The sequence below is a fragment of the Sander lucioperca genome, chromosome 13 (assembly GCF_008315115.2).
Source record: "Sander lucioperca isolate FBNREF2018 chromosome 13, SLUC_FBN_1.2, whole genome shotgun sequence".
Lineage (NCBI taxonomy): Eukaryota > Metazoa > Chordata > Actinopteri > Perciformes > Percidae > Sander > Sander lucioperca.
The window spans coordinates 11,891,878-12,013,773 of NC_050185.1; the positions used below are offsets into that span (position 1 = coordinate 11,891,878).

A 121,896-nucleotide genomic window follows, 5' to 3' on the forward strand; every position below is an offset into this window, starting at 1 on the left:
ATGCTAGCGCTAGCATGCTAACGGGTAGCCCCCTAACCCCCTCGTTTTGGCTAGTGACGTAGAAAGCAGTGCAGATTTTGAACAGCTCACCCGGAGACTGAAGGCAGGACACATTCAGAAACCCGTATCTCACTCAAAACAGGATGTTTTTTTTTCAAAGTTTGTATGCGTGTGGAAGCACCAGAGACACAAAATAACACCCCAAATCCCAGAAAAAGTGATTTTTTCATAATATGGGCACTTTAAAACAATCTGCTGCTGCTTGCATTGTTTCAAACCTGCATTTATCATAATGTATCCTGTTATAAATGTATGACTACAATGTGTTTTAGTATTTCATTTTCATTACTTAAAAACTTTAAAAGCTTATTATTATATGTGGCAACAAGATCTACCTCCCTATATATTATTCAGTACAACATACAGCACATTATTTGTAGATGTATTCTTACCTTTTCATTAAATATGATTCTGAGTGTGCAGAAGATCAGTTATACGATGTCATTCTTGTGTGCTCTGTTTGGTGATGCATTTGGCAGCTTAACCTCTATTCATGACAGTCCTTTGAGCAATAGGCACATAATGTATAATGTTTGGGCCCATGTTCAGTTGGCCTCATTCTTTTGGAGCTATCACACCGCAGCACAGCCCTATCAACATGTGGGAGTGACTGAACTGAAGAACATAGCTCTTTGTTGTTTCGGCCATAAAGTAATAGAATAATGGGAAGATTATCATCTTGTGACTATCTAAAGAAAATTTAGGGTTATGATTTATTTTTCTAAGTCTGCCACTTCTGACCCTCTTAGATTGTGATTCAGTCCAGAATATTTAAAGGTAAACCTTGCTATAGTTATGGGATTCCATTCAATTTGAATTTCCATAAATTGCCCGGCTAACTGATATCCCTGCCAAACTAAAGCCATATTATGTATTCACAACTAGGGGTGTCACGATTCTCCAAATCCTCGATTCGATTAAATTTTCGATTCTAAGGTCACGGTTCGATTCGATTCTCAATTTTTACATTTATTTTTTTAAAGCACAGGTTGCTATGCCATTTTTAAACTAGACTTTTATGCAATATAATATCTGACCTTTGTTCGCAATTGTCAAATAAAAAAAAATTATTAACAACATAATGTAACAATAACTTATATCTTCAGTCAATTGGAAACTTGACAATTTGTCAATAAAGTAAAAAGAAAAAAAAAGTTTGCTGACAATGCTGAGGGCAGACCATAGACTGTTAATATACAGTCTATGGGGCAGAGGCTTCGCAGCGGTATTTGGTGTTTTAAGCCCCCAACGTCGTCTTCCAGGCAGCTCTGCCTGGAAGGCACTAGGATTAGGCAATGGTTATGGTTAGGGCTGCCTTGAAGGCTTGGTTGGGGGCTTAAAACACCATTGAGCCAGCACAGCAGTCTTACCGGCAATTTCCACTGGATGCTTAACAGCTGCGGATCCGCTCCGGAACGTCGACGGAGTCATTAGGTTTCCATTAAAGTCAATGTGTGTATTTCCACTGACTGCGGAATGGCTGCGTTCCGACTGCGTCCCAGCTCCGGCGGTACCAGCCCTCCGGAGCAGATACACAGAGCTTCTATTTTTGCCGGACGCCGGAGAGCTCCGCAGCAATTCAGCACACGGCAGATAGTGCGGGACAGGAAGTTGAGCACAGAAACAAAATAAAAATCCGGTTAATTTTCAAAATAAAATACACCGTGCTCACGGCGGATCATATTTCCCTGCACTACACCTTGAAAACACAGCACAGAGTTGTTTCCCCTCTACTCCTCTGGATGGTAACAAACTGTTGTTGGTTTTGTGGTTCTATTCTACGTGAATTCGCGAGATATTGTGGGTCCCCGTGACTACAGCTGTCAGTTATGGCCACAGCCATGCCGCAACAAATCTGGACCTAGTGGGTATTGACGGACGGCGGAGCACACAGCCGTTCCGCAGCGGAGCCGGTCCGCAGACGTTCCGCATCCAGTGGAAATCCGGAGTTAGCAGCTGAGCAGACAGAGAGAAGAGAGGGCAACTCGGCAGTCCGCTAACTTGTTGCTCTCTCTAATATAATCAATATAAGCTGCTCTGTTTAGGCTACAAAACGTGCATGCAGGCTGAAATTCAACCGTGTGATTTTGTCGGGATTAAGCTATAAACAGAAGGAAACTCCTCTAGCTGCAAGGCTAATGTGCAATGGTAAACACACAGAATATGGTACACGCACATAGCAGAGCTTGCAAACTGTGGCTTTTTTTTTCGACAACGCAAACATTGTCAACATAACTCACTGGAAATCCAAAATAATTCCACACCGGCGACTTCAGTGAAAGAGGAGGGGGTTCAAGTTCTGTCGATGGGTCTCCTGCATCTGCAGTTGCCAAGCTAACTTTTGACTGGCTGTGTGTAGCTAAATTAGAGGAGGTTGACTGACTCGCAGCACTTCAACACGTGTTTTTTTCCGCTTGGCAAGCCGACCGGACGTGACATGGGGCCGTGACAGCATCGACGATTCCATTTTTTAATTCGAAATTCGAGATTGTGACTTAATTTCGGTTGATTTCAATTTTAAATTGAAATCGTGACACCCTTATTCACAACCAATCTTACGCAATCACATTCAGAAACCCGTATCTCACTCAAAACAGGATGTAACTTTATTTCTATGGCTCATTTTCTCTTGCTCGTTTTATCCTTGTTTATTGTTTTTGTGTCTTTTGTTTTCTGTACGTAATGTGACAAGGAACAGCAAGTGCTGCATGATTATTTGTAATTGACTTATAATTTGTTTCAAGCAGCAGCTTTAGAAAAATTCCAGCTCCACGGTCGGCTTCATTTGAATCAAATAATTCTTCATTATGCCAGAAAATCAGCCAAAGATCAATACTCAACTGTTGTTGTAGTTATATGAGTTACAAGGAATATCAAATTTATATCTATATATGGTAATATGGTATAATAGCAGTATTTTACTAAAAACCAATGTACTGTAAAATGAATTCCTCTCAATCATCACTTATGGCCCATAAGTGCGGCGGTGTCTGAGACCCTGCCCTCTGCCTTTATTTTCTCTTTTCTTATTATTTTTCTGTGTGCGAGACATTCATGGGCATCAGCAAAAAGCCTTTGGGCCCTATTTGGGTGTGTAACCCCCAGCCAATAACAGCACGTAGGTTGTGCACCCTGTTCTCATTCCCAGGTACCGGGACGTCACGCCGCTTTGGCGCCGGGCTAGGTTTCGACATGAAACAATCAGAAAATTACATTTTATTCTTCTAAATTAAGCTCCGCTGCTTTCTTTCTCTCTCTTTTTCTCTCTCTCTCTCTCTCTTGCTTTTTGAGCTGGGGATGAGGGGCCAACTTTGAAGGCTGTGTGTTCACAAACAGTACGTATTGTGCCTTTAAGTCTATGAATCCTACTGCTTGCTGTTTGGGTCTTTGATAGAGTTTGTGTTTTCTACAAAAAGCCTTGCTGTTTTCAATCAGCTTTCGGTAACATGAACCAGTATGACACTGTATTTGAAAACTCAGTATATCAGCCCTTGATTTAATTACTCTGAACAAATGTGCAAAGGCAGCAGTTAAGTGGCTACTGAGCCTCTGTAAAAAAAACACCACATGAAATTACATAAAGCAATGATTACCTTCACAAACCACAAGCTCTCACTAATCTGACTGTTGGACAGTTTATTAAATGAGTTGTGCTGTAAGGAAAATAAGAGGGGCTATCATTACCATATGTTTTATTCTTTTTTGTTTTTCATTAATTACAAATGTATTGATGCCTCAGAGGAGAAAGTATGTGTGTTTTTAGTGTTCTGCCTGGAAAGCTTTAATAATTACAGTGGAAACACTAAAACTGTAACAGCATATATGACCCCTGTGTTTCAGTTTCCTCTCAGTTTAACTATGATAATCCTTTGTAAGCCCCAGAAAGGACTTTATCATTAGCAACCTAAAAGAGGATGGCAGTGGCCGTCCACCTCTTTGGTCCAGAATGAAATATCTCAACTGTGATGGTTTGGTACAAAATTTTGGACATGCATTCATGGTTCCCAGATAATAAATCCTAACGACCTTAGTGATCCCCTGGCTTTTCCTCTAGTGCCACATAGTGTTCACATTTGTGGTTTTGAGTGAAATGTCTCGACAACTATTGGATGGATTTCCATGAAAGTTGGTTCATATTCCCCTCAGGATGAATTGTTATCTCTTGGTCATCACCAGACTTTTTTTTTAGTGCCACCATCTGATAAAAATGTCAATTTGTCCCAAACTTTGTTTTATGACTACATACCTTATATCTAAGTAAGACCTAAAGACTCAACTGTACTTTGTGATTAGGGTTGGGTACCAAAATCTGTACTTTTTTGGGTACCGACCGAATTACATCGGTACTACCCAGGACCGATTCACGTTAAATCAAACGATGCCAAATTTCAGTACATGAGAGCGCGTAGGGGCAAACTTCTCTGTCCTCTCTGTATGTTGACAGAGAGAGGGGCTCAGCTCCGACACACACGCAGAGCTGTGGTGCGGATAGAGCGAAACTATGTTAACTCTGCAGTTTGTTAAAGTCACTGTGATTCACGGCAATGCCGGTTAAGCGGTTGCAAGTGCCGTTACACTTTACAAAACTTCACACAGATGGCGTCCGCTGCAATATAACATTAATGCAGAGCTGAAAGAGGTCGCGGTGCGGTTAACACTTCCTCTAAAGGCCCGGACACACTGAGCCGATAATCGGCTGTTGGACAGTCTGGCGAGGTCAGTGACTCGAGTCTGTTCGGTGTGTTCTGTGCCGTCGTCCGTCCGAGGGCCTGTCGTCCTTCATTTTGGTCGATTTTACATGTATAATCGGCGGGGCAGGCACTGCCGGCAGTCGGACTCAAATGACCCATCTGATTGGTAGAGTGCTAACCCGGAAACGGGGACCGGAATGAGCGTGACTAGAGTCTCTCAAAATCTGACGAAAATCTTTTAAACTGACCTTTGTCGATCTGAAATGAAGACAGATTCAGCAACTGCATGGCCTATTTCTCGGTTAAAATGTTTTCAGAAACATGTTTCGGTGAACTATTTTACATATTGTACAATATGAGATCATATTCTGAACAAGCCGCCATGACAGTCTGTCTTTGAATTTCCGGAGAAACCAGACCCACATGACGCGCTCGTCCAATCAGCTGCCGGTTTTCATTTTTGGGTGACAATACAGATTAGCGCCGCCTGCGGTTATGGAGACGTATTGCGTCTCGTCGCCTTGGTGTGTTCCGAGGCACTTTTTTGACCAACTCAGGGAGACTGATCAATCCAACTGCCTTTTCTGCCAACGTTTGGCCGTCGGCTCTGTGTGTCTGGGCCTTAAGACAGGCAGGCACACCAGTGTTCTCTATGCCCTGGTGACTGACTGACAGGCTGGAGGTTGTAAGGCAAGGTAACTTTATTTCTATAGCACATTTTAGCAACAAGGCAATTCAAAGTGCTTTACATAAACATTAAATAGCAGTTAAAAAGATAAGATACAAATACAAGAATAAAAGTTCCAGTGCAGTGTGAGAAATTAATAATTATTTGATTTGATAGGTTGTAGGGATGGATTTGGGAGGGGAGAGGGAGGTGTTTTATTTTGTGTGGTGTGTAAAATCTTCTAAATAAAAAAAAAAGTAAAGTAAATAGGTTTGGAATTATTTTTACAACTGAAATTAATTTTCATGCTTTTAATTTTTTTGACCCAGAGGGTCGCTCGCCGGTTCAAATCCCTGTGCACACAAAGTAGTGTGGACTGGTAACTGGTAACTGGAGAGGTGTCTGTTCACCTCACTGCCAAGGTGATGTGTGTAATAACTAACAACAGTGAACAAATGTAATTTCCCCTTGTGCGATCAATAAAATATGTCTTATTCTTAAGGTGCCGTTTGCATCTTGAAAACTGTATGTCTGTACTTGTGTTTAAAAACACCTTTTACTGACCTTGATTCTGTAGGGTGTGGAGAGTTAAATTCTACATTTTAAAAATGTGTCACAGAGGCATTCAGAGCATGAAATACTGAGTCTTCTTGTAAATCCTGTCTACACCTTCCTTCGCTCTGTCTCCCTGGAAATGAGCATGTATAGGTTGTTTCATATCTGACCCCGAGCCTTCTGGCTCTGCAGTCACAGTTGTTGGTCCCCTTCAGTTTAATAGGAACCTTCAAGAGGAAAACATTATTCATCATTGTAATATCAATCATTACTCATGTTGATCTTCAGCTGAAGAATGATGACCCGAGGCTGGTTTGATAAATCAAACTCACAGGATTAAATACTCATAGAGACTGAAGCACCAAAAAACAGAGGTGCACCTGAAAATAATCTATCAAGTCTGGTGTCTGGTATGCAACTCTTCCAGAAGTCATTACACGTTTGCAACTGGAAAATAACTATCTTTTTTTAATACATTTTTTTTTTATATCTTTTGCACCACTTGATATGGTAGACTGTATGAAGAGAGCTTTGTTTTTTTCTTACTTTCATTTTTGATGTGACTGAAGCTTGATAAAAGAAGCACTAAATGAATAATGAGATTAGAAATATGATGATGCTTGCCATACACTTTGGCAGAACATGAGAGAGAGCTGCAGGGACATTTGCTATTTATCCCCTACCACGATTAATGACTTCACTTGCGCTGCTTTTCTGATATGCATTCCAGTTTACCCCATGCTGACATTGAGAAGCCAACAGGAGGCATACACTCTCCTGTTCTCTCGTACATTGTTCTGCTGGAAATGCTCATTGGTTTGTTTTTTTTCTTCTTCTTTGTTTTTTTTTGTTCTGTTGTTTTCACAGGGTTCTGGGCAGGTTTCATGATAGAACATGCACTTGCACATCTGCATGTCATGTTGACCTGAACATCTTGACCAACAAAATCATTTTCCTTTTTGAGCTAATATTGTGACACAGTAGATGTATCAATCTGCATGTTATCTCTCTAAGCCCAACATGACTTTGTGTCTGCACCCACTTACATGAATATATTATCCACTCTACAGCATATGATCTTGTATGTGTTTTGAACAGGTCTGAATTTCCAGGCATGTTTAGGGTGTTTTGCCCACATCAGGTTTGGATTAGTGGGATCCTGGCCTTGATTGCTCTTGTTCATAAATCATGATTTATGCTTAAAGCTCTCAACTGCTCATTTAGAGATTAGAGACTTAAAGTTTGGGCTTGAACCTTTATAATGCCACTTTGTCTGTTGCACATTGTTGTCTTCATTTTGATTCAGACAGAGATACAGAAGAATAAAATGACCTTACTCCTTCTAAACACTCTAATTTATGGGTTTAAAGCGTCGTATGACCTCATCCTCTCGCTTCTCCCTTCAAGATGCTTAGCCAATGAGAAATCAACTCAGTCTTTGGGGAGTGGCAGGGCCAGACTGATGTGGCCAAAATCCAAACATATACTAACCGCAGGCAGCAGGACTTTACTTCTCTTCTGGGCCAAGGTTAAAGGCATAACGTGACGTTTTGAAATTCAGCAGATGATTTGTCTCCGCCAGGAACTTTTCACATTATAGGAAAAACTTGCCATTTTGTTTCCCTAAAATGGCTCACAAGCATCATTAGCATTCCCTGTTAAAACCAGGAGACTCAGCTGGCCAGAAACACAGGGTGGGAGAGCGTTCGCTCTTCATTGTTGCAAATGAAACCTTCACATGAATATGTTATGCACATACAATACTTTCACTCTCCTGACTAATAAGCCTACAGTTTGCATTTCTTTGCAAAAAAGGATATCTCTTCGTCATTTTCTGGCCAGCTACCACTGGACTATTCCTGGGCACGTTACTGGCAAGTCCAGCTTGCTCTGAGTTCAGGTTAAACAAAGCACCCAAAGCAGCCAGACCACCCAAAGCATTCATGAGTAAGATTATGAGCGGCCAAAGCAGCCAGCTCATGTCCTGCTCTTCCAGTGTTCTATATACACTCTGTGACTTTGATCACAGCTCCATGATTGATGCCATATTTTTCATTCGACTGGGTTTGTCTTTGCAATCCAAATTATAGTGTGAAGAATAAATGTCAGAACTCTAAAACAAGCCCCCCACTTTGGGTACTTACCATATCCCCTCTCATAAAGGCACACATGGTTCTACTTAATCTCTCTCCTCATTCTGGGACCTTAAAAACCTCTTGATTAGAGTAAATGGCATATGAAACCCCAGATTTAGGCCTGATGGTGTGCCTTTGGATGAGCAACTCAAATGAAACATTAAAATTATTTCTCATACAGCTGCACTGAAGTGATGTTCAGCTGGCTGTGTTACAGGACTTTTGTGTTTCACATCAACATACGCACTAATGCATATGCACCACTCTTGCTCTCAAGTTTTTGCTCTTCGGTATATCAACTTTATACCCAAACACAAAAATGTATATTCAATCCTTGGCTTGAACAGATAAAACTAAACTAATCTATCATCAAACACACCTTGTAACACATTGACGCCGCCGGATGCATGTATTTTCCTTTTCCATCCGCTTTCTTTGTGTTTTTAATTTTAAATTTGGGGGATTAATGATGACTATATTGTTGACTGCTCCTCAGATCTCTGCAGGGTAAATTAAGACAGCTAGCTAGACTATCTGTCCAATCTGAGTTTTGTATCGCACAATTATTTTGCAGCAGCTCTGTGCGGCGTTTAGCACCGCCCATGACGATTCTGATTGGTTTAAAGTGTTCATATTATGCTCATTTTCAGGTTCATAATTGTTTTTAGATGTTATATCAGAATAGGTTTACATGGTTTAATTTTCAGCACAACACCATATTTTTGTTGTACTGCACATTGCTGCAGCTCCTCTTTTCACCCTGTGTGTTGAGCTCTCTGTTTTAGCTACAGAGTGAGACATCACACTTCTATTCCATTGTTGTTGGGAGTCGCACATGTGCAGTAGCTAGGTAAGCACTACAAGCCAGTCAGAAGCAGAGTTTGAGGGCGTGCCACGCTAGCAGCTAGGCGAGCATTATAACATGTGTTACAAAGTGATGCACGGTCGTCACAGAAGTAAAGGCTGGACTACAATAGAGCTGTTTGGAGCAGTTTGTGAACAGTGTTTTCTGTTGGAGATGGTAAGTCCTTTTGGGGTGGACTTTGGGCTTTTTCACTTTGTAAACCTATAACATACACAAAAAAGATAAATAACACAATAAAGGAAAGGGAAAAAGCCAAAAAGCATAATATGAGCACTTTAAAGAAATGCCATTAAACCAGAGCACGTTTTCCTCCCATCCCCGAATGCTGTGTGGAGTAGCCAGACCCTCCTCCAGTGCGCTTTGGAGGAGGGTCTGGCAAAGCGAGACTACTTCCATTGTAACAAAAATACAGTAATAGAAACCATAACACTTTTCTAAAACAAGATAAAATATATTTCTACTTAAAAAGAAGCACATTAAAGGTGTCCAATTGTTTCTAATAATAACGTTTCTACAATAGAGAATTTTTTTTTCAGGAGAGGTAAAGGAATTTTTGGCTTCTTACACCCTCCGAGCTGTCTGGCTTCTTGCTGAACCTGCAACTAAAGAATTGTTGTGAGTGCAAAGACGGCAGTACTTTTTTCCCACCCTTAATTCTCTACCATGAGACAATAAACCCACCTGTCTAACCAGTATGCATTCCTTTAGCTTCAGCCTAACTGGAGGTCAGTCAGGTTTCCAACTGTCTCAGCAGGCTGACAAAGGCAAAAAAGAAGCATTTTCTGTGTCTTCCAATATAATGTAACCTCATGGTTGAAAACTGAGGATAATGTTTATTGGGCCTCCTCTCAACTGAACCCTGATGAAGGTGTCTAGTAGCGTTATAAAAGCCCTCTCTTTTATAACTAGGGATGCACCGAATCCAGATTTTTGGGATTCGGCCAAATACCGAATCCACTCGTTAAGATTCTGCCGAATCCGAAACCGAATCCTACTCCCATCCTCAGTCCTTTAACACAGTAAACACATTAATGAAGTAAACAACGTCCACAACCTCTATAATAGTTAAATGTAACAACTTAATGTTGAATTCACACGCTCTTTTCACATTGTAGGAAAGCATATTGCTATCGCCAGATGAGTGACAATTTTGTTTGGCAAATTTTCGCTAACCAGTGTATGATGAAGGCATGTTGGGTGGGTGAAATTAGAAAGCTAACGTTAGCTAATGAGCAGCAGCTGGCCGTTCGGTCGCTCCACTCAGAGAACGGCTGACAGCCTGGGAGAGGCACTGTCTGGTTAACACAAGTTTTTAGCTGTGACCGTCCTTCCTTTGCCGTACCTGAAGTTGCTACATTTTGGCTGCTGTCTGTAGATTCCTTCATGCACAACTCGTATTCTTTCGGATGTTTCATACACAAATGTTTTAACAGCGACGATGTTGTGTATTGTTTGGGGTCCTTGCCACCACAAGACAAATCGACATTGCAAATTGAACACGTAGCTTGACTTGAATTGCCTTCTTTTGACTAAAACTACTGCCAAACAACACTTTTTCTGCTCACGAGTTCCATTTTCACTTTCTCACAGCCTACTGCATTGAACGGTCCACCTACGTAAACACCTTCCCATAATCAATGGCGGCGCCATTACGTCGACCAGTGTAGCGCGCAGTTCGGTGGAAAAAAATTCTAAGGTTCGGCAGAAACCGAACCCCGTCAAAAAGCCCAATATTCGGCCGAATCCTGGTTTCGGTGCATCCCTATTTATAACAGAATGTCAGTGATTAAGATGATTATGTGGACGGTGAGACCGCACAGGAGCTGAGATCATACCACTGGCCTACACGTTTGCACACACTAGTTTCAACCAGAAGTTTGTCATTTTTAAACGCTTGTTTGTTTTCTCCTACATGAAATATAAATGCTTGCTGTTGTCACTTAACACACTCAAGAAAGCACACATCTTAAGTTCACATCTCTCCTAAAGCTGAAACTAGAGATGGTGCCATTGTTGGCTCTGTACTGATACTGCTGTAGATTATGTAAAATGCAGCAGCTCTTTCTTTATAATTCCAGACTCAACATCAAAGGGAATAGGTCCATTCATTCCCATTGCAAACAGGTAAAAAGGCTGTTGTTTTCTGTAGTGTCTGAACATCATCTTGCATCAGGGACCATGTTGGAAAAAAGTGTTTTTCGCTTTTACATGTTATCCCTTGGATACCCCCCCCCCCCTCCTTGTTGTCTTTCTATATCCATAAATAAAACCAAACCAAACATGAATAAAGGCTAAAATGTCTGCATTGTCTAACCTGCTATCAAAGCTTTGCATTAAGGTGGTCATTACTTGTCTTAAATGCTCTGAAATTTAAAAAATATTAAGCTCTGGCCAAAGGAATGTCATGAAGGGCCCTAAGGACCCTATACTCACACTGACATGCCACACAAACAATCTCACACTGAAGTCCGAGGTTTATCTCTGCTGATCTCCAAAATACTCCCTGTAGCTGACTGTTTTCTGTCCTTTCTTATGATTTTATTTCCTTCAAGAACCTATTATAAACCAGACATTCAGATTGGGTCCAAAGATTATCACCTTTTGAACATAACTTTTAGAATACACAATGCAGACGTTGTAGAAGAAAAAGTAGAGCAGATTTGGGGATTTGTGTTACCATCCATTTGCTCTTATACACGTTTCCCCTCAAGCAATGTCAAAGGTGAGTGTTACAGTGGGTGACCCAACCATCACTGTTGAATGTAAGGCAGAGTCATTCTGTTGCTGTAGTTCTGTATCAACAGATGTATCAGAAAGCTTTCCTGCAAAGTTTCCACATTACTAGTGTGTGTTTACATGAAACTAAAACTGCAGCAAAATCAACCAAACAGATCCCAGATTACAACATAAATTATTATCTATTGAAAAACAAATGATCTTTCCCATCTTACTCTGGCAAAGAATTGAATGGGAAGATTGATAGCACTTTTATGTCTGTATGCTAAATATGAAGCTACTGGCAGCAGCCAGCGAACTTAGCTTAGCACAAATACTGGAAATGGGGAAACAGCTAGCGTGGCTCTGTCCAAACGTTACAAATTCTGGAACCTCTAAGGTTCACTTATTAACAGAGTACATCTTGTTCGTTTGATTGTACAAAAATGGAAGTGTAAAAACTGCAAATTGCTGTGACTGTTACGGTAGCTTTGTATTTAGTGTACAGACATGAGAGTGGTATGAATCCTCTCAACTTCAAGTCTAAGTTTAATTTTTGGTAGATACTCAGTTCAAGAGCAACAGAGGAGAGTTGTGCACAGATAATTGCTTTTAACTTTAAAATGTTTGTTGGCTAATGAAACTACAACCACACAATAACCAAAAATGTGTCAAAAGGAGTGGCATGCAGTTTAACTCAGCCACACTAAGTTGAATCGTTAGAATAGTTTTTCATGAGATGAGGTCAGCTGTGGATCTGTCATCACTATTGTTTGCAGACAGATCCTGTTCCTGCTGCAGTCAGCAGACCTCCTTAGAGATGCACATTAATAAGGCTGCTCATTGGGCCTTTCCGTGTAGTACCCATTCAGAATCACATGGACTATGTACAAAGCACTTCTTTGAGAGTGGATATCTTTAAATGGTCTGTGGTGTGCAGTCCATCTGACTCAGCAATAGCTGCAAAAACAAAAATCTGCTGCTGATCAGACAGAAGATGCCACATAGAAAATTTGTCACTGGGCTCCTCACCCTAATTACTTACAGAAACTCTGTTCTGCACCAGTTTATAATGGTCTACCAATTAAGGGTAAGCCTTTGCTTGGTAGGGGAACTATTAAAGGGAGTAAAAGAATGTGGAGTTATAGGTATTTTTTTTTAAACAGGAAATGCAATGATGCACTGCTTGCTGGCCCAGCAATATTAAGCCTTTGCAGCAGTGGTGAGTGACGCAAGACTTATTTTTCAGTAATAAAATAAAGTTTGTCTACTCATTCAATGGTAGAGAATGGTAGTTCTGTACATAGAAGCAGGTTAGTGGTTTAGTGTGTAGCCCAAGGACAAAGGATAATGCCGACACTGTACTCACCAAAGAAATTACTGAGATCTGGGAACACTGTGACAACAATAAAATAAAATTAGATTGGGCAAAAAAACAATCTTGGCCTATCAGACCGACGAAGATTTAGCCTTTAGGGGCAGCAGCCAATATTTCGAGAAAGGAACTGCAGTCTCTCTGGTTACAAGTCATGCCCACTTCACTACAAGACAGGCCCCTGAGATGATTATTTAATTCATTCATTCATTATACATAATGTTATTTAAACCCAAATTATTATCTTTTTCTAAACCTAACAACATAGTTTTGGTGCTTATTAACGTAACCCAACTAAAGCCATTTCAAGGGCGTGGCAAATTTGCATTTCCTAGGATAGCGAAGGCATGACCTGCCCTACTCTGCCTCTGATTGGCTAGTACTTGTTGCCTTTGTTAGGCATGAGTTTGGTTAGGGTAAGAATACCCGAGTAAGCCAGTCAGAGGCAGAGTAAGGCAAAATAGGGCAGGACGTGCCTTTGCCATCTTTGGAAACAATTTGTTTTCGTCCTGTATTACTGTACAGTAATAGACGTACTTTCCGGTGTAGCTAGCGGATATCTGGGCAAAGACTTCCTCTTCTGTGCCCCGGGTCCGATTAGCACATCATCTCTATTAACAGATATCTGTGTATGAATGCAGATAAAATAAAAAGCTAAATCGCTGTAAGACGATAGCTGATGGGTTCCAAGATTGCATTTCGGACAATGTGTACTACTTCTACTGTTTACCTGCATGCAACCAAAGCTAAAATGTTTATGGCAAATCTTTCAATACACATGAAGTGTGCACACATAATTACAGTAAAGAAGGCAAGGTGGCAAAGATGGATGTTTACAAAGGGCAGTATGGTCAGGAATTAAAACATTTTAAGCAATGTCGCCATGTTCCTAAATCTCAGCAGTTAACTTGTTGAGCGCAATGCTACTGATAGAAATTATGTCCAAAACTACATAAAAAAAGCCCAAACTGTAGCACACAGTTTGACCCTCAAACTGTAAAATTCTAGAATCATTTTTGAAAGGACTGAAGGAATCTAGGTCCATTATCCTTCCCTCCTCTTCCTACATTGGATAATTCATGTTGCTAATGTTCTGTCCTGTAAAAGTTAGTATCACTCTAGTCTCTTTTAGAGACCATTAATCCTTGGTATTAAATTAAAAAATAACACAGGGCTCCCAATGTATGAAATTTATTTTTCCTAATCAAAAGCTTCACTTGAGAGAGCTGGTGTAGCCAAACATTCTTTTTGATAAGAAGTCTGGCTCAATTAAAGCCATCAAACCTGCAACTAGATATGAATATAAACTCAGGCAAGAGGCAACTAGGGGAACAAATAAATATTTCCATTGGCTCCTCTCCAGGTTTTCCTCTATCTGCTCTTATGTAGGTCATCCTATGCAGCCTTTTTGACAAATCCCTTCCTTCTCAAAAAGTTAAAAAAAAATGTCTGACACAAGCCCTCCCATGCTAGACTGACCTTTTTCCTCAAAGTTCTCAGACATGCATCATCATGCCAGAATCATATAATTCAAAAATTCCACTTTCTCACACACAGCTGCATTTTTGGACTGGTCACAGACATAGAAAGGGAGAATGAGTCCACGTCAACCGGTGGAAAATATCTGTAGTTGCATGTCTGAGATGTTGACCGTGAAACAAATGCACGGCAAAGTAGAGTTTATAGGCTACGTGGAACTGCTAAGGCATGCTGGCCACCCATCTCACCTATGCACTTACTGTGGCTGCACATGTGAGAGCTGGTAATTAATTTGGATATTTCACAGAGAGGAAGCAGATAGCTTGGGCATATGTTCTGGCACATGTTTTATAGTCCACATCTACTATGCTTCCTCTCTTTCATCTGTTTGATTTTAATGCTGACCCTTGCTATAAGTTTACTCAGCATGAGTTCATTTTTCTCCCTCTGGCGGTATTATACATTTTTGGCACAACTATGCATTACTTCAACTGAAGAAAGGCTTTTACTGCATTTAGCATTCCCTCAAACTTTCTAGAGTAGCTCATGGACAAATGTGGCTTCCTTATACTTAGAAGGCTCAGAAATTCTTGAAGTCTGAGGATTTAAATGCACAATTTCAAAGTGGAAAAAGATTGATACATGTCCCTCAGCAGTCATATGAAGGTTGATATTATATAGAATTGCTAACTCAAGGGCAACTGGACTTTCTTGAGGTTTTAACCCTCGTGTTGTCCTTTGGGTCACCGGGACCCGTCCAGTTTATTTTTGACGTTTTGTATTGGCCTGCCATTGAGCTTCGGGGTCCCAGTGACCCGAAGGACAACACAGATGTGATATGTGTTTGATATGTTTGATTCTGGAAGCTTGACGTAGTGACTTTGAACACATTAGCTAGCTGGGCTAGCACTAGTCAGTCACATTAGCTCTCTGAGCTTCTCTATTTTCTTGTACTGTGCTTTTTACTCCCCTGGCATTTGGTTTATTCAATTAAGAGGAAGATATAGCTGTCTGAGCTAATGAGCTTAATCAGATAGCAAGCTTGTTAGCTCGTTAGCTTAGCTTGGTCGCTAACAGGACATGCCGTTCATTTAAAAGGCATATTTGTACCATAGACTCCTGTCTCATAACTGTGTGTAAACAACTGCTCGTCAGTGGAGAAGGTTAAGCTCCAACAGAGGAGGTTAAATAAAAGGGAATGGTGCTAGTGTGCTATGATGGCTCCTTCCATTTAGGACTCTCCGGCTTGCCGTCCTCAAAAGTTAGGATTGTCAGGACGGCTTGCTATAAGTCTAAGGTGCGAGTTAACAGGTCAAACTTTGCATGGATTTACCTCACCCCTACGAGTTAATCTACTAATCGTGGCATTGGAAATCATTGAATTTGCAGCAAGGTTTGTGAGCAGCTTTGATAATGACATTACATTATTGCAGAACTGGAAGAAAATAGCAGTATTAGTTATAACTGTACATAAATGGCTTTATTTTTGGAATAAATACACGGTAGTCAAAGACAATTACAAATGCCTGTGTAAAAAAAGATTTTAAAAGTATTTACATTATTTTTTTGCACAGAGCTGAATAAATATATACATAGTATACAATACAGCCCATGTAGGTCATAGGTTTCTTTTGCTGTACAAAGTGCAAAAGCTGATAAAATAAAAATAATAATCTAACAACTGCAGGATCCATCCCATAGTTGGGATGTTGGACTAGACAATGTGGCCCCTTTAAGAAACAACAAGAATATAATGGATTACAGGATTTCAGCGAGTGTGTGTGTGTGTGTGTGTGTGTGTGTGTGTGTGTGTGTGTGTTCAACTTGGCTTGGGCTGTGAGGCCATGAACAAGGAGATCCAGGAAAACACACATTCTGTACAGCATAACAGAGGGCTTGCCAGTTTTTCTTCCCCTCTCTGCTTTATCATTTCATTGATAATAAATTATCTGTGGTAACTGTGCCAGACAGGCTTGACTCAACATGGCTGAACACCGTGAACTGAGAAGACAATTGTTGCAGTTTAATAATAAAGGAAATGAAGGAAGCGATCAAACACGCTGAATACAGGTGGCGGGAATTAAACACTGCGTGCGTGTGTGTGTGTGTGTGTGTGTGTGTGTGTGCATGTGTGTGTGTGTGTGTGTGTGTGTGTGTGTGTGTGAGTGATATCAGGCTAAGCCCTTATCTCAGATGAGCAGTGCAGTGTTGGGTGCAGCCTGATAAAATCTCTTAGCTGGCAGCCAAACCAGCTGACAGGGACCACTGGCCATTGTCTCCTGCCCCGCTTTGTTTAGTCAGATCTATCATGAAAGCCACCAGGGTGACTTCAGATTATAGTTCAAACTGTTGCCATAACTGGTGCTGAGTGAAGTCTGCAGAAAATCAATGTATACAGCTTCCTAGGTTTGGAGGAGAAATGCTGGCTGCATCGTCATTTTCTTTCTTTGTTTCTATAAAAGTTTTAGGAGTAGAACATGTTAACAAATGCAGTGGTTGTTACTGTAGAAATCTATCCAATGTTGTATCAACCTTGATTTGCTATAGCTGTTAACCAACATATTTAAAATATATATATATAAACAATGCAACAGCAGCACAGAAAGTATGTTAAAACAAGGATACCTATGTACAACCACGTGAATTATGTGATCTGTTTCATTTCTGAATAAATTCCAAGATTTTAAAAGATTCCCTGAAAAAACACCTAAAAGATGGCAGGTGAAGATCACACATAATGTTAATCTTAAAATGGATTGTCCATCTCTGTGTGAAGTATCGTGGGCATTGCGTTTTTAGTCCAGTTTGTAAAAAGTAATCTTGGTATATTTGCTTTTTTGAAAAATGAATAGAGTCATTTTTTGGACAACCAGAAGGCTTCACTGATGTATTTGCAAGGCTCAACTAAAACTATGAAACCTGAACAGTTAAAAAATTATGACATGGGATGGGTTCCAGACTCATAAGGTAGACTAGATCGATTGCTTGCAAATGGGCATTCTGTATCTGCTGACAGTACAAGGGATTCAACTACATTTTATCTGACCTTCTATCATGATATTTTGCCATCAGAGTTAGACCTGGATATGTCTTTTCAAGTCAGAGTGATGGCAGTGAAAAATAATCTTCTAACCTTTATCTTGCGGCTTTCACTTTCCTCCCAATATTCTTGTTGTTCTTGTGTCAAGTGTCCCATGATGCAGTTGGAAAAATATGCACCTGACAGCCACAATGTGTGTGATACTTGCCGGTGGAATCAATTTAGTCCATTTAAAACATAACAACGATTTGTAGTTTATAGGTTTTAGTCACTAGCAAGGCCTTATGTTACAGAAGTCCAGCTCCTGTGGCTTGCGTAAGCCAGTGCAGTGGTCCCTTGGGAGCAGATGCCCAGTTTGGGTTTTGCAGTGCAACGGTCGTCTCTTGAAACCCTTCCCACAGGTTCTGGAGCAAGGGGACCACTGCCCAATATGCCACTCAGGACAAGGGTCTCCACAAACTCTGGTGGCTGAGGGTCTTTGTGAAGGATCACAGTCCAACCCTGGCTTTCCATCTGGTCTCAGACACTGCACCATCCTCCTCTGGATCCCACTGCCACAGGTCACTGAGCACTTGTCCCAACCTGTGGATATCCATTTCCCAAGAGCGGGATCCTCCTTGCTATAAGACTTCTTCAGGGTGTCTCCCCCCTTCTCCTTGACACTATCCTCAGCCAGGACACTATTATGGGAGTTTACATGCCCCTCCTTCTTCAGAGTCTTGTCCTCCTTGGTCTGACGGGCGAGGTAGAAGGAGTAGCGGATGCGAGGCGGCGTCATCTGGCCTGCACACAGCACCTCAACAGTCAGGGATTCTCCCAAGGGCTTCACGGCCTGCAGGGTCTCAGAAAGGCCGGCTGTGCCGCTGTAGCGCAGCAAGCTTCTCTTGACAATGATGTCCCTCTCTCCAGCTGACACTACGTAGTTCCCATTGAGCAGGTAGTGGCCCTTGCTGTTTTTAACCGCCAGATAGTTGTCATCATTCCTCATTCCCTTGTACCCTCGCTGACGGATGTCAATGTTGGCTGCGCCCACTGGTAACATGACCACAAAGTTGTAGCCGTGCCTGCATGCCAAAACATATTAGAGTTAATGAGAGCTTATAATAGTGGAGTTGATAATGCTAATGCTAAGTAAGGGGGAAATAAGAATGACGTTAGCAATATCCCCTGACAATGTGGACTTTACTCACTCAGGCTTTGTGAAGAGTCCCGACACCTTCTTGCAGCCCTTGCTATCACCTCCGCAGATTCCACACTTATCAAACTTCTTGGTGGAGCCAATTTTTCCATCACAGCCAGCCTTAATGCACTTCCCCTGGACACACACTCCTGTGGAGTCTGGGGAACATGGAGTCCCATCCACAACCTGGAGTGTACAAAGACACTATGAGGCTAGCTTTTCATATACACTATACAGTGCAGACATAAAAAAAATCTTTAGTCACAAGAAGCAAACACAACAGAGCATCCAACACACACACAGTCCATGTGAGTGTACTTTGCTTTATATCTTTATTCTGGGTTATTAAAATACTCATGGCTGTCAACTAAATCAGCCTCACTGCTAGTGTGTCTGCAAATATGTGACAGATAAGTTAAGTTAATGCGGTTAACTTAACTTACACTTTTTCATCCTAAGGTTTATCTGACACCAAATGAACCAAATTCCAGCTCACGTTTTAAACTAAACTGTACACAGAAAGTACTGTAAACTAATTTTTGGTTCAAAATCATGACTGTGGTTAAAACATCCAGCTGCTCTGTGAATCAGAGCTATGTGTCCCCTGAGCACTCTTATCTACTCCTCCTAAGCCAGTATGATAGAGTGAAGTGGGAAGTCTGCCTCACTGCTGCTAAAGCTCACTCTACACCCTGCTATCTGAAAGAAATAAACTGTCCTCCTCCTCTCCTTCATTCCTTCCTTCACTCTTCGCACTTAGACCAGAGGCAGCTGGCTAACAAATATTCACGTTTTCCTATCTTGGCCTCATATCTCAAAACCTTAATTTCTTCAGACTTTTTTCCAATCAACAATCAAATATCTTTTGTTCAGGCAAAGCAGAAAATACACTTGAGCCTTTTACCTTGGGTGCCAGGACATAGAAGTAGCCAGTACCATTAGCCCTGCAGATGAGTTTACACCTGTCATCGGTGGACACTCCAGAGTACTTGGGTACCCACACCACAGAGGGGTCGATGCGGTTACTGTTGAAACTGCGGCCACTGGTCGCACACTGCTCCTCACGATAAGTCTTACCTACACAGAGGGGAGGGAGGGAGCATACAGGAAGTGAGAGGTGGAAACACTCTAGTGAAAACTATAGTGAGTCATTGGACATAGTTGTCAGCATTTAGCGCCTCGTACCTGTATCAGGGCAGTGGTTCAGGTTACAGGAGCGGTATTTGACCCGAACTCCTTGGCAGTATTTACCCCCATTTGACGGAACTGGGTTGTTACACTCTCTTTTAGACAGCTGGACGCCACCGCTGCATGTGCGTGAGCAGGAACCGAACGGGCCCCACTTCCCCCAGCGGCCGTCCACCTGGAAATACACAAACAAGTTGCATATTACAGAATGTATGACCACAAAGACAGTCCTTAGTCACAACCCAGTTATGGTAAATGTTGATATCAAGAACACAGTCCTTACCTTCACATTTTGGACATGTTTGTCAGAGCAGACCCCTCGGTCGCAAACCCGATTGTCCCCACAATGGGTGCCATCTGCCCAGGGGAAATGCCGAGTCATGCACACCAAATGGCCATTGGATTTTCCTGTGCACCACAGACGGCCGCATGGTGGTTGCATAAAGGGACAGGGCTTGGAGCCTTCTCCGAACGCGAGCTCACACTGACGGTCGAGGACGTAAGATGTTCCCGGCATCACGTCAGGGAGGACCAGTGGTTTCTGAGGCTGGTCAAGCAAACATTCACCTAGAAGAGGAGATTAAAAAAGAGTGAGCAACACACTGAAGCAATACCAACTACCATCTCTGATTGTATTACTTTCCCAACTTTGAGCATTTGCACCCATTTGTTAAAGTAAGTGCCAACATTTCACCAAAATATTATCACAAAATCATGAAAAATGCATTCTATACTTACGCATCAATATTTCCACTATCCTTTTCATTAAGTGCGTGTGTGTATTGAGGGTGGGTGGGATTGTGGGTTGGAGGCAGTAAGCAGCCATTGCCCTTGTGATTTGGGCTCTTTGAAGTGAAAGTACAGCTTGATGCAGTGCATGCAGTTTATGCCACATACCACACACAGACACATAACACACACATGCATTAACGCGCCCCACACACAGCCACCCCCACCCCCACCCCTAACCCATCCTCAAACTCTCCTTTAAAACCCACAAGCTCGTCCTCTCATGTTTGATCCCACCCAGAAATAAAGTTCTACTAGAATAATCTTAAACTTCTAGAGCTGAGCTTGAAATCTTAGCTTTAAACCAAAATGACATGCGGCTGGCAAGCAGTTCGAAGGTCAAAGGCATGGACTCCATTTACAATAAATGACACAGAAACCTTTCCAGGAACAGGCTAATAATAGGAAGAGTTTGACGAGCAGGTGCTTGGAAACATGAAAGATCAATGTCACTGGATGAAAAGGTTTCCAGGAGGAGGTTTTTATCACACAGCTTCTCACCCTTATGGGGAATTTACACATCCAAAACAAGTCATTTGCACTGGGGAAAAACTGGGTCCACTCTCTTTGAACTGTTTATTATGCCATTCGTGTTGCGGTGAATTCATAACAGATAATAAGGTAGTGAGTGAATGAGCTGTAAGTGGTGGCAAATTTGTTTCCTTCCATTTCACCGCAAATTTGGCAGGAGAAACGCACTGATTAACTGATAGTACAATGCTGTAAAAACAAGTCACTCTTCACTGAATAAGCTGAACCTCACCTCTTCCTTCCTACTCTCTCTCCAAAGAGCAATCATCGAAAACAATAGATGGTATTTTGTGTGTGTGGAGAAATTAACAGGTTACAACTCATTTTGAGTGAGGTACTGCATGAAAACTGCCTCAATGTGGCAATATGTTTATCTCCCCACTGTTTCTTAAAGTCTAGATATATGACAGACAGCCAGAAGAAACCAAGTTACATTGTTAGATATAAATCACTCCCCGTCAAGTCAAAAATGTTCTTCTGTGTCTCGCTGTGGACTAGTTTGTGTTCTTTTGTTCTCAGACCATCTGCTAAATAGACACAGAAAGACGCATAAAGTTTGTCTATTTGGAGAAAACCTGCATGGGAAACATTGGGCAGATACACCCCTCTGTCCAAACCACTGTTTGGAACAAGCCCTCTAATTTGGGACAGATGTGGGGGCAGTTTTAAAATAAACGTTTAGCATTGCTCTGAGGCCAAGTCCTGTGGTCTGGCCTGCTTGGCAAACAATCTGTATCCAACCGAATGAATTGGCATTTGCTCATTTTTTTCTATGAGCATGGTGCTATACGAGGTTAGGCAGATGTCAAATTTGAAGTGGGGCTGACACTGAAATTCAGTCATGCTCTCACTTGCATTTACCTCAAATGATTTCAGTCATGTTGCAAATCAAGAGGCTGTTGACCCAGAAAAATTAAGTAAAACCCAACAAATGTCAAAAGAAGAGCCTGCTCCTCTTCAGCGACTGGATGGCGGTCATATCTTGACGCACTGACAAACAGAACCCTAAACAGTAAAGGCTCTGATTATATGAATAATACAATGAGCATGTGCTCTCCTAAGGTAATCAACACCTAACTACATGATGTTAAGCACTGTTGGTGGCCCTTAAAGGGGTACTCCATCAATTTAGCATTGCATTCCTATAACGTTGTCGGATTCACGATGGAAAGTTTTAAATAAAAAGTATCAAAATTGATGCAGCAGAACCAGAGATCTCGTCTTCCGTGTGTTATGCTAGTCATGGCTAATGTAGCCTCGAGCTGCTAGCCTCAAGCACAGATGAGGAGCAGGCTATAGAGTTCTGATAAACTCACTTCTTTCTAATTATAAATATCCTGAACTAATTACAGCACTACCTCCCTAAATACACATCGTCACAATGGGGTCTAATCGCCAAAGACTCCAAATGAAGTCTGTCCTGATTGAAATGCAGTAGTACTCCCCAAGCTGTGTTAACATACTTTGATGTGTACAATCTGTGACTTTACCCTTTAATAATCGTGTATAATAGTTTTGTTTGCGATGACTCTGGCTTCCCACATCAAACACATTATGAGGCTGCTTGCAATCAAACACAGGGGTCAGGGTTCGTGGAAACTCACCGTGCCCGCTGTCCAGGAATTCAGTGATGATAGCAGCACTGCAAGGGGACCAGGGGTTGGTGCGGTTGATCTGAATGAGAGTGGGAGACATCATGTGGTTGTCTTGCAGTTTCCCAAACACGTCCTCACAGGCCCTCACATTGTCGTGTGGCATGTTGAACACATGTCCTGTCGAGAGGGAATGAGTTGTCAGATGTCTTTCATGAATGCACTATACTTTTATCTGTGACACTATAAGAAACATTACAGTACTAATGTGTATTGAATGGTGTATGGTGTTGGCTCACCAAGCTCGTGAGCAGTGGTGAAAGCCGAAGGTAGGCCGTCGTCTTCGATCACAGAGCAGCTCCTCTTGGGGTCGCACATGGTGCCCACATCCGCCATGCCAAGAGTGTCACAGGTGGAGGCTCCACACAGGTCCTGTGTGCAATATTTTGCATTAGTAAATCTGTGCGGGTCAGAGCTAGAGAAAAAGCCAGAAGAACACTGCCCTGAAAGAACTGCAATTTATTACAATTTGAATCTCAAATTTTAGATTTCACATTGATCATGCAACTGTTTCTGCTTCTTGTCCTGTCCAAGTGGCAACTTCCGAGTCTGAAAGGTGAAGCCAATGTGGAAGTGCCTTAAACCTGCATTCTATCTCATTTCCAGCAGGGGACAGCTCACTGGCTCCAAAAAGAAGTCTGTTTCTATAAATGTCTCTTGACTTTGACCTTCACACTGTGTTTTCACTTTATCAAAGTTAATAGAAACATTTTGGTTGCCTGAAAATGTCTGGTTTAATGTTTTGCCAACCAAGCTAGCTAGCTAGCGCTAGCATTAGCTGGTAACTTAAGGGAAAGTCTGCCAATTTTCAACCAGCTCTGTGTACTGCCATACATGCAGATGAATTTCATACAAACTCCTGGCTTCAAAACGGCAGTCAACAAACCAATGGGTGACATCACCGATGCTATGTCCAATATTTTTAACAGTCTATGGTCCTGTCTGACTTCTTTTTAGTGATGATGTCACCTTGTTCCCAGCCCTCAGCAATGAATTTGGTGAGTACAATGTTATCAGTACCATACCATCGAAGCATTGGCCAAAACTACAAAAATAAGACCAGAGTTGTAACAAACTGGAATTATCCTTTAAATTTGCTTGTTGTCATTACAGTAAGGTTTGTTCTCTAGAGATTGGGAAAAGATGCAATACTGTTAAGCCAGGCATTCCACCACCACGTTTTTAAGTATTTCAGTGGGCAACAGTGTTTAGAGCACACCTTCTTCTATTAGGTAATGTAACTGTCGCCAATCATAACATTTCCATGCCAGAGCAGTTTCCAGATGACCTATTTCTCCACCACAAGGTTTTTTTACCCAGATCTTAGCGAGTATCCATTTGGAGCTGAACCTCCTAATCACAGGACAACTTATGCAGTAACCGCCACAGAGAGCCGCCCATCTGCCTGGCTCCTAAACAGCTCTGTCTCTACATAACAGAAACACAGAAACCCAATGGTGGTCAGCTATTAGAGATAAAGCTCAGCACTAGGTTAATGCCACACAGCACCTCCTCTACACTGGATGTACACATAAAACACAGTGCCAAGTGAAGACCTCGAGTGCTATGACAAATCATTCCTAGAATAAACCACGAAACCACAATTGTTGGCCAGCGCAAATCTAGTCCAGATGTGTATGTGTGCAGACGACATCAGAACGCTTGGGTAATTTATGAGTAAAAAATAAAAACTGCAAGAACAGGGAAGAAACTGTAGTGTCAATGAGTTTGTTCTTTGCTTTGACCTACTTCCCACATCTGTTATCTATCTTTGCATTTTTTTTGTGTTTCTACAATTTAAAAACAATATGCAAGTTATCTCAGCAAAGAAATATTTCCATTTTAATTTTGTGTACAGATTTCAATGCATTTAACTATCATCTGGCCACTTTGTGTTTTGGGTGCAATATTCATAACTGTCATGTTGCTCAGAGTTTCAGTTGGTACTTTTTAAACTAAAGACTATTAGGAGTGGAAAAATAGGTCAGTTTACGACATCCAGACATATTTGGGTGTACTCCTTTTTTTTCAATCCATTATCTATCATGTTAGTAAAGGCAAACATGCTGTGGGTTTAAGTACAACCACCCCTCTCTCCTAGTGGAAACATAAATACATCAAATTTACAGTTAGGTTTAGTCTTTTGGAGACTGGATTTTCACATACAATAAGCGTTCTGTTTAACTTAATGAACTGAGTAAACTTGCAACATTCATTACACAACAATCATGCTGGCTAACTGCAACTGCAGTTGCCTCTGGACATCTCCGAGTTGGTCTTCATAAAACCAACAAATTGCACTGTGGGCTGGTAAACAGCAGACAATGGACCTGCCTTAAATGCCCATTGAAAGGCATGGTAAACCAAAACAACACCACTAACTAAACTGACTAATTTGAAGTCACCAAGTCATGAATCAGCAGAAGATGGACTGTTGTCTGACTTTTTTACCTTTGCTGATTTGCTGAGTAGAATGCTCTATTATCAGTGGGCATGTGTGCAGACGTCTTATTTGATATCTGAATCTAAAGTGTAAAATATTATAAATAAGTAACTTGAGTCTGGGTGGGGTGAATGTATGCATACTTCAGGCCTGAATGGCAAAAGGTTTGATAAAATAATACATGTTATTCAGATTTTAACAAACAAGACCAGGCAGTTTTACATAATGGTCATATTCGTTAGTCCTCTCGTATTTTATACTGGAGCACTTGAAGTGTTGAGATTCTGGATGTTTTGCACATAATGTTAAAAAGGCCAAAACAATCTTGTGTGTTTGTTTATTAAGGAGAGTTCATTCTGATAGATTAAATATATATTTATTCATAAATTAAGCTGAAATGTGTAAAATGTCAATACAGGCATATAGATTCCTACAGCTGTACTGACAGTGGTTTGATGGATGGTGATACATGAGATGTAAACATTTACATCTTTTGCTCGTTGTACACTCTAAATTCTGCTCTGTGCACTTACACTGTGACAATATTTACTCATTTATAGCCATTCAGTTTTTCTCGTACAGTTTAGGCAATACATTAGCAGGAACCTGTTTTTCACACACAAGTGTTTGAGCCAAATTTTCTTTTGACGTTTGACCAATCCTGGCAAATGTAGCTTCTTCTGAAATACATTACTTGTTACAGCATAAGTCATTCATTTAGTCCAATATAATGTTAACTCAAACAATGACTGAATCCCTTGATGCCTGTCTTTCTACTTTATATTGCAGATTACTGCCACATGACTCACTGTTTGTAGACAGGTCCAGTGCAGTTGAATGAGGACTTCTAAACTGGCTACAGAGTTTATAACACCAATTCTGCACATTGAGCTTATGACCCCAAAACCTGGTAACACCCTATATTTTGTTGCTGTATGGAAAATATGGGCTCTCTTTGAGGTGTCAATGCTAAATGGGAAGAACATACTGTATGTAAATAGGATCATTACAGTAAAAAGAGTGAATGCAGTGAGTGAAGAATGTGTTGTAAAGAAGCAACTGCAGGCTAACTGCAGCTTGTGTCAGAATTGGGGAAAGCAGGTGGGGTCAGAAACATGGAGGGATGTGACATCTCTGACATCCACATAGGAACCTTCCCCCTCCTACATCACTCCCCCGCTCCCTCCATCTCTCCCTTCAGGGGCCTGTTTAATGAGCATCAGGCAAGGTGCTGGGTAGGGCTGGAAAACCCACAGCTGGAGGAAGAATGGGAACGGCTAAGAGAACCAGACACCAACTAATGTGTCCCTGGTGGCACTTTAATTTGGCAAAGTTACAATTAAAACAAGCATTTCTTTGAGGTCTGATACGATCATGTGTCGTGGAATGTTAGTGACATTGGCCAAAGGCCAATCAGACCTTATTATGTTACCTTTGACTCTTTAATTCTTGTGGTGGCAGCTTTGAGACTGTAATTGCATCTGGAGTTGACCCGCAGACTGAACAATATCCAAATATAAATATGTATCTGCTGATCTGTCTACTTTATTCCAATCTTCAATGTCGAAAGTAAATCAAAGTGGCCAAATTTCCAGGTCAGACAGTTCATCATAAATAAATGGGTTACACACTGACCAATGATAGTGAGCAATGACTTCATCTCTGACCCGGTGTCATCTGCCAAATATTTGCGAGTGCAGAGAGAACTCGGAGGTGTGTGCCAAGTCTATAAAATTACACTCCAAGGATCCATGAAGAGCAATCAAGACTGTGTTCTGTTCAGCTCAAGTGATTTCCTCAGTGACCCAGCCTCAGTGTCAAAGCTGTGATGGAATTAGTGGATTGGATATTCACTGAGTGCCTGTTCCCTGAGTTCACCAGAGGTGGAGAGTCTGTTTTGAGAGCAAACCAATTACCTTACAAGCAGGAGTGGTTAGGAGGATTAAAGAAGTCAATTAAAGTCTACAGCAAGTTCATCTCTTATCAAACATAAACATAATTTACATACAAAAGACACCATGAATGATTTTATCATTATTATGACCTCATTACCTTAGAACACATAGAGATGAAAAAATGTATTTGCTGAGAAATGTGATCAGATTTACGCATTTCTGTGCGTAATTACGCTTACTAAAATACCACATTCTACCGTGTTACCTCAGACCCTGAATTAAAAAGAAAAAGGAAAAGCATTGTTACCTGTCTTGTGAAAAGGATTGCTGTGTCCCAGTAGTCTGGCTGCTTGTCGTTGTTTTTGTTCATCTTTTTTTGCCAAGTGCAAAAGTTTCGCAGCGTCATGGCTGCGTTCCCGGACACCTTGGGTCCTTTGTCCTCTTCGGATATAATCACGATCTTCACCACTACGATGCTGATAGAGTTAAGAATACTGGGGTGTCTGTAGAGCCTCGCTGCCACTGACATCAGTGTCAAGAGGTAGTGTTTTAGGTCATCTCCATGGAACTGCGCCATGGACTCGTCCGCAACCACGAGCGTCTCAACGTACCTGGGGGTTGAAGCGAACCTTTTGGCTCTCCCCATCCTCTTCAGCATCGTTTCGGTCACATTGTTGTAATCTATTAGTCGCTTGTATTTCTCCAACGATTGCGCAACCTGTAGACTTATGTCGCTGTTCACTGCGCACCTAGAGGTTGAATTGAGCTTCAGGTTGTTGTTGCTGATTCTGCGCCGGATGATGTGTGCACCTTCTGCGCTTGTGGTGTCATTTTGCACCGGGCTGATAAAATATTCCCAGCCTTGGAAGCCAAATGCACCTTGTAAACCCTTACAGAGGCTCAAAGCAGCATAAGAAAGTGGGTCAGTATTCACATATCCGGAGTAAAAACACCGGCTCAGGTCAGTGGTGACATCGGTGTTGGAGAGCCAAAATGCGCCTTGGTTAGAAATGGAAGGGGCAATGAAGTTCGAGTCCTGGTGTAAATCGATTTCTAATTCCTGCTGGAAAGCTCGTATTTGTAGGACACATTTTCTATTAAGGATATCTGCGTCCTGTTCAAAATCCCTCCTGTCTTGGTTGTGGTTATCCAATCTAATAGGGAAGCAAAGTTCACTTTCCATGCAACGGACAAGTTTTGAGAGTGAGACCACAAAGTAGAGGAGAAAAGTTGTTCTGATAAACATGACGATGTTTGCATTCAATAAAGAATGCAATGACCATCAGAGAAAACAAAACGATATTTAATCTGCAAGCTCAATGGAAGCGGTGAGAGCCACAGATCAGGATGAAGAGTATATTCCAATGCGGAGGATTCTAAAACAATGCAGGTCGTGCAAGTCCACTCAGTGAAAACTCCTCCTGGTCATGACCCATTTCCATTCTCCACCTGTGTGTGCCGAGTCGACTGCTGCCTTCTGTGGACTTTATGCATTTTCGGCATGTGTAAAAAATATGGAAACTCAATCTCTTTTTTTGGAGGGGGGAAGTCTTTGGAGGCGCTCATTGGATGCGCGTCTTAGCTGAAGACTTTCTGCGGCCACTTGAAACTCAGCAAGCAGGAGGCCTATCATCATGTCCCAACACACTGGGATGAATGATCCTAGCTCCCACTTCCAGAGCTTTGTGCGCTCAGACCCTGCCTGAGTCCACAATCTGCAGAAGTCCATCAAGGCATTACTAAATTGACACTTTTTGCGGAGATGCAATTAATAAAAGTACTATTTCATGTCACACAAGTGCAGCAGGCTAGATCAGCAGAAATATGTCCTACTTTTAATATCAAAGAGCCTTTAATTACAAACATTGCATCTTAAATGGAGCTGCAGGAATATTCCAGATAGGCTATGTTAAAATAAGATGAAGACCCTCAGAGCAATGAGACTGATGTGATTCTTTAGCTTCTTCCATGTCATGATCTATTTCTCTTAGTAACTCGCGTACGACATCTAGTGGACAACAACAGAACTTGGGATCCTTCAAGATTGTGTGTGGTCTGGTTATTACAGTCAGGTTTATCCTGTAGTGCAGCGCAGTGGTGGAAAGTAACTCATTTACTCAAGTAGGCTATTGTATTTTGGTACAATTTTAAAGTACTGATAAGTTTAGCCTAGGCAACTTCTACTCCATTTCAGAGGGATAGCCTATATTCTACCTTTTACTCAGTTACTAATTACTTTGCAAAATAAATCTTTATTTAGGCCTACAGAACATCAGCCTTTCAAATATATGGATTTGTTATAGACTACCCTGACCAACTGTAAAATGTAGCTACAGTCCTACATGTTAAGCAGCATTAATAATCGGTTTACCAATATTTTGTATAACCTACTTGTACTTATTTTGAATGTTTTGAAGTCAATTTTACTTAAAAAGTAAAGGATCTGAATAATAGGCTACTTTCTCCACCACAGAGGCAAAGGGAGACCCAGGCAGGTGAAAGAAAGGTAGAGAGGGAGAGGTTGAGAGGCAAACAGAGGAATCAGTTTAGGCTACTATCTGTGTAACGGTAGAAGGAGGTTCAACCAGCGTTTTATTGGCTATGAGCACAGGCAATACTGGGGACATATCAAATGTAGTACCAAAGAGTGTTACTTCCATACTCTTTGGTAGTACGTGTATTTTGTGTTAAAATTAGTGGATCATCCGGGGTGTGACGCCCTCGTCTCTTCCATGGATGTATTAAGAGAACGGTCTCTTCAGATGAGGTCACTCTCCAGCTAGCAGTTTGTTTCATGGTTTGTTGTCCCTTCTCAGGCCGTTGTCAGGAACGCAACAGTGGTTGCTAGGCTAAGGACCCCTGCTTGCGTGTTGTCCACAGAAGAGCCAGTTTTGACTTTTGTATTACAATTTAAAGTAATGCTTAAAATAACTGTTCGTTGTTAAAATAAGCTAACAAAATGCCACGCATACGAATTCCGAGTATATATGTGTACGGCAAGTCTAACTTCATAATGTATTTTGTTCCGTTTGTGAAACGGCAGTTTGACTTCCTCTCTAGCGCTTATCATTTTTGTTGTCACCCTATCCAAAAAGTAGTGGCACACAAAACTAAATTGTGCCGCTCTAAGTTTACATTAGCATCTACACTAGGCTGCTAGCTAGAACTTGTGACTTGTCAAGTTAAAAGTTTTAAATACAAGTATACACGTATCCTGTGTTTGCACGTAAGGAATGAAACAACCGCTTGTAGCTAGATAACGTACTATTTACCAGTTCTGTCCGTTACGTTAGCCTCTGTTTACCGTCGTCATGAACTCGTATCACGTTTTGGAGCTGGTTGGAGAGGGCTCGTTTGGTCGAGTTTACAAGGGAAGGAAAAGATTTACTGGCCAAGTAAGTCGCTTTTGATTGAATGGTTTAATAGCTTGTTAAGCCACCCCGTTTCAACGTTTGTGTAACGTTACATGTATCAATTAGGTGGTGGCTCTAAAGTTCATGCCAAAGGTGGGTCGTTCTGAAAAGGAGCTACGGAGTCTCAAAAGGGAGATCGAGATTATGAGGGGTCTTCAACATCCAAATATCGTCCAACTCTTTGACAGCTTTGAGACTGACACTGAGGTATGTTTACTATAATCTTTTGTTTAAAATACACAGAATGCACCTTAGTTGACAAAAGATTGGGTTATTTAAACTTTGATGTACCAAACTAATTATCTTTACGTCATAATCCCATGACCGTACTCCCTTATATCTTTGTAACAGGTTGTTGTTGTAACTGAGTATGCAGAGGGTCAGTTGTTCCAGATTATTGAAGATGATGGGAATTTACCAGAGAGCCAGGTATTCATTTTACAGTGCCAGAGTTCTGCCAGACATCAGACTTTTTCTCATGATCAACATGTGCTCGCTCTTCCCTTCTTCCAAGGTCCAAGAGATCGCCTGCCAGCTGGTCTCAGCTCTGTATTATTTACACTCCCATCGAATTCTTCACCGTGACATGAAACCACAAAATATTCTGTTGGGAAAAAGTGGGGTGGTGAAACTGTGTGACTTTGGGTAGGTAGATGTTAATTATTATTTCAAAGAAAAAGTAGCTGTATTAATAATTTCCACAAAGATAAACTACATGTGATGCAATCTTGCTGTAGGTTTGCTCGGGCCATGAGCGTCTCCACCTTGGTGCTGACTTCTATCAAGGGAACACCACTGTACATGTCTCCTGAGCTGGTGGAGGAGAAGCCGTATGACCACACTGCTGATCTCTGGTCTCTGGGCTGCATCCTTTATGAACTCCACACGGGGACCCCTCCGTTCTACACTAACTCCATCTTCCACCTGGTGCAGCTTATAGTGAGAGACCCAGTCAAATGGCCAGACACTATGAGCGACACCTGCACGGTACAGTACAGCTAGGTCTGCTCATGCTGTATCATGTTTGGGTCAAAGCCAGCAACTGCACTGTGTAAAGATGTCATTTCAAAAAAGGGCAAGCTGATTAACAGTGAAAAATGAAAGCCGTATCATTCAAATTTTTAGCCAGGTGGCCCAGAGCTGTGCTTAATAGCAGGACCATAAAAACAATTTTAGAAATACTGAGGTTTTGAGTCCAAGTACCACCTCTACACCCCTAACCCAGTACATACTAGGTCATTTTGAACAGACACCAAAAACCATTTCTTAAATAATTTGAGTTTTCCTCATTTTTCTTGGCTTAAAAGTAGTCAAATGTAACATTTTTGTTTCTTTTTTTCTTGTCAGTGATGTGTCACTGTCAGGTACAGAAGGTAAACTGCACTTCAGGGGACTCAAGCCCTCACATTTTAGCCAGAAATACGGAGGAAATGTCCCTGGTATCCTAAGTGATAGCTATAGAACATGCCTGCTTAAGGGAGACAATGGATTAGATTTTTGATGTATGACACACAGAATATATTGCCTTAATCACAGTGCTTATCTTATATTTCCCTTACAGAGTTTCCTAAAAGGTTTGTTGACCAAAGACCCTCAGAAACGGTTGTCGTGGCCAGACCTCCTGCACCATCCCTTTGTTGCTGATGGTGTTTTAGGTGATGCTTAATGCAAATATGCATTATTATAGTATTCTTAGGTCTGATTTTAACTGTTTCATTCCCATGTTGATGTGTTGGCACAGTGGTGTCAGACACATGCGTTTACAGCCCTCTGACAGTCACACCCAGTCCAGACATGATGGCACTGAAACTTCAGCAAGTGGCGGCAAAGACGGTACCGACTCCTGGAGAGAGCAGATTATTGCGAAAAGCCAGGGAACAGACGGACAACAGTAACAGAGGGAAACCAGTAGGCAGCGACAATGGGAAAGTGAGTCACAGAGGGATTTTTAAATTCTTAAAATGAGTCACATGGAAATTCATGGAGGAGTTTTATGCTGTTCTATATACGTTAACAGAAAAAGAAGGATGGAGTGGGAAATGAAAGGGCCAAGTCTGGGATGGCAACAGCATCCCCTAGAGCCAAGCCCCCCTCCAGTGATGTCTCTGTTACCTCCGTTCACTCGGTCATGACAGCTGCCAATCAAAGCCTCAACCCAAAGAATCAAGCCTTTGTGAGATCAAAGCACAGGTGTTTATGGAAGTTCATAATGAAGATATAATATACTACCAAATCAGATTGAGGTGTGTGTTCACAGTTATGGACATTTCCTCTGCAGGGGTCAGATCAGCAGGGACTATGAACAGGAATTCCCCTCTGTAGAGGTTGGGCCGCGACTAATGCAGAGATGCAATGAGGACAGTCAGACAACACTGCACGTTGAGGTCAGTGCTTTTTCTGCTGCTTTTTCTAGTGATAGAGACATTCACCATTAAGAAAATGTGTCTTGTTTCATAATATAGAATGCATATTTTCTTCCAGTCGCAAATCTTCCCTGGTAATAAAAAAACAGTTTGCTATCTAAAATGTGTCCTACAGTATCAATCATTTCTTGTTCTTTCAGGATTTTGACAGTGAGGATTACTGGGAGAAACTGGCCCAAGAATCTGATCCAAGCAGGCAGCAGAGAGAACTATTAAACTACAGTGCCATTATACCTCAACTTAAATCCAAGATCCTGGCATTTAAAGCTCAGGTATTTAGGTACAATTTTTAATAAAGCTAGCATAAATATATTTTTCTCTCGAAGTTTTGCATTTTTTTTTTGTTTGTTCAGCCAACAGGTGGCGTTGTTGAAGAAGTGTGGCGAATTCACCTACCGCTGAAGGTCTTATGCAACCTGGTTCTGTCCTCTGACCTCGAGAAGTCGTACCACATTGGTCATGAACTCGGACTACCCCATGTCCTCTTTGACCTAGTCCATGATGCTGTAGAAAACTCAAACTTCATCAAGGTTAATGCTCACCAATTTCAACAATGCACTATTCCTGCAACCGTATTCCTGACTTTTGTTCTTTTTCTCCCATGCTCAGCAACCATGGAGTGTGCCGGCACTTGGAGAAATGATCGTTGTGCTCATGATCTACTGGGAGAAGCACTGCGACTGGGTGGAAGAAGAGCATAGGTTTGATTATTCCTTTTCTTCACTGAAGCTGATTTAGTTGATTTGTTGAATGTTATATGTAAACAAGTACAACTATCATACATCACAGTCTTTCAACTATTGCAGCTCATCATCTGTTCTCTTACTGTAGACTGGAAGAGTTCACCAAGCCTTTTATCACAATTCTCAGTCAACCCAACTTCATTCCTTTGGCAGTAAGTACTCACTGAAGTTAGTATGCAGAGTGACTGGTAATTAATTGTGGAGTATATAGCTTGTCAGTTGTCTGACGCAGTAGATTTTGTGATCTGTTCTTTAGCCTCTGGCAGCCTCAGTTTTGTCTCTGTTGACACAACACGATGTTCATGTCAAAGTTGATATGGACAATTTAACCACCTTGCTGAAAAACCTGCTTTTGGACTCAAATGAGGTACTGAATCTGTGAGTTATTTGGCAATATTTCACAGTTTTTGAAGCAAGTTTAAAGTGATCCACAATTGTCTCCTGTACCTTGTCAGCCCCAGCTGTCTCTTCCTTCTGGCCTCGGACTCTGGGATGGCCTCCTTTCTTTACTCCTGCACACACTCTCTGAGGTCAGACAATAACTGCAATGTGTAAAAACAATTGGACTGGATGGATACCAGAGATAGACCTGCAATGTCTTCCTCTGAGATTTGCCTCTCCTTTTTCTTTTAACAGCATGAAAATGGCTCTGGATCTTCAAGTTTAGATCCAGTAATGTTTCTGGATCTATGGAAAACAATTGGCACTTCACTAGAAAGGACAACACCAGGCACGGACTTCTATTCAGCAAATGGTAAATATATATATATATATATATATATATATATATATATATATATATATATATATATATATATATGTATATGTGTGTCTTATGAGGCCCACCATATTTAAAAAGAAAACACTTAGAGTGTCGGTCTTTACTCATTTTCTTTTTACAACAGGGCTGCATTCCTTTCTGTCTATTGCGCTGGTTGTCTTCACCAAGGATCCATACTCATGCGCTCCTCTGTTGTCTGAGCGTGAATCAAAATGTGTATACACTCTTGTTCGCCTGCTGGGCACTGACTGGTTAGTGTTCCGTTTTCTTAATGTACCATTTCATTCGTACCACCAAACTTAGAGCAGCACAGCTACAACGCCTGGAGCTAACAATAACATCTTTTGTACCCTACAGTCTTCATTTGTGTGATGAAGGCAATCCTGGGAGACTTGAGGTGGATCTGAGTCATGACAGCCTGTCTGTGTTAAGCTGCCACCTGTTGTGCTTTCCATTTGCTCTGGACTTGCATTCACACACCATGTCCACGATTTTACAGTTGTATGACAGTTGTGGTATTATTGCAAGCCTCCTGCAGGTGAGGGCCTTCCCATGCTCCAATAAAGACCTAGCTGACAAACATATTTATCTGATGCAACACAGGATAACTCTTGCAATAGGCTCAGCTACACACTACTGTACATCTTAATGTCTCTGTACTTTTGTGAGAGCCTTGTGTTGTTTGGTGACGGCTGTTTGATCTGTGACGAGTTGTCTGAATGATTTTGTTTTTTGTGCTTTGGCAGGTAATTCAAACTCTTCCTCCTCCGCTATTAGAGCTGCCTCTCTCCCTGCTCAGCCGTATGCTCCTGTGTGACCCCGAGCGCTCTGTTTCCCGCCTCGGAAAAGCTGCTGGTGTTTTTTTTTCGCCACCCAAAAACAGCCAGCTCACTGCCTCCAAACACCAGACTCCGCGAAGCAGAACTGCCAGCTCTCTGCTCTCTGACTTGCTGCAGCTGGATGTGCTGTGGGATTCTGCCGTGGAGCTCTTAACTCTGTTGTCCCAAGTAGCACGTTGTTCCCCTTGGCCCGCCCGACTTCAGCTTCACCTTGAAGAATCAGCGCTGCAACAGGCGCTGGCTCACTCTAATGACCAGATCAGGGCTGCCACATGCAGACTTTTGGGAAATTTGTATCCATTCAGGCCTCCTACACTGCACACCCTGCAACCTGACATTTTCAAAAGCATGATAGACTGTCTTGATGATTCCTGCATGGCTGTCCGGCGGATGGCTTGCAGGGCAGTCGGGAACTGGTTGGGATATATTGCGGCAGGGGCAGGTTTTAAAATGGGTAGGTTCAATGGCAAGGGCGGTGACACTACAGGGCGGGACGAAGGGAAGGAACAAAATAAACACACGTGTTCACAAAGTGATGGTGCAGGAGATTTGGCCTCTATAGTAGAACAGGGAGTGGCCGATAAGGAGTGGCGCAGGTGGATAGAGGAAGCCAGGAGGACGGCGGCCATGCTGGCGCCTCTGATCACTGACCCTGATGCCCTAACACGTCGGCACTGTTGTGCAGCCCTGGGAAACCTAGTAAATCTTGATGGCGCTGTGTCCTTGCTGTTGAAGGAAGACATGTCCAGCTTACTTCTGAGAGCCGCATGCATGGATTCCCATAAAGCAGTGAGGCAAGCTGCCATAGAAACCCTGTGCCTGTACAGCGAGCAGGACGCAATACGTCAGGTAATAAAATGAACAGGTTACAGGACGGCAGATGTCTGTTTCTGTTTTTAGAATTTCGTTAGAATTACTTTTTTGGAATTGTTACATGTAATTACAAAATATACAACATATTAGCTGCAAGATTACATTTAGTTTCTATATGGAAGAAAACAATTCACACTACTTTCCTTTAATGTTTTCAAGCCACGCTTATATTTGTTTACCCGTCATAGTTCATTGCACATTCTTTCATGGGTTATACCTGTCATGGGTTATACTTGTCATACTTCTGTGCATGTACTGTAAACATGTATACAAATGTTTTCTAGTTAGTCACTTTCTTTTGCATATATTTGAAGGTCCTGAGATCCCTCGATGCCAGCAAGAAACTTCTTCAGGCTTCGCAACATGCACCTCCACAATGTGACTATCATCAGCTCATCAGCCAGCTGTAAGTGAGTCCAGTTCAGTAGGAATGATAGCAGATTTAAATGCCATGTGTAATTAATTCTTCTCCTTTCTTACTTTACAATACATCTCCCTTCTGTCTTAAGCAGTGTGAGGTCTACACAAATCAAAATCATACCCCATTTATTATTGTTCTACAGTTGTTTTATTTAAAGGTGCAAATAAAAAGTAACTTTTCTTAATGGATATCTTTGTTGGCACAAAACAACTAAAACTGTGGCTATGTGTTGAAATAAAACAGTTTGTTGGTACTGTTATCTTACGTGTCATTTAATCACCCCAGTTCAAATTTCATAAGAAAAAAATATTGTAACTTTCATCGAAATACCATACTTCGGCAGATTGACTTTTTAATTGGAGAAACTGTTATTTTTTTACATTTCATACTCCACAGTAATAATCACGACATGTTATAAGAGCAACAAATAGGTGGGGTAATAAACTTTGGCATTGGAAATGTCTCTCTGGTTGTAGTTTTTAGACACTTTGGTTGTGTTCGGGTGTAGCGCACGTCATAGATGTTTAGAGATCGTGTTTTCTTACCCGAATTGACCGTTTAAAGGTAGAAGGTGTCGTCTGTTTGTACGGATTTTAAAGCTTTTTGAGGCATTTTGATAAAAATAAGATCGCCTTGATTTATTGAACTGCCGGGCCACTGCGAACAGTATTTTTGCAAAGCATTCTTCGGTGGGTTGGACGTTAATTGTTCATTCCTTTTTTAAATTCTTCATTTTGCAGCGTAAACAGGACTAAACAAGAAACGCTCGGCTCAATAATGCTGATAATATATAATAATTCCTCTCAGTAGTTGTGTGGGCCGCGGGCTCTGATCTAAAAGGAGCGCTTGTCGGCGTCCATCAGGGCCTGCAGGTTTGAACTTTGCTTTGCCTAAAAACAAGGATTTATTACATTAAAAAAAGGCGCGATTTGTTTTCAAGATCGATTTGACAGCGGATTGTTTGATTATTAAAACAGTCGGTGCAGGTAAATAATTCCCAGTCAATTCACCAACTCGGAGAGGAAACCTGAAAAAACCACAACGGACTGAGTTGATGACACACTTTATTTTTTAAAGGGAAAAACAACTTGACGGCACACAAAGGAAATATGCATTAAATTAACATGAAATTACAAAGCGGTATAATGTGCTGTCACATATTTTTGGTTTTAACAGTCGGAGTTGATAGTACACCGCAGGAAGGTCAAACAATGTGACATGAATTTCTTGCCAAAAAACTGAATAAAACATTGCCAATGAATGTCTATAAGTCAGCGTTAATATCCAAGATTGTCTTAAAATTAATATGCATAGAAAAGAAAGCTATCCTCAGTATGGGCATGTTTAACAGTAACAGTGGTTATTTGTTTCGCAGCAAATCAAATTGGAAAATAATGTATCCTCTTACGCCAACGCAAACACTGCAAAAGCCTTAACAAATAACCTACTGAGATTTTTTCAGTTAATTTTCTACAATGGAAAGGCTAACACACTTCACTCCCTGAACATACAAAAGTTGTTACAAATTAGTGCAGATCAGCCAGAGGCCTATACAACTTATTGCCTTAACAAGCACTTTAGAGGAAGAATCCCCGACTTATTTCTGAAATCCTACATTTTCTACTTTGTTTATGGAAAAACATGCAAAAGGAGGCTGCTAAAACTCCACTATATTTGTACATAAGGAAAACCTCATTTCTTTTTTTTTTTACATCAGGAAAACCTCAATAGTGAAATCTTTACCATGTAAAATGAAGGACAGAAGTCTCCTGCCATGAATCATCCACCGGCATTTGTAGGACAGGAGGACAAATTGCATATCCTGAGCTGCAAAATAGATTGTATAATTTGCCATATGCAATAGAAGAACATTTTACAAAGTGTTACAAAAACAACAAAATGTCAGTTTCCACTTTCAAAACAGTATAAATGATAAACTAGTTATCTTTTGGTCACATAATCTATGATTTGGATGTTATGCTGGAAACAATGGGTGATTTGTTACATTAAAGTAATGCAAATGGGGGGGGAGCGCAATTGTAAGTACAGTAGACAAAATAATGTTTCTAACAAAGCAGGGAAAAATGTATATGTATATAAATAAAGGAACTACATGCTCAAAACATCCAAATCCATTTAACTATATATATATATATATTGGGCTGCGTTAAACCTCAGTCAATCAAAGGCTGCACTAAAAAATTGGAATAAAATGTAACTACAGTTTTGAGACATTTTTGCTAAGGTTGATGACGAAAAGTCTTTTGCTCTTCTGTACATCAGCCGTTCTTTCTGCAATTGTAAAAGTCAATACATCTTCAAGCGCAATTCTAATATTTTTAAATATTCATAGCAATTGAAATAACATTTGCTGTTCAAGGGAGGCGAGAAATCATTCTAGAAAAGTATTTGGTGTGAAAGATGTGTTCAAAATGAAATGATGCAGTTTCACATGTTGACACCAACAACATAGTATTTGACGACTTCAACTATCAAAAAGGGTGGTACAGTAATTGTAAATAAAACTTTAAAATAGAAAAACAACATGTTCTATTGCTGACATCAATTCCAATGTAAGGCTGTTAAAATATTAGACCTGCATAATGAATAACGTTACTTATTCAGAGATAACCGTATTTCAATTAGTAGATCCACGCAGTGTGAGATCTATTAAAAATGATTGTCATTTAAAGCATTGCAATGCCACAGTGCAGGCTCAAGTGATTAGAGTGCGAAAGCGATGGAAGCATTGGATAGTGTTGATTTAAAATGTAAAAAAGAATTCACATTAGCAAAGCATGCATTTACCCCGCCCGCAATGAAAAAAAAACATTCTATTCTGCACAATCTTAAAGACACAAAAAAGCGCCACGTTTTCCCTGTTACACCTTCTTAAAAGGTACTTGCAGGAGCTCAGTGTTACGCTGTGGTGTCCTGCTTGAGCCTTTGGCTGCGGGCCTTGTAAACTTCAATCAGCAGGTCTTTGACATACTGGATTTCACGTTCTACAGACTCTGCCTTGTCTCGGAGCTCCCGGTTCCTCCCTTCAAGGCCATGCAACTGTTCCTCCAAAGAATCTAGCTCCGCCCTTTTTCGCTGCCGATACCTGCATTAAGCAAAACAAAGATTAATTGCAGTTCTTTACCTGTGAATTCATGTTGAACGTTATATTTCATCAAGCAGAAGCTAAAACTTACCTGTGTGCGGCAGTTTTGTTCTGATCTCTCTTCTTCTGTTTGCGCTCGCCACCTTCAGCCGGAATGAGGTCCTCTTCGTATTTCATAGCACAGTGCTCCTTCAGCCTGCATGCTTGTCTGTGCCCCGAAGACTCCGAGTTCAGACTCTCCCTAGCCATTAAAAGACACTCTGGGCCCTGATCCTCCAGGAAATTACAGTGTAAATCATGTTGCCCTATCTGATTGTTGGAATGATGTTGACTCTCTGATTTCAGCTGTTCGTTGATGTTGCCTAAGAAGCTATGATAGGCCTCAGACTGTGGTGTTGCTGGAAGATAAAAACCTTCACTGCTGTCTGTTTTCCAAGAAACGGTGGCTTTTGTCACCTCCACACTACTTTTGATACTATTCAGCACTTCGTTGTTACCAGTACCTCCGCTGACCTCCCTCATGCTATACATCAGCAGATCCTCTTTCTTGTGCGGGACATCAAGTGATGCACCGAAGCCAAATCCACCACCAACAACCTTTGCACCACCTATGACATTTTGACTGAAACAGCAATTTTTCTCGTCTTTTGGTAAAACGGCACATCTTCTGACCTCGACTGCACTACCCAGAGAGTAGCTTTTCTCTACCAGCTGCTCGTCCTCTACACCGTCATAGTTACCTGTAAGGGTCACCGTTGAGTTACCTAAGTTACTTCCTTTGGAACTCAACAAACTGTTGTTATAGCCTTCACTGAACCTTACACCATCAGGAAGTCTTTTCCTAACACACCCAGTGGGGCGACTGCAGCTGTACGGGGCGTGTCTTGGAATTTTGGATCGCCCAATGGGACCACCACAAATACTCAGCAGGTCCAGTTCTCCGGTTGCCAGGGTAACAAGGAGTGGACTGGATTCCGATTGGTTGGATGTAGAGTATGATGCATATGGCAGCTGACTAAATGGCTGAGGACCCGCCGGCAGTGGACCCCTGTCGCATTTTCCCAGCCTGGGCCCTTTCTCTGGCAGTGGTTCAGACAGAAAGTAATCCTCTAGTTGGGCAAGTTCCTCTTGCAGCAGAGAGGTCATGACCTCCAAGTCAGAGGGCACCTGGATATCATTCTGAAGGGGTGAAGGGGGAAGGGAGGCATTGGTGGAGGAGGGAGGGGAAGGAGGGTTCGGGAGGTACGAGGAGAAATCCACTTCTTCCGTCATCCAGTCAGTGAGACCATCACCTATCGAGGAGAGGGAAAAAATGCAATTGTTAAAAGCTAAATAACAACGTTCATGCAAACATTCTAAAAATATCAATCACCCAACATTTCAAGTAGCAGTTTTCCAAAGGCATAATCTGATCGACAATAGTAAATGCAACGCAAGATTTTTTCAAAATATAGTTGCAGCATAGCAACGTATTAGGCGTAGCTAGTTTTTTACTTACTGTTCAAGAAGGACGAATGTGCTGCAGTGCCGAGCCCACCTGAAATGGGGAAAAATATAAAAAAGCGTACTCGCTGCAACTCACCAATTAAATGCTGACTCTCCTCTGACACCTCCCCCCTGCACCCCTGTGATTGGCTGTGGTTAGCCTGTGGGTGAGAGAGAGCGAGGGGGTCTGCCGGGCAGACATGAAGAGTCTTCCAAACAGGAGCTGATGTTGCCATCATATTGTCTGTTGGTGCTTTGATTCAGTCCAAGTCCAAGCATATGCTGAGAGCAAGCAGGGTCTGACAGATGGGCCACAGAGAGCACGGATGGGTGAGCATAATGAAACCTGGAGGGTAAACAGAAACATGGATCAGAAACATGCTGCTAAAAAGATGCAACTTATTCACTCGACCAGGAATCAGGAATGTCACTCTTGCTGCCCTCAGCAAGATTCTCAACATGACTGAGTCTGTTGACAGATGGGTTACAATGAAGAAATCACCTGCAGATCAATATGTAAGAATCATGGGCAATAAGAAAATGAATGCTCCAAAACAAGGGTAATTTATATAAAATATCAATTATTATAACTGTATGACTATAAAACTGTATAACTATAAAACTGAATCAAATATAAATTATTTCAAAAACCAAACCTCAGAATTGACATAGTAAGTGAGACACTAGTGGTAGCTGTGGTCCTTTGAGCTTTGAACTCCCTCAAAGCAAAATGCACTTGAAGTCCTCAAAACACGTGGGACCTAGTGACGTTGTTAACAGCCCAACTGTTGTCAAGAAGAACGAGAGTAACTCTCTAAGTGAGAGACACCCTGATCATTAAATCGGATTTATGCAGATCAGCTGCTTCTAATCGCATGTTCCTTTTGAATTAATCACCTCTGTTTGACCACTTAAGCAGTTTAGTTGACAATAATGTTGTATTTAAATTGAAACCTGGCAAGGCAGGCAACTGAAAGTGAGAGAAATGTGTTATCTCCACTGTACAGAACATAGGCTGGAGCATATACATTTACATTAAATATCATACCATCACATAACACAGCTATCTGATATAGCCTGTTAACGCTGCACAATGTTATCAAAGCAATCCAAAACATACCCAGAATGAACACCTTAAATGAAGATTAAATATTTAGGCAAATAATTGAGGATATCAAAATAGAAGAAATTGTATAAAGCAGAGAAACCAGCCAAAGAACGAACCGCTCCGCAACTGTAATCACTTGTGACACACAACCAGATACAACAAATACAATACAAAACAGAAACGAACTTGATACAGCTGTATGGATAGCGAGTAGAGACTTTGACTTACTCCATTCTTGCAGAAACAAGGTAGCACTTTGGGGTGCGTTGCTAAAGCAAAGCACGATTTATTTTCGGGTCCAACAACTTCACGAGTTTAAAGAGCCATATTTGAGCTCGGAATATCCGGGACAGCGCAAAAGGACGAGTTGTTGCTTTGTGGTCGACCTGTAAACTGAGGAGCTGCTTAATTGTGAGAAAGCATCAGTTCATTCACACCTAGCAACCAACTGCGTCACCAGGACAAACCGTGCTGCCGAGTGTATCCCTCCGCCCCCACCCGCCGCGGCTCATCTAAGGACGTCCCACAAACTCACCGCTGGGCTCCGTTATAAAAGTAGCCTACATTTACTCGTTCCTTAATGCTGGTTTCAAAAGTACCACCATCCCTAAGTATGTTATGATTAGTTTCCTACATTACTGTTGTAATACAGCCACAACATGAGGATTGCTTTCAAAATAATAAAAAAAAAAAAAACGGAAGCCTAATTAAAAAGGAAACATAACCGAAAAAAAGTTAATAGAAAGGTAACCAATGTAACAAAAATAAATGAAAACAGTGTAGGCTATAGTCGACTGTCCACTGACAGCTAATGACATATCTTTAAAAGCTCAAGGTGTGTTTAGTCAGAGAAGAAACACTAATTCAGGGTCAATTATTCAATGAAACTGTTGACATTTCGAAGCGGAAAGCAAATAAGTGGTTCTCACTTGTTATAGTGATATCATCTCAGTAGTAATTCGAAAAGTAATCACAATGTGTAACGCGTTAACATAGAGCACGTTAAAACCTTGTCATTGTTTTTTCTATAACTCGTGTTGTAGAGGCAGTACCAGGGAAATAGTAAGGGCAGTAGGCCTACGTCCGTTTCTAAGCTCGACGACGTAACATAGATTTACGTGAACACGGTTCTCAAATACGCACGAATACAGTTCCAAGTCTGTACTTTATGTGCCATGGTATTGTTTTGAAAGGGGTCTAGTTGATTCACAACGCACTTTGTTGTTCAGTTAGAAGTCTGTTGCATCTCCATTGCATCAGTGGTCCATGCTCAGAGCGATTGGCTGCGTGTACTCAGACTGCCGTTCTGTCATTGGTTCGATTCGGCTACATGTGAAATTTGATTGGTCTTTGGTAGGCAAGGCAAAGCATCACTGTTTTGTTATCTTTTTTTCTGCAATGCAGACTGTGCACATGTTTCAGGTAAACAAACCGGGCGTGGATATCCATACTGCAGTTTTTAAAGCTGAGAAAAGCTATCTGTGTTACAGTATTACCAAACAGCTTGTGGTAATCAAGTCTGTCTGACTGATTATATTGTTGAGAAAACTAAATAAGAAAGCATGTCATTTAATCCTGGACTTAAAAGATAGAATAGGAATCCATGTTGTCATAGGCATGCAGTCTCTTTGTGTTATTATTTTGCAATTGCTCTATTGCAAATATGTCAAATCATGATTTCATTTTCTTTGTTTGTTTTTTTGCTAATTGAATCAATAGCTGTCAGCTCATATGGGAATCAACTAGGACATTGTTTGATGAAATGACACTGAGTTAGTGAATAATGGAAGATAAATTATTCACCCTTTGTTGTTGTTACTTTGAGAATCCTTATTTCCATGGCTAATTTAGTGAGACACAGCTGACAGAACCAAATTGATTTACTGGTAATGACTGTCAATTACAGTTATGTGAGTATGTGAGGAATATCGCTTTGTTTTTCTCCTTTCAGCAAATCCCGAAGCTGAGTGAATGTGCTGTTCTCCTGTCTCCTGTTGCTATAGTAATAGCGGACACTGCCCCCTATTTTAGACTTGTTTTCTGGTTGCTGTTGCCATGGGATTTCTCTCTCTCTCTCTCTCTCTCTCTCTCTCTCTCTCTCTCTCTCTCTCTCTCTCTCTCTCTCTCTCTCTCTCTCTCTCGCTCCCCCCTTTCCATACCTGCTGTTTTCCTTCCACCTCACCTCTGTTTCGGCCCCCCTGCTTGTTCAACTATTCCTCCATCTCATTTGCTGAGTTGCATCTCATTATCATTTTGTCAAAACCAATAGACTTATTTCCACTTCCGCTGAATTTGCATATTGACTAAACACTAGCGTCTAGCCTCTAATAGGTAGATTTGTCCACTGAGCAGCATGTCTGTATATTGAGTGAATTTCAGGAAACCTCTAACCTGAATTGATTGCACATAATCACATTCTCCTGAATGGCTACAGAGGTGTTGTTTTCACACAAAGGGAAATGTGTCCTTTGAACAGAGTTAATCTACAGAAACTCTGTAGGTTATTTTGAATTTGAGTAACATGCTCTGAGTCAGACTCTGATATACACATAAGTCCATCTGTTTTAATCTGAGTCATTTAAAGGGACAGCCCTGTTACAGAGGAGCTATTCAGCAAAATGCCCACTGTGTGGTAGCTATCATATGAGTGGAGCTTTGAGAGATTTGTAGAAGGGCAACCTGATGCAATCTGGATAAATGTGGTTGTAATGGAGACCAGATTGAGATAGTACTATAGTATCTGGTGAAGATGGAGAGTCTCACAGGAAATCGCTGACTGCTCTCTGTGTCTGTATTAATTGGTCCACTGAGGGCCTCCTGCATCATGGGAGAGAAATCCAAGGTGCTTCTCATGACAGCGCTGCTGCGTTTACCTGTCGTCTTCACTATGAAGTTCAATTTCCTTTGTCATTATTTAGGAAAAGATGTAAAATGTGTAAAAAAAAAACAAAAAAAAAACATATGCGGCAAAATACATTTAATTCTCCTTCTTGCTTTTGATAATCCAATAGGCTCAGTGTCTCAGAGCAAAATCTGGATTATTACAATTTCCCAGGTTGTTGACCTGATCAGATATTTTTGAGATATATGTATTATCATTTTCTACAGCGAGACAAGGCTGTCCATCAATTGATGCCCAAATACATTGTCTGAATATTGTGTACAAGGCAAGAAGTCAAGAAAAAGTTGATGCTGCATGCCAAATGCACGTATGGCATGTTAGTAAGAGTTACACCATCATTTCATCATCATCTCTCAGAATTTATTGTCCTCAACTTTTGCCCCTCTTTGAACATACGATGAAAACATGGAATTCAGTTACGACTTGTGAATGGAAGCCTCTCAGGGGGGATTTGTGGATGTTTTTGTGTGTGTGTTCAGCCTACAAATCACTCCCATTTGTTTGGCACGAAAACCGTTAATCAAGTCTCAAATAAGTGACAAGCGTGGTATAATTTTCATTTACAAATGGTATCTAGGCTAACTTCATTTGCATTTAGCTTTCACAGGTGTGAACCAGTCAGTCACACAGTTATGTTTATTTACTACTCTATTTCTCATGGACTTTGTGGTAAATAAGAGGTGTTTGATGTAAAGGACTACAGTGTCTGTTTTTTCCCCCTTTGGAATGTCACAGCTTTTAGGAGAACACTCCTGACTATCTCTAAAGGCCGTTACAGACCAACCAGACGGCCGACCGTTGGCAGAAAAGGCAGTTGGACTGATCAGTCTTCCCGAGTTGGTCAAAAAAGTGCCCCGGAACACACCAAAGCGACGAGACGTAATATGTCTCCATAACAGCAGGCGGCGCTAATCTGTATTGTCGCCCAAAAAATGAAAACCGGCGGCTGATTGGACGAACGTGTCACGTGGGTCTGGCTGCTGCTTCCGGATTTTGGATTTTTCAACCGGCCATTAATGGCAACTCATTCAGAATACAATCTCGTATTGTACCAAAATAGTTCACCGAAACGTGTTTCTGAAAACATTTTAAGTGAGAAATAGGCCATGCAGTTGCTGAATCTGTCTTCATTTCAGATCGACAAAGGTCAGTTTAAAAGATTTTCATCAGATTTTGAGAGGCTTAGTCACGGACGTCCCGCTTGCCATTTCCAGGTGAGTCCCGACTGCCCTGTTTCCGACTGAGCATGTCAGGTCGGCTAAAATGAAGGCCGACAGCTCCTCCAACAGACGACGGCACGGAACACTCTGAACAGACTCGAGTCACTGACCTCGCCAGACTGTCCCAACTGCCAATTATCGGCCCGGTGTGTAGCTGCCTTTACTCCTGAAGGCATCTTGAAGGCACACAAAGCTCAGCCTATACTGACCTGGCATGGAAAAAAATGAAACCCCATATTGTAAAAGTTAATTGCAGTATCAACTGGTTGATAGATTGGCACATATTGTGGATGTAAAAGTAAGTGTTGTATAAAAAGTCTGGGAGGAAAAACTCAACAAAAAACAGAACAACAGAATAACCAAGATTGTGAAAAATGAATCAAGGGTCGCAGATTTTAACTCAAACTTGCTTTTCGTGCATCACTTGTGTTCTTCAAAATGTTAGCTCTTTAAGGAAACAAGTCCCAAATGGTTCCTCAGTGTCATTTGCAGCACTCAGGCTGTGTCATAAAGAGCCAGTTACCCCAGAGGCTCAGCGTCTATCGCCTTTGAGCTTTACACAGACGATATTCATTCCAACCATAATATACTTCTTGCTCATAACACAGCTTATGCCGTTCATTCCTCAGAGCTTCACTTAAAGCAGAACAGTTGGTTTTTCCGCTCGCTGCCATCTTGCCAGTCAAAAAGAGTCGATCTCCGAATGCAACGTAACAGGGAGGAGAGTAAAGATGGAAAGCTCCTAAAGCTTAGTTCCATATAAAGGCACGGATCATTTTTTGTATTGTCGTTAGTGAAAAACAATATTGACCTTGTAGTTGAAAAGGGAGCCTGATATAAGGATGACATTTCCTCCTACGGAGTCCGTTCATTCGCATTCGGAGATCGACACTTTTTGACTGGCAAGATGGCGGCGAGCGGAAAAAACAACTGCTAACGTGAGTTGTTCAAAACCTTTCTTTAGTAAACTCTGTGTACACAAACAATGTTCTCAATACTCAAGTTCATGTGTAGAGCCCCTGGTGATACTTCGAGCAAAGTTTCATGTTGTGTCGAGCCTTCTTAGTGTTTTAAAAATAGCGATTTTGAGGCTAGCATAAAAGTGCCCCTAGCACTCCCATTCAAAAGGCCATTTGACCGAAAACGAAAATACAGTCAATCTTAAAAGTGGCGCTTCTGTCCTAATTATGCTTTTAAACGAAAGTTTGACTCGGGTACATTCACAAAAAGACCCTAGGTTGCATTTTGGCGAGAGTTATGCTTTAACTGACACTCAACGTTTTATTTTTTTTAGATTGACACTGAACTTTAAAGCAGAAGGGCCATAGGTCGGAGTCAAACCGGCAGCCACTGCGTCGAGGAGTAAACCTCTATATATGGGCGCCTGCTCTACCAGGTGAGCTACCCAGGCGCCCATGGAGCTGATAGTCTTTATTAGCTTTGTAACAACTCATTTGGCAATGGCTTAAATGTAACGGACATTCATTATTATAAAAATGTTACGCACTAAAGCTTTAAACTATAAATCTATTTTCATACATCACCAAACTTACTGAGAGTACCCCAACGGTATTCCACAAAATGATGATGTAACAGACAAGACACTTTAAAACAGAACTAACATTAAGATAAAGCGATAACCAATCCTTTACTTTACTGTCTTTAATATGAAATGTGTTAGTATTGTTACAATTTGAAGTTATTATCTAGGTAGGACTGAACATGTACAGTATAATACTAAAGTTTCACACTGCAATATTGGAAAGTACTTGACTTTTATGGCTGCTAGCGAATGGAATAAAAAATAATACTATGGGGTGCAGTCGTGATATTCACAATGTTTTTGTTGGCCTCATTAGGTCAGTGCTGGTGCTCCTGCTTATTCTCCCCTCTGGATATTTTTCAGATATCATTGTTGTGCTTGCCATGGAATCCAAAAACATGTTTCTATTTATTGTAATTTAATGATTTGTACATTGTCTACCCTATTTGGAATTCGCGACTGTCATTTTACATTGCCTGCAAAGAGAGTGAAGATTTGTTCAAAGCGGTACACATTAAGACTGGAACTTTCACTGGTGTATCAGATGCATTTAGTGAAAGCTTCTTTCATCTGCTGTGTGTGTGTGTGTGTGTGTGTGTGTGTGTGTGTGTGTGTGTGTGTGTGTGGGGGGGGGCATGTTCGGGGTTGGGCAGGAGATTTTTCTCTTTAATCTCCTAAATTACTCTGAACTCACATGTGGATGTGAAAACTTATAAATTATAAACGTCTGTGCTGAAATTGTGAAGGATGTGGAAGTCTCTGACAGGTGATGCTATTAACTCACCCTCTTAGCAGAGAGATTTCTCCATTTCATCAGACTTTTTGAGCTTGTTTTCAGACAAGGTTAATATCTCCCATTAATGTTGACAAAATCATGTGAGATCCGTACTTATTCCCAGCCCAACCTATATCTTATTTGTGCTCTAAAGGCCTGGGGGAAAGGCCAGTCTGTGGGTGTGAAAGTGAGGGGAGATCACCCATGGTTCATTAATATTTCACCAACAATAAGGCTGGGTGTCACTCCTGCTCATCACCACGGTAATGAGCTCACACTGCCCTCTTAAAGATCTCTTTATTATTCAGCCGGGTGCGCCAGAGACTCAAAGATACTGAAGGGCACGATGTGTGAAAATCTCTCTCAAGGTTAGAGAAACGCAAATAGTGTGAACGTTGTCAATGAAGCTGCAGACAGATATAGTCCTCTCTAGTGTCTGAGTTCAAAGTAGGAACCTTTCCCTGTACTGAACTGTTCATTTTAATAAAAATCCCTAAACATAACATGTTTTTCCGAATAAATATTAAATAAATAAATAATTTTCTAAACCGGGGAATTAAAAATAAACCTTTCAAGTGCTGAATCTAATTGGTACCTGTCAGGGGCAAGGTGTGTTTCCCTGATTAACTGCATGTCTGTTTAATATTCCAGTAATTGCCTGCAATAATTATTAATCACACAGCCAAAGTCATATATTATCATCTATCTGCACATGCACCTCTCTGTCATTGATTTGAACCGAAAGCGTGAGAAAGAGATACACTGTGTGAATATATTTTCATACAAAAACTTGTTTTGGGGGGACTTTTTTTTTCCTTCTTTTTTTCCATGAGATTTTTTGTCCGTTTTTTTTTTTTTTTTTTTTTTTACATTATTTCAAATTTCTCGATGTTGAATCATGCATGTTAAGTTGCATGTAATTTCACTTCATGTTTTTTTTTTTTTATTTTCAAGTGGCCTACCTATTGTAGGGCGAGCCATATAATTAATTACACTGTGCCAGAAATACATATATGAGGCATATGTTTTCAACATCCCGAGCAACTTCTGTAGATAATCAGAGTTAACGAGCCAATTAAGTAATTCAACCACCTGACTGTTCCTATGTAAATAGAGAAGCTGCAGTGTCTTAAACACCTATTGTGTGCTCTCATTTAAATGTGAACGCTAGCAGCTCATTAGGGCGTATGAGATTATTCAAAGAAAGCTGGTAATTAACGACTTGTTTGCGAGAAACACTAATTTAGGAAGCAAGAAGTGGTTTGGAACTGCATGGAACTGTCCTCAGTTTAACCAATTTGTCAGCAACAAACTTGTTTATCAGACAAACAAACCAACAGATGCATCATATATTTTTTATTTATTACATGTACATGGTACAAGGTGCTATATTATTATAGGACTATAATTTATGACTTTTGTTAAAATGCTAATAGAAAGTTTTCTTTGACATATTTATGTAAAATACAGACAGATTAATGCTGTGTTTTATGCCTGAATAAAACATTATATAGGTATTAACATTTGTATTTAAAAAATCTGACAAAACATTACATGTAGAAGTATTTGGCACCGAGTAATGTTTAATAGAATAAGTAACATATGACTCTTTTTAAAAATATTTTTCTTGAATATTTGCTCGTAAAATTTGTTCACGTTTTAGTTTTGAAGAATCAAGAGATTCTTTTTTCATCTGAGAAAAGTTCAACTCAAGAGGAAAAAGCACAAATGTATCAAAAAGAGGAAGAAAAAAAAGGCATTGTTAGAGTGATAACACTGCATGCATAGATCGGCTTCAGAGGTGGAAACAGTTTGAGCTTATATGAAGTAAGACGTGTTCCTCCTGAAACCTCAAAAAATAATGTAATTATTAATAATACATTTTGGTAACAGAATGGGATTGATCTAATTGAGAGCTCCCTTCATAGTGCCATGAACAGGTTGCTCAAACTATTTTCCTTCTCTTATTAGCTGAAAGATAAATACAACTCAGAAATTCTTTCAAATCCACCTCTGTCATTACTAAGCCCTCATTTGCTCGTAGGCATCAGGCTTTTTATGAGAGCCCCAGATGATTCATCTCTTCAAATGTCCATCCGTTACACACCATCAGGCCATGTGTCCTGTATTTCAGCTGCGGCAGGCAGCAGCTCAGGTTGGCTTGCAGGTGTCTGGGTCGCTCGCTCAGTCCCTGTCATCCTCCCAATCTGTCACCCAGTGGTCCCTCAGCTCATAAACTGTGTGTAGCCCTCAGCGCCCGTTACTATGACATCCATCCAGATCCTCATGGCCTCCGGGGACGGGGCCACCATGTAGTAGAGGCGGTCGTGGGTTTTCACACAGAAGGTCAAAGATGGGTTGGGGCTCTGGAGGATCACAGGTAGAGGGGGAGACTGTTTAGACTGCAAACTGCACCTGTTGCATCTTTTTCCTCAGAGACATTTGTCAGAACAACAGAATATATTACAGCATATACTAACAGTTAAAAGGTGTTATAGTGGTGCTCATAAGTTTATGAACCCATGCTAAAGTTGACTAAAAAGAGGAAATAAAAAAATCATCTTTTGGAAATTGATCTTAATGTCTTAATTAAACAAATTAGGAAAAATCCAACCTTTAAGGACGCCATTTTTCTTTGTGAATGAATAATGTATCGTAAATAAATGAATGTTCTTCCTTAAAATTCAGGGGGCATAAGTAAGTACACCCCTATGTTAAATTCCCTTTAAGGCAGGCAGATGTTTATTTTTAAAGGCCAGTTATTTCATGGATCCAGGATACTATGCATCCTGATAAAGTTCCCTTGGCCTTTGGAATTAAAATAGCCCCACATCATCACATACCCTTCACCATACCTAGAGATTGCCATGTTTTTATTTCAGTTAACCTAATAGCTGGTTTGATTTACATTGAGAGATGATCTTATGGAAAGTATCCTATGCCAATCTCTAGGTATGGTGAAGGGTATGTGATGATGTGGGGCTATTTTAATTCAAAAGGCCAAGGGAACTTTATCAGGATGCATAGTATCCTGGATCCATGAAATAACTGGCCTTTAAAAATAAAAAGGCCAGTTATATGTACTTATTTATGTCCCCTGTATTTTAAAGGAAAACATTTATTTATTATATTTATTATATACGATACATTATTCATTCACAAAGAAAATTGGTGTCCTTAAAGGTAGGATTTTTCCTAATTTTCTTAATTAAGGCATTAAGATCAATTTCCAGAAGTTTTTTTATTCCTCTTTTTAGTCAACTTTAGCATGGGTATTTAAACCTATGAGCACCACTGTGTGTAGTCTGTTTCCACCTTTTCATTGCCTGTAGCATGCATCATACATGCACCCCAAATTAATTAAAATCAACTTAATCTAGTCTAATATGGATCTTTCCATCTAAAAATAGCTCCCAATTGAAAACATTCCCATTTTTATGTAACACAGACACCCAGTTTGGCAGCAAAGTGTTTTATTGCTGCTCACAAACAGCCAAACTTCTGACAATACTTTCACAGTGAAATGTAGCTTTATTCTAAAATAAGTATATTTCTCATTTTAATACAAAACCAAATTATACATGTTAAAATAAAGTGTATTATGGGGAAATATTTGAGAATCTGTAGCATTTTCGAATTAAACCCTTCATATTTTATTCCACTATGTTTTCTGATGAATAGATGAGATATGAGATAAACATCCATGCAAAACATTATAAAATCGCAGATGAAGTTCTGAACTGTAAGCGATGGAAAAAGAATAGTGTATGTTACCTTGGTGGCACTGCGTAGGTGATCGTAATAAACCTCCTCAATCGCCTGAAAGTAAATGAGCCCTTTCAGCTTGGTCTCATGCTTGTCTGAGAGGAGAAAAAAAGAAAGGAAAAAAACATTTTAAGATAAATTACATTGCATTACGCCTTGTACTGATGCAAGACCTCTGCCAGCCCAAGCAGTAGACACTAGACAGTTCAGTCAGCCAGTGAGTATACATTTTCTTTTTTAAACAAATATTTCTTACACACCTGTAGAGATGGTCACAAATAATTAATTTTCCTATATTATATAAAAGATTTTCTATCTCAAAACGTGGACTTTTCAATGTTATTTCAGCCATTTTAAACAAACAAAATAAATTGCGCATTTACTTACGCCACTAAAATATTCGTTTAGAAGTAAATGTTTCAGAAAAAGAAATAAAAACCAGGCACACAAAAAAAAAACTTTTGTCAAACAGTGCACACAGAAAATGCAAACACCATACCTAATAGAGAACGTGTTTTGTAATGAAATGGATGGTCCCAGCAGAAAGTAAAAGATGAGAAAATGTGTGATTCGCCATCATCCTTTTTTAATTTCCTGCTTAAGCAAAACATTTTTACTTACAGATTTCCTTCTGCCTCTATATCAGCGATGACTTGAATGACAACAACTCGCAGGTCGGAGCAATTCAATAGGATATCACAGGTATATTTGATTGGATGAGGATTGTTTCTTGTGACTTAATTAGAATACTTTAAAGAGGACATTTATGTCGTATCATGATTATGATTATTTTCTTGTTTTCTTGTTAGTTCCACGAAAGATAAAATCCTGCCATAAAAGTAGTTTATGCGTAAAAAAGGAACACTAACTTAAACCTAGATGGAGAAATCAGACAGAAAAACAGCTGTAAAGCAGAAAGGTGTTAACTCTTTTTCCCAGCAACACATACTCCATGAATAGGTATGAGCACCACTGCATCACAGAAAAAGTTAATTAAAAGTGCAAGTCTATTTCAAGCTATGCCTGAAGTCTTTACCATCCTATTAATTTGACTTGTTTTCTTTCTTCGTCGTACTTTCTGGATTGTCTCTGTGTTGTTGTTTTTTAGCCGTATCCCTGCCGGCGTGGTTCACGACTTGAGATCTTTTGTAAATCTTAAAAAGAAATGCCTCTCTTTTGTATATCAGATCAGTTCAACATTTCCCTTCAAGCAGGTCAGACTTTCTGTCCAGTCCTTTGGATTGCTGTTCTCCATTCACAGAATGTCTTTGAGCATTGTAAAGTCACTCCATACTAAGGAGTTTGGTAGTTGTGTTTCAGGGAAACCTGCGGATGAAGCTCATCGGACGCAGTGGTTGGACTGATGGGTTTCTCTAGTTTGGGGCTAAGCTGTAGGCATTTAAGTTGGCTTACGTCTAAGATCAATTTTCTTCAAATTAAATAGGTTCAAAGAGTTTTTGGATTCCACTCTTGTTTAAATAAACGGGGTTCTTTGTGTCTCTTCCATGCACACTGGAGCGCCCGGCTAAGAAACAAACATCCAGCAACAATTAAAGGCAATCTTTAGAAATACGTCTGACACTTTCTCTTGCTTTCCCTTTTCTGTAAGTCCAATCTGCTTAGTAATGAGATAAATGTTTTTGAAATCTGAGTTTCGTTTTATTAGTCACGAACAAGCCAGGAGCTAGCCTCCTCCCCAAGAAAAACACATCCAGAGAAAGTATTGCATCTTATTTCATCACCATCATCACCATCATCTTCGTCAGGAGTAAGGGGGTGAAAAGGCTAGGCAAGTGAGAGGAGAGAGAGAGAGGAGCAAAGGGAACAGGGGCGACAGTAATGAAAATATACTTTGATTCTATTTTGAACTTGATTGTAAAATAATGTCTCAAAAACACGCTCATGAATTATTCCGAAAATAACTGTTCTCGTTTCAAATTCAGGGGGACAGTCTGATAAACGTGAATTACAACCTAACTTTTAACACACAAGAACGAGGCGGAAAATTCCACTTAGTGCAGCTTTAATTAGTGTTTGGTTCCAGATGAAGAAACGCCGGTTGGGACAGAAGTCGAATTTTATTGAAAAACACAGCAAAAAAAAGCAAAGTGTAGTGTACATTTCTCAGAAGAGCCTCGGCACTGCTGTCGGGTAAGCTGAATAAATCAGGTCCTGGCAGGGAACTTTTCAACATAAAGTTCACTAAGTGGATTGTTATGTGAGCAAATTGGCTTGACCACTTCACACATCTTTCTGTAAACGAGGCCTGAGACTTGAATTGTGAAAGTCAAGCTGAACTTGAAGACAATGTGATCCTTCATAGAGAATCTAAAACAGTGATGCTATTAGTGAAGTCATGTTGATGCAGAGGCTATTGAGTGGTGTTTAAAAGAAGCCTCAAAGGCAAGGGTGTAGCTTTGGGTTCAACATTGGGGGGGTTAAGATCTCCACTTTTCACATCAAACACTTCATTTTCTGCATTTTGGTGATTTTTTCTGCAACAATTTGTGCCTTTTCCACATCAATTTATGGTCCAAATGTCTATGTATGTAAAGCAAATTATAATAGGTCTTTTGGGGGGGATTACGCCTATGCTCAAAGTCATGAGGGAGGGAGGGAAGTTGTTTACTTAAGTTGCTTGTTGTGGTTACTTTTGCAGATTTTGAAATTGATTTAGATTTTTTGGAGAAAGATGCGGATGTCTCTGGAGGGTAGAAAGAATATATGACCTTCTAAGACAAACTGAAGAGGGAAACTTATTTTAGATTTTTATATCTGATGCCTTAGTATATCCAGATGTGAATGAGGAAATGGATTATGAACCCTTTTTTATAAACTTTCTTAATTGATGGATCTATTGATGGGACTGTGTCATTCCGAGTGATATTATTTGTATGGTCATTATTTATTTTCATTTATTTATTAAGGATATCAGTAGTTGTCATAGTTGATGTCATTGTCATTCTGTATTTGTTGGTTACTGACAATATTATTTATTTCTGGTGTATTGTCTATTTGGAGTACCAGGTGTAATCAATCTGTTATTACTATATTCACTCTGATGAAGACCCTGTGAGGTCGAAACCAGTCAGCGTTTTAACCAATATGCCCAACTAAATATAATATAACCTTTCTCCTTGCTCTGCTTAAGAGTGCCTGAAGTTAACTTTTCAGTTTTTTTTCATCTTCAAGAGCTCCTTAATGTTCCTTGAACTTACCTCATGTGAAACCAAGGGACCACTTAGCTTCTCCATTTTTCTTATTATTTGCAAATGTTAGCTACTTCATTTTTCCTTACCGTGTACTCCGTACCAGTACCAGTGTGTATTTCTATAGTGACAGGATAGGTTCACTTTAAAAGTTCCCTGTACTAACTTTGAACTATGGAAGACTGGTTTTCCAGTACTCCTTATTACTGGAATGAACTGCAACACAACTTATAATTTATAGACAATCATTCCTGTATGGGTATTTTTTCACACATTTGTGATTGTTTTTTACATATACAGAATTATCTTCGAGTTTCTCTTGCAAAAGATATCTTGATATTGATTGAACTTCCTCAGTAAAGAAAGCTCAACCAACAAATTAGCAGTAATCATTTAACAAATATACCCTCATATCATGATAAAATGTCATTGTATCCTTACCCACGTAATAACAGAAGTTCCTCTTGATACGATCAAAAACGAACCAACGTTTCTTCCACGATTTGATTTTGCCGCCCATCTTCACCAGGTGGCCCTTGCACATCTTCTCTGTGAGGATGACGAAGGGGCAGGTGTCTATGCTGTGGCCGGACGACTCCACGTGGGCTCGCAGGTCAAACTCCTCCTTGCGGTTCGGCAGATAGCGCGTCATTGGACGGGCCTGTGGAGAAAATGCTACATGTTGCTTTAATGCTGCTAACCAAGGGGTGTGAGAAGATGAACATATGGGACTGATTAGCAGAGACTAGAGATTTGTTGGCCACTCGATGTTTGAGTTTTAAACACAATATTCACTCGTCTTTGAGCTCTTTTTTTGGTCTCTATCAACTCCTGAGGGAAATATCTGGCTCTTTAGCTGCTGAAACACTCCACTATGTTCACCAGCTGGTTGCTAACTGTGTCTGTCTGCCGTTTAGTGCTGAGCAGGTAGTGTGCAGAAGGTTTTTAGAGCTTTATATGAGAAAACAACTGCCTGTGCGTTGAGAGTGAACCAAAACAATGAGCTAAAACAGTGGCTCCAGGGGTCCTTTAGGGGGTTCCAGGATTCATAAGTAACTGACCGTAAATGACAGAATGTATGACTATTTTGGTCATGGGTTTCATACACTTTCTGTAATAAAATCCTATCAGATGGGGGCCCCTGGGACGAAATCATATCAATTAGGGGTCCATGGTCTAATTTGTCAGTTTAGGGGTCCTTGGCATGAAAAGTTTTGGAACCTCTGGGCTAAAAGACACTAAAATGCACTTCTGAGCAGAGGGGAACTACAAAATACCCTGTGGGTTCATAACTACCAGCGGCCCCTTTCCCATTACACATAGTCATTTGATGTATATTATAAAAATGTAAAATATTGATTATAGCAGCTTTAAGTTGAACTCAAGCAGAACTAGTTGCATTTGTATTTGATAATTTGAGGATATTTGTTTACTCGGAGTACTTTACCAGACAACTGGTAATTAAATACACTCTTTCAAGATTAAAGCTTTAATTATGTGTACATTATATTCTTTTGTGCATCCCCCCATCCATTTGTCTCTCTGTTCCTTCTATCCACCCTCCTTTCCATTCTTTCCCTTTCCTGAACAATCTTTGATCTTCCCATATTCCCAGCCTCTCTTTAGTCTCTCGCCTCTCATCCTCTCCCCCAAGTCTCCCGTCCCCTCCTTCCACCCCTCCCCTTCTCTCTGTTCTTCCCGCCGCCCGTCTCCTCCCGCTGCTCCACTGACCTGGGAGAAGTGTTTCTCTCTCATCTTCACCTCCTCCTCCACCAGCCTCAGCCTGTGGGCCGTCTCGTCCTGAAGCCTCCTCTCGGCCTCCTCTCGCCTCCTCCGCTCCTCCTCCAACATCTGCCGCCGAGCCTGCACCTCTCTCTCCTGGGAGCATCGCGGGAGGAGAAAGAGGAACAGATGGAGAGAAGAGAAGAGAAAATAACAGGGGCAAAAGGGAGACAGGGAGAATATGTAAATGGAAGGCAAATATTGCAATACAAAGTGAATGACTGTCAGAAGAGGCACATGAGAATGCAAATCCCAATCCAGGGTTTTGTAAAATATATCCCTTAAGTCTGTATATAGAAGGGTAAGCTTTGCTGATGTAAAATGATCCTTTGCAGCTTTTAGATACTTGCATACAGGTCTACTTTGTTTCAACATGTAGAAATAATACAAAGGTAAACAAGCCACTTACAACATCATTTCACCACACCTTGAGTTGAGTGATCACTCTGATACACTGTGGTTTTTATCTATTAAACAGGAGAAACATGATACTCCTGCGGTAATTCAAATGTATTGCTCAACATTCAGGGGCAGTGGTATGTTTGGTGATATGATCAAATCATGTTATTGTTTTACAAAATCTTCAAAAAAATGAATGGATTCATTCCTTTTTTAATGAAATATACAACAGTGGAACATAATCAAAGTTTATTGGATTGAACATCAATTTGACTATTTCAAATTTGAATACATTTTCCATATCATGACATACTGTATGTTGTATGATTTATCCATATTGCTCAGCCCTATCTCTAGCTACAAAATGTGGAGCCATTAAAAATAATCTATATTTGTTTTTAATGGGAATCCTTGGCTGCAATGCCAGAAACATAAATATGACTTTTGAGAGTGCAGATCCATTTTATACTGACTACTAAAGAACAGCTTAAATGTGTTTTATTAGTACGGCATTCGATACGCAAGAGGTGAGATGATAAGGTTTATCAATTGAAACTAAGGCTGTAACTGTTATTTTCATTATTGATTAATGTGCCAATTATTCTCTTGATTAATCAATACATCTCTTTGTTTTAAGTTTGTATAGTTGTTTAAGTGTTAGTGTTAGTGTTAGAAAATAGTTTAAAAAAAGGCCCGTTATACTATCCCACATCCCACATAGATGTATTTAACAGTCCAAATCCCAAAGATATTCAGTTAACAGTTCAGTTTTATATTAGAAAACCAGGACATTTTTTAAATTGTTGCTTGAAAAATGACTGAAATCATTAATTGATTATCAAAAAAGTTGCTGATCGATTTTCTGTTGATGGCCTTAATGACTAATTGTGTTGAAAGGTGAAATGAACTTGGAGGAGATGAAGTATAGGAAGTGAGGGGAAAACAGATGATTACGTCACAACATAACGCAGTTGCAGCACTAAAGCCGAGCACTCACTCTGTTCTCCATCAGCCTGGCTTTCTCCTGCTGCGCCTCCCTTAACATCTTCTCCATCTCTTCTATCCTCTGGGCCTCTAACCCGCAGGCACTACAACACACAGAGGGAAGGAGTGTCTGATGACACGGCTGCGGCAAGGCTTGGGATGGAAAAAAGTAAACAGACATGCCTGGAAACCAAACACTGAAGACAAAAAAGATGGCGACAAAGGTTTCTTCATGAGCAGCAGTAAACTGAGTCTTTGAACTCCTAACTTCATCAAACACTGAAAACTTGAAGAGGTTGGTATGGCAACAGCCCGTGTACTAGAAGTCACAGGAGCAGACGTAACAAAACGTGTTGTCACGGGAACAAAGTGCAGTGACCCTTCTCCTGGGAGATGGGGCAGACTTGAGTGTTCCCATGGAAACAGAGCCAATTGCTAATTTTCCAGTCTCTCACCTTTCTGGGGTACAGGCGGAGTTGCCCGTGGAGACGCTGGTCTCCATGCTGTCTGAGCTCTCCAGGCTCAGGGTGTCGTACGCTTGGTTGCCACTCGGTGGCGGCTGATGATGCAGGATGGAGTGATGGACTGTGGGAGACAGATCTGTGGGAGCAGATAGGGTGCAGAGTCGACAGCTGTCACAGACTTACAGCGCCCTCTACTGATAGTGTCAAGACATTGCTACTAGTTGATTATAATCAGATCCAGAGCATGTTAAATTAAATAGACCTGACACACTGGTGATATACTTTTCCCACAGACTTATGTCATGAGTGCGTGCCAGGTGAAACCCTCCAGTGTCTAAATAGATGAGATGGGACTGAGGGACTCAAGTACCTTTGCTCTGCAGAGCGAGCTGCCTCCTGGGGTCCATGTCTAACGGGTTTGACATCTCTCTCAGCATTAACTGTAACCCCTGAAAAAGACATAGAAAGCAACACACATTTAACTACTTTGAAGATTTGTTTTACAATTTACATGTGCTAAACTGATGTGCTCACCTTTGTGGAATTTTTCTCATGAGCAGCACCACTGGAGTGTGGCAGTGTGCATGATGCCGCCTGCCCAACCTCACCATCTGACTTGGACTTCAATAACTGAGAGAAGAAAGACAGATCCGTTCGTTGTTTCGTCACATAAGTATATTTACTCAATTACTGTACTTAAGTACAATTTTAAGGTACTTGTTCTTTACTTGAGTATTTTAATTTTATGCAACGTTATACTTCTACTCCACTACATTTGTTACTGGTCTTTTTTCTGTTTCTCACCTCTTCAGCAGAGCCCAGCATTGATTGGCATTATTTGTCCTTACTAATACTGAAGCATTACGATTTATGTTAGTTAAACGTCCTTTTCCAGATGGCAGTGTTAGTTTTTTTTTTACAGGAATAAACATGCTTTACTTTCAACCTGCAGGATCTAGTACCCAATTGAAGATTAGACTAATATTTGTATCTCTCATTGATAAATCGTAGCAAAGTTCCTGAAACTACAGAAAAACTACCCTGGCTTGTTTTGTCCACTAGAGGGCCTCCTAGTTATAAAAATATGGATAGTGTGAAGATCAGGGGTGGGAGATAGTGTGTTGGCAATGCATCTGGCCTGCTGTTAGTGCCCTGTAGCTTAATACACAGTGAGAAGAGTGGAGAGTTTACCTGACTGTGTCTGCGTGTGGAAAAAGACTTTGCGGGCAGTGGTGGAGGACATGACTGAGGCTCTCCAGCAGCCATGATGTCCTGGTACCAGCGCTCCAGGTTAATAGGAGGCATTGCATTCCTGCTCAGCTCAGGCTGGCTCTGAGGTGATGAAAAGCATCCAGCCAAAGAGGGGAGAGGGGAGCAGTACAGCACCAGCATCAGTGGCAGAAGCATCAAACAGGCAGAAAAGATCAACATGAAACAGTCCTTGCAGAAATAGCAGTTGTTCAGTGGATGGCTGCAGTGTTGGAAAAACTGAGTGCTGTTTTTAGTTTTAAAAACAGAACCCCACCAATTAGGAAAGAATAACAAACCTGTGCAGAGAGTAAAGAGGAAGGACCACGTGCAGTTGAGTGGCATGAGAAGGTGGACTGAGAGGAGGCAAGTTGGAATGATGGAATAGAGGAAGAAGAGGAGGGATCAACTCTCTGCATCCCAAAGATCTGGCTTAACTGACTGACTGTGATGTACTCCTTCACACAGACAACCAGTCAATACAGACACATACATTTACAGAACAGGGAGAAAAGAAAGTGGAGAAAAAAAAACGTTAAGAAGCCGCATCTATGATAAAGATATTTTGAGATATTGTCAATGTGCATAGGTGGATTCAATATTTAGTACACTGACAAGTCATAGAAACATATCAGAGAGTATGGCAAAGAGCAGGCAGGGTGTCTACCTCACATGGCAGAGCTGGAGCTACAGCGAGGGAGAGGCAGTGGAGAGCAGCAGGGGAAGAAGAGTGAGGTTGCATAGCAGCATTTCCATACATTTTATAGACATCAGAGAGCCTGAGGTACTCCTGCAGCGACAGCCAAAAGACAGGGATAAGAAGGCTGCAGACAGCAATAGTCAACATTTAGAAAAGTCATGCAAAGATGCTCAAAGCAAAAATGTGGGCATCACAACTCACTTTGTCTTTATTTTCAAAATGAATATGGATGGCTTTACAGTTTATTCATCCCATTCCAAAGTTGTTCTTTTTTGTATCGTGTAATGCTTCAATTCTTGATAGTATAACCGTACAATTTGGAGAATGTATAAACCTCAACAAACACAAACACAATATATAGAGAAAGGCAGAAACTTGACCTACCAACATACACACTGCAAGCTTGCTGTTGTTTGTCAGTATTTGCTAACACACCATCATGCCCATTATTTTTATCGTACAAACTGCAGCACAGGCATTTATTAGCCATTTGTTAGGTTTCGTTAAGAAGAGTATTTTGTCGAGATTTACCTCCTGCAGCCTAACAGGATAGAGTTCAGGGGAGGGGATGTGAGAGGAGGAGAAGGAGGTAGAGGAGGGACAGGGGCTATGAGGAGGGCCGTCCACATAAACAAGGTCAGGTTCGCTGATGTGAAGAAAGTCCTGTTCAAAAGGTTTATCTAAAGTAAATAAAAATCCACTTGGAAGGAAGTTTTTTTTTTTCTTTGTACTTCTCCTCCAGCTTAGTAACCAGAGATGGTTGTGAGGCATGACCTCACCTCTTTCATACTGCTGTTAGGCTTTGGGAAGTTTCTCCCTCCTGTCAAGGTGTGGTACTTTTTCTCCAGGGCACACAACCTGTCTTGCTCCTAAAAGGCAAAACCAGCAAGGACATAGAGGCACTTTTACAGTTTGCCATGCATCACTATTATGAAATAAATATACGCTTACTGTCTAAGCAGTTAAGGGGTATTTACAGTGAAAGGCTAACCTTGTGTAGCAGCTGCAGAGTCACTGTCCTGTCCTTAGCCATTCTCTCACAGTCTTGAGCCGCCTGTAGCCCCAGCTGCTTTACCTGAGCTTCCATAGTGGCCATCTTCTCCTGCAAATCAACCAGTGTCTTAATGTCACGCTGACATATAATTTCACGTTGGTGATAATATTTTATGCGTTTTCTGCTACACATGTACCCCTACCTTCCTCTTGGCCACGCTGCAGTGATACTCGGCTCGCTCTTGGAGAAGCTGTGAGCTCTGAGTCTCCTTCTTCTCCTCCAGACTGCTCTCCTCCTCCAGCTGGCAGAACTCCAGCTCCTCAAACTGCTTGGTCCCGGACTCCAGAGCTTCAGCTTTCTGTCCACAGACAAATATACATGCAGGTTTGAAATCAATTAGAGTTATCAAAAGATAAGGCTGGCAATATTATATGTTTCTTATTGTTAACAAAACCCCATGAAAAGACTAAAACCAACAATGATTAACTAATATTGTCTGTGTATCCAATGTTTGATATATCTTAGTACCCCCCCTGGGTTTCCCTTTCCAATTCATCTGTGGTTGAAAATATTCACCAACAAAAGCACTGTTTATTCCTGTTTGATTAATGTTTGCTAAAAGCTACAGTTCTCAATTGTTTAGAAAATCCATTAGCCTTTAAAAGTTATATTGAAGATAGATCGATTTACGTCTTCAGTAGTCTTCTCAAGTGCCACAGACAGGCTGGAGAGTTCGGAAAGTATTGAGAGATGGAAGAACACATTCTTGGTTTTGGTGTTTTCATGGAATTTGTTCACAGTAAGAAAAATATACAAAAACACCAGCCTTATCCTTTAATTTCTATGATGAAGTTGCCAAAATCTGCCAATAATCTGCCTGTAAACATAATGTGTGCGTATGTGACTTGAATTATTCATGGTAAAGGGCACGCAAACTTTTTGCAAAGCTGTTAATGACATTAACCAATTCCATGTGACATTTCAAGCATCCAGAATGAGGGAACAGCAGAGATTAAGCAACTGTCTAAAATTGCTGCTGGAGTAGCAAAAGCTTTGCTTACTGTATAGTTACACTGATAACCTTATATGTTTAGATCATGAAGGGCAACAGCAGAAAAAGAGGAAATGCACAGACTGCAGATTTATTAGTAGCTCTGAATGCTCAAAACAGAGTCAGTGTTACGTCTGCAGCCCTTTCTGTGCAGATCATACAGAACTGTGGTATTTGGTATATTATAACTCACTGTTGCCAGCCAGTGGGCTGCGTGAGAACACTGACCCTGCTGAGCTGCTCCTGTAACTGTTCCCTTAGAGACAAGGGGCACTTATCAAACTGCCTCTTCAGCTCATTGTACTCATTCCTCTGCTTTTCCAGGGCCTTCCGCTCAGCCGACACATTAGCCCTCCCCTAAAAACACATAAAAAACACACACATACGCACGATTGGGACCGCATTCACGCGCACACACACACACACACACACACACACACACACACACACACACCACCCCAGGGAGAAACAAAAAAAAAGAAAATCACAGACAACTCAAATCCATGCAGCCAAGCTTTAAAGCTACAGGCCAAGCAGTTAAAGTATTAGAGGATTGAAGCAGAGGTTAGGTTGGCAGGTGTGTTAGGGGTTGCAATGCTTCACACATTTGTTAAAATGAGAGAAAATAAAAAGGTATATGCACATCTGAATCAACCTTTAAGTGTTGGTCACATCAAGCTAAAAGCCTAATACATGTAGGAAGATTTCAGCTGATGTTGTCTTTGTCTTTTTAAACAAAAACGGTTGGACACCTCAGAGAGAAGACAGTTTGTGCTTTGTGTTTTAGGACCAACAGCTAATAAATAAGCAGTGCGTGTCAGTTGAGATCTGAGAAAAATGTATCTAGACAGTTTACACATTCGGGAAGAAGTGAGTTTTTAAAAACTCAAACACAGATGTTCCAGAACATTCACGTGCAGACTATATGTATAAGACCAACGGCTTTGAGCAAACTGACAGTATTTACTGTATCACATTGTTTGGTCCTGGGTGCCCACCTTGTCCTTCTTTTTCTGGGTGGCCTTGTCCAGCTGGCTGAGTTTGAGCTGCAGCTGAGAGAGGATTTCATTTTCAGCCTCCACCTGCTCCTGCTCTGCCTGCCTCTCTGCCTGCAGCAGGGCTTGCTCCATCTCCACCTAGAGACAAATATGGAGTCAGAGTCTCTAAACCACCAAGTGTTGTCGAGCTAAATAAATATACTTGTAGCTTCCACTCCTCTCACTATCAGGATGGATCTAAGAGTGCCCAAGCTAACGTGTGTGTGTGTGTGTGTGTGTGTGTGTGTGTGTGTGTGTGTGTGTGTGTGTGTGTGTGTGTGTGTGTGTGTGTGCGTGCGTGTATGTGGATGTGTATGTGTGTGTGTGTGTGTGTGTTTTGACCTCCTGTTTGGTCTCTTGTAGCTGCAGCTCCAGTTCACTGACTCTATACTTCAAGTCATCAACCCTGGCCAGGATCCTGCTCCTCTCCTCCTCCAGGTACACCTGCTCCTGACCGGCTAACAGCTCCTTACACAGAAGGCACATTTATATTTATATGTATAACACTTTGTTATAAGATTCCTATTAACACGAAAACACAAATAACGTAAGCTAAGGATTAAGGATTAATGTCCTCAAGAATGCGTTTAATACCTCTTGATGTGTGCTCTCTGTGCTGCTAGACTCCTCTCTCTGGGTCTCCTCATCGTTCTCTCTCACCCTCTGGGGTCTGTCTACTCCCTGAAGGGACATCCCTCCTGCTGTGTCGGAGCAGGTTCCTCTAGCGCCCCCCAGCAGCCCACTCCTCACCACCTCAGCCAGCTCCGCAGCACTGTCCTCGTGATTATAGTCTGCACACAGATTGAGGATGGTCTCCAGCCTCTGTCGCTCCTACAGAAGAGATGTGGGACGTAAGCATGCCTGCCCTACATTATGGATCATATTGCAGATTAACTGCAAGTGTCCTTGTGTGACATTGTCCCACTTAGGCAGCTGTCCCTCAGCCACCGGCACGGGACAACTGTAACCTGATAGCAGGAGGGCCGAAGCTGATGTAGTTTGTTTCTCAGGAGGGCATTCATAGTAAAACCTGTCAGAGCTAGAGTTGTTTATGAGAACAGAATCTGACAGACTGTGATAACTGTAAGAAGAATATATGAAAGACATTGGTGAGTTTTGGTTGTTGGTATTACACTACACCAGTTGTCATTTGGTTTTTACTTTCTGATCAGAGATGCTCTAGCTCTTTTTTTTTTAAAGATCCTTCTTTATTTTTTCTTCATTGTGTTTTGTATTCATGTGCCACATGGTTCTAGCTTGTGGCCAGTCAGTTGTCTCCCATCACTCCAAACAATGGGATGCTTGCTTTAATCAACCAAAATAAGAGCGCAGAATGTAAAACAATAATTAGGAATCTGGCAAGACTGGGAACAATTGCGCCTGATGTGTAGTATTGTTGTGTCCACAACCACCAGCCCACTTTTGTCTGGTATTTTAATAATTCAGGCTGTTAAATCAACCACATCAAGTCTGTCATGATCATTGCCTTTAAAGGGAAGATTTATTTAGACAGCTGTTTATGCTGTTTGCCTAGTTCATTCCTTGACTTCAGACTTCTGAGTAGTTTATGTGAGGAATGGACATATAGAGAAATATAAAGCTACAATGAACCAAATATTTTTGATTTAACAGATTTTAACCGTTAACATTTAAAGCAAAAGTTCAGCATTTTGGAAAATACGCTTATTTGCTTTCTTCCCAAGAGTTAGATGAGAAGATCCATAACATCCTCATATTTGTCTGTTAAATTGAAGGCTACAGCCAGCAGCTGGTTAGCTTAGCTTAGCACAATGACTGGAAACAGGGGGAAACAGCTAGCCTGGTTCTATCTGAAGGTTAAAAAAATCTGCCAACCAGCACCTCTAAAGCTCACTAATTAATGGTATGTTATATCAGGTAGATTTTGTAACAGACACAAATGAGAGTGGGGTCGACCCTCTCATCTAACTCTCTGCAAGAAAGTGAACACCAGTAAACTTATTTTCCAAAATGATGAACTTTTGCTTTAACTTGAAAATGCAGGTCATCTGGAAATGTTGCTGTTTGCAATTGAAATAAAATAGAAATCCCCTCAATTAACCAGAACCTCCTCAAAAATAGAAATATTTAAACAGTTGCAAACCAACAGTTTGGCCTCAGCCCAGTAAAATGTATGCTAAAATTAACTTTTCTATCACATCTCTTCCTCTCCAGTGATGTACTTTACTTTTATTGAGAGAAAAACTGCAGCATGGGAGTAGCAATATCCATGTATATAGGTTGGGTTCAGTAAAGTGAGATTAAAAAAACAACAAATCCTGCATAGCTGTGCCAACTGTGCTAAGAGAGCAGTGTGCCAAATGTAGGGCATTCATTTCACTGAGAGGAAATCCTCTCTTTGTCTCTCTCATCTATAGGTCTATCATTTGTGTGTGCTTCTTTCAAGGCTGCAATACCAACAAACCAAGAGCCTTGTCCATGACCCTAAACATAGTTCACCGCATAAGCTGGTTTGTTATTAAAATGTATATTTTAACAACTGCATCAGAAATAACAGGTGCCCTGATATGGAGTTTCAGCACTTATAATGCTGAGCCCCTTTAAAGTAGTAAAAATTAATCTGACATTTTAGGAAATACACTTATTCGCTTTCTTCCAGAGGGTTAACCAGATGAGAAGATCGAACCAATCCTATGTCTGTACGCTAAATATGATGTTAATGTCACCGCCAGGAGACTTACCCAGGAGCTTAGCATAGACTGGAAACGGGAGAAACAGAGAACAGCACCTCTAAAGTTCATGAATTAACACATTGAATCTCATTTATTTGATCAATAGTCCAAATTTTAAACTTCACAATTTGTTTGTTTTTTGTCCAGTCTTTCTTCTAAACTAAGCTGTCTTTAGACTTTGGTTTTTGTACAGATTAAACAAATGACATAAAGTGTTAATCAGTGGTACTGATTAGCAGAGCCAGGCTAACTGTTTGCCTCTGCTTCCAGTCTTTATGCTAAGCTATGCTAACCATCTCCTGGCTCTAGATTCAAACTTACCGGACAGAGTGGTATCAATCTTCTCATTTAACTCTCGGCAAGAAAGTGAATACGCAAATCTCCCAAAATGTCAAACTATTCCTTTAACAGGGGTCTTGATATCATCCATTCCTGGAGCTCTATCCACCTCTACACGCTTTGTCCCATGGGATGTTAATGAGGTCATTTACTGTTTATTGTGTCTTTTTTTCACACATTGGTTATCTACATTCATGTGTGTGTCCTACGTGTATGCAGGTGTGCACATATCTAACCGTATATACACATACAGTAAGCCTGATTATCAGCATTCCACACCAGCAACATAGCATAACATAGCCAGAAATCACTGAAAACCTGGAAACGTCAGCCAACCATAAACACATTTAGAGCTAGATGATTGTACTGTATCTGTATGGTTGTGTGGGCTAGACTACCAAGCTTGATTTTCAGGATGGTGATTAAAAAAATAAATAGCATTTGCATGTGAGCTTTCCAGCTGTTTGCCTTTCCAACCACCATATGCATGCATCATAATATCAATGCCTGGAGGAAATTCCAAATATGGATAACGAGCAAAAACACTAATCAACACGCCATTGGGCTAAGAAATATCTTTTCTTTATCTGGTGCTGTATTTGCAAAGGCATTGGCTTAAATTATCTACAAACACTGGATGACTCAACACAAACATGCACATACTGTCTCCAAAGCAGTCAAACCCCTATCAGTGCAACTCAGATGCGCGTTGTCGGTAACTCTGTTGTTTGTTACCAGAAACCTTTTGGTTCCTGAAATAGTCTGTGAACATGGAGGTCCAGGAACCCCCACCCCCTCCTCTCCCTATGGTCCCTTCAGCTGTCAGAAGCAGGCTGTGGTGGGGGTCTAAAGAATGGTGAGGGGGCTGGTGGGTGTGGACTGTGGATGGATAACAAGTATGCAGTCTATGAGCTAGTGTGGTTGGGTACGAATGAGAAAGGGCCTTTAGTCAAGCACAGGCAGCTTTGAAAGTAAAAGCCACTCGTCCTTTTGATAAATATAGTGTTGAGCAATAAGCAGCCGCTCCCCCTGCTCTGGACCTTAAGACTTGTAGAGGAATGTTCACCCCGTGTTACTCGGGCCACATGGGCTGACGATGCCAGTAATGCTCCGGGGAGATGAGCTAGTGGCTGTACGCCAGGAGATTTAGACAAGATATCTGAATGCAGACATGGTGTCTGTCATGCCAGCAGCCTCAGTACCTTCACTTAACTGTCACACGTGTTTGGTGCTCTGTGTCTGTTGGTTGTTTAAAAAATTGTTTTTGCCAACAGTCTCCACGTCAGGATACAGCTGTGCCTCTGTACCTTTCAGCTTGTTATGATCTTTTCCCCCTAATTGGCCAAAAAATGTATTATTGCAGATTTAAAGTATGTACAAATCCTGCCGGTCCACAGGATAGAATAAATAAAAAGGATAAACCAGAGCAGCAAATGTTTTCTTTATGACTTCCTGAGTGAAGTCCACATCAGCATCTAGATTTGGACTAAGCCTATCACGGTAAAGTTATTGTATACTCGTAGTGTAAGTGAGTGTAACTCGTAAGTGTTGATCACTTACCAGTTTCTCCATTTCCTGCTCACGCAGCCTCTCCTCTCTCTGCCAGCGGTGGTATTCCAGCAACTCGTCCTCATTGTCATTGATCTCAGAGATGCTGTTTTTGCGTTCTCGGGTATATGGTTTTATAAGACTCTGCTCCTTGCTGGAGGATCCTGCCATGGTCATGCAGGAGGTCTTTCTTGTCCTATGAGGGCTAGTAAGAGGAGATGAACTAGACCGAGAACCCAGGCCAGACATTATGCCACTTCCCGGGCCGGCCCTCAACTGCCTGCCTCCAGGCTCCTTCTCCAGCCCAGAGAGTGGTGATGGACCCTGGGCATACATTGCCCTTATGGCTTCTGCTTTTGAAGTAGTTGTGAGTTTGAGTTGGCTCTGGGGCCCCTCTGGGCTGGGTTTGATGGGGAAGCCCTGTGAGGCAAGGGAGGAAGCCGAGCCCTGCGATCCTGGAGTCCCTCTGCGGGACATGTAAGGGCTGAGAGGAGGATGTTCTCTCAGGCTGGTGGCCCCAATCGGCTCTGGAGTCCTGAGCCTTTGAGGGGCTTCTACGTGAGAGAGGTGCTGATCTCGCATAGGACTAGGGGATCTCTTCTGTAGGGAAGAACCTCTTACTCGAGGGCTGGATGGAGCTGTTGGGGAAAATTTGACAGGACATGGTTTGTGACTAAGGTTAGAGTTTTCTGGGCCCTGTCCTGACGTGGCCTCTGCTCTTACGTTCCTACGACGCTTTGGGCTCTCCTGGGCCCTTTGACCACCAGTAGTACCGCTTGAGGCCACAGAGACTGAGGTCCGTGGATGGGGGACAGGAGAGTGTTCGGTATGAGTAGACCGCGCAGGTACTGGAGGGGTTTTGCTGCCGAGGTTCTGACCCAGAAAGCTGCTGCTGTTTTCATAAATGGAGTCCTCTGTCATGGAGGTGTTTCTCCCATTGAGCATGTTTGGAGGAGAGGTCTGATGAATATGCTGTTTACCAGATCCAGCCTTCAACACCAAAGAGTCCTGGAAGTTCTTTGCTATGTTGTTGATTTTGGAGTCGCCGTTGCTCGAAAAAGACTGATGGTTCCCGTTCAGGACACTGTGAGAGTCTGTGAAGGGAGACAGAAACACTTGTGCATGAGCATTCCTGCTGAATAAAGGAAGAGGTCACTTAAAAAGACAGTTGCAAAAACATACATAAACAAACGCAGTGGGAGGGATCTGTCTTGTGTAGCCCTTAAAAGGACAAATACACATGCCTGAACACACACAGTGTCCCGGTGGCCCACTTTTAATAGTGATAAATGTCTCGCAGCCCATACTCTCCTTTAGGAACCAAACCCAGCATTTGGGATGTTGTGCTCCTCAGTTGTGTTGTAATCCTACAGAGATCTGGAGCTGCTAAATATAACCGCTGCAGCGGTTTACCTCATTCAGAGCAGATGAAATCAGGGCCTGGTCAGGAAAGAGTAGGCCATACACACTGGGCAGGGTGTGGTGGCGCTTACTGTACAGTTCAGGCCAAACCAATAAGGTCAGAGGAGAATGGATTCTAAATATCATCGACAGCATGAGGCAATAGTCAAAGCCATTAATGGGCCAGAACAATATAACATGATCTGAATGTAACTGTAAAAAGAAAGGTTACAACAATCCTTTGTCACAATGAGGTCACACCTTGAGCGAAAAACACAGATTTAAATGAACTAGATCACAATGTAGGCCACAGATAATTAGCCCTGAACAAGCTATTTCTGCACCCTGTCAAGGATAATGACCAATGTTTCAGTGTGACACCAAGACCAACTGTGCGGGAGATATGAAAACCAAGAGCTGTTCAAATTGGTATCAAATTTGAGTAGAATAAAACAAACCCAACCTACTGCTTACTGTATGCTATCTCAGTAACCATTTGTTACGATGTAAGCCCTAAACCCAAATGTGACTATAGTATCTATTAGCCCAAAGCATTTGCTCTGCCCAGAATAGCTACTGAGGAAACTGTACAACCTTCATACACACCAGCTTATTTCTGGGTCCCTGATTAGTTATTATTACTAACTGCATGCTCTAAGCATGAACACAGTCTGGCCCTATAGGTGTTGTAAAATTATCCAAGCAGGGCATTTACCTGTAGGATGAGTTATTGTGGTACTAAGTCCTTGGCTCCCTCCAGGTAGCATGCTCTTCATCCGCAGGGCCTCCTCTGGATGGTTGAAGCGGAAAAAGACAGACTGACCAAAACACAGCATGCACCCTACCAGGAGAGAAGACCGTGTAGGTAGAAAGCTGTCAGTGATGAGTTAGTTAACATCTTCATATTGCAAAAGTAAAAACACCACCATAACTACATTTCTCCAAAAGATTTTACTAACTGGTTGATACCACCCATAAATGATTGCTGATGCAGGGTTGTTGCTTTTTTTTCTTTCATATTCAGCACTACTAACTGTCAGCTTGACAGCATTATATAATCAATACAAATCTTTGTCAATTTTTTTTAACACGCCTTGAATGTAAAACCACATTTCAGCTTGGCATGTGATAAAACAAGTAGATCAAAGACTGAAAGCAAGTGGTAGTACAGCATGAGAAGAAGAAAAAAACAGGAATCCTAAAGTGTGACACAGTCATGGCAAAAGAACTCAAAATATCTACTATTGTTCATTTGTCCTGTAGTCAACTACAGAATTTGGTCAATAACAGGAAGTGTATTGACTGTTTACTTGACTTTAATAAATTGTCTAGTTTAACTCACGTATAATTAACCAGTAAGTGAAATCAACTCCTTCTCATTGCCCTGCATTTCCAGTGGCTCTCAAGAACGCCTGGTATACTCCCAGAAGTTTTGTTTCCAGTTCTGGATATTCCACAGAAAGTTTAACATTTATTTCATTCTTCAAAGTGAAGTCAGAGGTCCATATGGCTGCAACATTGTTCCTTATGATATAAATGGAGCCCTTTCCTCCATTCCCGGGTTGTTTAATTCAGCTCACATGACAGTCCTTTGAATGAAGCAAAGCCTGAAGAATTCTTGCTCAGCAGCTGCTGCCTCCACACACACTGGCTGATCACCCGGCTTCAAATGACATTCTGGTGTAGCTGCTGGCTTGGATCCCATGGAAAGGGGACTGAGGGGGGCGGGACTGTTGTGCCTTTTTTATGGCAGGTATGCATATTACTGGAAGGACGTGGGACTGCTTTGTTGTTGTGAAGTTAGACAGTGCTGTGTCCACTTTTCCTTTAGTGTATTTAATACTCAACATAACCTAGAGTATGAGTATGTAATACTGCAATGCAATTACATGCAATAAGTCATCTGACTGTACATTAGTGTGATTTCACCAATAAGTGGGAGTTAAACAAGAGTCAGTCATCAGTACACATCAGTACTTAGAGCTAAATGCTAACATCAGCATGATAACATGCTCAATGCTAAATGCTGATGTTTAGCAGGTGTAATGTTTACTATAATCAGCATCTTAGCTTAGTGTGTTAGCATGGTAACATTTGGCATGTCATTAGCAGCAATTTAGCCATAAACCAAAGTAGTGGACAAATTTAAATTTTGACCTTATGACAATGCTCGATGAAATGTTAAGGGGTCACCAACCATATTACAATTCATCCTGAGAAGGAACACATTTCATGTCAATCTTTTAAATAGTTTTTGAGACATTTCAGTTAAAACTACAAATTTCAACCTCCTGATAGCACAATAGGAAAAGTCAGGGTATCACCAAAGTCCTAAGGAATCATCCACAGGGGACCATGAATGTCTTTACCAAATTTTACACCAATCCATCTTGTAGATATTGAGATATTTCACTGGAAAGGTGAACATTTTGACCTGCTAATGGTGCTAGACGAAAGATCAGGGGATCACCAAAATCATTAGGATTCATCCTCTGGGCATCATGCATGTGTATACACAATGTCATGGCAATCCATCAAACCCTTGTTGAGATATTTCTGTCTGAACCAAAGTGGTGGTGTTTGTTTGTTTTTTAAGGCAAGTATTATACTGTATAAGCTACATACAGTAAGCTTTAAAACAGCTTTAACACCAACAAACATATGACGGCAGTCACTAAAGCTGTGACAGTGCTACCTTGTGTCAGGCGATAGGGTTTGGTGATGGGAAGGCCATCTACAGAGCACTGGTTTCCACATGGGTACAAGGTGATGCTGCCTGCTTGGTTTTCAATGTAGCAGTGCTGAGCTGCGATGCCATGGCCCTGCAGAGGGATATCTGTCCCCTCACTGCCCAGCGTGGTTCTCCCTGCAACAAGAGAAAACATTTTCTCAGCGTCAGTTACAGGAGATCCATGTGGACCTGTGAATACTTCTGTGAAGTATTCTTAGGTTGCAGTTCAAAGTACGGGTGTCATTTTAGGGGTCAAGGCCACTTGGGCCACAAATGGAGTGATTGAATGTTGAAAAACAGGTGTTAGTCTCAAGAGGTGTGCTTAGCCTGCCAGATGAAAGGCATCTTGTCAGAGGGGAATTAATATAACCATCTATTATTTGCCTTTACTGTATATTGCTGTCTGCTGAAACTATTTATTCTTACGTGATAGCACAGAGATGCAGCAAAAAGAATATCCCAGAAAGCTTTTCTCTGGGATGATACAGTCTCTTCTCTCTCTCTCTCTCTCTCTCTCTCTCTCTCTCTCTCTCTCTCTCTTCTCTCTCTCTCTCTCTCTCTCTCTCTCTCTCTCTCTCTCTCTCGCTCTCTCTCTCTCTCTCTCTCTCTCTCTCTCTCTCTCTCTCGCTCTCTCTCTCTCTCTCTCTCTCTCTCTCTTCCTCTGTGGTGTCTAGGCTTAGTGCAAGAAAAATGGTACAAGAAAATCCCAAACAAGGGTGTAATTGCAACTGTGGAGCAGTATGAGTAACAACAAGATGGTTAAAAGGTAAGGTGTCATTTTTTCGTTTTTGTCAACTCATCACTCATGACAAGTTCTGCTGCTTACTTGTTAAAGAACAAGTAACTTATTTTGAATAATGTGCTTATGGAAGCATCTGTACGCTAACACTAACACAGATTACAGTGTAGTGCAGTCAGTACACAGATGTCTGGGCTTATACAGACTGTAGTTTACCATGTAGGTTAAAAACATGTTGAGTTCCGCTTTTAGCTCCTCTTACAGTTGGGACATGAAGATATCTATAAAATAAGTAGTGCTTTACTTTTTATTAAAATATATCATTTTAAATTAATTAGTTGTAGTTTCCATTTACAACACTGTTTTAACCCACCAATCCCACCAACACATGAACATACACTGCAAACCACACAGATACACGCTCACCTTCCAGCAGTGGTAGCAAGGTGATGGCTGTGCTCAAGCGTCCACTTCCCAAACTAACCAGGTGGGGGCGCTCTGCCTGGACTTTCAGGGACTTGCCTGTCTCAATCAGGTCTAAAGGAGTGCTCTGTCAACACAAAACCAATGGAAAAACCTTATTCCATGATCCTGAGACTATAAGTTACTTTCTTCACACAACATATTGATTTTTCACGTCTTAAAACTCAGTGAAGTGGGCATCGGTTTTGTACTGAATTGTTAAACCACGTGTATGAACAACAAAGAATAGCTATTAAAATGCTCAAATAAGCTCTCCAGTATACAGTATGTACTTGATTCAAACTGAACTACAGGGTCTCATCCTAAAAATCGGTCTCTTTTTTACAATTCAATAGGATAAAGCCTCACACCTTGTATGAGCCTCATGTATAACCCAAATGTCTGTCCGCAACTGGAAGACTGAACATGATATGATTAAAGTCCCTTACTTCAATTACTTGTTAGAAATAAATAGGAATATAGAAAGGGGAATAATTAGTCCATATCAGAGAGACAGAGCATAGAAATGTCCAGGTTTTTACATTTAAAAGTAGTAGAATTAATATGTACTGTAAAAAGGTGAACATGCCTATTCTTACCATGAGCACTGATTGGCAGATTTATTTGTTATTTGATTTAAAGCTGATTTATTGCTATGATCTCACTTTTAAATCCTTGAAACAATCTTAAATTCTAACACAAATCATTCACTTCTTAGTTATATTGAGTAACAAGCTGACTCGCAACATGTATATAACAGTAATAAAGTCTGTTTCTCATTTAACACCCCAGTTGTAGGAGCTGTAATTGGTAAGAAATGACTCACCTGTAAGACCTGGTGAGTCTGTCTCCCATGTTCCACTTTATTCCTTACACGCTCCATCTCATCTGGACTGTCAGAATTATCTGACACATGAAGATCCTGAAGCAAACGCACACACACACAGAGAGAGAGAGAAGGAGAGCAGGGCATGAATGGGAGCGCTGGGAATACTGCTACTACAGTTGTACTACAATGAGAACAGTGCTTCTCTTAGAAACCTCCTGCCCCACTTATAAGCCCATGTGACCAAATCATTATACTGGGCAATTGTTTCACCAGAACTAGCCAGACGAATGATCCATCAAGAAAACTGCCGTTGATTTATGCCTCGATCTAAGAAAGATTACTTACACATTTGACAACAGCCTGCTATTATGTAGGCATCATCACACTTGTACTTTTGAGATCTAGCAGAAGGTATGAATGAGCCTTGCAGGTCACTTGCACATCAGGGGGACAGATCACTGCTTCCTGTGAGCATGAAGAGTCACTGTGACTCATATACAACTCTTACAACACACAAACAAGCTCCATGTTCGTAGACAGATGCTGCAGATTAGATCCAGCTGTCTGCTCATCGTACGCACATCAGACGAGAGGGGAAACAGAACCAGACAGACCTCAAACAATCACACACAGACACATAAGCAGCCCACATGACTCACCATATGTTTGCGCTAAAAGCTGGTATCCCTGTCTTTCACTATCACCCACATGGGTTGCTCATCCTGGCAGCAATTTAGTATCAGCTCAGCAAGCCAAACTGATATAGACACAACTGTTGACTATCTAGTGTCTGTTTTGTTTACCATAACCAAACTTAAATTACTGTATATCATGTTTGACTGGTGACATGTACATGTCAAATAAAGTCTCTTGACTTAAATGATCTGGCAATCTACAGATATGATAAACACATGGATGGAAAAGTAAAGTGTTGGGCCTCCTCGAACCTCTTAAAACAGCTTCAATGGTTAATCACATAGAGTCTCTGATACTCTACTGGAGGGAAGAACAACATCTTTCTAAAAGATATTCCCTCGTTTGGTGCTTTGGTGGTGGTTGAGAGCGCTGTCTGTCAGTCCTAAATCTATTCAACTGGGTTGAAATATGGTGACTTTGAAGGCAATAGTATATGATTCACATAATTTTCATAGTCATCAAACCATTCAATAACTCATTTATTCTGCTTTTTTCCTTTAATTTCCCACCAGTCTGTATGTCAGGTAGTGACCACATCAACCCATCAGCACACTGACACACGACTGTTGCATCATAGACAAATTCTTGAGCTCTTTGTCGCTCCATGCTGACATAACTGATCAATTCAAATTCTTGATGAAAAAAAAATAGCCAAAAACCATCCACAGCTGCTGTGCTCCAAGTTTAGCTCCAGCTGAGACAACAGGGCGTTCTATCTGCATCTGATGTCACTCCAGACAAAGCCGCCGCGTGAAACCACACATATCTGACAATCACGTCCAGTGTGTGAGTCTCAGAGGACCCAGTGACACGGAGAACAGACCATCCCCTCTGTTCACCGCTGACACTAGACCCCTCACGCCTCTGCTGTCAGCCCACTGGCTGTCAACAATGGCCCTCCTTGAGCCACGCAGTCAGACACAGGACAGGAGAGTGGGCAGGGTAATGTGTCTCTGGCTGTCTGACTCACACACACGCACACCACACACACGCACACGCACACGCACACGCACACACATGCAAGCACACACGCACACACACACACACACACACACACACACACACACACACACACACACACACACACACACACACGGACGGACGTGCACACATATGCTCCTACTCCCATAAGCCTCAGTGATTTAACGAACACACCCAGGCCAGAGAATAGTTTTAGTGCTTGTAAATGCAGGGCCTTCCACTGTAACCTGTGATTATGGGGGCAGTTATGCCCTTCAGAGTTGCCATGAGGTTCTGAAAATAGACACCGCCAGCCACAGCCACACAGTCTGGGCTGCTACTTTTAAAGAGAAATGATTTCTGCTGAGAGTGAACACTGACAAAAGAGGAACATTTGACATTTAAAATGATGAATAAAACGATAGTGTATATATAGATATATAGAGTGTTATTTTATAATGGACGAGATAAAAATATGCAGGTAACAATTCACAAACACAACAGTGCTGCAAACACAGACAACAGTTTACTTACTTTACTGACAGGCATGCAGCTCTTACCATTTCTCTATTCTTACAGAGTCCAGACAACAGCTAGATCCATGCCTGAAGTGTATTAATCCATAGAGCAGTGTCCACATGATTGTTTATGTCTTGCTCCTAGCCTTCTTCATTCACTCACTGCTATTTCCCTCCTCCCAACCCCTTCTCCTCCCCATCCCGGTGCAGAGTTACAGAGGGGGACCCATCATTGGTACTGCCCTCTAAAATGTACATCATTACATCTCACGAAAGAAGAGTTTTTTATTGACTTTTGGCAGACTTTTGTTTTTTTTGGCAGATGAGTAAAGACCTTCAATTCCAATTTCAAAACACCCCACATTAAGAGAGGCATTGGGGTTCAGATCATCCTCTGAAACTCCCTGAGATGTATTCACTCCTACAGGATTTACATTGATTGAAAGATCAGATGGTCAGCACCAGATGATCGGAGGAGGCTGGAGACCAAACCTCTTCAGTGGCGTGAGTCTCCTCGGTATTTTCTATTGGTAAAGCAGGTGTTAAGAGTCTGATCCAGGAAGGAAATACAACGTGGTGTAGGAGGAGATGAAAAAGACCTTGTTTTCCCCTGACTTCCTGCTCTGAGCTCTGTGCCACTGATGTAACAGACTGTAGAGTGGGTATTTCCACTCTGGAAAACTGTTGAATAACAGTTTATGATAATGACTAAGCATGGTGGATTATAATGTGTCCACTGTGCTTGATGCATCAATGATGATGGGATAGAGAAATACTATGTTCCACAGGAAGTGAGCGAACACACATGTGAGCCATCTTTTCAGATGTCCCGCCGGAACGATTTGGCCTATACAGACAGAGAGAGAGTGGGAGAAAGACTCCACTATTGATCTCTCAAGGCTTTTCCCATGGTCAGGGGCCAGAGAGGAGACGGAGGAAATGGAGCAGATGATGAGTCACTAAGGAAAATAAAAACAAACAAACAGAGGCAGCTAAGTTACCAGATGGACTTGAAGCAAAAGTCTGCAGAGAGGGTGGATGTTCTGAGTCAGTCACCCTCAGTGATGATGTGGAAGTTACAGCTGAGGGGAAGAAAAGTTGCTGAATGTCCTTTTAATTGGGGATTTCATATGTAACGTTAGATTCCTCACTCTAGCTACAGCAAATACATACACAGCGATTTGAAAAAGATGTTGTTTGAGAAATTTTTATAGCAACAAGTCTTGTGCTTTGAAAGAATGATTTAATTCTTTGAGTGAAGCTACAAAACCCACAAATGCTTCAAATTAAGTTTGAATGAAAAGGGGGATGTATTGTTTCAATCAGCTAAACTCACCCATGTTACAAAAAGAATGTTATTATTTTGCCTTGGAGTTTAAACACATTGGTTTGTATATCCAGATGGATTAATGATCAATATTAATAATTAATCAGTTTGCCTTTGGATCTTGATTCCTAGCATATACTATGACTTTATGCAACTCTATTTCCATGTACATGGTCTTGGTTGTAAGCCTGAACTGACTCTAGAGTTACCTCAGCATTTAAACAGGTTTTGAGTTCTGTGGGAGGGGTGATGAATAGTTCACCACTATTAGAAGATTTGCCAGCTGCAGCGTCAGCTTGTGTGTGTTTTTCTGATCGCATTGGTGTGAGGATTTTTTTCCAGCTCATGAATCGTGTGTCTGGTGGGAGGTTCGGATTGTACAGTTTGTAGTAACCCTAACCCATAGGTACACACTGTTCTATTACTGTCTAACCTGAGCAGATGTCTGTAGATAGCTGCAGGATGTCCGGACATGACAGCAGACAGGTGGAAGCATGTGAAAGTGCAGTCAAGTACAAAATGCTTGAGCAGGACCCAGTCAGATTCATTCAGCTAAAGAATGTGTAGGAGTCTGATGTGAAACAGTTTTCCCCTTTCTCCTCGCATAAAGGTTACAGGGACTTCTTTGCTCTGAACCCAGTCAGAAGTGCACAGATCCTGCCTCTTCTGCTAAAATTGATAGGCAAGAAAGACCCTCATCTTGAGGAGGGAATGTGAAAAGCGACTGATTCACAGATGGGTTATACAGATTATCCTCATCTATAGCAAAGACCCAGATAGTTGCAGAACATTGTGGTGTCTCATTTTTGCAACATTGTCAGAAAAAACAAAACCTATCCTGTTATTTAGCCACAAATTAACAATGTGTACACATGACTGCCGTTTGAATCTTCTGATTTGCTCTGCTTGATATAACAATCACATACTCATATATTGCAACAATCATCACACAGTCCAGAAAGTACCAACTCACATTAGCAGCCAAGTGCTATGATAAGGCACGGCCCCAGTTAACCCAGAACGAATAAAAAAAGAACAGGAAGCTGATACCAAAAACCTTTCATTTGAGTCTCCCACCAAACAAATGTAATAATTCCCTTGTTATATCTCTCCACTTGTCTCTCATAACTTATCAACCCGTTCAAGACAGACATAAGAAGAGTGAGGCGTACACACCTACATGCAAACAAGTCATAATCATGAAGTATGTCTTTTTGGCACTTTAAAGTTAAAAACATACTCACTCAGGTACACGTGCACCTCACACTCCTGTCGGGGGAAATACTTTATCAGCCTGTAGTTCCACCAAAGTATTACTTGACACGTCAGCCCCAAAGGCAGTCAGATCTCACATACTCACATAAAAGTCTGCACAAAGTCAATAATAAAATATATAAGAAATGATAATGAATGTATGTTAACTCTCTCACAAGTGGGTGAAAAATAACTGGGTCATATTAGGCTGAAAACCGTGAGTGTACTGCCACAATTGCCCCATTATCTCTCTCTCTCTCTCTCTCTCTCTCTCACACACACACACACACACACACACACACACACACACACACACACACACACACACACACAGCTCAGCAAATATTTTTGTTTCTAATTACCAGAGCTGGCCAGGAACTTCTTCTTCTCTGTTGGATGATTCAGTCCAAAGATTAAAAACACACGAGATGAGGAGGCATCTTCCAACTCTTCGTGAGAAAAGGTCTCCCAGTTCTCTCCTCGAGGATGGAAATACACTGTCAGTTCTTCACTGCTGTTGGGACTGTTTCAAAGTGAAACATTCAGTGCATCCACATACATCTTTCGGCCGGGTCCTCCCCTCTTTCCCTTTTTCTCTCCCCACTTATCATTCCTTTTTCCCATTCATCTAACTTTGCTCTGTGATTCCCACAAGGCAGATTTGTTTTCTAGATTTTCTCAGATGTACAGATTATACCCAGTGCATACCTAATACCTAATTTCCCATCAGTATCCCTGATCTAGCTTTTATACTTTTTTTTGTTCCATTCATTATTCCACCAAACTGTAGTTAACAAAACATGGAAAAGGTTTCAGGATGAGGTCACTTCAAACGCATGACGAAGGATTAGATTGCTCTTGTTTTCACTTTGAGAGAAGCACAAGTGACACTTCACAGACATTTATCTCAAATCATCAATTTCTGTGAATTTTTTTTTTAACCTTTATTTATTTATTCAGGGAAGGTTCACTAAGAGGAAGCAGGAGCACCCTGATCACATTCACAGTTCCACATTCATACCTATACCTAGTACAACCACACAGTCTGATCTGCTGGCCACTGAGCAGCTCCATTGGAGCGTTTGGGGTTAAGGGCCTTGCTCAAGGGCACCTCATTGGTGGTAATGACGGGCGCTGCTCTTTCACTTTCCCCACCCAGATTTTTTGATCCTGTCGGTCTGAGGATTGAACCGAAGACCTCCCGGTCACAAGCTTGCTTCTCTAACCTTTAGGCCACTGCTGCCCCCAAAACATTACACAGATACTGTACAACCACAGAAAAAGCAGAGATAAACTGGGGAAAACTGAATGCCACTGTGTTTGCTTTGCTTTGTCACAAACAGAACACTGGTAAATTTAGAGCCTTTGACAGAGTGCCAATCAGGAAATTATACGTAGTTATTAAGGTCGGCCAATGGACATTCAAGTTTTTCCTAACAGGCTGGAATTTTTTTGCCTGGCTGACGGTGTTAGACATGTTGTCAAAGCCCGAGTAATAGGTTCAGCCTGTTCTGGGCTTGGTTCAATCTTGGTGTGTTATGCTGCTTTTGCCACGAATAAAACAGTTGAAGCAGATACAAATATCTGCTGGCTCCCCTCATGCAGAATGGTTGTGGGTGATATTAACCGCATGTCTGAGATGTAGGAAAACAAGTAATCTCCACCACAGATGAAATTAAAATAACCCTGTCTCTTATGAATCCCATGCATATATTTATTAAGTATAACTGTTGGAAGGACTGATGGATCCTCAAGACAGTTTTTCATATAATTTACTATTTTAATGTTACTGGTGATGTCTTTCATTTCCAGCAGGGAACTTTTACATCAATCTTCTCTTTGTACTGTGGTGATGGTGCATGCGTTGAATATCTTTTGGAACAATATGTGCAGTGAGCTGTCTTCAATTGTTATTAAATGGAAACACACATAGGAATCACCACGTCACACATATCCCAAATTTTCAGGAATGACATAATTGACCCCTGGTGGCAAAGTCAGTGAAGTGCACTCCCACCATCATCATCATCACCCTGATTGTTCTGACATGTTATCTGATTAGACTAACTGTATAAGATGCATTTGAAACTATTGGATGTTTGTAGTCCAATCACTGTGCTGTGTAGCTATCTGGCAAGGTGTCAGAAGCCATCACTTTCTTTGAAACCTAGTGTGTGTTGTTGACAGAGAGCTTGTATGGTGGAGATGTTTTTCTTCTTCCCAGTGTAGGTTTTATTTGGCCAGCTAAGGGTTTGCACTGACGCTTGTATAATGACCACATCCTTTTCAGACTGGACAAAATATTTTAACTTAAACCTCTCTACAACACTAATTCACATTATACATTGAGTGCTAACGGTCAGTTACGTTTTTATAAAGTAGATAGCAATTGGTAATCAATGGTAATCTTAATACACTATAAAAAACTCACATGATGCACTGGTAATGCTTCTATAGGCTGGAAAAGCTCTTGCTTGAATTAATGATTTACTGCCTAACTTCTATTACATACTCTATACATTTCAGGATTAAACTAATTCACAATGGTATGCCTGCTGTTCTAGAGCCACATAGCCTACATTAAAACAGATGTCACTGTGCACATGCTTGTAAACTGGCTGCAGTTGTTTTTCTTTATATGTGACAAGGAAACACCTGGAGCTTCCAGCTGAAAGAACGGTTACAGTATTGTGCAGGCTTTAGCTTTAACCACAAAGACGCAGAAACACTATTTAGGACACTTTTACCTGAAGACAACAGTTTTAACGAATGAAATCCCACATACAGTGTTTCAAACCACTTGCCCTAAATCTAAAGTTTTTTTTTTAATATTTAACAATTTACACGCAGTTGTCAGTTTCTTGGAATTAAAGGCACAAAAATAATCCCATATACACCAACCACAACTAATACAGTAAAGTGCTGCAATAAATCCTAAAAGCTATGTTATTGAAATTATTTTTAGGGGTGTTAATTCAACATTATGGTCCTTTTGGAGGCTCTAGTTTCTCATGTTTAGTTCAACTGGGATGGACAAATAACTGCACCAGCCTCCAAAATGACCATAAATCAACACCAGTTTCAACAGAAACTGAACATTATGTCCTTGAAGGTTTCTTGAAGATTCGATAACGTTAAATTTACTGTAGGAGTTTTAGATAGGTGCATTTAATAAATTGGACAGTGTGTGGGAAGCTGGGATTAGTTTGACAGAAGAGACTTAAGAATTTAACTGCAATATGTTAACGCCATATATTGGAGATTGACAGTTTTGTAATTACTTACAAAAAAAAAAAAAAAAGCTCCATTGTCATGCTAGAAAGAACCAGATGAACAGCAACAACCCAACTCGTGTATTCTAGTAACGTTACAAGAACCCGCAGTGCATGTCTGCGGGGGCCATTTTTCCATTACCTGTAACGTTAACGACCTGCTAAATGAGTGGCTAGCACTAGTGCATATATACCCTATACAAATGTTCGAAACTGACATACAAGCACAGGCTATGGCCTATCGAGGTCTGGTGAACGTTTAAGGTGAACGTCAGTTAGCTAGCTAACGGATACAACGTCGACTCACCGGTTAGCAAAATTTCTTCACATTAGCAAGTAACGTTAGCTTCTAACGGTAACGTTACGTTAGCCCAACTGAAAAACAAGGTATCAACCACTTTAACGAAACAAGCGTTTATTAAATAATAACAATGCGAAATTAAACAAGACAAGAAACGTTGCTCTTTTGAGGAGGAGTGGGTGGCCCTTAAAAGGGCCTTTGGGGTAAAAGTTATTAGCCATGAAAGCTAATACTCTTGAGACTGAGAAGAGGCCTTCTTTCCCGCCTTGCCGGAACTCGGTGCAGATTGGCCGGTCTTCTTGGGCAGCAGGACGGCCTGGATGTTGGGCAGGACACCGCCCTGGGCAATGGTCACACCACCAAGCAGTTTGTTCAGCTCCTCGTCGTTGCGCACAGCCAGCTGGAGGTGACGAGGGATGATACGAGTCTTCTTGTTGTCTCTGGCGGCGTTGCCAGCCAACTCCAGGATCTCAGCGGTGAGGTACTCCAGAACGGCGGCCAGATACACGGGAGCTCCGGCGCCGACTCTCTCTGCGTAGTTACCCTTGCGGAGGAGACGGTGGACACGGCCCACAGGGAACTGCAGACCGGCGCGGGAGCTGCGGGTCTTTGCCTTGGCGCGGGCCTTTGCTCCGGTTTTGCCTCTTCCAGACATCGTCGGTTGTCGAGTTTATCTTTCGCAACAAAATACTGCAAACGTTTGGAAGAGAGAGCCTCACACAACCTGAATATAAACCCCCAGCTTTGTCCCGCCCTAAAACGGGATTGGCTTTTGGAACGAAAATAGTCAAGTATCATTGGCCTTGAGAGGTCAGAGGGGACAGGAAGTCAGTGATTACTGGTTTATCTACTCTGGTCTCAAACCACTCACGGTGGGCCCTACACAAGAAACAAAGGCGATTGGCTGTTGTTTTTCCTGCTTGCTGTGAGTGGGTCATACGGTAAAGAGGCGGACATAGAAGACCAATCGAGTATCTTCCCTCCAGCTTCAAATGTTTTGGCGCTTTTACAAATTGTGCAGTAAAAGTAGAACCACATTTAATGCAGAATTTAGAAAACATTGGTGGTTATCAGATAATTTAAACATGTTGTATATCTATATTTGTGCTGCTGCAACAAATTAATTTCCCCGCAAGGTAATCACTAAAGGTTTGTCTTATCACTTGAGTATAGCTTGCTTGTGAGAATAATAAAACCCTGAAAGCAGCCACACAAACTCATACACTCAAGCAGATATAAAATGCACAGCAGGTATCGATAGTACATGTGTAAGTAGTAATGTTGCTGCCTTTTAAGACAATGTAGGCTAATTTTAACCTAAATAGCTCTACCCAGGCATATTTTGTATTTATGCTATAAAACAAATGGCCTTAGCATTACAAATTTGTTGAATGTCAAATGAAATAGCCAAAAGTACTTTGCTGATGCACCAAAAATTATTTATTGGCAATAAATTAAACATCTTAAATATAACAACAACAGAAATCATACATATCTTAAATTTTGCAGCCGTTTGCTGTTTCACATTCCAGCCATTTATATGTGCCTTTAGACAGTGAAGTGGCTTTGTTAATTTCTTCAGCATTTTCAATTGGTTGTAGTTTTGTAAAGCACTGCACATGGTAGTTTAACAGCAGTGATTCCACCTCTGTAATACCTTTTAATAGCTATATTTTTTATTAATGCAAATTACCCTGAACATTTATTTATCAAAATCATTTAATTTGGTTGTTCTGCAGTTCCATAATGAATTCAGTCAGTTAACAGATTTTTTTTTTACTCTGACAGAACACAAATGGCCAAAAATGTATGTCAATTTTTTTACATACTGGTTCTGTTTGCCTTTGAAGGGTGCAGCAGGTTTCCTCATATCTCTAGTGCTAGTAGCAGTTTGATTTCTTGCTCTGAGTATGTCCACTCCACCCATCACCTTGTCATAAACTTTGACAATCTTGTTGCTGGCAATCCCTCAGTAGAGCATCTCTAAAACCATGTCTGAAACCTTCCCAGAGACCTCCAAGTTCCATATTTCCAGTCTAAACTGCAGAACTGTTGTAGTGTAGTCAGTCACTCATGTGAGGCTTACATTTATTTTCAAAAAACTGTATTATGATAATGCTCCTGAATGTTTGATTTTGCCTGCAACCCATGTGAGGCATTTTGTACAATATAGGCAGTCTTACTGCACAGTATAGCTAGTTATTGCAATAATAAAATGTCCACATGAGCATCAACTGAAGTCTCTATCAAGTGTTTGCACTTTTGACGCAATTGGAGTCAAAAGGAGCCACAAGGAGAGCAGAACCTTTTTTTTTTTTTTTACTGACAGAAAAAAAAGTTTCAACTTCTTGCCCAGCTTAAAGAGTCTGCCAGAGATCCTGGCTGGTTGAGGTTTCAAAAGCAAACTGAAATGCATTATGATACTCCACAGAAAGTACCTTTTATAAAATAAAAAGTACAATAGATATATTACCTTTCCTGCTTCGTATATAAGATACAACATTCTAAAACCAATATATAAGCAACTATGAATGAAGTGCTAGATCAAGACTGATTTTTGTTAACTTACTTAAACTATGTGTTAAAAATTACATTTGGATGGAGAAAAACACAGCAATGTATATATTTTAAAGTGTAATGCAACTATGATGAGTTGTTTTTTGGGGTAAAATAAATAGCACTTGAGAACAACATAATAAATCACCGTTGTACAACCCAGGAATTTTACACATGCTTTTAAAAAAACTGTCCAAAGTGCAACCAACATTTTATGTCATTAAATAGTTCAAGAGCATTTTCCACCATTGATCACAAACACTCATACTATAGTTTGTGTTCAAACAGGTCATAAGACGTTTCATTTTAACTTTTACCTTCTCCTTACTGAGCAGCAGATTTTTACTCGAAAGAAATAGATTTCATAATCACAATTTAACTTCAGTGATGTGATTAAACGTGACTTCTGTCCTGAAGGTGCAATCACTTCTCTTCAGAGGAAAGTCCTCCCAGAGGTATCCTCCTTTTAAGATGTACAGGTGACAACCCACCTGGGGTGTTCAGCCTGTCAAAAACTGGATTCTTGCACAGTTTAGTTAATCTTCTGACAGTAATAACAGAGGCCCTAAAAAAATGCTTAAGTCAGGATGACCGACGTCTTACCCTAACAATGATAGTCAGTTATCCAGTGAGGTTGTTCCTCCATTGGTAGCTTTGCCTTTTGATTTGCCTGATGAGCGGAAAGAGAAGCGTTTGATGAGACGGCGAGAGAAACTGCCAGACTTTTTACGGCTGATGGATGCAGCGGCAGCAAAGTTATTGCCCATGTTGGAGATGTCTTCGTGGGATTGGCTGAGGCAGGACACCTTTTCTCGATGTCTTCTGCGGAACAACAGCTTCGTCCCACTCTGTAGAAAGCCCACTAGAGGAAGCAGACAGAATACTTCACTGTATTTAAGTGGCAATCCATAATTACAGTACCTTGGACAGTACAGTACAGGACCTTGTTAAAAAAAAACAACTAACCAATCTTCCAACTAATAGTTTTAAGAATTAATTCACTGATTTCATGAGATAGCTTCAGTATCAAATTGATATTCAAATAGACTTTAGCACTGATCCACTCATAACCACTTTGGTCTGGTTGGGTGTATACTGCAGCATGGCCCCCAGAGGGCAGTAGAGTCTATCGTGTTCTATGGCCTGTAAATCAGTCATTGAAGTTTTGATGAATAAATATTCTTAATGTATGCAAATATTTGTCTTTGTACTTAGCAAAAGACATTACTAAACAATGTTAGTGGAAACTGAACCTCTGATAATTTTAGTGCACCGACCAAGCAGCAAGCAAACTATGACAACTGTGTTACCTTTATGGTCCTTGAGGCTGCGGGTTTCCAAGGCGCCAGTGGAACCAGTATCTGATTCCACATCATCCACAGAGGGACGCTCCGACACGTCGGAGGGTGTGGTTTCATCTGGGTCCTGGTGGTGCCCCGTCCCATAATGGTTGCCATGCATGGCTGCGTCCATGGCTGCAGCGTAGCCGCTTGATAACACACAGTCATCTTCTGAGAGCGGAACCTGCTAAGTGATAGATATTGAATCCACTTATAATATACTTATACTTATCAGTAGCCCTACAGAAAAATACTTTGCACATTTACAACGTGAGACAGGTGCGTCGGAGGAGGACAAGCAGGTCAAAAGTTGCAAAGAACTCCCGCACACTCTAACTTGCAAAAAATATATAAAGTTTAATAGTAGGCAATGTTACGGTACTAGACCATCTTCAGGCAAATGGTGTTACATCCTGAGAAGCCATCTTTTGTAGGAGGTGACTGTTTTTTGTGCACCAATCAACAACTTTCACATGAAATCAGGCATAACATTCATTCACATATCCATTACTATAGATCAGGGGTCGGCAACCTTTTTAATATGAAGTGCCATTTTAAAATGTTCTTGTTAATATATATATATATATATATATATATATATATATATATATATATATATATATATATATATATATATCATACCAGAGCAATCTATAGTAGATGGATGTCGATTTTTGTATAATGAATCCACACAAAAAAAGCATTCATATTTCACATTTCCAAAACCTGCTGGTATACAGTATGTATGCTCTGATGCAGCTTGAATCTTCTGAGGCCCTGAAGGTTTTTTATACTTGTATAATAGTGTGGAGTTAACACAAAAAGTAATGTAAAGTATAAAGTTATTGCCCTTCAATGATTTTTTTATTTTATTGTGATATTTTTCCTCTATCTATTAATGGATAAGGTACCAGCAGCTTTTGGAAATATGCCTGAATATGAATGCTCTACATAACTTTTTGTGTGGATTCATTATACAAAAATCGACATCCATGTACTATAGATTGCTCTGGTATGATATATATACTATTATGGTTACTATAGAGGGGCTGTATTGAAGTTTAAGCTCTATCTATAGCAGGGGTCAGCAACCTTGGGCATGCGTGCCATCATTGGCACCCCATAGCTCAATCATTGGCACACTAGCAATAAGTGTGCAAGAGAGCTTTTTGGAAATGTTCCAATCCGCATGCCAAATAACCTCTTTCACAGCCATTGGCAGGAGCACAGTCCGTTATTTACTGTAGTTTGATTGACCTTTTCCCCATCTGCATTCTGTGAAGACCCGCCTTACTCTGCCTCTGATTGGCTAGTACTCGTTGCCTTCTTCACAGAATGCGGCACGAAAGAAAAATCACACCGCCTGAGCGGGCTCGGTAGATGACGACAGGCTTAATGCAGATATGGCACACTGATTAACAAGAACATTTTAAAATGGCACTTCATATTAAAAAGGTTGCCGACCCCTGATCTATAGTAATGGATATGTGAATGAATGTTATGCCTGATTTCATGTGAAAGATGTTGATTGGTGCACAAAAAACAGTCACCTTCTACATAAGATGGCTTCTCAGGGTGTAACACCATTTGCCCAAAGATGGTCTAGTACTGAAACGTTGCCTACTATTAAACTTTATATATTTTTTGCAAGTTAGAGTTTTCTTTGCATACTTATACTTAGAACATTCTTACACTTTCAACATCATTCCTCTAAGTATATAGTATATGTATCTTTTGTTATTTTATTTTATCTTATCTTTTTATCACATTTATTATTTCTAGTATATTTCTTGTATTTTCTGTATGTGTGTGAGGGAGTATATGAGTATGTCCCTGTAACTTGCTGCTGTAACAGAGTAATTTCCCAGTATCCATCCATCCATCCATCCATCCATCCATCCATCTGTATTTTAGATTCCTTAAATGTAGGTCTTGTAGACATTGTTTTTGGCTCATGTACTCATAGTTAAGTTTGGTAAATCATTAAATAATATCATCACAAAATGTTCAAATAAAACAACTGCACTAAAATAAATATACTGTACAGTATGCCTAAAATAGTAGCGATTAATGGCTTATTACCTCTGTGTTGTTTTACCAATGATGTCTTAAATTCAACAAGCCACTACATTTGACACAGTTTCCCTTCTCTGACCTTTGACACGCCCGAGATGATCAGCGTGCTCCTCTTTGTTGGTGTCTTCCGTGCTACTTTGGAGGCGGACTCCGTCAGCTGCCGTATGGCCGTCTCTGCAACAGGATCCAGGCCATTAGAGAGGCGGCTGCTCTCTGAGCAACAAAAACACAGATATGTAAATCTGCACTATACTAGTAAATTGCAATATACAGTTTTTCAAAAGGGTGCACGTTACTAAATTGATTTTTGTTGCAGTGAACGCCGATTTTGAAAATGTATTGTTTATCAGAAATGTATACAAACACTCCATTGTACTAAACTAAAAAGAACATTATTTTATTGTCTAACAAATTAAATTTGTTTATCACACTTTTTTGCTCTTTGCTTTGTATAAGCAAGTAGTTTCTCTAAATAAACTACGTTAAGGTTTTTGAACAGAGGTTCCTACACCGAGAGTGCATGATGTGTACTGAAAAGAGCATTACTCTCCTCTTGTGTTACACTGCAGCTTGCTGCTTAAAGCTACTTTGCATTTGTTATGTAAAACAACATCTGGCCTTTCAGCCTAGAACTGACTGCTGAGGTTGGGGCTGGTGCTGCTTCTGCCATCTGACAGGATGGTGGGTTTCTTCTCAGTCACCTCAACTTTGGATGGTGAACACGAAGGGGAATCACCTGAAACGCATTACAACTATTTTATGTCACTGTTACTATTATCTCAATATTCTTTTATATCTTGTTGTACACCTACCCTGTCACAATGTAATACTTCAGTTTGTACTAATCTACCTGGACTGCGGTCCAGTTTCAGTCGAGACTGGATGGTTGTGACAGTGGTGACAATGGTCCCATCTGGCATGATAGTTCGGTCCACATCGACTTTCTTGGTGGGGGTGAGTGAGGAACGAAGTGGCAAAGCATTGTGGGTGCTGCGCGGCTCCTCTGTTTCCACATACAGCAGCTGGAGGAGTAAAAAAAAAAAAGTGAAATGGGGATGGGTACTTTCTTAAAGAGGTGGGCACTTTATTTAAACTTCTGGACATGCAGGGACCATTTTAGAAGACTAATCAGTGTAGGTATAGCAGGAGAGGGGCAGGACAACAGGGAGTGTAGCAATATGAAATGTTGGACTGCGGATTGCAAAAGGGAAAAAGGCAAAAGTTTGGCTGGTGAAAATGCCAGAGGAAATCTGAGACAGCAATCACAGACATGACAATAGACTATGTATCAGCTGTTATACAACACTCCCTCACCTTTTGTGGTAATTCTTTGTTTGATTCTATGATGTTAGATAATGAAGTGTGATGTAAGTGTACACTTCAAGGCATGATAATGGCTCTGAAAGAGTTTTCCAGAATTTTACAGAAATGTGCAGCATCTTGTCGCTCACCTCTACTGTGATGGTAGCGTTTGGGGCCAAGCCGAGGCCGTGGCTTATTGACAGTGTATGTTGTCCAGTGGGAACTTTGCACCGGAGGTCCAAGGCAATGGAGGCGTGGCCGGGCAGGAATTCTATCAAGGTTGAAAACAAAATGAAAGTCTCAAAATATTTGTATAAACAGCATTAAGCTGTTCCTTCACTGTAGTTCTGAGGCCATAATGGGGGCATTTCTTGACATTGTATACATCCCAAAATGCTAACCATTACAGTGAGCCTGCCAACAGTGCATTTTAGGCATCAAGGATTTTGCTTGAGCAGGCTAAAAATTCCTGCTGATCAGGTTTCTGAACAGCAGCCAATACTAAATTGCTATCATGCAATGCCTTACGTTCCCTTTTGCCATTCCGCTCCAGAAGTCTTATTCTCAGCTCTTTGGTCTCAAGGCCCAGCTCCCTTCAACACAGAAAAACTTTGTTAGAATTCAAGTGAAAAATTACATTCATTGGAATAAAGCGACTTCTTTCTCAAGCTGATTTTCCTTCCAAATCTTAAATAATGTTCTATAACATTAATATTCATGCCTATATAAGCAACAGTTAAAGTAATTTTACTAAATACATTTATTAATTAAGCAAATCTTCATCATATGTGGGTGTTGTTTGTTCAGTTTGATTGACAGTAACAACCCACCAACTGTCATCTAAATGTTAAATCCTGATTGGTGCACAGAATAATCAGCGAGAAGAGAGATAAAAAATACTGAAATCTGTCATGTGACATAACCAAAAGCTGTTCTAGCTGATTGAAAGAATACATTTTCAAGGCTTTTAATGTTGGCATGAATGTTCACAATCATGACACATTAACAGCAGTTTTCACATCACGGTTACTATCTTACAGAGTGATTTCTTCACTCCATTCCACTGAGGCGTCGGGGTTGCTGGGCACAGACAGGAAGCGGGTTGTCCTCTCTGTGGAGGGTTGGTCCAGGCTCAGGACACAGCACAGCTCCCCTGATCTAGACCACTGACCTGCATGCACAAAGCGAGACAGTGAGACCTCGGCAATCTGCAGGAAGCCAGGCGGAAATGATCAGACGCTGAGGGAAAATATCTGACCTTTACTTAAGGTCGCCCTGAGCTGCCGGAGCAATAGTCGTCTCACCAAGACACTCTGTGGTACAGAGTTCAATCCCACTGATAGATGGTCCATGGGGGCCTGGGAGTGTGCAGAAAAAAGGTGCAGAGCACAGGATCTATCACACAGCATCCAGTCATAGCAATTTATCTATTTCAGAATAAAGACCCTTGTTAATTTGTCTTATTGCTGCAAAGGTAGCGAAAAACACATCATTCTCACCAAAGGACTGGGCGCACAAGTCTTGAGGTTGAGGACCATGGCTGGCTGAGTGCTGAACAGAGTATCCTCTATCAGGCCCTTAATCATGTCCAGGTCTGCCCCACCCTCAGTGCCCTGAGACAAAAAAGAAGCAGCTGATTACTCTCTGACAATGTGTTGTAGCAGGGAAGGGGCAAAAAACTTAACTATAGACAACAACTGGGGATTTTAATACATTTGTAAGCCTAATATTATCTTATTTCTAATTTCCAAGAAGAACAAATAAACATAAATGTTTACTATTGCTTTAATCTAAAAACAATTAAGTTCAAAAGGCACATTTGGGAGATTTAACCAATCCCAATAGTTCATACTTACATTTGGCTCGACTACATAATGCCAAATTTTGACTTTTATATTCTGGTTTTCAGATTCAGTTGGTATCCTAGAGCGCTGTCTCTTGTAGTAAAAAACAATTTATTGTGCTCAATATGTGTTTATTCTTTACTTTATTAACTTTGTTGCTGTCTTAAACAAAATGCTTCAAACTGCATGCACGTATATGTAACAATATACCAGAACGCCATTTCCCTCATGGTGAGATTAATGCGGTGAAAAGTGACTCACATGCAAAAGATTACATACTGACTGAGATTTATGAATAGAATTTAACTGAAAACGTGAGCACAGTCTCCGAAATTTGCATAATGTATTTACCTTTTTTGAACGTATGCAACCTAGTTTGTAAACTCTAAATGGATCCAGAAACGAGGCCTCTGCTGACTACACGAGGCAGACATATCATATGGTATCATGGTATAAGTATCAGATGTTCTCACCTGTCTCTGCAGCTTGCATGGAGACACGGTCAGAGTAAATGATGGCTGCTTAGAAAGAGTCCAGGATATCAGCAGACCCTCGTCCTCCACCTCCTCCAGGCACACCACCACCTGATGGAGACGGACAGGCAGACAACAAGTTAACCGACATGCTTTTTTTATGATGATTATAAAAGTACTATAGTAAGGATTCTACGTGTGGCATTTTGTCATTCAAAAAATAATCACCACACAGTACAAGTACAAGGCCTCTTCCTAGATGATTTGCAGCCTTTGCTAGCTTTAATACATCTTACATTATAAAACACCAGGTAACATTAGGGACCAGAGAAGAGGAGAGAGGACACTTCCCATAAAATTAAAAAAATCTTATAATACTAGATGGTGGAAGGAGTGTAGTGCAGTTGGAAAATCACTTCTAACATGATTATCTTAAAGAAAGAGAGAAAACAAATGTCATTGAGACATGAAGCAACAGGACTAACGTTCTTAGTTTGAATAACTACCTGCATTACTGAAATAAGACAGAGGCTATTTGATTGTCATAACTAGTCAAATATACTAAGACTCCTCATTTAATGCAGATGGCGGGATTACATGTGATTCTTAACATTTGAATAACAATGCAAATGATGTTCTAAAATTCTAATTTGTTTTAGGGGGCCTGCCCTCAAATGTGCAAATTGCAAAAATCCAGGTAGTGTGCTCTTGTACCTTTGCCACCATAGGTGCTATAGTGATCTGATAGGTGTCCATGGAAACGGCAGCGGGAGATTGCTGGGTGACCGTCACAGGAAACGTCACTGTGTCCACCCAACATTTACAGTGTAAAACCTGTAAAACAACAAGAGGTTGACGAAGGACAAAACTTGAAAATGGGAGTAAAAGTTGTTGATGTTTTGACACAAAAATTTGGTCCAAGATGTTTGTCATGTATGCCACAATCAAAAAATATTGGTTGACTGGATAAAGATGTCTGCTTTAAAAGTTAATTTGTTACAGCTGTAATGAACGTAGACTATGAAGATGACTTACCATTCGGTGTGCTGATTGGTCAGTGCAGGTCACGCTATCTATTGCAGAGGCAGTAGTTAACTGGAGACTGCTGTCAAAAGTGATCTGGATGGAGCTCTGGGTGAGACAGAGGAAGAGAACAAACATCCCAAATTTTACATAAGAGAAAGAGGAGAGAGACGTGGGGATGAAATAAAAGATTTTGTACTGCAGTGATTACGTAAATGCAGCTGGTTAGCAGTAAGTCACAGTCATGGGTCTTTAGCCAATTAGTAAATGAAATGGCTGCTGTATCATTTAAACTTAAATGCAAATTAACTGGGACATTTCATGAATTTTAAGCATGTTTGGTATCAGACGTCTAGGAAGTTCATTGATCTTTGCTCCAAGCGATTAAACTCCTATGTAGTACTGATCATCTCATTCATATGCTAATCACGCAATGCAATCATTAAAAAACAACATTGCCGTTTGTGCACTTCCCTGCTACAGAAACCTCACAAACTTTGCAAGAACAGAAATGTTCCTTTTTGCAAATTTTGTGACAGAGTCCAGATTATTGATGTGTGATTATTTTCTCATGCTAAAGGTTAACCATTAAAATTTGACATTGTTAAGTCTGATGTAGAAAATTTGCATGAATCAATAAACAGACTCTTGTAATGTGCTGTAATGTGCATACCAACAAGCATGAGGCTATTTTTACCATGAATGGCAAAGCTCAACTGTGGTTTAAGACCAGGCAGCTCTGTGGATTTGTGCACTTAGATGAACAGTGCCTGAATATACTGGCAACAAAATACAACATATGTCTGACCAAAGGGTGGCAAGGAGTATGTTCAAATTAAAATGAGCTTCTGTATTAATGCAGAAGTTGTAGATTCCCCCTCTCGATTAGGCTGCTTTAGCCCTTACAACAGTGTCCATTATCAAAAAGACTGCATCACCAGTCAATGTGCTTAGTCATGCTTACTGCAAGGAAGCTTTTACTATATGAGTGTTAGACTTAGTAGACACCCCCAACAAAAGGAAGTAGTATCTCAGTTGTAAGAAGAGATTCACCAGAACCGTGGCAACATCAGTGACCTACTATCACCGTGTGTGTGTGTGTGTGTGTGCCAGAGAGAGGATCTGTTTCAGTAGATGGCTTTAACTGGCTCAGGAGATGCAAGTGAGAGAAAACAAATCCCCTATTGTCAGGGCATATGTTTCTCCAGGTCCAAGTCCAATCTCTAGCAAACACAGTGAGGAGGTGGGGGCATAGGTGAGAGGATGATATAACAAAGTTCAAGGTGTGTGTGTGTGTGTGTGTGTGTGTGTGTGTGTGTGTGTGTGTGTGTGTGTGTGTGTGTGTGTGTGTGTGGGTGTCAGTGTTCTAGCCAGAAGGGCAGGAAGCCAAGTGCAAGGCTGCAAGCTTACATAGGTTCCCCAGAACCAACACCATAGCCACATGACTAGAGAGTACAACCGGCTGTGTTTACTTCGGTTGGCTGGAGCCTCTAAAACTGCTCAGTCACCCAACCGTTCATTACATCCAAAGTGCAGAATGAATATGATGTGATGTATTTCAGATTGAGTGGGGTTAGATAAACCCATTAATCACAAGGCTTATGATTGTGTGTGTGGCTCATAGATGTGCATTACTAAAGGTTTGTGTCACTGCAGTCAAACACCACTGGCATCTTTGCAGTGAGGAAAATTGTTGTGAGCACTTCTAAATATCAGTGTTTTTTAGTACACCCACATTCTGCAAAAATGAGCATGATGAGGTTGGCATTTTCATCCACTGCTTTTACCAGTGACCCCTCTGTTCCTCCTTTATGCCCAGCTGTCTTCCAGCTGTTTGAACCAGTTTCATTCCACCTTCTCTCTAACATAGTTAAGCAGCTTTGTCCTGCAAACTGCCTGCTGGACAATATCCCTGCACGCTTACTCAAAGATGAGTGAAACTGAAGTTGTTGTGTTTGGTCGTGCTGAATATTTTAGTGCCTGTGTAGATGCTCTTGGAACTTTAGGTTCCCATATTCGTCCTTTTACCAAGAATCTGGGTGTGATTTTTGACAAACAGATTAGTTCTGTTATTAAAGCCAGTTTCTTCCAGCTGAGACTTTAGGCTAAAGTCAAGCCCTACCTGCTACACAAAGACTTCAAACGAGTCATACATGCATTTATTACATGCATTTATTTATTAGACAAATGTAACTCTTTATATGTTGGACTGGATCAGTCATCCCTTCGTTGGTTACAGTTAGTCCACAACGCAGCAGATCGACTTTTAACCGGGACCAAAAAGCGCGACCACATTACACCAGTTTTGGCCTCACTCCACTGGCTTCCTGTCTGTTTCAGGATTGATTTTAAAATTGTATTGGTTGTTTTTAAGATCTTAAATGGGTTGTCGCCTTCTTATTTATCGGAGCTTTTACATGTCCACACACCTGTCAAAGCACTGACGTCTTCCAATCAGATGCTCCTCGATGTGCCCAGATCCAGGTTAAAAAATAAAGGTGATCAAGCCTTTTCAGTGGCAGCTCCAAATCTCTGGAATAGTTTACCTATTCATATAAGAACTGCTCGGACCACTGAAACAGTCAAGTCCTTGCTTAAGACCCACTACTATTCGTTGGCTTTCAATTCAAGTTGAGCTTTGACACCTTGTCCTTTTTTCTACTGTTGGTTATTTTGTATTGAGTATTGTGCATTGTTTGTGTATATTATCATTTTGGGTTTTTTGAGCTTGTTAAGCACTTTGGTCAACTATGGTTGTTTTTAAACATGCTATGTAAATAAAATTGAACTGAACTGAACTGAATGAGAGCAAAATATTGTTACATTTTTAGATATTTATTTCTGCATTTTGCCTTCATTAGAAATCTGATAGTGTAGATAAATACAGTAAATATGAGGGGAAAGTATGGGGTATGACCATAGACTATACATAAATGTATATGTATTATGTTATGTATAAAAAATATTTCTGTACATATATCCTCTTTATGTACAGTCTATATGTATGCCATTCACAACTTGCGCCTATGTGGTACATAAAACCACTAGGCCACCAGACGCCTTCCAGTATTACAAGCCTAAAAAACCCCAGGTCCTGACCTCAATTTGTGACAAGCCATAGTGCATTTACAGCACAGATTTGTGATTTTTATGTGAAACATGAAACATAATCCATGACAAATAGAAACTGACAACTATATTTTCTTTAGGACACAGCAGCATTGGCTTGCCAATATGTGTCAAAATCTAGCATACCTGAGAGAAGGTTGGGTCAGTTTCAGTGTTAGTTGGAAGAATCACTTTCTGGGCTGCATCATATATTTGGGTGTTTACCACAGTGCTAGTTTAACATTTTGAAGTGTACATGCTTGGAAGAATATAATGGTACAGCAATCCCCCAGTTTTTAAGTCTACTGTATGCCTGAAATAAAAATATGGTTGGAAAATATTTAAATATAATTTACTCCTTCTTTAAGGTAAGGCCTTGAATATCTAACTGGTTATGGTTTTCTATGCCTTAAAGGGAGTTTACTCAGACATGGTGCATCCATTGGCTTCTTAGGTAGCCATCTGGTACTCTGTAGTTATGTCTATCCTCCTGGCAGAGGCTACAGAGCTAATTTTGTCATGGAGAGGGCAATGCTAGCAGCATAACCTCTGATTTGTCCTTGTGAACAACCACTGTTCAACTGAGTGCGTATGTGGAAGGTATTTCTGGAAAGAGACAGTTCCTGAGGACATCCATGGTGTCGCTTCAGGTTTGTCAGAGTCACCCCGTTTGGATCTGACTGGCTGAACGCCTCTGAAACGTATGTGGGTCAACCAGAAATACACTCCCCCTGTGGCTTTTGTTGACCCCCATCTCCCCTTCCTGCCTTTTCTTACCGTGTATCTCAGGTTCAGGCTACAAAGGGTACAAGCTTTGAGGTGTAATAAAAGCAATTTACAATAAAACATTAATGTTTTTGGAATTCATAACATTCAAGACATTTAGCCTACATACTACTTACACAAGCACACTGGTTTGATAACTTGAAATGACAAAACACATTAGGATCTTTTTTTTTTTTTACCCATGCAAGGAGGGATGGCAATGTTAGCATGCAAACACTCAAATAAATTGGTAAACATGGTTAACATTACCTGCTAAATATCAGCATGTTGCTAATGTTAACAAAGTGCTGCTGTAAGCTGCTGAAATCTATAAACTACTTCACCCATCAGCCATAAATCATGCATTGCTGGATTTAAACCGATTTAAAGTAGGCCTGTGAATTTCAATTCATTGTATATTTCCAATTTGATATTTATTAGCGTTTACTAAACTACTAAATTAATAAATGTAATCTGTTAAATACAGTAAATTACATTCTATTAATTTAGCTGGGATATAGTACGTTAAAACTATAATGAGATGGAACAGGACTGCGAGGACTCCTATGTTAAGCATTTTATTTCACTTTACAATTTCTTTAGGTACTATATAATATTAGAATAATGCATAACGTGTGTCTCCGTTTTAAATACTGAGTCCAAAGAGCCACCTTGTAGCTCAATGCTGGTGAATTTGAATTCCATCAGCGGCTCTGACTGACGTTAGTTTCCCTGTCATTAGGAAGAAATCTACTTGAGCATAATCACACAGCATTAATCATCTACTGGCAGCTCACAGTCAGAGTGGTAAGAAGTGAACTGGCCCTCAAGCTAATCACCAGGCTCTTTATAATTGCAGATCTTGAATGGGCAGGGAGCTTCCTTCCCAGCAGATGCACACTTGTATGCTCTATTAGTCCTCCTCTATCACCCAGTGACAGTGGCTTGACATCATGTGTCAGCTGCAGATGCACACACAGTCTGACAAAGCTATACTGGTCTGAAGAGGCCAACCAGTTCAGTCCTTCAAGCCTCCTCCACAAAATAATCCAGCCCAGAGACATCTGAATAGCTCCATATTAAGCCAGCCTGCTAAAACAAGATTATATCCAGAGGCTTCCGCATTAATAATTCAGCAGACAGACATTTTCTCTGGATAAACAACTGAGTAATGAAACAAGCTGCATCATGGAATTACTGTCCAAAGTGCAGGCTGTGTTTTTTATGCTGCTGAACAGCTCCAGGTGTCTTTAATCTCTCTGTTTAAACTGCTTGTATTTAAATGGCACCCCAGTGTGCAAATAATGCGTATGGCGTAGTACTTGACATAAACTATGACAACAACCACTCTGCTTTTCACCCTGGGGTTTCAATTGTCTCCTCTAATCTATATCTTCAGAAATGCACTCACCATCTCTTCAGCCTATAAAAAAAAATCATAAATCGAGACAAGGAAAATACAAATTTCTTGGCTAAATATCTTTAAGGAAGAATCTGATTGGGGCACTGTTACTAACACCTTGTCTGTACACACCCAAATGATGCTTTAGGTTTAACCGTTTTCTGCCATTTACTACATTTATGTAACAACTCCCAACCTTCCTGTCAGGATTCAGCCCCCTGAAGCATTCTTTGGTCTCATCTTGTTGTTTTGAATAGTGGACTTCAGGGGGCAGTGTCAGGTCTCCCCTCAGGACGGAGTGTCGTCAGACAGCATTCAGACGACACTCAAAATGAGTGAGACAGCATGAGCTGTTCTGTAAGCTAGCAGCATTTACATGATCTCATATGTGTATTGGAGGGTTCTTGGTTTACGTCACGCTCTGCTGCAGTGAGCAGAATATATCAGACAGTGAACCACTGACTCTTATGAAATCTTCATAATAAGATTGAGAAAAATTGCTCCAAGCGCAAAGGTACAGCCAATGATGAATACCAAATACCCACAGTAAGAGGTGTTAACAACAAAAGCAAAAACCTTCCTTTTCTGACTGCTACTGAAATATCCATAATGTCCATCCATATTACTGTGAACAGCTACATTCACTGAGTGACTGGAATACAATGGCGTGTGTCATTCGTGCAGAAAACACAGATCCAGAAATGTTTATCTTGTTTCACAATGGTCCTAAGAGTGACTCAGTGTTGAAACCCATTGTGTATAATACTACAGATAATGGTGAGAAAATGAAATAAGCTCAAGGAAGTCCAGTTTCATTGTTACATCATTTACTGCCCAGACTTGAGCCAGGTGTTAGATGTCTTACATGATGCATACTCTCTTATCTAATTCTCAGTGAAAGAGTGAATTCCCCAACATGTCCAAATCGTCCTTTGATTACGTTCGAATCCTTTTGTCAAAATAGTTGCTGATTTATTTTCAATCAATCTACTAATTAATTAAGTCCTACATATAATGACTTCATGGAGGATAAAGATGGATACTTGTACCAATTTTAATGTACCATGGAAAGTTTGTGAATTTAATTTCAAATCTTTATTATTTTGGGTCGCACAAGGTGTTGAGTAAAAGCAGAAGAAGAAATATTATTATTAGAAAAAGAAATCATAACATAAACAATTAAAAGCTACTCTAATGCTTGACCAAATATATGGGGCCTGCAGAGGAAAGTTTTTTTTTTCCATGTAACTTGCCTTTATTTGGATACATTTTAAAATAATTATTTAAAGACCTCTGTCAGCATCAATCTTAAATGCCGCAGAAGTACTTAGGTTAATGATATAAAGGATTTGTGTGCTCCCACATGATGACACTGAAGCCGTATCTTCGTGCTGTGTTCCTAATGAGAGCTCAAGTTTTGCCGGATGTAGAAACATAATCAGGAAATGCACGTTAGAGGAGAATGTGAGTCTTCGGTACCATAGTTTAGGCTGGCTGCTCTAGTGTCTTTTTTCGAAGTGACCACGGCAACATGTCTGGCAGGTGGCAGGTGCTGACTGCGTGTGAGAGTCAAAGAATGCGATGTGACTCACTTGGGCCACTTACTACTTTCCCTATCCGCACCAACCCCTACAACAGGTTTTTCCAGACTGTTTTTTATGGAGGAGGTAAAAACCCAGAACAACGAACCAAGTTACAACTCTGAGACCACACAGTACAGACAAAGGAACACGTTAACTGGCTATTATAACATGCTGCACTTAATATTGTACACTATGGAGACCAATCATGTCACAAAACAAGGACAATATTGTCAATCACTAGGCCTTGCTGGCTCTTAGACAGACTCCTGGAGGTAGGCTATATCTATTCAACAAGACATGTTTGTGATTTGTTATTTCAGTATCATGTTCAAAGTTTCATTACCAAACTCACAAGTGATTTGCATATGCCCCAGACACATTTAGAATAACAGATTACTCTGTAGGCAGCAGATATATTCTTGAGTATGCTCGGGAAGCTTTTGCTCACACTCTCAGTTCACAAATTAAACACCACATGGACAGACATTCATGGACTGCTTGTCTCCTCCACCACTGACATAGCCTGGGTAAACCCTGACAAACTTCCGGCAAATTTGAGATTTGCTCTGCAAGTCACTCTCAGTTACAACTGAGAAGGGTCTGGTGTCAACCAGGCTACCACTGACACGTTTACGTCTGGAGAATTATCTTACAATAAACATCATACTGTATATACAGTACTTTATCACAGCCGGATAAATCCTTGTAGCTACTGGGGTTTTTAAAACATTTTATAAGCCTGAAGGTCATACAGTCATCATAGATCAAACCCACAGTGAAGGTATGATGTTTTTACATACAAAAAATATCCATCGCAACCTTCTTTTTTTTAAACACAACCCCTTAAAATTTCATTTCCGTGTGTGTTGAGTACTGCCAAATGGCTATCAAAGGGGACATATTATGCTAATTTTCAGGTTCATACTTGTACATTGGGTTTCTACTAGAACATTTTTACTTTGCTTTAATGTTCAAAAAACATTTGATATTTTTCTCATACTGTCTTTCTGAATATACCTGTATTAAATTCACCTTTTGTCTGAAACGCTTCGTTTTAGCGCCTATATCTTAATGCCTATAATGGCACTGCAGCAGCACTTTCTACTTATATATAGTATAGTTGTGACATCTCAACCTTACAGAAGTCAGCTCTTTTAAAGGCACTGTTTTAAAACAAGGTCTGTGCGTGTATCTCCGTGGATTGAGTGTTTTGTTACTTTAACAGTATTTATATAGCACCTCGACCTGCTTCATAGTAAAAAAAAGATGTTAATCTCACTTTTTACAATATGGAATCTTTAAATTACTAACTGTATCCCAAACAGAGTAATTGTGCTATGAGCAACTACAGCTAGGTTGCATTGTGATTTGTTTAATGTTGTCACCTAGAAACTCCATTAATCTAAATCTCACAAAACGTTCCAAAGTTCACCCAAGGTTCACTCCAATGTTGTGGAGTTTCTTGGTAACTGAGAGCAACGAAGGTCACAATGGATCAACTAATTAAGCTGTTGCAAGATAACTCAGCTGGCACGCTACAATTTACCGCCATATATCAAAGAGAAGCAGTTCTAAAGAATCACACTGCTCTGTTCACTGACCTCTTATTACCAGCACAAAAATATTGAACACTTTAATAAAAACAGAAACAGCTGGATTAATGCAGCATACCAAAACAGATATGGTACTCAGACCATGAAGGATTCAGACGCTTTTGCTCTAACTAAGTAGTTTGTACAGTACATCACAGGACAGACTGTCCCATATCCTTCTCATAGAAGGCTTTATCCTCTTCATATTAAACGAAGGTACTAAAGACCAACAGAAACATTGTCAGACTTTAAAGAGATAGTTTGGCATTTTGGGAAATATGCCTTTTTTTGCAGAGACTTAAATGAGACGGTCAATACCACTCGCATATGTACGCTAAATGTAAATGCCAGCAGGCAGTTAGTTTAGCTTAGCATAAAGACTTGGAGGGAAACAGCTAGCCTGGCTCCCTCCAAAGGGTAAAAGATCCACCACTGGCACCTCTCAAGTGATTTTCTAAAATGTTAAAGTATTCCTTTAAGATTTATGTTTATTACTGAGCTGTGTGATATAGTTGAAATCATAATCATGACATATTTCCAATATGTACAGTATATATTCACAATATGGCAAATGTATGCAAAATCTCAAGTAAAATACTTAAATTACATTTTAATGCTAATGATAAAACATGATGATTATTACATTATTACATGTATTACATATCATCACAATACAATATCCCTGATCGTTAACCATAATAACTAGTATTCTAATGTGAGGAACAATGGCATATTTCATTTTTTACTCTACTTGTTAGCAGAGTATGTAAAAAAAAAAAAGATAGATTTGAGCAAGTCGGACATCTATCTAATCTGGGTGATCAAGAATGCTGCTGTCGTGGCCTATTAATTGCATTTTTGGGCTAAGCTCCAAGGATATTTTCCAAACCAATATGCAACACTTGCACTATCACTGAATGAGTATTTCTCCAAAGTGTTCACTTGAACATCTGAAGGGAGGCTTTCAATCAGCCATGCCGACGTGACCCTTATGAATCAATATCGAGTGCTGTGTGTTTTGCACGTTCGCTCTGTGGATGGATCTGACCCCTTTAAACTCCTCGCCAACTCATTTCTCATTCAGCACACACACAGTTCCTGAGTGGGGGGTGCAGAGGATCCATCTCCTCTTCCCAGTGTTCATAGCAAGCATCAGACTTTGATTCACACAGATCAAAGGAACTATTTGAAAGGAGAAAGACCTTTAGAAACTTACGATTGGCCTGACTACCAGCTGTCTGGAGTACTAACCACACTGAATCCAATATTTCAGTGTGAAGCAGTTGCTTACTGCAGTTTTAGGAAGATGCCGGAAAGGTGAGACAACCATTCTCCTGTCTTGAGCAACAACACAGCTTCTGCCTCTTCCCACTGTGATCCAACACATCCATTTCCCCCCACAGGACCAGGTATCAGACTATTTTTAAGTGGTGTGGGTGTTTATACCGTGGCTACGCTGACTGGTCTTGCCTCTCTGCTATTATGTGCATTGATTCAGAGCTGTTATGTAACGCTCTGCCCTCCATCCTCTTACCGATAAGACACTCCAACTCCCACACCTCCACCTCCCTGCCTACACACACTTCCAGCGCATATGGGCACACCAACTGTATCAGCCCTTGCTTAACTATTTATGCCTCTGCTTAGTGGAGTAACCTTAGGCGTGCTCCTCAACACACTGCCACAATGTTTATTCAGCTGTTCTCTCCAATATGATTTGTGCTACATCTCCTCCTATTCATGGCTTAAAGATCTCAAATAAACAGCTTACCCCATGCCTGCAAGCTTGCTCATTCAGAGCTTTGACCCAGGTTCTCTGCCAGTGTTCCTTGAAGGATTTGAAGGAGAACAGAGAGGTCAACAAGCCTTTAACCCCGGCCTCAGATGCAGGTCCTCCATCCCGGCCCGAGCGGAGCTTCAGCAGGAAGCCCCACACACCTCCAGCCTGACTCTGGTGAGGCTGTGTGAATGAGAGCTGCTGCCAGGCTGTTCCTCTACTGTCCTGCTTGGCTGTCTTCCTGGATCTCCACAACCGCAGTACGGTCAGCAAGTACTGTAACAGCCATCCCAGCACAATGAGCAAGGAGGTTAGAAAGAGACCCACCAGACACAGCCAGCCCAACTCCTGGAGCTCCATCACCGTCTCCTGGAGCCTCTCATATCACCCGGTCCAGATGGAAATATCAGGACTGTCAGTCAAGGTAGATCAGTTCCCTGTAGCCTGTGAGTGGCAGCAGAATACAGTCAGTCATCTTGATTCAAGGGGTAACGTTACTAACAAGTTATAACTGAGGAATAACCCAGACTACACAGAGGATGCACTGACATAGTGGCTATATGGCCGCCTTAACTTTAATTTGGTTGTTTAAGATCACGTGTAAACACCGCGTGTGTATATTAAGCAAAAGCGCATACTAAAGACGGCGTTGTTACGTATAGCTATATATGTCAAAATGAATCGGGCGCTAGCAAAGAAGACTATGCAGCGCAGATTAACGACAAAAAAATCAGATAATTATTTGTAGCTTCATAACAACCTACCGTTTAACTTAAACGGTCCGAGCCGAGCTGCAGGCTGCAGGGAATCGAAAGCGCATTGACAATATGAAGCTGGCTTTATGGCGATATGCTGCCAACAACAAATGTGTTTGTCCCATCTCCGAGTCTTTAGCGATGTTTCGACTAATGTCTCTTTGCTGTCCTCTATCGATTCCAAATGAAGCCTTCTGCTCTCTGTTAGTGCATTACAGACACAAGTAGGTTTCAAATCTCCGCTGGTCGTTCCCTCCTACCTCTGTAACCTCTTCAATGATGATTTGACAAAGAACATCAGTGGCCCACAGGTGGCGCTGGATGAGAGAAACGCAACAGTAAAAAGGAAGTTAAAGGCGGAACCTCCTAAATAAAAAGAGAAAGCTTCAAACGTAAAAAAAAAAAACCCAACAACAATCATTTTCAAAACAGTTTTTTGCACCTATCGGCACGGCTTGATTACCGACCAAAGCAGTCAACAACCGTACGGGTTCACTTAGAATTTTATTACTTGGCAATTTGTTTGTGAATTTTTAACACATGTAGCCTATCAATTGGCTCCTGCATTGTTACATAATCATGTGGCCCTGTCTTGTATAGGGGCTCTAAAAATCCAGTTAGGTTATATTATCTTAATTAATTGTATTGAATATTGTTCTCACATGGTAGATAATCCTTAATAAACTTGTGCTTAATCAAATTTCTGCTCCCATCTATAGCATGCATTGTGCTCTGTATTTCATAGTAAAACTTCTAGCCCCTCAATACAATACAGGGGCCATAGCAACGTTTGGCCTCAGGGGCCCCCAGCAAGTTAATCCAGCCATGCCCATACAAAAACTCCAGCAGTGGAATGTCACTAAGGTCATTTTGAGATATTTGTCCTTTACTTATGAGCTTTTCATTTTAATGTTACTCTATAGTTCCACTATACATTTTAAAGGCAAACTTGTTTACCTGACTAGTACTAGTTACTTTGCAGATTAAGCTTTTACATACAAAACAGATGGTGCGCTTAAATACAGTATGCATTGATATAGATTGAACAGTAGCTCCACTTCAACAGCTACAACAATAATTTGCTATATGTACACATTAATGCATCAGAATAACCCAAACATATAATATATGATGATGTTAAAGGGGTGGTTCTTCTAATTGAATAGTTCAGCATTTTTATTGCTATTTTACTTACAGTAAGTCATGGATCTGAATACTTCTTTCACCACTAATCTGTATTTGGGCATGTTACATCAAGTCAGAAGTCCCTCGTCCCACTGACACAGTCACATGTCCTGTAATTTAAGGAGACTGGTAGTATTTAATTGTGGGTGTTTTTTTAATCTTTTATTCACATGGTAAATTGCCTTCTAAACATCTGCATAATCCCTTTTGTTGTTGATGTTTTGTTTTTCTTTTTAGATTGTAGCTCATCTTCCCATGCCAAAAGGCTGGTTGGATGAATGTAAAATATAAGCTGGCATTTTCTGAAAAGAAAGAAAGAAAGAAAGAAAGAAAGAAAGAAGGATCGACTCTTAACATTATTTATTAACATTATATTTTTGACCACAGGTGGCAGAAGTTCACCATACCAATGACATATCAACCAAAGAAGAAAATGTCACTTCCGTGTCAACACAGTAGCAGGAAGCTGTTAAAGCTACATGTTTGTTTACATGTATGTCGTACAGAGAGAACGGTCTTAAAAGCAAAGGGAATACACTGCTATTTTGAGAAAAGACAACAAATTAAGTAGTCACCAAAGCGTTCCCTTTAATTCAATGATCTTATCATGCTAATAATAATAACCGACGACATTTTTTATAATATTTTATTTTGAAGAGGTAAAGCGGAACCACCACCTCCTCGAAACTGAACACTTAATGGTTAAACTGATATCAGACGTGGAGTTTAGAGGCAGTGAGCAGATTAGCATTAATAACACGTAATAAAATATGGTATGGATTACCATTACGACTTATGGAGTTATTTTTCTTTGACACCGGAAGCACGAAGATTTATTTTGTTTTAAAATAACGATATGACATGTTTTTACCTCAGTGAGGACAGCCAAAACTCGTTCATCGATCGCCTGAAGGGGCAACGTCTGATTAGCTAGCTCTGTGAGAAACGGACTCACCGAAATGCCTGGAAACATGTCACCAGTACCCGTCCTACCGTTGGTGATAAACTGTTTAATGTCTGCACTCGGCTGTATGGCCACATTGAAACTCATTCCTGCTTTCAAAGACCATTTCATCTCCGCCAGATTGTACGGAATGGATCTAAACAAAACATCCAAAAAGGAAGTGTAAGTTATGTTCTTATCTATCCTATAATTTGGTAATATTTTAGGTAAAATGAGTTTTGTTTGGAAATCCAATTTGCTGTTTTCCTGCCCTAATTCTCGCTTTGTTTCTCTTCCTGGTCACCCCTCGTTGCAGCCCAGAGTCCCAAGGAGTCATCAGTGGGACAGTCTTCCTCATCATCCTCTTCTGCTTTATCCCAGTGCCTTTCCTTAGCTGCTTTGTAGGAGATCAGTGCATGGGCTTCCCACACGATGAGGTGGGTCGATTGATGTATAGTAAGCCTGTATTTTTCTCTGAAATCTCAAACTCAACTCTGTTCTCTGTGTTGTTGTTTTTGGTCAGTTTGTACAGGTGATTGGTGCACTTCTGGCTATTTGTTGCATGATCTTCCTGGGCTTTGCTGATGATGTGCTGAACTTGCGGTGGAGACACAAGCTCCTGCTTCCCACCATGGCTTCCCTGCCACTGCTCATGGTCTATTTTACCAACTTCGGCAACACAGTCATTGTGGTGCCCAAGCCCTTCAGAGCCCTGCTTGGACTGCATTTGGATATGGGTAAGATGTGCGGTTGTTTGCGGCATTGTCCGGGTAGAAGGAGGCTAAGCAATGCCCAGATGTTTTTTCTAACCCAGTCACATCTTCCAGCTCACAAGAGGTTGCATGATGTTTCCAGGCCAGATGGGATATATAACCCCGCGAGCATGATCTTTGTCTGGGGTACTAATTATCAACTGGGAGTCACTGAAAATGAGTGCAGTTAAAATATGAATATTCCTTGAAAACATAAAGCAGTTGTCTTTACCTATTTATCTACCTACCTATTAGCTTTTCTGCCCGTTATTCTGACGGACATACGTAAACATTTGAGGAAACATTATAATTGTTATCTGGATACTTTGTGTCATTCTGTAAATAATATAATTTATGATCTTCTGCAGGTATTCTTTACTACGTCTACATGGGAATGCTTGCAGTATTCTGCACAAATGCCATCAACATCCTAGCAGGCATCAACGGCATCGAGTCAGGTCAAGCCCTGTTTATCTCCGGCTCCATTATTGTCTTCAACCTGCTGGAGCTCAGTGGTGTGTGGTTGTTTCCTTTTTCATCATCAGCACTACAGATCACCCTCTACACTGCAAGTCATAAGTGTATTGTATTGTATTATGTATACATTGATTTTACTTGAAAATCCCTGAAACAAGTGAAAATAGTTTGGGGAAAAGTATGAACATATCACACTAGGAATTTGTCACCCTTTTCAGACTGAATGTGATACTGCATGAGTTATAAATGTGGATATGTTACAGTGCACCTATTTCCTGTTGCATAACAATCAAAATTCTGAACATGTTTCATCTGACATTTGTTTTGTTGTGTTATCTAATTTATCAGGAGATTACCGTGATGACCATGTTTTCTCCCTCTACTTCATGATACCATTCTTCTTCACCACATTAGCACTTTTTTACCACAACTGGTAAGTTTAACCTATAACCCAAGGCTGTTTCATGAAACATGTTTGAAAATCCGGAGGGATATACTGTATATGTTTGTGCCGTTATATTCTGCCAACTTTCAACCTATTTTGTCACAGGTACCCTTCATCGGTGTTTGTGGGAGACACTTTCTGCTACTTTGCTGGTATGACCTTCGCTGTAGTCGGCATCCTGGGACACTTCAGCAAAACAATGCTGCTGTTCTTCATTCCTCAAGTAGTTAACTTTGTCTACTCCTTGCCTCAGCTTTTTCATATCATCCCCTGTCCCAGACACCGGCTCCCCAGGTAACAACTTTTAAATTTGTTTGTGATATCTTTTCCTTCATCATTCATACTGATATATATACTCAGTCTTAATATCTGACTTTCTTCCTTTGGTCTTTCTCCCAATTAAAGGCTGAATCCAGACACAGGCAAACTGGGAATGAGCTACTCTAAATTCAAAAGAAAGGACCTCTCTAAATTAGGACACCTTATTCTGAAGGTAAAGCTCTTGCTGTTGTGTATTTTCTGTTTTTACTGATCGCTTAACCATTTTGTCAAAAGAAAACCAAAAACTGTCCGACCAACAGTGAAAATCAAAAGATATTCAATTAAAAATTATTTAAAACGGAGAAAAGCACAAATCTGCTTTTTTACTTGCTAATGTAATGCAATGGCATTAAATCGTATAGACAAACAACCATATAAGTCCATATTTTATAAATTTAGATAATCCATTTTTTGTTTTATTGGACTTTACGCCACTGTTTCGTAGTTGTTAGTCTGTTAAATGCTCAATAAAATAAAATGCTTTTTATTCAATTTGTATTTTTGCTAAATCCATAAACATTAACAAATGGGAAGAGATTATATTCATGGTATGGGGAAAAATAGTATAAGTCCAATGACCATTGCAGTTTGTGGAACAACATTATAAGTTCTGTGAAGCGCATACAGTAAGCAAACAAATGGAGCAGATAACATTAAAATAATAATAATAATTAATTGCAAAAAGTCACATAAAGTACCACCCTATCACCCTTTCCGTATACAAAGTAGCTGTCAGAGGAGGACGTCAAAGTCATCTTGTTTTTTATTATTATGGATTTATATGGTTTTTAGTCGCATAGCCTCATTTGGTTTTTGATTTAAACATGTTTGCTCATGTAGTGTATCATACCTACAGTCCAGTATCATGTACCCTCAATACACGAAAGCAAGCGGGTATGAGTGTGCCTGATGGGGGAGATGCAGTAAAGTCTTAAACAACAACGCTGGCAGACTAGTTGGTATCACAGATCCGTCTCTGACCTGATTAAACTTGAATGTAATTTGTCAGATAATCACACAGAATTGGCAATTTTTTTTTTACTTCATTATTTTATTTTACTATTTGAATTGCTGAAAAAAGTGGCGATGTGGGCAGCGATTCAGAGATCTTAAAAAAAAGGACTGTAAGTATTGGTGTAGTGGGGTAAACGCACGTGAGGTAGACCAGTGCCAGACTTTCTGCTGTGTTTATTGGTTAATAACAATAATGTCATTTGTCCTCAACAGGTGGCAGAGTTATTAAAGCTGCTAGAGGTGCAAAGAGGCCAGGAGGGAGATGATGATTTTATTGAGTGCAACAACATGACCTTAATTAATCTGGCACTGAAATTACTTGGTCCCACCCATGAGAGAAACCTGACAGTCATCATGCTCATCATACAGGTACTGTATAACAAAGCACTTGGTGTATCCAAACTTCCTGGAATCGTCATTGGGAAGTATGTGAAAGTTTCACTGGATGCTCATTTCTGTGTCTCTCCCAGGTGATGGGCAGTGTAATGGCTTTTGGGATCCGTTATCATCTGGTACGTCTATTCTATGACGTCTAGACAGCACACCGGGAAAGAGGAGAGAACGCTGACTGAGAAAATATGATATTGTTTTATGGAACTATTTTAAAGGCTCATGGTTCATCTGCCTTTTTGATAGATTCCATTACCTCACTGTTACTTTTTCTGCCTCAGACTCTACCTGCAGCATAGTGCAAGGTTCAAAGCTATATTTCACTTCGTAGAACATTTTTCACATACAGTGTCTAAGCATGAACTGCAAGGGTCGGACATCAACAGCAGTACTGTGTGTTATTCTCCTAAATTTCAGTAATTACAAGCAGAAAAAGTAACTGGGTCTGAATGATCTTGTGTATCCATCCTGAAAGTATATTTTTGTACTTGTTTTTTTAAAGGAAAGTACAGTAAGAGGAGATGACTTTCGGTCTTCAGGGCAGCCGACATCAATTGCTGACTGCTACTAAAATGCTATTTGATAACAGATTTGTGAAGGTGGAAGTGCTCTAAAAAATATTAAAATATCCACACAGCGGTCCATTGCTTGAATCTGCTGTTGAAGCAAAAATGGCTTTGGGAAAATGTATGTATTCATTTCCCATGACTATCAATCCATGCAACACTATAAAAATATGAATGAATAAGTTAATATATTTTTTGTTTGTTGTTGTTTTTTGTATCTCTGAACAAACACACACAAAATGGTCATTGTGAAGAAAAGCAGTAAAGAGATAAAGAGCCTACAATCAGTCTGAAGACAGGGAATTAGGTGGAGACAGGTAAATAGAGGCAATATTAGAAGAAATAAAGTGAGATTATAGTGTCTGGATTGTTGAAAAAGTTACTCAAGGTCTACAGAAGGTGAAGGGTGTCCCCTCGATATCTTTCATGGTATGGTTGGATAAATGTTAAAAGTTGTATTTTTATGACTGATGTGAATTTTCCCCCCTTGAGGGTTCAGCAGACATCATTGTGAAGTAAACTGGCACTGGACTTTTTTGCTTAGGAATGTAACTAAAAGCTAATCAAAATTGTTTACTGTTGGGACGGAAGCCTCAAAGTGAAAAATAAAAGCTGAGAAAATTCAAATATAAGATTTTGCCATCATTATTGTTTGCACTGGTTTAAGAAGTATTCCCTTTTTTAATTAGAAGCAGCAATACGACAATGTATAAATACCTGGCAACAAGTAAAAGTTCTTCACAATGGTATTATCAGCTACATTTAGGATTTTTTTATTATTATCACCTGACTTTGACATTATCAGATATATTGGTATCAATCCATTAATGCAAAAATGATATGTTGATTAAAAACTATTACACTGCATAGACAGTTTTTTGTTTTGTATGTAAAATCCATAGACTGTTACAGTCAATGGTCAAATCCTAATCTGTAAATTGTAACTATAACAACTAAATAAATGTAGTGGCTTAAAATGTATATTGCCTCTGAAATGTAGCGCAGTGGAAGTATAAAGTAGCATAAAATAAAGATGCCAAGCAAAGTACTTTGAACTTCAAAATGTAACTTAAGTACAGCAGTTCACCCGGAACTACTATAACTATACTATGTTTCAGGGGAGACATTGCGTGTGCGCGCTGCACACAGCCTGCGATTCTTTTGGCTGGCCAAAACAATTCTCATGTTTACATCACGTCAGTCCTTTTAAACAGCACATTATTGTGTTGAAGCTCCTATTCAAGTAAGAATTTGAAGCTCGTGATGTTTTTTCGTTCGTCCAAGTGTTCCAGGATAATGTTTCTAAAAAAGCTCTAGCTAGTAGAGCTGGTAAATGTTTACAGTCAACCAACCGGTGTTAGCTAGCACCCGTAAACGTTAGATGCGACGTTTATAGCTTCAGTCTGGGTAAAAAAAGACTACATTTAACGTCAGCCCATTCCTGACTCGGAAGAGATGCCACCTAACAGACGGATTCACAAGAAAACACTGAAATTGGAGTGTGAATGGAGTTCTTGTCAGGAGTCATTCAGTCGGATAGATAACTTCTGCAAACATGCGGAGGGTCATCTTAGTAATGCTCTCAACATGGCGGAGGAGGACGAAGAAGAAACCGAAGGTGAGGAGGTTTTAGTATTATAGTTCAAAGTATCTCCCTGTGGCTTATTTCATGTTTATTTAGAACTGTAACGTTAGCAAGTTATGTGGAAAGAAAGCATAACGTGACTTTGCTATTGCTTCATTTTACATGCTGTAGTGCTATTAAATAATAGATGATTACAATAAATATTGATGCATTGCTTAACCCCCAAAAGGGTTATGTCTACCAATGCAAACTCAACTTTTTGTGCCAAGGGGAGAGAAACTGTCTTTGGAGAGACTGTGGTTTCTGTTCTGTGGAGGGGCCTGAAGAGTTGCGAAGACATCTGTTCTTTCACTGTTACCATACAAAGCTGAAGCAGATGGGTCAGCAGGTGCTCAATGCCCAGACAGAAATTGGCACCTGCTCCATCGGCTACCAGAACCGCAACGTCATCCCTGAAATCCCAGACAATTTTATCTGCCTTTGGGAGGAATGTGAGGTAAGCTTGGCAAAGGGAGGTGCTGCTGCTGCTCGTTATTGCTATTAGTCATAGCATCATATAACAGTTTGGGAAATTTTGTGTACATTATATCAGAAGCTAAGCAGTTAAGGTACAGTGACTTGACATCCAAGTGCACATAGTCAAGATAAATGGGAAGATGTCTTCCTTTTAAGTGTCCGTGAAGTAGAATTTAAACATTTTCCTCTTGAGCTCTTAATATGTCTGGCTATGTGTTTCTTCTATGCATATTTGTTAAAGCAACCACCATATGAAAACCCAGAGTGGTTCTATCGCCATGTGGAGATGCATAGCCTGAGCATAGATGTACCAGTAGGAGACCATGAATTCCCAATACATTGTGGATGGAAAGGTACGTAATTTAACATGATTTATTTTACAATTATAGTACAGAAATGTCGATGTAACTAAAGATAAAACAACCAATTCATGGTCAAAGAAGTTTAAAAGGCTGAGCACATTTTCTTTTTAGTACTAAGAATGTAGGATTGTTGAGTCCAAGTTGTGAGGCTATCATTCTACAGATTGTGAAGCCACCGCTAAAGGGCGTCCTAAGCTTCGGGAGCACCTGCGCAGCCACACTCAGGAGAAGGTAGTGGCATGTCCAGGCTGTGGGGGGATGTACGCCAGCAACACCAAGTTATTTGACCACATCATACGACAGAGTGCCATGGAAGGTAAAAACCTGTCAGAATTACGACAGGAAACGTAAAAATAATGGTTGCATCAGGTTCAGTAATTCTTGCTTTGTGTGCTTGTATGTGTGCTGTAGGTCAGAGGTTCCAGTGTTCTCACTGTTCCAAACGTTTTGCAACAGAAAGACTACTGAGAGACCACATGAGAACTCACGGTCAGTCTCTCCTTCATCAGTGTTATCAGTTGTTATTCCCATGTGCTGCGGAGTACTTAAATACCACACTGCTCGTTTTACATGTTTGAGCCAAATAACCTTAAAATCTCACACAGTTGGTACTACTAACAACCATTTTGCCTTTTTTTTTTTTTTTTTATAAACACTGGTTTCAGTTCATGCCCATACAAAGTGAAACGAGAGAACTGCTAGATACCATACCAGTAAACATTTGGTCCAAAGTAGTCCTTGACAAGTTGCGTTATTTTTTTCCAAAAAAATTCAAAGTTATTGCCATAAATCCTTACCCACTTTACCTATACACACACTGCCAATTGAGTTTCTGCACCACATTAGTAAGTTGTTAGAAAAGCCTCAAATCTCTGGACCCCTGCATCCTGTGAGCAACTCCCCTTGCTACGAAATCTCTGCGATAGATCTCTGTGTTCTTATAGCAACAGTGTCAAGTTTTAGAATAAATTTATTTCATCAGGATTTCTCAGCCTGACACCAACATAGCTAAAAATAGGCAATCTTTTGACCACATTGACCATGTGATACGCTTTGGTGTGCAAGTGATTGAGGGAATCCTGTTGACAACAGGGTGCATTATTATTAGATGATTTAATCTCATCACTGTTTTTTTCTTTTTCTTGTTGGTACAGTGAGCCACTACAAATGCCCGCTGTGTGACATGACTTGTCCATCACCTTCTTCACTACGCAACCATATTAAGTTCCGCCACAGTAACGAAAAGCCATACAGCTGTGAATACTGTGAATACAGGTATCTATCCTCTGAATCTGCAGCAATGTAAAACGATTAAGATTAGGCTGTTAAAACACACTGGCATTTTTTGAATACTCTCACACTTGATTTTGAATTTGCAGCTGTAAGAATCTAATAGACTTGCGCAAACACCTGGATACCCACAGCAGCGAGCCGGCATTTCACTGCAACGTTCCTGGCTGTGACTTCTCCTCTCGTAACCTCGGCACCATGACGATTCACCACAAAAGAGAGCATGAGGTGAACGGGGGAATCTTTTCAATTATTGTTAATTTGCACGCATATAGAGAGTTTATTATCATTTATAGTTCTCTAATGTTTCCTTTCCGTAATCAGGGGAATTTTGTAGCCCGCTACAAGTGCCATGTGTGCGATCAGTGCTTCACCCGGGGCAACAACTTAACTATTCATCTGCACAAAAAGCACCAATTCAAATGGCCCTCTGGACACCCCAGGTTCAGGTAAGAAACACTGCCAAACCAATCAACCCAGTAATGCTGAATTTGAGATGTGTGGAGTGTTGCAGCCCTGATGGCTTCTTCTTCACTCTGCCAGGTACAAGGAGCACGAGGACGGCTTCTTGCGGCTGCAACTGATTCGTTACGAGAGTGTGGAACTGACAGAGCAGCTAATGAGGGAAAGACAAAGTAGTCAAGCGGAGGAGGATGAGGACAGCGGCCAGATTGAGGAAGAATACCTGGGGGCAGTTCCCTCAGAGTTGCAGGTAGAACTGAGAGGGGTGCTGCTAGAGGAGCAGAGGATTGAGGGTACAACCGCCAGCGCTGAGGGAGGCAGTCAGGAAGAGGGCATGTTGTACGTTCTCACTGGAGGTTTGTCAGAAGCAGCGGAGGACTCCGTCATGCAGCAATTACAGGATCCTGCTCAGCAGCAAGGAATGCACGTAGGTTGACTGCCACAGTCCTGCATAAACGTCGACAGGATATTCTGTAATCAGCTGTGCTGTTTCACAGATGCATGGCACATGCCTGAAAAAAATATGGAATTCCTGAGCCTTTAATGGGGGCTGAAAGCACTTAATAATAAGTTTAAACGTCTAAATGAAAAGATGCGTATTCCATGATGACCAATTCTTGACTATAAGGCTGCATTCACACAAAATCAGGGACACTTGATGTCATTCTTGTTTCAGTGTCAGTTTTTGGGGTTTGATGGGGTGGGAAAGAAGTGGGTTATTTACATGTAATCTGGAGAAAATGTCAGTCTTCTGCCTGGCATCACCACACAGCTAACATATGGTAATGTCTTTGATGAGTTCACCTGGAACTTCCAAACAGCAAGTATGTTAAGGGTGTTTTTCTCTGCCGTTGTTGTTTTTTCACATAGAACTGATAATATGCAGAGGTCCACTGTAACAAGCGCTAACGTCAACTAATTTCACCTACCTTAGCTAACGTTAGGCTCAATGTGAAAAACAACAGCAGAGAGAAACGGACTTACTTGCGGTTTGGGAGTTTCAGGTAAACTTGTGAAAGCCGTTGCCGTAGACGTACGGTAAAGCCAGAGGCTGCGGTCAAGCCATCAGTGTGCATCTGATGCCCTCTGGCCCAAAAATACTTTTTCCCGTAGACTTACATGGCATTAGCCTGGGTAAACCCTGACAAACTTCCGGCAAATTTGAGATTTGCTCTGCAAGTCAGTCTGGCAAAGAGCCCATTCAAACCCATTTCCAATGTCCCCAAAATCAAGGCACCAATCACAACCACTGAGGCGGGCTTTACGCGACGACGATAGCGCAGCGACGGCGAGCAGCTTTTTGTTTACATTCAACATGACGGCTACCGAAGCGCAGCGTCACCCGGATCGTTGGTCTGATTGGTTGGACTATCCAATGCGCCCAGAGGCATTTGAGCGGCGTCCGTTGGTGACACCCCTTTGGAAATGAACTGTCAATGAACCTTTCCCAGACCCACTCTCAGTTACAACTGAGAAGGGTCTGTTGTCAACCAGGCTAACATGGCATAAGAGATGTCAGTAAATCAGTGAATACATTTTTTGAGCGTCACAACCCTGCGAAATGACTCGTTTCACTATCAGAATTTGATCCATTCGGTCCTAAAACATTTGGAAACGCTAGAAGAGCACGATTAAAGAATTTATTCCCTGTTCAAGTTAGCCGGAGTGCTAAACCGGATGTAGCCGGCAGAAGTCTCTAGTGCGCCTCCTCTATGGGCCACACAGTGCGGAAGTAGTGCCGATCATCCAGGTAATTTTAGACGTGGCAGTTGAACTTTTCTGGCTTCATGCACCACTGAGCAACTCTCATAGGAATGAGCGGGGGTCCTGCTTCCAACACTGTATCCAGTTCTCTTTATACATCCATGGGCGCTATTCTGTGTTCTTCGTTGCTGGTAGGCATTCTTCTTCGGCATTTAGCTGGAGACTAGAACACTTGTAGGCGGTTATGCTACCCACATCAGGTCCGAAAGAATTGCATCCCTCGGTACCTCTGGTACCTGCAGTACGTTTTTAGAATTTTGGCATTGACTTGGTACCGAAGAATCGGTTCTTGTGACATCCCTAGTGGGGAACACAATTATAACACAAATGGCCATTTAAGTGACACTCCATACCGCTGCTCAACCCTGCGCTAATTGCCGCAACACCTGATTTGGTGTGAATGCGGCCTAAGCCTATGTTGGGTAATAAACCTTGCTAATGTTGAGCTTGTGGACAACCTGTTTTTCAGTATTTATTATTATTATTTTCAATAAATTCATTGTATCTTATACTGTTACATGTTTAGACATTTGAATACTAATGCTGCACTGCCTGGTGCGTTGTCATTCCTTTTTAGATTGCTCTCCCAAATTCAGAAATATATCAACCACACCCTCCTTTGAAAGGTTAGGCATACTGTATAAGTTACAACAATGGCCTGTAAGCATTATTATTCACCGAAATGTATGGAATGCAGCAAAGAGGGTCACCTTATTAGTTTAGAGTTTGTATTTTCTGACGTTTAAACAACTTGAATAAACTGGTGACACACAATGTTTGCGAAAATCACATTTGAACTAGTTTCTTTGTTGTCTTATTCAGATGTTTTTAAAGTTGCAGAGTAAAATGTTTTCTTCAATGGTGCTAAATATAAAGATAGGAATATGCATTGCTTTAATTTAATTCATGTGATTTTTTTTTTTTTTGCAAGTCAATACATTGATAGGATCCACCATCTGTACTGCCATTATGGCGCCCCCTGCTGAATCTAACTGCTCTACTGCAGCTCTATGATTAAATCGTGCTCTGCTTGACTGGAAATTTTATTGATCTAAAATGTATTGACTGAGCACTTATTAGAAAAACATATATTGGGTTTCTAGGAGGTAGACTATTTGAAGGCATGCTTCTACTTTCACTTCTTTCCTCTATTAGATAAAATCGTATTTTAAGCCCAAAAATGTGTACTCTTTTTGATTCTACTAAAAGGTACGTACATACAATATCAGTGCTTTGATGGCAAATATTCAAACAACAAAATTACTGCTTTTCATAACTCTACCGGCTACACCTGGCAATGTGATCTTCTCATCCACTTTCTGTTTTGATCTTATAAAAAGCTGTGGTAATCAGGTGATTTAAGTGTGTTTTTGCCGCAGCATGACATACAGTACCTAGTGGCATTAGCTGTGTGTAGAAGATTAGGCAGCACACAGAGCTTACTTGTTACTTACCGCTCTCTGCTTCTTCCCTTGCAGTCAGTGAACTCCGCTCTACTGGGACAGCTTCTAATGACTTTATGTCTGTTGAGTTTGCAATGAATGAAAATGTATAGAATGTTGCTGCACGACTTAGACTCAGTTCCCAGATCCATCTGCAGTTTTTCCACAGAAACTGATTGCATCTGAAGATGGGCACGATGAGGTTATATCCACTGCTGTTGCTGTTGTTTGGGTCCTTCCAAAGAGCCATTTCTCAGTTTCCTGGATGGATTGGTGAGGTGGAAGGTAGTGGTAAGACCTCCTATAACGGCAGTATATGTTATTTTTTAATGATGTTCTGTTCTCTAAGACAGGTTAATGGATCCCTGTTTAACAATAATAAGATCTTTCTTACGCTTGGCCTAGAAGCCTAGAAATATTTCCAGTATGAGGTTTGCATGGAAAAACTTTAAGAACCATTATTATTTTATTATATGGATCTTTGGGATTTGTCCAGTTGTAGTGTATTAAAAAGCTAATAAAAATGTTTTACTGTAGGTGAGACAGAATGGATTTCCCAACCAGATTTCATAGAAGACATATATTGGTCCGGGTCAGCGCCCCTTTGTTTAGGAGGTTGTAAGGCACGACACCAGGAGCTGAGGAGAGATCGCTGTGGAGACTCAAGCTGCTGCTGGCTCGGCTACAAGTCCCTGTGCAGAGGTAAGCTGACTGACACACTCTATTGACATTAGATAGGAGTCCCTCTGTCTGATCAACCTGTTATGAAGCTTTATGCCTTTGCATTTCCTTTGCTTTGTATGGCAGTGAACTGTGGGAGGCCCGATGTGGACTATAATGGACAAGTGTATGGTAATGACTGGTGGGTGGGCTCTGTGGTGAGGTACTCCTGTCACCCTGGCTTCATGCTGGTGGGAAACCCTACCAGATCTTGCCAGCCTAATGGCCTCTGGACCCAGAAACCTACCTGTCTCAGTGAGTAAACACTGACCACAATGACACATATGTTATGATCCCTTATGAACTGTTTAGCTCATCGTATGATTTCTCTGTACCTGTGTTTTAGGAATGTGTGCGCGGGGACGCGTTGAAATCAGTGAGAGTGAACTGAATGGGACTTGCAACTCCACCTGCGCATACAAGAGCTACTTTGGCCCACCCAAACAAGGCTGCACTCAGATAGACAACTGTTATAAGAAGGAGACTGGCTGGAAGCGGTTCTTTGCACTGTGTGTCCCTTGCATTTGTGACTGCGCTTTATCATGTGGTGAGAAGCTTCCCCGCCACACTGTCGCGCACAATTGATGAACTGATGTAAAGTGAGCATGTTGCAATGTGTCAGTGAAATTACCTTGACTGTGGTAAAGTATTGCTTTAAACATTAATTTGCTCTCTTTCTTTAAAGAAGTCCATGCAAAGAACACTTTTGACTTTTTATTCTTACATTTACAGGCTAAAACATGGAGAAACAGTTAGACATCAGATTAGTAAGATATATACACAGCTTGTACACCGCAAAGCCACGCTATGTTCTTGCTGCTTCATCCAATTGTGTAGACAAATCACTCTGCCTCGTTGCTCCTCCTCTTAGTCCATCTGTCTTGGAGGAAGATGAAACCTTAATCTGCAGTCATTTCCTTAAACAGACTTTAAGTTGGCATAAGCTGTTGCCACTTATAACAGTTGTATGCATCTCACTTCCCGGTGTTATTCAACCTTTCTGCACTCAAACAATTTTGATTGGCAGAACACTTCCAGGCATATGACATTTCTTTGTATATTGTCTGTGTAGTCTTCAAATTATTTGTTGTATTCATTACTAATACCCCATATATATTTAAAGTTAAAATACATTCACAAAATGTAAACAAATGTTGCATATATTTTTCAAATAGTGCCATCATGTGATTAGTTTTCATTTGTTTGATATTTTGTAAGCCGGTTGCGTTGGAGTTTGTAAAATTTGATGCAAATAATCCGATAAATGACATTGCTCCTGACTGCCACTAGATGTTGCTGCTTTCTTTATTCTCACACATCAGGTCATAACAGTTACCCCCCTTTACACTTTACAGGAACTTTATAGTCAAGAGACAGCCATAAATGCCAAAAATAAAAATCAAGTTTGATCCTCTTTTACATCTTATCCTGAAGAGTTACTGCTGAACACCTCAGCTTGTTCATCACTGTTGGGACCAGGTGCTGAACCTAAGGATGATGTGCTCATTTGCTTTAGGTTTGTAGCAGCCAATTCCTGTGAAAAGGGATACGTTTAAGTTAGAAACTGAAAGACATTTTAGTTAAGAACACAAATTCTGAGAGAAACACAGTTCTCAGTTCTGCTGCTCAGTTGAAATGGTGTTCTTGCATTAATAGCAATTAGAAGATAATGAGAAACTATTATTACACCCTTTTTACTCCAAAAACTAAAGAAGCACTCAAAAATAAACAATAATTATGTAGTTGCACTGCCTGCTCATGAACAGCAAAAGTCACACCAAATGTATTGAAGACAAAGAGTGACTAATATTGTCACAACAATAATATTTTTTAGAATAATCCCACCAGAGGAAATCCTGAAGCAATAAGTGAAAGGACAACCAATTCTCCTGCCTCATTTCAGCTCATTAAGTCAGATATGTTGTTAACTCTGGGGAGGATACTCACCCACATCCAGTTTGCTGTACTCTCCTGAGCTTTCTGATAGGATCTCCCAGTACGTCTGCTCGTGCTCGTTTCCAGCTACTCCATTCACACTCTCCAGCCACAGGCCAAAATCTGGGTCCTCCTTCAAAGTGAACCTGGCCATACACAGAGAAGTCAGGACAGCTATCTAGCAGAAACAGGTAATCACAAGCTTGAATATGTAGGAGAAACAGCCGAGCCACCTTTTAAGAATAAAGGATGTCATGCAGAGAGATTAAAGGGGATAATGGGTGGTCTTACTTGAAGTCCTTCTGTGTTTCCTGCAGTCTCCTCAGAGCGCCCAGCAGCACGCCTCCCTCCACCACAGAGCCGAAATGGGTCTCAGGAGTCATGTTAGAGATGTCATTCTCCACAGACAGTCTGATAGGAAGAGTCACTGGTCCTGCACACCATGTTATATTCAGTTATAGTGACACTTTACATTATACATGTGCACAAAAGTTTGATATTTAAGGTCATGTTTATTA

At 40.7% G+C, this 121,896-nt stretch overlaps 9 protein-coding genes across 25 annotated transcripts; 4 read left to right on the plus strand and 5 right to left on the minus strand.

The window, feature by feature from the left end:
* Positions 1-17,384: 17,384 nt before the first annotated feature.
* On the minus strand, positions 17,385-28,891 carry LOC116064920 (A disintegrin and metalloproteinase with thrombospondin motifs 15-like). The gene is made up of 8 exons (XM_031320301.2): positions 27,568-28,891; positions 23,162-23,294; positions 22,875-23,042; positions 20,234-20,517; positions 19,948-20,125; positions 19,667-19,839; positions 18,773-18,948; positions 17,385-18,646 (listed from the first exon to the last, which is right to left on the minus strand). Exons 1-8 carry the CDS (start codon positions 28,504-28,506, stop codon positions 17,854-17,856), a joined length of 2,844 nt encoding a protein of 947 aa, XP_031176161.1. The 5' UTR covers positions 28,507-28,891; the 3' UTR covers positions 17,385-17,853.
* A 1,172-nt stretch (positions 28,892-30,063) lies between these two features.
* Positions 30,064-37,012, plus strand: stk36 (serine/threonine kinase 36 (fused homolog, Drosophila)). The gene is made up of 20 exons (XM_031320428.2): positions 30,064-30,655; positions 30,740-30,880; positions 31,025-31,102; positions 31,188-31,318; positions 31,411-31,660; positions 32,235-32,328; positions 32,415-32,602; positions 32,691-32,863; positions 32,952-33,057; positions 33,237-33,368; positions 33,450-33,626; positions 33,706-33,797; positions 33,928-33,991; positions 34,096-34,206; positions 34,295-34,369; positions 34,476-34,593; positions 34,745-34,871; positions 34,978-35,158; positions 35,367-36,308; positions 36,647-37,012. The coding sequence occupies exons 1-20, from the start codon at positions 30,572-30,574 to the stop codon at positions 36,740-36,742; spliced, it is 3,360 nt and encodes a 1,119-aa protein (XP_031176288.1). The 5' UTR covers positions 30,064-30,571; the 3' UTR covers positions 36,743-37,012.
* Positions 37,013-37,800: 788 nt separating this feature from the next.
* atf5a (activating transcription factor 5a) lies at positions 37,801-42,941 on the minus strand. Its single transcript, XM_031320324.2, has 4 exons — positions 42,681-42,941; positions 41,442-41,690; positions 39,951-41,151; positions 37,801-39,859 (listed from the first exon to the last, which is right to left on the minus strand). The coding sequence occupies exons 2-4, from the start codon at positions 41,581-41,583 to the stop codon at positions 39,673-39,675; spliced, it is 1,530 nt and encodes a 509-aa protein (XP_031176184.1). The 5' UTR covers positions 41,584-41,690; positions 42,681-42,941; the 3' UTR covers positions 37,801-39,672.
* A 7,292-nt stretch (positions 42,942-50,233) lies between these two features.
* On the minus strand, positions 50,234-80,611 carry phldb1a (pleckstrin homology-like domain, family B, member 1a). 13 transcript variants are annotated; one of them, XM_036008655.1, is made up of 25 exons: positions 80,403-80,611; positions 75,283-75,378; positions 74,421-74,544; positions 73,220-73,390; positions 71,240-71,365; positions 69,136-70,217; positions 65,120-65,356; positions 64,868-64,999; positions 64,487-64,624; positions 63,717-63,845; positions 62,640-62,795; positions 62,435-62,545; positions 62,223-62,312; positions 61,975-62,106; positions 61,411-61,533; positions 61,043-61,201; positions 60,687-60,827; positions 60,030-60,125; positions 59,866-59,944; positions 59,487-59,631; positions 59,045-59,135; positions 57,598-57,744; positions 56,308-56,527; positions 52,667-52,752; positions 50,234-51,258 (listed from the first exon to the last, which is right to left on the minus strand). In XM_036008655.1, the coding sequence occupies exons 2-25, from the start codon at positions 75,337-75,339 to the stop codon at positions 51,118-51,120; spliced, it is 4,113 nt and encodes a 1,370-aa protein (XP_035864548.1). In that variant the 5' UTR covers positions 75,340-75,378; positions 80,403-80,611; the 3' UTR covers positions 50,234-51,117. The 13 variants fall into 13 exon arrangements, with proteins under 13 accessions (XP_035864548.1, XP_035864549.1, XP_035864546.1 ...); XM_036008656.1 differs by lacking the exon at positions 80,403-80,611 and adding an exon at positions 80,031-80,260; XM_036008653.1 differs by lacking the exon at positions 80,403-80,611 and adding an exon at positions 77,476-78,270.
* A 3,099-nt stretch (positions 80,612-83,710) lies between these two features.
* On the minus strand, positions 83,711-84,365 carry LOC116064768 (histone H2AX). Its single transcript, XM_031320004.2, has one exon. The coding sequence runs from the start codon at positions 84,266-84,268 to the stop codon at positions 83,840-83,842; it is 429 nt and encodes a 142-aa protein (XP_031175864.1). The 5' UTR covers positions 84,269-84,365; the 3' UTR covers positions 83,711-83,839.
* A 665-nt stretch (positions 84,366-85,030) lies between these two features.
* Positions 85,031-105,526, minus strand: c2cd2l (c2cd2 like). 4 transcript variants are annotated; one of them, XM_036008675.1, is made up of 15 exons: positions 105,219-105,526; positions 104,449-104,898; positions 94,240-94,335; positions 93,919-94,038; positions 93,205-93,315; positions 92,387-92,500; positions 92,146-92,245; positions 91,926-92,058; positions 91,416-91,480; positions 91,037-91,158; positions 90,436-90,607; positions 90,223-90,321; positions 89,665-89,759; positions 87,480-87,696; positions 85,031-87,031 (listed from the first exon to the last, which is right to left on the minus strand). In XM_036008675.1, the coding sequence occupies exons 2-15, from the start codon at positions 104,812-104,814 to the stop codon at positions 86,787-86,789; spliced, it is 2,055 nt and encodes a 684-aa protein (XP_035864568.1). In that variant the 5' UTR covers positions 104,815-104,898; positions 105,219-105,526; the 3' UTR covers positions 85,031-86,786. The 4 variants fall into 4 exon arrangements, with proteins under 4 accessions (XP_035864568.1, XP_035864569.1, XP_035864567.1 ...); XM_036008676.1 differs by having other exon boundaries at positions 87,480-87,693; positions 105,219-105,524; XM_036008674.1 differs by having other exon boundaries at positions 89,665-89,798; positions 105,219-105,524.
* Positions 105,527-107,048: 1,522 nt separating this feature from the next.
* On the plus strand, positions 107,049-111,934 carry dpagt1 (dolichyl-phosphate (UDP-N-acetylglucosamine) N-acetylglucosaminephosphotransferase 1 (GlcNAc-1-P transferase)). The gene is made up of 9 exons (XM_031320003.2): positions 107,049-107,520; positions 107,654-107,774; positions 107,861-108,074; positions 108,458-108,604; positions 108,915-108,999; positions 109,117-109,305; positions 109,417-109,504; positions 110,560-110,715; positions 110,817-111,934. The coding sequence occupies exons 1-9, from the start codon at positions 107,354-107,356 to the stop codon at positions 110,880-110,882; spliced, it is 1,233 nt and encodes a 410-aa protein (XP_031175863.1). The 5' UTR covers positions 107,049-107,353; the 3' UTR covers positions 110,883-111,934.
* A 482-nt stretch (positions 111,935-112,416) lies between these two features.
* LOC116064896 (histone H4 transcription factor) lies at positions 112,417-116,636 on the plus strand. Its single transcript, XM_031320264.2, has 9 exons — positions 112,417-112,920; positions 113,157-113,383; positions 113,645-113,756; positions 113,929-114,081; positions 114,177-114,254; positions 114,920-115,040; positions 115,145-115,283; positions 115,380-115,504; positions 115,599-116,636. The coding sequence occupies exons 1-9, from the start codon at positions 112,758-112,760 to the stop codon at positions 115,951-115,953; spliced, it is 1,473 nt and encodes a 490-aa protein (XP_031176124.1). The 5' UTR covers positions 112,417-112,757; the 3' UTR covers positions 115,954-116,636.
* A 2,002-nt stretch (positions 116,637-118,638) lies between these two features.
* si:ch211-117m20.4 (sushi, von Willebrand factor type A, EGF and pentraxin domain-containing protein 1) lies at positions 118,639-120,729 on the plus strand. 2 transcript variants are annotated; one of them, XM_031320265.2, is made up of 4 exons: positions 118,639-119,014; positions 119,261-119,425; positions 119,531-119,698; positions 119,790-120,729. In XM_031320265.2, exons 1-4 carry the CDS (start codon positions 118,912-118,914, stop codon positions 120,026-120,028), a joined length of 675 nt encoding a protein of 224 aa, XP_031176125.1. In that variant the 5' UTR covers positions 118,639-118,911; the 3' UTR covers positions 120,029-120,729. The 2 variants fall into 2 exon arrangements, with proteins under 2 accessions (XP_031176125.1, XP_031176126.1); XM_031320266.2 differs by having other exon boundaries at positions 118,640-119,008.
* Positions 120,730-121,896: the final 1,167 nt, after the last annotated feature.

Coding starts and splice junctions, on each gene's coding strand:
- LOC116064920 (XM_031320301.2), bottom strand. CDS start 28,506: ATGTTTATCAGAACAACTTTTCTCCTCTACTTTGTGGTCTCACTCTCA. Junction 23,043..23,161: donor CACCACTGCTCACGAGCTTG/GTGAGCCAACAC, acceptor CCCTCTCGACAG/GACATGTGTTCAACATGCCA. Junction 20,126..20,233: donor AACATGTCCAAAATGTGAAG/GTAAGGACTGTG, acceptor GTGTATTTCCAG/GTGGACGGCCGCTGGGGGAA.
- stk36 (XM_031320428.2), top strand. CDS start 30,572: ATGAACTCGTATCACGTTTTGGAGCTGGTTGGAGAGGGCTCGTTTGGT. Junction 31,661..32,234: donor CTATGAGCGACACCTGCACG/GTACAGTACAGC, acceptor TTTCCCTTACAG/AGTTTCCTAAAAGGTTTGTT. Junction 33,369..33,449: donor TCCTGGCATTTAAAGCTCAG/GTATTTAGGTAC, acceptor TTGTTTGTTCAG/CCAACAGGTGGCGTTGTTGA.
- atf5a (XM_031320324.2), bottom strand. CDS start 41,583: ATGATGGCAACATCAGCTCCTGTTTGGAAGACTCTTCATGTCTGCCCG. Junction 41,152..41,441: donor GGAGAGTCAGCATTTAATTG/GTGAGTTGCAGC, acceptor TCTCCTCGATAG/GTGATGGTCTCACTGACTGG. Junction 39,860..39,950: donor AACAAAACTGCCGCACACAG/GTAAGTTTTAGC, acceptor TGCTTAATGCAG/GTATCGGCAGCGAAAAAGGG.
- phldb1a (XM_036008653.1), bottom strand. Junction 57,745..59,044: donor CCAGGCTGATGGAGAACAGA/GTGAGTGCTCGG, acceptor CGATGCTCCCAG/GAGAGAGAGGTGCAGGCTCG. Junction 52,753..56,307: donor GAACTTCTGTTATTACGTGG/GTAAGGATACAA, acceptor TTCTCCTCTCAG/ACAAGCATGAGACCAAGCTG.
- LOC116064768 (XM_031320004.2), bottom strand. CDS start 84,268: ATGTCTGGAAGAGGCAAAACCGGAGCAAAGGCCCGCGCCAAGGCAAAG.
- c2cd2l (XM_036008674.1), bottom strand. CDS start 104,814: ATGGAGCTCCAGGAGTTGGGCTGGCTGTGTCTGGTGGGTCTCTTTCTA. Junction 92,246..92,386: donor CTTGTGCGCCCAGTCCTTTG/GTGAGAATGATG, acceptor GCACACTCCCAG/GCCCCCATGGACCATCTATC. Junction 87,032..87,479: donor CAGCCTCAAGGACCATAAAG/GTAACACAGTTG, acceptor TGCTTCCTCTAG/TGGGCTTTCTACAGAGTGGG.
- dpagt1 (XM_031320003.2), top strand. CDS start 107,354: ATGCCTGGAAACATGTCACCAGTACCCGTCCTACCGTTGGTGATAAAC. Junction 107,521..107,653: donor AAAACATCCAAAAAGGAAGT/GTAAGTTATGTT, acceptor CCCTCGTTGCAG/CCCAGAGTCCCAAGGAGTCA. Junction 109,000..109,116: donor GCACTTTTTTACCACAACTG/GTAAGTTTAACC, acceptor ATTTTGTCACAG/GTACCCTTCATCGGTGTTTG.
- LOC116064896 (XM_031320264.2), top strand. CDS start 112,758: ATGCCACCTAACAGACGGATTCACAAGAAAACACTGAAATTGGAGTGT. Junction 114,255..114,919: donor AGACCACATGAGAACTCACG/GTCAGTCTCTCC, acceptor TTGTTGGTACAG/TGAGCCACTACAAATGCCCG. Junction 115,505..115,598: donor TCTGGACACCCCAGGTTCAG/GTAAGAAACACT, acceptor TCACTCTGCCAG/GTACAAGGAGCACGAGGACG.
- si:ch211-117m20.4 (XM_031320265.2), top strand. CDS start 118,912: ATGGGCACGATGAGGTTATATCCACTGCTGTTGCTGTTGTTTGGGTCC. Junction 119,426..119,530: donor CTACAAGTCCCTGTGCAGAG/GTAAGCTGACTG, acceptor TTTGTATGGCAG/TGAACTGTGGGAGGCCCGAT. Junction 119,699..119,789: donor CCAGAAACCTACCTGTCTCA/GTGAGTAAACAC, acceptor CCTGTGTTTTAG/GAATGTGTGCGCGGGGACGC.